The sequence below is a fragment of the Salvelinus namaycush genome, chromosome 1, assembly GCF_016432855.1.
Source record: "Salvelinus namaycush isolate Seneca chromosome 1, SaNama_1.0, whole genome shotgun sequence".
NCBI classification, from domain to species: Eukaryota; Metazoa; Chordata; class Actinopteri; order Salmoniformes; family Salmonidae; genus Salvelinus; species Salvelinus namaycush.
Window position 1 is genome coordinate 45,064,158 of NC_052307.1, and position 141,266 is coordinate 45,205,423.

The window sequence follows — 141,266 nt, forward strand, 5'->3', positions numbered from 1 at the left end:
CTCTAAAGTTTCCAAAACTGTTAAAATAGTGTCTGTGAGTATAACAGAACTAATTTGGCAGGCGAAAACCTGAGAAAAATCCATTCAGGAAGTAGTTTTATTTTTGGTTTTGTAGTTTTCTATTCAATGCCAATACAGTATCCATTCCCTTATGACTCAAATTGCAGTTTATATGCCTTCCACTAGATGTCAACAGTCTTCAGAAATTGTTTCAGGCTTGTATTCTGAAAAATGAAGAAGTAAGAGCAGTCTGAATGAGTGGACCCTGCCGTGTCACAGAGCTTTTTCCTGCGCAAGACCCGAGAGAGTGCGTTTCTTGTTTACCTTTTAAATTGACAACGTTATTGTCAGGTTGAAATATTATCGATTATTTAGGCTAAAAACAACCTGAGGTTTGAATATAAACATCGTTTGACATGTTTCTATGAACTTTACGGATACAATTTTGATTTTTTTTGTCTTCCTGTTTTGACTGCGTTTGAGCCTGTGGATTACTGAAGAAAACACGCGAACAAAACAGAGGTTTTTGGGTATAAAGAGACTTTATCGAACAAAATAAACATTTATTGAGTAAATTAATGTCTGCTGAGTGCAACCATATGAAGATCATCAAAGGTAAGGGATTCATTTTATCTCTATTTCTAAATTGTGTAACTGTTTTACCTGGCTGGCTACTGTTTGTAATGATTTGTCTAGTGGGCTATGTTCTCAAATAATCGTAAGGTATGCTTTCGCATTAAAAGCATTTTTAAAATCTGACACCGTGGTTGGATTCACAAGAAGTTAATCTTTAAACTTATGTAAAATATGTTTTGTTTTTTGAATTTTTATAATGAGTATTTCTGTATTTGAATTTGGCGCCCAGCAGTTTCACTGGCTGTTGAAGAGGTGGAACGCTAGCGTCTCACGTACCCAAGAGAGGTTAAGGCCATTTTTCTGGGATTAAAGGTCAAAAACGAAAATAGAGCGCTAATTTAACTACTTCACGTCAAAGTAAATTAACCTACTGTGTCAGGAAAAAAAGAACCTGCCATTTATATATCGTAATTTAACCTCTCTTGGGTAGGGGGCAGTATTTTCACGTCCAGATGAAAAGCATGCCCAGAGTAAACTGCCTGCTACTCAGGCCCAGATGCTAGGATATGCATTTTATTAGTGGATTTGGATAGAAAACACTCTGAAGTTTCTAAAACTGTTTGAATGATGTCTGTGAGTATAACACAACTCATATGGCAGGCAAAAAACAGAGAAAAAATCCAACCAGGAAGTAGGAAATCTGAGGTTTGTAGTTTTTCAACTCTTTGCTTATCCAAAATACAGTGGAAATGGGGTCATATTGCATGTCCTATGGCTTCCAATAGATGTTAACAGTCTTTAGAACCTTGTTTGAGGCTTCTACTGTGAAGTGGGGGCGAATGAGAGGGAATTGAGTAAGGTCTCTCCCAGAGTGCCACGAGCTGACCATGCGCGTTCATGTGAGAGAGTTAGCTTGCGTTCCATTGCATTTCTGAAGACAAAGGAATTCTCCGGTTGGAACATTATTGAAGATTTATGTTAAAAACATCCTAAAAATTGATTCTATACATCGTTTGACATGTTTCTACAGACTGTAACGGAACTTTTTGACTTTACGTCTGCACCTAGCGTCATGAATTTTGATTACTGGGCTAAACGCGCTAACAAAAAGGAGGTATTTGGAAATAAATGATGGACTTCATAGAACAAAACAAACATTTATTGTGGAACTGGGATTCCTGGGAGTGCATTCTGATGAAGATCATCAAAGGTAAGTGAATATTTATAATGCTATTCTGACATCTGTTGACTCCACAACATGGCGGATATCTGTTTGGGTTGTGTTGGTCTCTGAGCGCTGTACTCAGATTATTGCATGGTGTGCTTTTTCCATTAAGTTTTTTTTAAATCTGACACAACGGTTGCATTAAGGAGAAGTTTATCTAAAGTTCCATGCATAACACATGTATTTTGATCAACATTTATAATGAGTATTTCTATAAATTGATGTGGCTCTCTGCAAAATCACTGGATGTTTTGGAACTACTGAACATAACGCGCCAATGTAAAATCAGATTTTAGGATATAAATATGAACTTTACCGAACAAAACATACATGTATTGTGTAACATGAAGTCCTATGAGTGTCATCTGATGACAATCATCAAAGGTTAGTGATACATTTTATCTCTTTCTGCTTTTTGTGACTCCTCTCTTTGGCTGGAAAAATGGCTGTGTTTTTCTGTGACTTGGCTCTGACCTAACATAATCGTTTGGTGTGCTTTCGTCGTAAAGCCTTTTTGAAATCGGACACTGTGGCTGGATTAACAACAAGTGTATCTTTAAAATGGTGTAAAATACTTGTATGTTTGAGGAATTTTAATTATGGGATTTCTGTTGTTTCACTGGCTGTTGACGAGGTGAGACATTACGGTCCCACATACCCTAGAGAGGTTAAGAGAAATCGTACAATGTACAATTGGTGATGCTCAATTTATTTAAATTTTTCCCAAAAAAGTTACAGATCCAGTTGCGGCGTGTTCAGACGAATCCGTTAACCTGTTTGGGCTGCAGCCCGACACCGGTACACTTATGACAACATCCAGCTCAAGTGCAGGGCGCGAAATTCAAAATATTTTTTTTTTAAATATTTAACTTTCACACATTAACAAGTCCAATACAGCATATGAAAGGTACACATCTTGTGAATCCAGCCAACATGTCCGATTTTAAAATGTTTTACAGGGAAGACACAATATGTAAATCTATTAGCTAACCACGTTAGCAAAAGACACCACTTTTTTACTCCATCAGTTTTTTACTCCATCAGTAGCTATCACAAATTCGACCAAATAAAGATATAAATAGCCACTAACCAAGAAACAACTTCATCAGATGACAGTCTGATAACATATTTATTGTATAGCATATGTTTTGTTCGAAAAATTTGCATATTTCAGGTATAAATCATAGTTTACATTTCAGCTACAATCAGAAATTGCACCGAAAGCAGCCATAATATTTACAGACACCAACGTCAAATACCTAATTACTCATCATAAAACATTTCTGAAAAATACATAGTGTACAGCAATTGAAAGACAGGCATCTTGTGATTCCAGACAATATTTCCGATTTATTAAATGTTTTACAGCGAAAACAAAATGTAGCGTTATATTAGCGTAGCCACAATAGCCAGAAACACTTGGGCGCCGACGACCAGTTCACATGCACGACAGATATTAGAAATAGCATCATAAAATGTTTCTTACTTTTGGTGATCTTCCGTCAGAATGTTGGACAAGGTGTCCTTTGTCCAGAACAGTCGTTGTTTGGATCTGGAACGGCAAATTTCCCTCATCATTTAGCATGGGCACTTGCCAAGTGGCACGGATCTCTCCAACGTCAACAAAGTCAGAGAACGGAACACGGCAAAACTCCCGAAAAAATTTCAATAATCTGATTAAACTATATTGAAAAAACATACTTTACGATGATATGGTCACATGTATCAAATAAAATCTAAACCGGAGATGTTAGTCGTCCATAACGACAGCTAAACAGAAGGCAAATCCATGTCCCCTTTCGCGCGCTCCAGAAACAGGAAATGGACGGTCACGTCATACAAAGAGCTTTAATTCCACCTCAGACCAAGATAAACACGAAATTTCTTCTCTCACCGCCTCTTGACAACCAGGGGAAGGTGTATGAAGTGTACGTAGACTCTTACGTATCATGCCCATGTATAGGCAGGAAGTTGAACAGAGCATCGATTTCTGACATTCCACTTCCTGGTCAGGAAATGTGCTGCAGAATGAGTTCTGTTTCACTCAGAGAAATAATTCAAACGGTTTTAGAAACTAGAGAGTGTTTTCTATCCAATAGTAATAATAATATGCATATTGTACGAGGAAGAATTGAGTACGAGGCCGTTTGAAATGGGCACCATTTAACTGGCTACTCAATACTGCCCCTTGCAGCCATAACAGGTTAACACAGTGTCCAAAGAAGGGCCAGAAGTATACAGAATGGTGTCGTCTGCGTAGAGGTGGATCAGAGACTCACCAGCAGCAAGAGCGACATCATTGATGTATACAGAGAAGAGAGTCGGTCCAAGAATTGAACCCTGTGGCACCCCCATAGAGACTGCCAGAGGCCCGGACAACAGGCCCTCCGATTTGACACACTGAACTCTATCAGAGAAGTAGTTGGTGAACCAGGCGAGGCAATCATTTGAGAAATCAAGGCTATCGAGTCTGCCGATGAGGATGTGGTGATTGACAGAGTCGAAAGCCTTGGCCAGGTCAATGAATACGGCTGCACAGTATTGTTTCTTATCGATGGCGGTTAAGATATCATTTAGGACCTTGAGCGTGGCTGAGGTGCACCCATGACCAGCTCTGAAACCAGATTGCATAGCGGAGAAGGTATGGTGGGATTCGAAATGGTCGGTAATCTGTTTGTTGACTTGGCTTTCGAAGACCTTAGTAAGGCACGGTAGGATAGATATAGGTCTGTAGCAGGTTGGGTCAAGAGTGTCCCCCCCTTTGAAGAGGGGGATGACCGCAGCTGCTTTCCAATGTTTGGGAATCTCAGACGACACAAAAGAGAGGTTGAACAGGCTAGTAATAGGGGTTGCAACAATTTCAGCAGATCATTTTAGAAAGAACGGGTCCAGATTGTCTAGCCCGGCTGATTTGTAGGGGTCCAGATTTTGGAGAAGGAGAAATGGGGAAGGCTTGGGCGAGTTGCTGTGGGGGGTGCAGTGCTGTTGACCAGGGTAGGGGTAGCCAGGTGGAAAGCATGGCCAGCCGTAGAAAAATGCTTATTGAAATTCTCAAATATAGTGGATTTATCGATGGTGACAGTGTTTCCTATCCTCAGTGCAGTGGGCAGCTGGGAGGAGGTGTTCTTATTCTCCATGGACTTTACAGTGTCCCAGAACCTTTTTGAGTTTGCGTTGCAGGAAGCAAATTTCTGCTTGAAAAAGCTAGCCTTGGCTTTTCTAACTGCCTGTGTATATTGGTTTCTAGCTTCCCTGAAAAGTTGCATATCACGGGGGCTGTTCGATGCTAATGCAGAGCGCCATAGGATGTTTTTGTTTTGGTTAACCTCTTGAGCCTATGGGGGGTGCTATTTCGACTTTGGAAAAATGTGTTCCCAAATTAAACTGCCTCGTACTCAATTCTTGCTCGTACAATATGCATATTATTATTACTATTGGATAGAAAACACTCTCTAGTTTCTAAAACCGTTTGAATTATTTCTCTGAGTGAAACAGAACTCATTCTGCAGCACTTTTCCTGTCAGGGAGTGAGATTTCAGAAATCGAGGTCCCTGTTCTGAGGTCAGTTTATAAGTCCCCATGTAAGCCATCGGGCTACATGCACTGCATACGTCTTCCTCTAGATGTCAGTAAGCGGGGAGAATTTGAATGGAGTGGATTGCGCAATCTGGGACCTTATATAAGACCCTGGAGCGGAAGTACCGTCCTTTTCAACGGTGCGCCTGGCGCAGTAGGGACATCAGAGTGGGCTCCTGCCAAGCTTTCGTTTTGCCAGTTCTATATCTCCGGTCATGTTTTTATTCGTTATAGTTGTTAAAGACATCATAAGGTAGTTAATTTAAACCGATTTATAGCAATTTATATCAGTTTATTGCGATTTTCTGGCATTTCTTTGTGACGCGCTTTCAAGAGTTGGACACCTTTCCGGCACATGCCGAACGTTAGCGGCTATTTCGACAGGACAAGAGGACAGCTTTCAACCAAAAGACAATTGTTCTGGACAAAGGACACCTTTCCCAAGATTCTGATGGGAGGTCATCAAAAAGTAAGAACTATTTATGCTGATAAATCGTTGTTCTGTTGAAAAATGTTTAATGCATAAGCCGCCATTAATTTCAGTGTAGCCTTGCTTTAGCGCACGCTGTATTGCGCAATAACGTTAATTTTTAAAATGTAACAAAGCGATTGCATTAAGAACTAATTTGTCTTTCATTTGCTGTCCACCCTGTATTTTTTAGTCAAGTTTATGATTATTTATTGATTAGAATAGGTGTCTCTCCAAGATGGCGCCCGACATTTTCTGGGCAGCTTGGCAACTTTTCTCATTGTATAACCACGATTTGTGCCGCTAAATATGCACATTTTCGAACAAACTCTATATGCATTGTGTAATATGATGTTACAGGACTGTCATCTGAAGAATTCTGAGAAGGTTAGTGAAAATTAATATATTTTGGTGGTGAATACGTTATCGCTATGTTTGGCTGGAATCAATGCTGTTGTGTGGTTTGCTATTGTGCTAAGCTAATATAACGCTATATTGTGTTTTCGCTGTAAAACACTTAGAAAATCTGAAATATTGTCTGGATTCACAAGATCTGTGTCTTTCAATTGCTGTACGCTGTGTATTTTTAAGAAATGTTTTATGATGAGTAATTAGGTAATACACGTTGCTCTCTGTAGTTATTCTAGTCGCTTTGGGGAGAGTTGTGATGGTGGCTGCAATGGTAAACTATGATTTTATACCTGAAATATGCACATTTTTCTAACAAAACATATGCTATACAATAAATATGTTATCAGACTGTCATCTGATAAAGTTGTTTCTTGGTTAGTGGCTATTTATATCTTTATTTGGTCGAATTTGTGATAGCTACTGATGCAGTAAAAAAATGGTGGAGTAAGAAAAGTGGTGTCTTTTGCTAACGTGGTTAGCTAATAGATTTACATATTGTGTCTTCCCTGTAAAACATTTTAAAAATCAGAAATGATGGCTGGATTCACAAGAAGTGTATCTTTCATCTGGTGTCTTGGACTTGTGATTTAATGATATTTAGATGCTAGTATTTACTTGTGACGCTATGCTAGGCTATGCTAGTCAGCTTTTTTACTGGTGGGGGTGCTCCCGGATCCGGGTTTGGGAGGAACTAGAAGTTAAGGGCAGTCAGGTCTGGAGAGAACCAAACGCTATATCTGTTCCTGGTTCTAAATTTCTTGAATGGGGCATGCTTATTTAAGATGGTGAGGAAGGCATTTAAAAAGAATAACCAGGCATCTTCTACTGACGGGATGAGATCAATATCCTTCCAGGATACACCGGCCAGGTCGATTAGAAAGGCCTGCTCGCTGAAGTGTTTCAGGGAGCATTTGACAGTGATGAGTGGAGGTCGTTTGACCGCTGACCCATTACGGTTGCAGGCAATGAGGCAGTGATCGCTGAGATCTTGGTTGAAAACAGCAGAGATGTATTTAGAGGGCAAGTTGGTTAAGATGATATCTATGAGGGTGCCCGTGTTTACGGCTTTGGGGTGGTACCTGGTAGGTTCATTGATAATTTGTGTGAGATTGAGGGCATGAAGCTTAGATTGTAGGATGGCTGGGGTGTTAACTTCTTTGGGGTACCCCCCCTTCTTCTCAATTTCCGCCTAAAGACATACCCTAATCTAACTGCCTGTAGCTCAGGCCCAGAAGCAAGGATATGCATATTATTGTTATCATTTGAAAGGAAACACTCTGAATTTTGTGGAAATGTGAATTGAATGTAGGAGAATATAACACAATAGATCTGGTAGAAGAAAATACAAGGAAATAAACATACGTTTTCTGTTTTTTATTGTTGCTGCATCATCTTTCAAATGACCAAGAACAGCCAAACATATAGATAGGATGCTGTGGATGATTTGAATGACGAACATAAGATGGCAACAATAGCTGAGCAAAGTTTTAGTCAGATAACTTCAAAAATGAGCGAGCTATATGACATTGAGCATGAAGTCACCCAGGTGTCTCACACAAATGTACCCAAGTGGCCGAATTGGTACAGTGATACATTTTGAAGGAAAGAACTATATACAAAATACATAAATGCTATTCTAACACACCCCCAAAAAATAAATATATATATATAAAAAAAATAATACAAAAAATAAATAATAATAAACAAACAAATAACAAGGGTAACTATTTACACATTTTCTATTTACAATATTGTGCAGACCCTCAGTCCTCTACACAATATTGTGCTGCTGGTGCCATGGCCCATAGCAGTCTCTTTCTGCTGTAAAGCAGAGGCTTGCTGAACAGGTGGTGCAAGTGATGGGGCATTTCCTGTGACAAAGGGCACAACGACGTCTCCCTACTGTGCCCTTTTTGCCCTGAGGCACATTCATGCCTGCAGAGATGAATCTGGGCAGATGAACACCACTGGTTGGAGCAGAAGGTGCTGCAGTGGACTTGCTGTAGCTAGCAAGCTCCTGGATGAGCAGCTCCCTGAAGGCTAGCTGTGAGATGGGGGGCTGTCTCTATCAATTTCCTCTATAATTTGGGTTAAATCTGTATATCTAGACTTTGTTTTAGCTTTTCCTGATTTATTCGCCATAATTTAAATATATAAACGTGTTAAATGCTATTGAATATGTACTGCTATGCGTAACACTTGTGGCTCCGTCAAGTAGGATTTGCAATGGCGAATGAACCTAATTTTACGCCAGAGTTTACGACAAAGGCTGGTCTTCAAACGTATAACCATTACATATTGCCGTTTACCTCAGCTCATTGGCTATCTTCCAAGCTAGATTTCAAGATGATCAGTGGTCATTGGGCCAAAATACAGTCAATCAACGATAGACCGGTCCTACCATTGGTGCGCAATGAGGACATTGATTGGTGTCTTCAAATCGGTTTGTTTCGGTCAATACGTCCCGGGAAAAGAGCCATCATGTATGGTTGTGTTAGTAACAACCAGAGGATTGCAATGAAACCAACCATGACTGGATAAACGTTTGTTTAGTGTGTGTAATTACCACGAACGCTTCGTCCAAAGTGTGTAGGCTATTGTAGTAAGCTAATATAATGCTATATTGTGTTTTCGCTGTAAAACACTTAAAAAATCTGAAATATTGGCTGGATTCACAAGATGCTTGTCTTTCATTTGCTGTACACGATGCATTTTTCAGAAATGTTTTATGATGAGTATTTAGGTATTCCACGTTGGTCTCTATAATTACTCTGGCTGCTTCGGTGCTATTTTTGACGGTAGCTGTGATGGTAGCTGCAATGTAAAACTGATTTATACCTCAAATATGCACATTTTTCGAACAAAACATAGATTTATTGTGTAACATGTTATAAGACTGTCATCTGATGAAGTTGTTTCTTGGTTAGTTTGGTTGGCTTTGTGCATGCTACCTGTGCTGTGAAAAATGTCTGTCCTTCTTTGTATTTGGTGGTGAGCTAACATAAATATACGTGGTGTTTTCGCTGTAAAACATTTAAAAAATTGGACATGTTGACTGGATTCACAAGATGTGTATTTTTCATTTGCTGTATTGGACTTGTTAATGTGTGAAAGTTAAATATTTCTAAAAAAAAAAAATTGAATTTCGCGCTCTGCCTTTTCAGTGGAATGTGGGAGGAGTTCCGCTAGCGGAACGCCTGGGCGAGACAGGTTAAGGAGAGGCATGCTTAGTTGAGTGATCATAAGGGTCCAGTGAGTAGTGAGGTTGGTGGGGTAACGGCGATTCAGACAGCTAGCCGGGCCATCGGTAGCAAACTAGCAGAGGATGGAGGGTCTGTTTTTAACCACCTCGGCAAATGGACATAACACCCTGATTTGGCACTATCAATACTTTCATATTGCATTTGGACATTTCTTATGGCATTTGGCAATGGTTCACTGACTTTGAATTCGACTTTTGACTTCCTATGAAATCATATTGCAAATGGACAAAACATCCCATTTGGACATGGTTCACTGACTTTTGGGTTTGGAAACCGACTTCCTATGATCATACATGGCAAATGGACATAACACCCTGATTTGGCACTATCAATACTTTCATATTGCATTTGGACATTTCTTATGGCATTTGGCAATGGTTCACTGACTTTTGACTTCGACTTTTGACTTCCTATGAAATCATATTGCAAATGGACAAAACATATGCCTTATGAACAAGTAAAGAAAATATGACAATAAAATATGACAAAAGTATGTTCATACAGTTCTTATACATGCATAATTGATAACAAAAAAAATCGAAAGTATTTCGAAAAACGGTCCAGAAAGCACTTTTTTAAGGGGGTGATAAGTTTTAGATTTTTTTTTCAAATTTTCCAAATTTGACCCTTGGGTCTTGACTTGATGTGCATTTGCAATATGAAAATTTACTGTGGAGTGCACTCGCCATCTATTGGATTTTTGCTGTGTGACACTTGGCATTTGCCATATGGCATTTGCAATAAGTTTTGAATGAAACGACGTCCATTTGAGTGGTGTTGTACATCGTGTATATGTTTCGTACGGTGCCAATAAGTTCCCATTCATTTTTGTCTATGTCAGGGGGGTATTCCCTTACTTAGAATATCTGAACAGCATGGGATATTAGGTGAGAAGGACATCTCCAATAAGAATCCCTATTGTAAACTCGCTAGGGAGATGACAAACTAGGGTATTGAATTCAGATAAAATGATTATAGATTTTGTAATTATTATAAAGATATACTTTCCCCATGCATTAAATTAAACTGAAATAATAAATGACTCCACCAATGCAACAGACATAAGGTTCAAGATCTGTACCACATCAAAATAAATACAAATAATAAACCCATGAGTCGTGCACAACACAATTACTTGCAAGCTTGCTTAACCTCTAACGAGCCTCTACCCCGGGTCCGGGAGCACCCCCCATCCCCCCACACACTGATTAGCATAGCTAGCATAGCTTCACAAGTAGATAGTAGCATCTAAATATCATTAAATCACAAGTCCAAGACACCAGATGAAAGATACAGATCTTGTGAATAAAGCCACCATTTCAGATTTTTAAAATGTTTTACAGGGAAGACAAAATATGTAAATCTATTAGCTAAACACGTTAGCAAAATACACCACTATTCTAACTCCATCAGTTTCTTACTCCTTCAGGTGCTATCACCAATTCGGCTCAACTAAGATATTGATAGCCACTAACCAAGAAAAAACCTCTTCAGATGACAGTCTGATAACATATTCATGGTATAGGATAGTTTTTGTTAGAAAAAAGTGCATATTTCAGGTAGAAATCACAGTTTACAATTGCACCGACCATCACAAATCGACTAGAATTACTAGATAGAGCAACGTGTACGACCAATTTACTCATCATAAAACATTTCATAAGAATAGACAAAGCATAGCAATGGAAAGACCCAGATCTTGTGATTCCAGACAATATTTCAGATTTTCTAAGCGTTTTTCAGCGAAAACACAATAAATCGATAAGTTAGCATACCACATGTGCAAACGTTACCAGAGCATCGATTCCAGCCAAAGAGCGCTATAACGTAATCACCGCCAAAATATATTAATTTTTTCACTAACCTTCTCAGAATTCTTCCGATGACACTCCTGTAACATCATTTTACAACATACATATACAGTTTGTTCGAAAAGGTGCATATTTAGCCATACAAAACCGTGGTTATACAATGGAAATAGTCACAGCTCAAACCTCAAAATGAGGAACGTCAGCTTTCAGAGTGATCTAGTTTAATCGAAAGCTAATCATATACTTGACTAAAAAATACAGGGTTGACAGGTATCGAAAGACAAATTAGTTCTTAATGCAACCGCTGATTTACATTTTTAAAATTATCCTTACTTTTCAATACAGGGTTCGCCAAGTGAAGCTATACCAAACAAAATGGCGAAATATGCGTTTAAAATATTTCGACAGAACAATGATTTATCATATTAAATATTGCTTACTTTGAGCTGTTCTTCCATCAGATTCTTGGGCAATGTATCCTTTCTATGTTATAAACGTCTTTTGGTCGATAGATGTCCTCTGTCCTTCGAAATGTCCACCACCAACGACCGACACCCCGAAACGTTTCCAAAGGTAAAAAGTGCACGTCAAATAAATTCCTCAGAATCGCACTAAACGGATATAAATTGCTATAAAACGGTTCAAATTAACTACATTATGATGTTTTTAACAACTATAACGACTGAAAACATGACCGGAGAAATATAACTAGATAAACAACGATTTGGAATGAGGCAGGTCCGATGTCCATCTTGATTGTGGCGCGCGGAGAAGAGAGAGAGGTCCTCCCACGTTTTGTGGTTTTATGTGGGCTGGGATTGTGCAATAGACTTCATTCAAAACGTGATGACGTACAGACACCCAGAGGAAGACGTAGGCAGTGTCGGTTTCTTCATAGCATTCACTGTCGCCTTAAAAACAGACTCCAGATCAGGGGTAAAAATTTCTGAAATCTGATCCCTGTCATGAAAAGTGCTGTAGATATTGTTCTGTACCACTCAGAGACAAAATTCCAACTTCTATAGAAACTAGAAGGTGTTTTCTATCCAATAATAACAATAATATGCATATTGTACGATCAAGAATTTAGCACGAGGCAGTTTAATTTGGAGACACAAATATGCTAATGCGGAACAGCACCCCCTATAGTCCCAAGAAGTTAAACCATTGGTGCGCGTTGGAGCTCAAAAAAATTACGGAAAATACAGAAAGTCTCAAAGTTGTTTAACTAGCTAACGTTGGCTGGCTGGCTCATTAGCTAACGTTGCGTGACGTGTGTACAACACCCATTGAATATGGCCAGTGTCAGTAAACGTCTGCAAAAAAGCGATGAAATTGTTGCCAGCAGAGCTGGTTAGGCTGTTTTCGTGTTATCTAGAGGTAAACAAATCATCGGCCAGAGTGTCAAGTGTGCGCTTCAAGAGCGAAATGAGATGGGTGGGGCTAAAGATTAAGAGGGTGTGAACGATGCTGAATGGGTGTAGACAAAGAAGAGTTCTTCACTAGATACCAAAACATTCAAAGGCGATTTTCTCAAAAGTGAGTTTACAAGTTGATCAAATTTCAAAGCAGAATTACTTTCCCATTGTTCCTCAAACGCAGTGCATGATGTACCATTATTATGTAGCTCTGAGTCTCTACTTTTATCTAATGTAAAAAAACATAATTTCAAATTTTGCTGCATAAGACCGAATCCAGGTGGTGAGTCACATACTGTATGTCTCCAGGAGACATGGCTAAAACCTACGCTAGATTTTGTATTACAAGGTTATGTTGCGGTCCGTAGAGATAGGGGGAGGGTGTGCTACCTTTATAAAGCGTGGGATCCCATATAGGTGTGTGGGAAAGGGAGTTGAAGTGGTAGAGGTGTGGTTGGGAAGGGGGAATATGGTAATAGTGAACTTTTACAACCCGTATAAGAGACTGGAGTTGCTGGCCCCTGGGAATGTAGAAGGTCAAGATAGGAGACGGGTAATGTGGTGTGGGGATTTTAATGCTCATAGTACGCTCTGGGGAGGGTTATGGACTGATGTAAACTGACAAGTGTTGGAGGAACTACTGGATGAGATAGGGCCTGTGATGGCCGGGGAACCAGGATTGACCCAGTAACTGGAAATAAATCTGCTCTGGATCTTACTTTGATCTCAAGTTCAATGGCAGGTAGATGCAGTTGGGAGGTTTTGGAGGAATCTACAGTGTCACTATCCTATAATGTGTACTGTAGGATTGAGGGAGGAAGAATCAGTAGGAAATGGATTGAGGAGATGGCTATTTGGGAAAGCAGAGTGGGGTCAGTTTCAGGAGTTGAGTGAACAGGAGTTGTTCCAGGTAGATCTTAATTCAGATACAGAAACAGTCAATTATGGAATTAGAGGTGCAATAGTAAGGGCTGCAAGGCAGGTGATTCCTATGGGTACAGGGCGAAGAAAGAGAAACGCAGTCCCCTGGTGGAGTGAAGAGTGTAGAGAAGTAGTGAAGAGTCGGAACAGTGCTTTCAGAATGTTGAAACGGTCCCATAATTACCAGCACCCGATTCAGTATAAACACCCCAGGGAAGTGTCATTAGTCCTTTGTTGTTCTCCATTATGATTGACGATGTATTCTCTCAGGTGAGACCTGATGTTGGGAGGTCATTGTTTGCGGATGATGGAATGCTGTGGAAGAGTGGGAGAAATATTACCCATTTAGCCAGAAGGGTTAAAGAAGCGATTAGTGAAGTAAAGCAGTGGTCCCTCAGGTGGGGCTTCAAGTTTTCAGTTGAGAAAACACAGACTGTGTTTTTTTCTATAAGGAAGGTTGGGGAGGAAATATACTTGAAGTTGTATGGAAGGAATCTGGAGAGGGTGGGAGTGTTTAGATTCCCGGGGGTCTGTTTTGACACTCGAATGACATGGGCAGAGCGTGTTAACAGAGTAGTTGTCAAAGGAAAGAAAATATTGAATGTGATGCGTTGCTTGTCAGGAATGGAGTGGGGGGGCAGATAGAATGGCGTTGAAAATTATATATATAGCGCTGTTAAGGTCATCAATGGATTATGGAAGTATAGCATATGGATCAGCAGCTCAAACATCTTTAAAAAAGCTAGATGTTATCCAGGCCCAAGCCCTAAGAATATGTTGTGGAGCACTTAGGACCTCTTCGGTGGCAGCGATGCAGGTAGAGTTGGGAGAGATGCCGTTAAAGTTAAGAAGACAACAGCTAGCCATGACATATTGGGTAAATCTACAAGGACATAAGGTTACACATCCTACAAAAAAGGTGCTATTAGAGTGCTGGGAACATGAATCAAATCTGAATACAAGCTTTGGGTGGATAGGCAACTGCATTGCGAAAGAGATGGGGTTGTTTGGGAGGGAGTATAGCCCCTCTCTGGTTCTTCTTGCTATCCCATCTTGGTTTCTTCCTCAACCAGTGATAGATATAGGGTTGCTTAAAAGAGGGTAAGAGATGTTGAGGAAGGAGTAGATTCAGCTGTAAGGGAACATTTAACAACACAGTACTATGCTTTCTTGAATATATTCACAGATGGATCTAAAGAACCCTAAAACAAGGAGTACAGAAGCAGCTTTTAGTGTTCTTGAGTTTTAAGGTGGCAGTGACAAAAAGAGCAACAAATTATTTATCTGTTTACACAGTGGAGTTGTTGGCCATACTTTTGGCTACAGAGTGCAGGTGAGGCCAGACAGAGTAGTAATTTGCTCCTGTGCAGCACTGATGAGCTTAAATTAATGTGTGTCTCCGAGCAGACAGGATGTACTGTATGAGGTTTTGCAGTGTTTGTATAGGTTGAGACAGATGGGGGTATTTGTGATCAAATCAAATCAAATCAAGTTTATTTTATATAGCCCTTCGTACATCAGCTAATATCTTGAAGTGCTGTACAGAAACCCAGCCTAAAACCCCAAACAGCAATCAATGCGGGTGTAGAAGCACGGTGGCTAGGAAAAACTCCCTAGAAAGGCCAAAACCTAGGAAGAAACCTAGAGAGGAACCAGGCTATGAGGGGTGGCCAGTCCTCTTCTGGCTGTACCGGGTGGAGATTATAACAGAACATGGCCAAGATGTTCAAAATGTTCATAAGTGACAAGCATGGTCAAATAATAATCAGGAATAAATGTCAGTTGGCTTTTCATAGCCGATCATTAAGAGTTGAAAGCAGCAGGTCTGGGACAGGTAGGGGTTCCATAACCGCAGGCAGAACAGTTGAAACTGGAACAGCAGCAAGGCCAGGTGGACTGGGGACAGCAAGGAGTCATCATGCCCGGTAGTCCTGACGTATGGTCCTAGGGCTCAGGTTCTCAGAGAGAGAGAAAGAAAGAGAGAAGGAGAGAATTAGAGAGAGCATACTTAAATTCACACAGGACACTGGATAAGACAGGAGAAGTACTCCAGATATAACCAACTGACCCTAGCCCCCCGACACATAAACTACTGCAGCATAAATACTGGAGGCTGAGACAGGAGGGGTCAGGAGACACTGTGGCCCCATCCGATGATACCCCCGGACAGGGCCAAACAGGAAGGATATAACCCCACCCACTTTGCCAAAGCACAGCCCCCGCACCACTAGAGGGATATCTTCAACCACCAACTTACAATCCTGAGACAAGGCCGAGTATAGCCCACAAAGATCTCCACCACAGCACAAACCAAGGGGGGGCGCCAACCCAGACAGGACGATCACGTCAGTAACTCAACCCACTCAAGTGACGCACCCCTCCTAGGGACGGCATGAACGAGCACCAGTAAGCCAGTGACTCAGCCCCTGTAATAGGGTTAGAGGCAGAGAATCCCAGTGGAGAGAGGGGAACCGGCCAGGCAGAGACAGCAAGGGCGGTTCGTTGCTCCAGAGCCTTTCCGTTCACCTTCACACTCCTGGGCCAGACTACACTCAATCATATGACCTACTGAAGAGAAGTCTTCAGTAAAGACTTAAAGGTTGAGACCGAGTCTGCGTCTCTCACATGGGTAGGCAGACCGTTCCATAAAAATGGAGATCTATAGGAGAAAGCCCTGCCTCCAGCTGTTTGCTTAGAAATTCTAGGGACAATTAGGAGGCCTGCGTCTTGTGACCGTAGCGTACGTGTAGGTATGTACGGCAGGACCAACTCGGAAAGATAGGTAGGAGCAAGCCCATGTAACGCTTTATAGGTTAACAGTAAAACCTTGAAATCAGCCCTTGCCTTAACAGGAAGCCAGTGTAGGGAAGCTAGCACTGGAGTAATATGATCAAATTTCTTGGTTCTAGTCAGGATTCTAGCAGCCGTATTTAGCACTAACTGAAGTTTATTTAGTGCTTTATCCGGGTAGCCGGAAAGTAGAGCATTGCAGTAGTCTAACCTAGAAGTAACAAATGCATGGATTAATTTTTCTGCATCATTTTTGGACAGAACATTTCTGATTTTTGCAATGTTACGTAGATGGAAAAAAGCTGTCCTTGAAACAGTCTTGATATGTTCGTCAAAAGAGAGATCAGGGTCAAGAGTAACGCCGAAGTCCTTCACAGTTTTATTTGAGACGACTTTACGACCATCAAGATTAATTGTCAGATTTAACAGAAGATCTCTTTGTTTCTTGGGACCTAGAACAAGCATCTCTGTTTTGTCCGAGTTTAAAAGTAGAAAGTTTTCAGCCATCCACTTCCTTATGTCTGAAACACAGGCTTCTAGCGAGGGCAATTTTGGGGCTTCACCATGTTTCATTGAAATGTACAGCTGTGTGTCATCCGCATAGCAGTGAAAGTTAACATTATGTTTTTGAATAACATCCCCAAGAGGTAAAATATATAGTGAAAACAATAGTGGTCCTAAAACGGAACCTTGAGGAACACCGAAATGTACAGTTGATTTGTCAGAGGACAAACCATTCACAGAGACAAACTGATATCTTTCCGACAGATAAGATCTAAACCAGGCCAGAACTTGACCGTGTAGACCAATTTGGGTTTCCAGTCTCTCCAAAAGAATGTGGTGATCGATGGTGTCAAAGGCAGCACTAAGGTCTAGTAGCACGAGGACAGATGCAGAGCCTCGGTCTGACGCCATTAAAAGGTCATTTACCACCTTCACAAGTGCAGTCTCAGTGCTATGATGGGGTCTAAAACCAGACTGAAGCATTTCGTATACATTGTTTGTCTTCAGGAAGGCAGTGAGTTGCTGCGCAACAGCTTTTCCTAAAATTTTTGAGAGGAATGGAAGATTCGATATAGGCCGATAGTTTTTTATATTTTCCGGGTCAAGGTTTGGCTTTTTCAAGAGAGGCTTTATTACTGCCACTTTTAGTGAGTTTGGTACACATCCGGTGGATAGAGAGCCATTTATTATGTTCAACATAGGAGAGCCAAGCACATGAAGCAGCTCTTTCAGTAGTTTAGTTGGAATAGGATCCAGTATGCAGCTTGAAGGTTTAGAGGCCATGATTATTTTCATCATTGTGTCAAGAGATATAGTACTAAAACACTTAAGTGTCTCTCCCGATCCCAGGCCCTGGCAGAGCTGTGCAGATCCAGGACAGCTAAGCCCTGGAGGAATACGCAGATTTAAAGAGGAGTCCGTAATTTGCTTTCTAATGATCATGATCTTTTCCTCAAAGAAGTTCATGAATTTATTACTGCTGAAGTGAAAGCCATCCTCTCTTGGGGAATGCTGCTTTTTAGTTAGCTTTGCAACAGTATCAAAAATTAATTTTGGATTGTTCTTATTTTCCTCAATTAAGTTGGAAAAGTAGGATGATCGAGCAGCAGTGAGGGCTCTTCGATACTGCACGGTACTGTCTTTCCAAGCTAGTCGGAAGACTTCCAGTTTGGTGTGGCGCCATTTCCGTTCCAATTTTCTGGAAGCTTGCTTCAGAGCTCGGGTATTTTCTGTATACCAGGGAGCTAGTTTCTTATGACAAATGTTTTTCGTTTTTAGGGGTGCAACTGCATCTAGGGTATTGCGCAAGGTTAAATTGAGTTCCTCAGTTAGGTGGTTAACTGATTTTTGTCCTCTGACGTCCTTGGGTAGGCAGAGGGAGTCTGAAAAGGCATCAAGGAATTTTTGTGTTGTCTGAGAATTTATAGCATGACTTTTGATGCTCCTTGGTTGGGGTCTGAGCAGATTATTTGTTGCGATTGCAAACGTAATAAAATGGTGGTCCGATAGTCCAGGATTATGAGGAAAAACATTAAGATCTACAACATTTATTCCATGGGACAAAACTAGGTCCAGAGTATGACTGTGGCAGTGAGTAGGTCCAGAGACATGTTGGACAAAACCCACTGAGTCGATGATGGCTCCGAAAGCCTTTTGGAGTGGGTCTGTGGACTTCTCCATATGAATACTAAAATCACCAAAAATTAGAATATGATCTGCTATGACTACAAGGTCCGATAGGAATTCAGGGAACTCAGAGAGGAATGCTGTATATGGCCCAGGAGGCCTGTAAACAGTAGCTATAAAAAGTGATTGAGTAGGCTGCATAGATTTCATGACTAGAAGCTCAAAAGACGAAAACGTCATTTTTTTTGTTGGTAAATTGAAATTTGCTATCGTAAATGTTAGCAACACCTCTGCCTTTGCGGGATGCACGGGGGATATGGTCACTAGTGTAACCAGGAGGTGAGGCCTCATTTAACACAGTAAATTCATCAGGCTTAAGACATGTTTCAGTCAGGCCAATCACATCAAGATTATGATCAGTGATTAGTTCATTGACTATAACTGCCTTTGAAGTGAGGGATCTAACATTAAGTAACCCTATTTTGAGATGTGAGGTATCACGATCTCTTTCAATAATGGCAGGAATGGAGGAGGTCTTTATCCTAATGAGATTGCTAAGGCGAACACCGCCATGTTTAGTTTTGCCCAACCTAGGTCGAGGCACAGACACAGTCTCAATGGGGATGGCTGAGCTGACTACACTGACTATGCTAGTGGCAGACTCCACTAAGCTGGCAGGTTGGCTAACAGCCTGCTGCCTGGCCTGCACCCTATTTCATTGTGGAGCTAGAGGAGTTAGAGCCCTGTCTATGTTGGTAGATAAGATGAGAGCACCCCTCCAGCTAGGATGGAGTCCGTCACTCCTCAGCAGGTCAGGCTTGGTCCTGTTTGTGGGTGAGTCCCAGAAAGAGGGCCAATTATCTACAAATTCTATCTTTTGGGAGGGGCAAAAAACAGTTTTCAACCAGCGATTGAGTTGTGAGACTCTGCTGTAGAGCTCGTCACTCCCCCTAACTGGGAGGGGGCCAGAGACAATTACTCGATGCCGACACATCTTTCTAGCTGATTTACACGCTGAAGCTATGTTGCGCTTGGTGACCTCTGACTGTTTCATCCTAACATCGTTGGTGCCGACGTGGATAACAATATCTCTATACTCTCTACACTCGCCAGTTTTAGCTTTAGCCAGCACCATCTTCAGATTAGCCTTAACGTCGGTAGCCCTGCCCCCTGGTAAACAGTGTATGATCGCTGGGTGATTCGTTTTAAGTCTAATACTGCGGGTAATGGAGTCGCCAATGACTAGGGTTTTCAATTTGCCAGAGCTAATGGTGGGAGCCTTCGGCGTCTCAGACCCCGTAACGGGAGGAGTAGAGACAAGAGAAGACTCGGCCTCAGACTCCGACTCGCTACTTAATGGGGAAACCCGGTTGAAAGTTTCTGTCGGCTGAATGAGCGACACCAGTTGAGCATTCCTACAGCATTTCCCTCCAGAAGCCATGAGAAAGTTGTCCGGCTGCGGGGACTGTGTGGGTGGATTTATACTAACGTTACTATCTGTACTTACTGGTGGCACAGCTATCCTCGCCATAAGGCGATCGTTCTCCTGTATATTATGAGTACAGCGACTGCAATTAGAAGACATCATGTTAATGTTACTACTTAGCTTCGGCTGTTGAAAGTGCTGACGAACCATGTCCAGATAAAGCGTCCGGAGTGAAAAAGTTGAATGAGGGAAAAAAGTTGTGATGGAAAAACTAAATATATAAACGGTTATTAAAAATAAAAAAAAATAAAAAACGTAAAGTTGTCAGCTAGCAAAGTAAGGTTGGCAACAAAACGCACAGCAACAAAACGCAAAACGCACTGAGGCGTCAGATCGATGCTCGACTGCCGTTTGACAGTTGATAATATTATCTATAATATCCGTAATAATCTTATCATGTAGACTAGCCAACCCGCAGAGACTACCCCTGCTGTATCTGCAAGCTGTTGGCTAGAGCGCAGATGTTCCTCTGGGTACCAGCTCATGTGGGAGTAGAGTGGAATGAGGAAGTGGATATTATTGCCAAGCAGGCTCTTTAACATCCTAATGTTGAGATGGAATTGTCAATCAGTAAAGCAGAAGCTAAGGGATTAATAAGAATAATGGTTACAAATAAGTGGAAAGAGTTGTGGAACAGAGAGAGTAAGGGAAGACACCTGCATAAGGTTCAGGAAAAGGTGGGGGCAGGGAGGTTCTCAGGCCGAGAGAGAAGGGAGGAAAGAGTAGTCACAAGGCTGAGACTGGGATACACAAGGCTAAATAGTACATTGAAAGTGGTGGGAAACATCCGACTGGGAGGTGTGATCGTTGTCAGGAGGAGATTTAGACTGTGGAACACGTTCTATTTCATTGCCAGAAATATGTGAGAGAAAGGGTGCGATTGCCATTAGATTTGAGGAGTAACGGGGTTGAAGATCCAGGATTAAGTGAACTCTTGGGGAAATCTTCAGGGGATGTAGTATTTAATTATGTATTTTGTTTCCCTTAGGGAGACGAGATTATTGGGTAGGATTTAGACCTTCACTGTCTCTGGTCCACACTCCAGACGGTGGAGGGTAATGCACCTTAAAGTTGGTTGCCAACCGCCATATAAAATCCACAGAAGAAGAAGAAGCTGCACGTGTGATGAGTATGCAAATCAAATGTCCCAAATGTGCTGCAACTGGACAGTGAAAAACAAGTAAGTTAAACTTTATTTATTGTAATTTAAATTAGTTTGTAGTAGTTAAGTTATTTCAAATAATGTTGGTGACTTCACAGCAATTTATAGCTAGCCAAAATGTTGCTAGCTAGCAGGCTCAGCTAAACACAAATCCTCCCTGATACAGCCATGTCTCACAGTCACATCATGAGATTTGTAAATGAAAGAGGAATATAATAATACAAATTTAATGGAGTTTCCCATCTTCCCTTTTAGAGTTTCTGGTGCAGCACATAAATGCCCTTATCCAGATGGTGTGACAAAGGCATTTCCTAACAGACCTGCTAACTATCTTTGTTGTTAAATCAACCCATTTAAATACCTCTCACACCCTACAGTAACCTGTGAATCATGAGAGAATCTTCATAAATCAGCAAACAGTTAATAACCTATGTATTGACACTTCATGTAGTGTCCTGTAATACTTAGTTTGAAGTGAGACACTTTCAGTCATTCATAACACATCCTTAAAGACCAAGCACCGCACGGTATGGCTTGTTTTTGTTGTGTACATGTTTGTGTACCAAGGAACATGTTACTTGGTTCCAGAACAAAAACAATTTAAATGTATTTAGGTTGAGGGCGTCATAGAGCAAAACGGAGAACACCATTATGAGAGTCTTCCCTTTCCATAGAGTGGTCATAATAGTTCAAACCGTTCTGACAATACATACGTTTACGTGATAAGACCCATTTTTGGGATGTCTCATGGTCTGACAAACACCGCTCTAGCTCTGCCACCTTTCACCGCAGATGCCGAAGTGGGACACTGGCGGATTCAGTATTGAGACCCATCCAATGCAAATAAAAAAAGATACAGTGCATTAGGAAGGTATACAGACACCTTCATTTTTCTCACATTTTGGTACGTTACGTCCTTATTTTAAAATGTATTTAAAAGACGTTTTTCTCTAAACACACAATACCCGATAATGACAAAGTGAAAACTGGTTTTTAGACAATTTTTCTAATGTATAAAAAACTAAATTATCAAAATACCTTATTTACATAATTATTCAGATCCTTTGCTACGAGACTCGAAATTGAGCTCAGGTGCATCCTGTTTCCATTGATTATCCTTGATTTCTAAAACTTGACTGGAGTCCACATGTGGTAAATTCAATTGATTGGACATGATTAGGAAAGGCACACAACTGTCTATATAAGGTCCCACAGTTGACAGTCCCCAGATCTGGTTCCACAGTCCCCAGTTGACAGTCTCCAGATAAGGTCCCACAGTCCCCAGATCTGTGCCTCGACACAATCCTGGGGAAGGGTACCACAACATTTCTGCAGCATTGAAGGTCCCCAAGAGCACAGTGGCCTCCATCGTTCTTAAATGGAAGAAGTTTGGAACCACCAAGACTCTTCCTAGAGCTGGCCAGCTGGTCAAAATGAGCAATCGGGGGCGAAGGGCCTTTGTCGGGGAGGTGACCAAGAACCCGATGGTAACTCTGACAGAGCTCCAAAGTTCCTCTGTGGAGATGGGAGAACCTTCCAGAAGGACAACCATCTCTGCAGCACTCCACCAATCAGTTATTTATGGTAGAGTGGCCAGACAGAAGCCACTCCTCAGTAAAAGGCACATGACAGCGCGCTTTGAGTTTGCCCAAAAGGCACCTAAAGGACTCTCAGACCATGAGAAACAACATTTTCTGTTCTGATGAAACCAAGATTGAACTCTTTGCCTGAATTCCAGCCGTCACTTCTGGAGGAAACCTGGCACCATCCCTACGGTGAAGCAAGGTGGTATTAGCGTCTGGCTGTGGGGATGTTTTTCAGCGGCAGGGACTGGGAGACTAGACAGGATTGAGGGAAAGATGAACGGAGCAAAGTACAGAGAGATCCTTGATGAAAACCTGCTCCAGAGCGCTCAGGACCTCAGACTGGGGCGAAGGTTCACTTTCCAAAATGACAACGATGTTGACAATGCATGGGTGACTTTGGGACAAGTCTATGAATGTCCTTGAGTGGCCCAGCCAGTGACCTGAAAATAGCTGTGCAGCAACTCTACCCATCCAACCTGACAGAGATTGAGAGGATCTGCAGAGAAACTCCCCAAATACAAGTTTGCAAAGCTTGTAGCATCATACCCAAGAAAACTCAAGGCTGTAATCGCTGCCAAAGGTGCTTCAACAAAGTACTGAGAAAAGGGTCTGACTACTTATGTAAATTAGATTTTTTTTTTTTTATGCATTTGCAAACAATTTCTTAATTTTTTACGGTTTTTGCTTTGCAATCAAATATACTAGATCTAAGTAAAAGGACTCTTAGTCCTGACACAATGCCAGTTTTTGCCCAGAGACTGCTGAGGTTTTTGTCAATTATGTCCTTGTTACCATCTCCCTCAGGAGTTGAGATGGATCCACCAGCCTAGCGTCCTCAGTGTAGCGCTTCCTTTTGATAAAGGTTGTGGCATCAGAAGATCCTTTAGCATAGTCATGCTCAGAACCGATGTGGACCAGCAGCCTCTCACATGCCTTTCAGTCATGGAGGATTGGATCTTTCTGTACCTCATGTGCAAGCCATCCGCTTATATAGCTCAGGATCTCATCCTTGAAACAATCACCTTCTGCATCCCCTTCGGTAAGGTTGATCTGTGTATTGGGAAGTAACATTTATGAGTAGGCCAGCATCCCGGAGTCGCCTCTTCACTGTTGATGTTGAGACTGGTGTTTTGCGGGTACTATTTTATGAAGTTGCCAGTTGAGGACTTGTAAGGCGTCTGTTTCTCAAACTAAATACTCTAATGTACTTGTCCTCTTGCACAGTTGTGCACCAGAGCCTCCCACTCCTCTTTCTATTATGGTTAGAGACAGTTTGCGCTTTTCTGTGAAGGGAGTTATCCTTTTCTCAATAGGGGGGCGCCATTTCGACTTTGTAAAAATGTGTTCCCAAATTAAACTGCCTCGTACTCAATTCTTGCTCGTACAATATGCATATTATTATTACTATTGGATAGAAAACACTCTCTCGTTTCTAAAACCGTTTGAATTATATCTGTGAGTAAAACAGAACTCATTTTGCAGCAAACTTCCTGTCAGGAACTGAAAAATCTCAAATCGGGGGCTCTGTTCCAGGGTCAGTTTATAAATTTGCATGTAATCTATGGGTCGACATGCACTGCATACGCCTTCCCCTAGATGTCAGTAAGCAGTGAGAATTGGAATGGGGTGTCTGGGTAGTTCTGAGGCCGTATAAAAGCTCATGGAACCGGGTGTGCAGTCTTTTCAACGTTCGCCATGACGCATGACAGACCTCAGGATTGCATTCTGAAAAGCTCTCGTTATAGGCTTTAGATATATCCGGCTCTGATTTTATTCGATATAGGTGTTAAAAACATCATAATGTAGTTATTTTAAACCGAGTTATATCAGTTTATATCAGTATATTGCGATTTTCGGTATTTCATTTGTGCTGCGTTATAGTGAGTTGGACACGTCTTCGTCACATGGCTAATGTTTGCTGCTAATTCCAAAGTTGAAGACGACAATCTACAACCGAGCAACGATTCTTCTGGACAAAGGACAACTTGCACAAGATTCTGATGGAAGCTCATCAAATAGTAAGAACTATTTATGATGTTAATTCGTTGTTCTGTTGAAAAATGTTAAACTACTATTCCGCCATTAATTTCGGTGCGGTCTCGCTTTAACGCACGCTGTATGTCGTAGTAACGTTAATTTTAAAAATCTAACACAGCGGTTGCATTAAGAACTAATGTATCTTTCATTTGCTGTCCAACCTGTATTTTTTAGTCAAGTTAATGATTAGTTATTGATTAGATTAGGTGCCTCTCCCAAGATTTCTCCCGACATTTTGTTTGCAGCTTGGCTACTATTCTCATTGTATAACCACGATTTGTGCCGCTAAATATGCACATTTTCGAACAAACAATATATGTATTGTGTAATATGATGTTATAGGACTGTCATCTGATGAAGTTTTGAGAAGGTTAGTGAAAAATGTAATATCTTTTGCTGGTTTATTCGCTATCGCTAACGTGCATGAATCAATGCTGCTATGTGGTTGGCTATTGTAGTAAGCTAATATAATGCTAAATTGTGTTTTCGCTGTAAAACACTTAAAAAATCTGAAATATTGGCTGGATTCACAAGATGTTGGTCTTTAATTTGCTGTACGCTGTGTATTTTTCATAAATGTTTTATGATGAGTATTTAGGTAATTCACGTTGCTCTCTGTAGTTATTCTAGTTGCTTTGGTGAGAGTTGTGATGGTGGCTGCAATGTAAAACTATGATTTATACCTGAAATATGCACATTTTTCGAACAAAACATATGCTATACAATAAATATGTTATCAGACTGTCATCTGATGAAGTTGTTTCTTGGTTAGTGGCTATTTATATCTTTATTTGGTCGAAATTGTGATAGCTACCTATGCAGTAAAAAAATGGTGGGAAAAAAAAGTTGTGTCTTTTGCTATCGTGGTTAGCTAATAGAAATACATATTGTGTCTTCCCTGTAAAACATTTTAAAAATGAGAAATGATGGCTGGATTCACAAGATGTGTATCTTTCATCTGGTGTCTTGGACTTGTGATTTCATGATATTTAGATGCTAGTATTTACTTGTGGTGCTATGCTAGGCTATGCTAGTCAGCTTTTTTACTGATGAGGGTGCTCCCGGATCCGGGATTGGGACCAACTAGAAGTTATACTCGGCGTTGTCCGAGATCTTCAGTTTCTTGGCAATTTCTCGCATGGAATAGCCTTCATTTCTCAGAACAAGAATAAGACTGACGAGTTTCAGAAGAAAGTTCTTTGTTTCTGGCCATTTTGAGCCTGTAATTGAACCCACAAATTCTGGTGCTCCAGATACTCAACTAGTCTAAAGAAGGCCAGTTTTATTGCTTCTTTAAGGCACTATTTATTCGCTCTGTTAAATTTACTCTTAGTTCGTTTTTTAATATATTTGTGCCTGGTTTTTGCCTACAGCACGGTATGTGGCTTGTTTGCCTCTAGTTCAACCACTGAAGCACGTTCTATTGCGCTTTCATTCGATCACAACAATTTATTTTAAATACAAATGTTACATTTTGGGAATTGTGAAAAGTGCTTTATGAATGAAATAGTTAAGTAGTGAGTCATTAGTCTGTCCTTAGTAGAGTGACCTTCAAATGTAATATCCAATCAAAATATAAATTAGGATGACACTGAAAATAACCCATGGATGACATAAATGACCCAGCTGCTGTGTCAATCCCCCAACCCAATGTGCTGGGTTTATGTCACAATCCAGAAATATTGTCTAATATTTACCCAGCAGTTGGGTCAAGTGCTCAACCCAAGGCGTTGGGTTAGAAGCACAACCCAAACCCGTTGGGTTGAATTAACCCAAAGCTGTGTCTGATCAATATTGATCCAGCAGTGGGTTGTCGAAATTACCCAAATTGGCTTATTTTTAACCCAGGATTTTTTTAGAGTAACAATAGTTCATGTTGGAAAAATAATATGAATTTCCATATTAGGCATGACTCAATTTCTAGCTTTTTATGATGCCAAAATATATATATATTTTTCAGTAATTGTTTTCAGTATCCTAATTTTGTTTACTGATTTGTTTCAGTGCATGCATTCAACAAACTTTGGACAAAGGACTTTCTACAGGGCCGTGTCATGATGTTGCCCTGTTGGAGAGGTGTATGACCCCCATAGCTCATGGCGTAATTTACTGCTAATTATATAAAAGATTACCAGATCTTTAAGAGTTTATATGGAAGACAACAGCTCTATAAACATTCTTCCGTGGTGCCCGACTTCCTAGTTAATTACATTTACATGATTAGTTTAGTCAGGTAATATTAATTACAGAGAATTGATTTGATAATGGCTACCACAGCATTCTGCAGTAATGCTCCATCCCATCTGGTTTGGGCTTAGTGGGACTATCATCTGTTTTCCATCAGGACAATGCTTCTACACCTGCATTGCTTTGCTGTTTTTTTTTTGCTGGGTTTCTGTACAGCACTTTGAGATATCAGCTGATGTAAGAAGGGCTTTATAAATACATTTGATTTGATTTGATTACCCAACACACCTCCAGGCTGTGTAAGGGCTATTTTGAATGCATGCATGTCATATCACTTAATCCATAGTAAAGACACGACAACCACCACCTCCAAAGTTCACACAAAAAGGAAAAAGTTCTGAACTGGGTTTGATTTAGTTTTTATTATTACATGTGGCTGATTATCTTTTAAACTTCCATTGGTTAATCTATTGCTCAGTTAATACTTGGCTCGTAAATAATTCTGGAGTTGTCACACATCCTAAGGTCAACATCCCGATAGTGTTCCCATTCCTCTCATGTAAATGTTCTATTTACATAAAAAGATGAAATAAACTATTTATTTGGGGAATATCCAGTCTTAGCTATTTTCTTCATTTACCATGCTGATGATTTCAAGTTGTATTGGATTAATTTTTTATCTGTTAAAACTTCTTATGGCTGCAGGGGCAGTATTGAGTAGCTTGGATGAAAGGTGCCCATTTCAAACGGCCTCGTACTCAATTCTTGCTCGTACAATATGCATATTATTATTACTATTGGATAGAAAACACTCTCAAGTTTCTAAAACCGTTTGAATTATATCTGTGAGTAAAACAGAACTCATTTTGCAGCAAACTTCCTGTCAGAAAGTGAAAAATCTGAAATCAAGGCTCTGTTCCAGGGCCTCCCTATTAATTTGCTTGAAATCTATTAGTATACATGCACTTCATACGCCTTCCACTAGATGTCAATAGGCAGTGAGAGAAGAAATTGAGTGTATAGCTTGATCTGAGGTCAAAAGAGAGGTCTTGGAATGACATGACCCCAATTTCCTTTGTTCAGGAAGGCGCGGGTAGGACATCAGCATTGGCTTCTGAAAAGCTTTCGTTATAGATGGCTACTATCTCCGGCTTTGATTTTATTTGATAAATGTGACAATATCATCGTAAAGTATGTTTTTTCAATATAGTTTTATCAGATTATTGAAATTTTTTCGGGAGTTTTGGCGTGTTCCGTTCTCTGCGTTTGGTGACGATGGACATCTTCGCGCCACTTGGCTAGCTTTGGTTGCTAAGAGGACATTCTAAATCCAAACAACGATTGTTCTGGACAAAGGACCCCTTGTACAAGATTCTGATGGAAGCTCACCAAAAGTAGGACCCATTTATGATGTTATTTCGTATTTCTGTCAAATGTTTAGACGTATATTCCGCCCAGATTTTGGGCGCTGTCTCGCTATAACGTAAGCTGTATGTCGTACTAAAGTTATTTTTAGAATTCTAACACGGCGATTGCATTAAGAACTAGTGTATCTATCATTTGCTGTACAACAAGTATTTTTTAGTAAAGTTTATGATAAGTTATTTGGTCAGAATAGGTGAGTGTCAGAAATATATCCGGAGATTCTGGAAAAAAGTAGCTACGTTTTCACAATGTATAACCACGGATTTCAGCTCTAAATATGCACATTTTCGAACAAAACATAAGTGTATTGTATAACCTGATGTTATAGGACTGTCATCTGATGAAGTTTGTCCAGGTTAGTGAAAAATTATATATCTTTTGCTGTTTTTTTGCGATCGCTAACTTTTGCTGCTGATAAATGGGTTGTGTTTTTGTGGTAAGCTAATATAATGCTATATAGTGTTTTCGCTGTAAAACACTTAAAAAATCTGAAATATTGGCTGGATTCACAAGATGTTTGTCTTTCATTTGCTGTACACCATGTATTTTTCAGAAATGTTTTATGATGAGTATTTATGTATTTCACGTTGGTCTCTGTAATTGTTCTAGCTGCTTCGGTGCTATTTCTGATTGTAGCTGCAATGTAAAACTATGATTTATACCTGAAATATGCACATTTTTCGAACAAAACATAGATTTATTGTATAACATGTTATAAGACTGTCATCTGATGAAGTTGTTTCTTGGTTAGTGACTAATTCTATCTCTATTTGGTCGGTTTTGTGCAAGCTACCTGTGCTGTGAAAGAAATGTCTGTGCTTTTTTGTATTTGGTGGTGAGCTAACATAAATATACGTGGTGTTTTCGCTGTAAAACATTTAAAAAATCGGACATGTTGGCTGGATTCACAAGATGTTTATCTTTCATTTGCTGTATTGGACTTATTAATGTGTGAAAGTTAAATATTTCAAAAAAATATATTTTGAATTTTGCGCCCTGCACTTGGACTGGCTGTTGTCATATTGAGCCCGACTTAGGGCTTGCAGCCATAAGAAGTTAAAGACATTGAATATATGTTGTTTAGTTACTACATTTGGTATGTTTAATTTTCTTCTCTATGTGAAGTACACAACCGGTCAAAAGTTTTAGAACACATACTCATTCAAGGATTTGTCTTTATTTTACTATTTTCTACATTGTAGAATAATAGTGAAGACATCAAAACTATGAAATAACACACATGGAATCAGTTAGAAACCAAAAAAGTGTTAAAAAAATCTAAATGTATTTTATATTTGAGATTCTTCAAATAGCCACCCTTTTCCTTGATGACAGATTTGCACACGCTTGGCATTCTCTCAACCAGCTTCAACTGGAATGCTTTTCCAACAGTCTTGAAGGAGTTCCCATATATGCTGAGCACTTGTTGGCTGCTTTTCCTTCACTCTGCGGCCCGACTCGTCCCAAACCATCTCAATTTGGTTGATGTCGGGGGATTGTGGAGGCCAGGTCATCTGATGCAGCACTCCATCACTTCCCTTCTTGGTAAAATAGCCCTTACACAGCCTGAAGGTGTGTTGGGTCATTGTCCTGATGAAAACAAATGATAGTCCCACTAAGCCCAAACCAGATGGGATGGCGAATCGCTGCAGAATGCTCTGGTAGCCATGATGGTTAAGTGTGCCTTGAATTCTAAACCAAAAATCTCCAATTTGGACTCCAGACCAAAGGACAAATTTCCACCGGTCTACTGTCCATTGCTCGCCCAAGCAAGTCTCTTCTTCTTATTGGTGTCCTTTAGTAGTGGTTTCTTTGCAGCAATTCACATAGTCTCCTCTGAACAGTTGATAGAGAGATGTATATGTTACTTGAACTCTTTGAAGCATTTATTTGGGCTGCAATTTCTGAGGCTGGTAACTCTAATGAACTTATCCTCTGCAGCAGAGGTAACTCTGGGACTTCCATTCCTGTGGCGGCCCAGATGAGAGCCAGTTTCTTCATAGCACTTGATGTTTTTTGCGACTGCACTTGAAGAAACTTTAAAAGTTCTTGAAATGTTCCATATTGACTGATCTTCATGTCTTAAAGTAATGATGGACTGTCGTTTCTATTTGCTTATTTGAGCTGTTCTTGCTATAAAATGGACTTGGTCTTTTACCAAATAGGGCTATCTTCTGTATACCACCCCTACCTTGTCACAGCATAACTGATTGGCTCAAATGCATTAAGAAGGAAAGAAATTCCACAAATTAACTTTTAAGAAGGCACACCTGTTAATTTAAATTCATTCCAAGTGACTACCTCATGAAGCTGGTTGAGAGAATTCCAAGAGTGTACAAAGCTGTCATCAAGTCAAAGGGTGGCTATTTGAAGAATCTCAAATATAACATATATTTTGATTTGTTTAACACTTTTTTGGTTACTACATGATTCAATGTGTTATTTCATAGTTTTGATGTCTTCACTATTATTCTACACTGTAGAAAATAGTAAAAAATAAAGAAAAACCCTTGAATGAGGAGGTGTGCTAAAACTTTTGACCGGTAGTGTAAATTAATTTAAAGTTATGTGATTTGGTTTATGTAGATACATTTGATTTGTTTAACACATTGTAACAAAAAACTTTAATTTAATTTGATTTGCATATTCGTACTGTTCGTCACATAATGTTCGCCACAAGTTTCCTAGAATTGTTTGCCAGAAGTTTACAAGTTGCCGCATATTTACTGCAACAGTTTGCCACAAAACGAATTTGCAACATTTTTGGGCAAATTGGCCAAAGGTTTGCCACAACTTTTTGTCAGAAGCCTGTTTTTTCGTTCTTCTTCCTCCAGATGGTGTATTTGGAATCTCTTTCGCCTGGAGAACAACCACCTCAAACAGAGCAACCAGTTACACACTGTCTGGAAGTTTCGGAACCTCCTCTTCACATTTAGGGACACGTCCTCCTTATGGAGAAGTTCATGGACCAGGAGGACCTCACAAAAGACCATCACAAAACAACAATGACACATGAACATTCACCCTCCAATGTCCAAGTTATCCAAGGTACTGTATGTGTAGTAGTATGTTTTGGGTAGTATAAGTATTGACATGTATTTCTACAAACAATACTCAATTAATACCTTATAGCAAAAGTGTAATTAAAATACCATGTGTGCCTTCACTCATAAACAGCCAGCCATTAGGTTTTGAAAATATTCCAATAGCCAGACCAATCTTTGTGTACTTACAAACCCGTCTGGATGTATTGATTGTGGAAGAGTGGGTTTAAAGACTAACATTAATTGTCAACCAAGTAACAGTAATTGTGAACAAAGTCAACCAATATAACAAACCTAACATACAATATATGTACCAATTTCTCCCAGCTAAACCATCCTCTATTGGTAGCTCTGCAGCCTTTCACATGACATCAAAACAAAGAGGATTTTGACCAATGTTTCTGTTTATTGCATCTGTTTGCTGCGCTCAACCTTGTCTTGGAACATGAGTGTGAGAAACTATGTTATTGATGTAGGGATGGAGAGCCTTAAGCATCTAGTTTAAAGTTTTATTAGTTGTATGTACAGGATAAACATGATATACACCGTCTAACGAAATGCTTCCTTGCAGGTTCCTTCTCGACAATGCAACAGCAATAAGAAATTATAAAAGATAAGAATATCGAACATAAAGTAAATGGCTCAGTAGAATAGAATAAATATTTTAGCTTAAATATAATACAGGAAGGCACAATTTATAGTCCAATATTTACACGTGTTTTGGGGAAGGGGGGTTTGGTGGGCAAGTGTTTAAATTGTGCAGTATTTAGCAATAGTAAGAGCCTAGTAGCAGCAGTTGGGATGTGTGTGTGCGTAGCATGAATATGTGTGTGTGTTTGTGTTTGTGTGTGTGTGCGCGCGCGTATACAGTATCTGTGTGGCTGTGTATGTGAGTGAGTGCATGTTTGCTAAGGTGCAGAGAGTCAGTGCAGGTGGTCAGTCCAGTTCAAGTGTTCAGCAGTCTGAAGCCTTGTAGATAGAAACTGTCTCTGAGTCTGTTGGTATAAGACCTCATGCTCCGATACCATCTGCCAGACGATAAGGGAGTGAACAGCTCTTCACTGTGGTGTGTGGTGTCCTTGATGATGCTGCGGGGCTTCTTCAGGCACCGTTTCAAGTAGATGTCCTGGATGGGCAGGAGCACGGTCCCAGTGATGTACTGGGCCGTCTTCACCACGCTGGAGGGTCTTACTGTAGTGGATGGAGGAATTCCCTTACCAGGCAGTGATGCAACCATTCAGGACACTCTCGATGGTGCAGCGGAAGTATTTGGAGAGGAGCTGGGTTGGCATGCGGAATATCGTCAGCCGCCTTAGGAGTTAGAGACGCTGTTGCGCCCTGTTGACAAGAGTAATGGTGCTGTTGGTCCATGTCAAGTCCTCGGTGATGTGGACACCAGGAACTTAAAACTGCTGACTCTTTTGACTGCAATCCCATATATGTGGATCAGGGCATGTGTCCGTCCTCTGCTTCCTTTTTTTTAACACATTTTTTATTTTGTTTGTAATTTTTTCAGAAGGGGGTTACAGGTACCGGTATAACATTCAAAGTCAAATCAATTCAGATATATTCAGTTATCATATTTGCCTTTCATATTTTTTTGTACCTGTGGGATGCCACTCGAAAGAAGAAGAAAAAACTATCAGAGAAATGCATACATACATAAAGAACAGTATCAACAGTTTTGTAAGATAAAGAACAGTACGTGTATCAACAGTTTTGTAACTTTTTACGCGAGGAAAATTAACAAAAAAGGCTCCCCCTCACCAACCCATTCCCCCACCCCCTCAGTCCATATCCACACGCCTGCATCCTCCCTCCCCACCCAGAAACCATTTTTCCCACCCCTTCCCACCCTACCAAGCACACCTCCTCCCGCATCTTCACTGAGCATTCTGTTGAAGGTTTTGACAATGGTTTTGTCTAAAGAAGGAAATATATCTAATCCTAAATATTTAAAATGGGAAACGATTGGGATTCTATAAGTAGAGCTGGGGTACTCTTGTCAGATTCTTGAGGGGGAGTAGGGCAGATTTGGTTAGATTTATTTTATAACTTGAGCTGGAGTGGAATTTGTCTATGATCTTCAAAGCATTTGGGAGGGATTGAACTACATCTTCAGCGTATAATGAGATGATTTGATCCGTAGAATTGAGGCATATTGGTGTAACTTCTTTTGAATGTCGAATTGCCTGGGCCAGGGGCTCAATGGGGGGGTTCTACTAAGCTACTGTATATGGAATTGTTTTAAGAAGGTCATACCAAGGTTCGTTTTGTTATTTCATATTCATTTTAGTTATTATAATTTTAAGACCCCTTGATGTATAAAAATATATATATAAAAAATAAATTGATGACCAATGTAAAAAAAAAAATGCTTTACCCCTTTTCTCCCAAATTTCATGATATCCCATTGATAGTTAGTCTTGTCTCATCGCTGCAACTCCCCTACAAACTCGGGAGAGGCGAAGGTCGAGAGTCATGTGTCCTCCAAAACACGACCCAGTTTGATTAACAATTTTATTTGGCCTTACTATTATTAGCCCATACAAATGCATTGAATAACAGATTCACCCCCCCCCCAAAAAAAAATCTGAACGAAGTTTGTTCTGAAGTGTCTGTCCTATATCTGAGAGATATAAGAAAGGTCAGGAAACATTTTCAATTTTTTTGTACGTATTTAACACCTTATTTTTGTCACAAAACAGTCTCCATGTACAGCGCATTCGGGAAGTATTCAGACCCCTTGACATTTACTGCATTTTGTTACGTTACAGCCTTATTCTAAAATAGATTACATTTAAAAAATCCTCATCAATCTACACACAATACACAATAATAACAAAGCGAAAAAACAGTTTTTTTTAGAAATGCTTGCTAATTTATTACAAATAAAAACAAAAAGACCTTGTTTACATAAGTATTCAGACCCTTTGCTATGAGACTCGAAACTGAGCTCAGGTGCATCTTGTTTCCATTGATCATCCTTGTTTCCATTGATCATCCTTTCAACAACTTGATTGGAGTCCACCTGTGGTGAAATTAATTGATTTGGAAAGACACACACTTGTCTATATAAGGTCCCACAGTGCATGTCAAAGCAAAAACCAAGCCATGAGGTCGAAGGAATTGTTCGTAGAGCGCCGAAAAAGGATTGTGTCGAGGCACAGATCTGGGGAAGAGTACCAAAAAATGCCTGCAGCATTGAAGGTCCCCAAAATCACAGTGGCCTCCATCAATCTCCATCAATCAATTAAATGGAAGAAGTTTGGAACCACCAAGAATCTTCCTAGAGCTGGCTGCCCGGCCAAACTGAGCAATCGATGGAGAAGGGCCTTGGTCAGGGAATGTCCAAGAACCCGATGGTCACTTTGACAGAGATCCAGAATTCCTCCTTGGAGATGAGAGAAACTTCCAGAAGGACAACGATCTCTGCAGCACTCCAGCAATCAGGCCTTTATGGTAGGGTGGCCAGACGGAAGCCACTCCTCTGTAAAAGGCACATAACATCCCGCTTGGAGTTTACCAAAAGGCCCTTAAAGGACTCTCAGACCATGAGAAACAAGATTCTCTGGTCTGATGAAACCAAGATTGAACTCTTTAGCCTGAATGCCAAGCGTCACGTCTGGAGGAAACCTGGCACCATCCCTACGGTGAAGCATGGTGGTGGCAGCATCATGCTGTGGGGATGTTTTTCAGTGGCAGGGAAAGGGAGACTAGTCAGGATGGAAGGAAAGATGAACAGAGCAAAGTACAAAGAAATCCTTGATGAAAACATGCTCCAGAGCTCTCGGGACCTCAAAATAGGGTGAAGGTTCACCCTCCAACAGGACAATGACCCTAATCACACAGCCAAGACAATGCAGCAGTGGCATTGGGACAAGTTTCTGAATGTCCTCGAGTGTCCCAGCCAGAGCCCAGACTTGAACCTGATCGAACATCTCTGGAGAGACCTGAAAATAGCTGTGCAGCGACGGTACCCATCCAACCTGACAGAGCTTGAGAGGATTTGCAGAGAAGAATGGGAGAAACTCCCCAAATACAGGTGTGCCAAGCTTGTAGCATCATACCAAAGAAGACTCGAGGCTGTAATCGCTGCCAAGAGTGCTTCAACAAAGTACTGAGTAAAGGGTCTGAATATTTATGTAAATGTAATATTTCAGTTTTTTTTATCCATTTGCAAAAATGTCTGAAAACCTGTTTTTGCTTTGTCATTATGGGGTATTGTGTGCAGATTGATGAGGGAAAAAACAATTAAATTAATTTCAGAACAAGGCTGTAACGTAACAAAATGTGGAAAAGTCAAGGGGTCTGAATACTTTCCGAATGCACTGTATGTTGGAGAGTATGTTGGTCTCATTAGATTTGTCCTGCATGTCCAAAAAGACATTCATATCTGTGCGAATAACCAGTTGGAATTCAGTCAATTCTAACAATATGCTGGTCAGAGAATAAAAAAAAAGTGGTATCATATGAATTTGGAGCATACACATTGATAAAGGCAATTTTCTTTCCATTACGGATACATTTAAGGAAAGTGATTCTGCCTTCTTGGTCTTCGCCTTCACCAGGGATACTGTGATTTTGAGATTCTTATGCATCATTATGATAACACCCTTAGTTTTGTTTGGGGCTTTTTAAAAAGCAGCCAGTTTGTACAAATGGTTCTCTATTCTATGTGTGTCCTTTTGGAGCAAGTGTGTATCTTGGAGCATTGCTATATCAATATGGTTTCTTGCTTGAATATCAAGACAGCTGGAATGTTTGATAGGATTATTAAAGCCTTTCAGATTCCATAAGACAATAGCTAGTGTTGCCATTGTTTTTCTAAAATGTAATTGTTATCCTTAGTGTTGATAAGATCATGGATGTAAAATAAAAAGCACGACCCACTAGGTCTCTATAAACCGTTCCCACTTCCCTGCCCCTCCTTCCTCAGCCCCCCCCCCCCCTTCCTATGTAGCTCCCAGCCCTCCTTCTCCTGTTCCCCCCGCCCTGCACTATACTTACAGGGTTGCAGCATAACTGCGAGTGGCAGCCTTACACATTACACATGAATCTCTTAAGCAACTTATTATTGTTAAGTAAAACATCAAATAAGCAACGAATTTAGACCTTTACAGTTAAGTTAGCAGACTTGATGAGAAAGGGTGGGGAAGGAAGAAAAAATAAAGAAAATGAAAACAAAAAGATGACAGATATGCAAGTCTAATGCCGAAACAGTCAACAATAGGAGGAGCAATAGATCTTAATCCATTATATGCATAAATTATTATCAATATGCTTTGAATGACTTTAAACATACATTTGCCCTCCTTTAAGTTCTCTGTACTATGTACAAAACAAATAAGAGGGTATGTGCAAAAAAGTGAAGTCTATACTCTAGATGTTACTGTATATAATAATTAATCATTGTCTGTAGGGAAAGTCCTCCCTGGGAGATACATTTAGTGCCTAAATAGAGGGGAAAAGGAATCAACAAGAAGGAAAACAAGCAAAACCAAAAAATCTATTGTGTAGTAGTAGCCAATATTGGACTGGCCATCTCTCCTTGGCAGTAGCAAAACATCTATACAAAATTAAACATAAAATAGTAGGGGAATAGCTACTAACTTAAACTACTTGACCTAAAGTATGTGGACACCTGTTCGTCGAACATCTCATTCCAAAATCATGGGTATTAATATGGATGTTGGATGTTGGAACATTGCTGCGGGGACTTGCTTTCATTCAGCCACAAGATCATTAGTGAGGTCGGGCACTGATGTTATGCGATTAGGCCTGGCTTGCAGTCGGTGTTCAAATTCATCCCAAAGGTGTTCGATGGGGTTGAGGTCAGGGCTCTTTGCAAGCCAGTCAAGTTCTTCCACACCGATCTCAACAAACCATTTCTTAATGGACTTTGCTTTGTGCACAGGGGCATTGTCATGCTGAAACCGGAAAGGGCCTTCCCCAAACTTTTGTCACAAAGTCGGAAGTACAGAACCATCTCGCATGTCATTGTAAGCTATAGCGTTAAAATTTCCTTTCACTGGAACTAAGGGGCCTAACCCAAACCATGAAAAACAGCCCCAGACCATTATTCCTTATCCACTAAACTTTATAGTTGGCACTATGCATTCGGGCTGGTAGTGTTCTCCTGGCTCCCGCCAAACCCAGATTTGTCCGTCGGACTGCCAGATGGTGAAGCGTGATTCATCACTCCAGAGAACGCGTTTCCACTGCTCCAGAGTCCAATGGCAGCGAGTTTTACACCACCCCGGCCGAAGCTTGGCATGCGTATGGTGATCTTACGGTTGTGTGCGGCCTCGTTCTGTAAGCTTGTGTGGCCTACCACTTTGCGGCTGAGCCGTTGACGCTCCTAGAAGTTTCCACTTCACAATAACAGCACTTACAGTTGACCGGAACAGCTCTAGCAGGGCAGAAATTTGACAAACTGACTTGTTGGAAAGGTGGCATCCTATGACAGTGCCACGTTGAAAGTCACTGAGCTCTTCAGTAAGGCCATTCCACTGCCAATGTTTGTCGATGGAGATTTGTCTATGGAGATTTTATACACCTGTCAGCAACGGGTATGGTTGAAATAGCTGAATCCACTAATTTGAAGTGGTGTCCACATACTTTTGTATATATACTGTTATTTGCCATATTCTGCCCAAATGGATTCAATACACTGTAGCCACAAGAAAGCAGTTCCAGTATGTGTAAACCTCCATATATTGTCCATTGTCCATTAATTGGTGTGGTGCCATTACTGTGTAAATGTCCAGGACCATAGGCAATATACTTATAACAAGTTTAATGCTCAGCAATAATATTATTATTGTTCCTTGTACTCAAACATTAGGGGGTGTCATCATTGTCTTATGCTGAGGGCAGCATCATAGCCATAGGCTAGGCCGTGTGATTGTGCATGGATAGCATACCTTAAAAAATGTGCCAGTCATGAGGTTCCTTCTGTTGGCTTGTCCCGTTGTGTGTTGGGTTTGATGTGCTTCTTGAAGAAGTCTTGAGCTTCCTTGGCAGTGGAAAACATGTGTGTGGTGTTCTGGAGGTCAAGATGAGTTTTGTCGAGTGGATGAAGCCGAATATCAGGTTTAGCTTGCGTAGCTGGTATCTCACCTTGTTGTAGGTTTCCCTGTGTTTTAGCATTTTGGCACTCAGGTCTGGGTAGATGCTGATCCTCTTCCCTGCATAGTCAAACCCCCAGATTACACTACAAGGTGAACAATTCGCCGCTTGACTTCAAAGCTGTGGATCCGTACAATCATACAGTGAGAGCAGTTGGAGTTGACCGTTGCAGTGCTCACTGTTAATCGGCGACATAGGACCTCCTGCCCGAACAGTTCATAGAAAAGATTGCTCATGAAGGAAGTTGAGTTGCCCGCTTCCACACCAGTTTCAAGTCCTGTGACCTGCACATTGAATTTACAGGAATTTGATTATCCCTTCCAACTTAGCTTGCGCTGTTTCCAGGTCATGGAGTCACACCTCTGTCGCATTGCTTGTCTTCTCCAGGCTTTCCATTTTAGAATAGGTATCCACTTTAGCAGTGAGCACAGCCAATGATTAAATTATCAGTTTTAATTGTAAGACGAGGGCAGAGGTAATCTCCTCACAAACAATCTCTCGTATAGTAGTGGCCAGCTCTTTTGTTGCCTGGTGTTGAGAGCCGCCATGCTCCCACAGTTGAATTGTGGACGGAAAAATTCTAGCTGCTGTTGTCCTGGCACCACAATGCCGGTTCACTTACAACCTCCCTATAGACTGACTCGTCATTGTTGGTTACCAGGCCTACAATTGTGGTGTCGTGAGCAAACTTGATGGAGTTGGTGTCATGCAAAGCCACGCAGTCATGGGTGAATAGGAGGTACAGCAGATGGCTGAGGAGATACCCCTGAGGGTCCCCTGTGTTAAGAGTTAGTATAGAAGAGGTGTTGTTCCTGTGGTCTGCCCGCCAGGAAATCCAGGACCCAGTTGCAGATGGTGCTGTCCAGACCCAGTGCTCTGAGCTTGGTGTCAAGCTTGGAGGGAACAATAGTGTTGAATGCTGAACTGTAGTCAATGAACAGGATTCTCACATAGGTGTTCTTCTTGTCCAGATGTGTTAGGGCTGTGTGAATAGCGATGGAAATGGGATCTTCCGTGGATCTGTTGGAGCGGTAGGCAAATTGGCGTGGGTCCAGTGTGCCTGGCATGATGGCCTTGATGTGGGCCATGACCAGCCTCTCGAGGCACTTCATGATGACTGGGGTGAGTGAGACTGGTCGGTAGTCATTTGGGAATGTCACCTTGTTTTTCTTGGGCACTGGGACAATGGTAGTCTCCTTGAAGCAGGTGAGGACTACAGCCAGGGACAGGTTGAAGATGTCTGAGAAGACGCTCACCAGCTGGTCAGCACACACTCTGAGAATGCGGCCAGGGATGCCAACTGGTCTGGCGATTTTGTGAGTTTTCACTCTTTTGAGAGTTTTCTTCACGTCAGCCTCAGAGTGAAAGCACTTGGTTGTCCGGAGCAGCGAGTGTCTTCCTGGATTGCTCGGTATTGTTTGCCTCGAAGCGACCATAGAATGTGTTAAGCTCATCTGGGAGGGAGGCTTCGGTGGGCATCACACAGCTAGATTTGCCTTTGTAGTCCGTGATAGTCTGTAGTCCTTGCCACGTGTCGCGAGTCTAAGTTGTCAAACATCAATTAAAGTTTGAGTCTGTAATGTCTTTTTGCGTCACTAATGGATTTGAGGAGCTCGTAACTGCTTGCTTGTACGCATCGCGCCCCACCGAGTCATCAGGGTCCGTTCTGCTGACATTGCATGCTGCAGTATGGGCTCTGAGCATGGTACGGATATCTCTGTTGATCCATGGTTTTTAGTTGGGGCATGTCCGGATTGCTATTGTGGGAACAATATCAACACATTACCTAATGAAGCCTGTGATTGATGGTGTATATTCCTCAATGTTGATGGATGAGTCCTGGGTGGATGAATCTTTCAACATATTCCAATCAGTAATATCAAAACAGTACTGGATATAAGGTAAAGAACAGATCAATCTCACTGGGGCTATACCTTCAATGCATCTCAGTGGACCGACAGTTTGAAGCTGATTAAAATAAAGGAATATAGAAGCAATATTGTGTGGCCTCCCCATGTTGTTATTGGTAATGTTTGTCTTATTCAGTGCCAACAGTTGATTATATAGATTAACATAATGTCACATCAGAGGTAATTAGGTGGAAGCAGAACAATTAGAAAACAGAAATCAATGAAGAAGCGTTGGTAGCACATTATTTTAAGGAACAGAAATGACTTGGTATTTTCTAGGAAATTGTGAGGTATTAATGGGTACTTTCTGCTACTTACTTCAAAGACCTTTAAACTATTGTTAACTACTTGGTACCAAATGGTGCTGAATGGTGCTACTTGCATTGAGCCTGAAATAAACAAATGTAGGTTATAGGTTATTAGAATTTAATTACCATTTTACAATGCAATTTCTATGTAAAATACCAGGTAATTTCTGTACTGTAAAATAAAGTGGTACCGAACTTTTGGTAGAAGTAGTGAGCCGTACATTATGACCAGTGGTGTAGTAGAGGGTAAATGCACATAAAAGCCAACCCTAGACCTCTGGTCTTGTAGGCTTTACAAGAGTACAAACTACAGACGACAACTAAAAACTCAACGGTTTTCCTCATTCACCCCATGTCTGTTCACCCACCTTATCTATCAGCGAGTCCATCAGGTGCCACAGTAGTAGCATTCTTCTCTTCTTCTTCGGGGAATTATTATACTGCATTTCATTTTTCATCAGATTTCTTTTAAGTGCATGTCTGAACTGCAATTTCTGCGATGTTACATGCAGTAGAGTAGCCAAAGCTTAAATACACATACATAGATATATATAGATTGGTTGAGAAGAGGGATGTTAGGAGCTCACTGGTCATCTCCTAGCAACTTGTCCTCCTGCTGTCCTGTGTGTTTGGAGGAGGGGGAGCCCCCGGCCCCAGCCTTACCCTGTGTGCTGAGGGAGGGGACCTCAGCTGCTCTCTCCAAGCACTCAGAGAGGCGTTCAGTTCCTTGGCCTGCCTGGGCTCCTCGTTCTCCTCGCTCAGGCCCATGCTCTGTCTCGGACTCAGCCAGCTCTGCTGCTGCAGCCCCCTCCTCTGACCTGGTGGATCCCACAAACTGCAGGTGAGGTAGGAGAGTCTCTTTGCGGCTCTCGGCGTAGAGCTGCTGTTCTAGGGTCAGGTAGGACGACGTCAGCTGTCTGAAGTCCATTTCAAAGGGCAAGGCCGACGACAGCACACTTGTCTGGGATGACGCACAGGCCCTGGACTGCCCCTTGCAGGAGCTTCTGCTGCTCTCCTTGGTCTCCGGGAGCATGGACTGGATCTTGGGCAGCCAGCGCTTTCGCACACGCCGTGCGTTTGTGCACATGTCGGCTGCAATCACGTTCATCTCACTCTCTTTGAAATTAGGTGCAAAGTTCTGACAGTAGACTGCAAAAGAGAGGAAAGAGACAAGACAACATTGAAAGAAATGCATATTGTCAACTTTACATATAGTGTTGAGCCAAATTAATACAGTATGGAGTTTAACACCTGAGAAAACAGAAGGGCACCTACGTTTGACAGTGTTTAGGACTCGGTTGTCCAACGGTTTTCGACTGGGATCATTGGTGGAGGAGCGAATTCCAGTTCCACAGCTATTGGCCAGTGTGTTTCTATGTACACAATAGCATAATCAGTATCCATAGGGCTTTCCCTTTCTCCTTTCTATCATTTTCTCTACCCCCTCTCTCATTTTCTCTGTCTAAAATTACTAAATATGCTTTATAAAGAGCTAGTAGCCTACTGCCTAGGTCCAGAATCTGGCTACGGCAATATAGTTACAAATGCACTGTAGAATTTAACAGTCTAACCTGTCAAAGAAGGTGGCGAGCAGCCGACGCAGCAGCACTTTGTGCTTAATGCCAGCACACAAATGACAGTTCATCAACTGGCCACGAGTCATATATACACCAGAACCTGGGGAAAAGGACAGAGCAATGCTACTCACGTTCACATCCATGATGAAAACAATAAAATGGTGGGCCTCCCTAATGATCTCTATGTCCATGATAACGTCTCTGTATTGTATGATACAGTTGTAAAGAAGAAAATATACTGTCTGCATGTGAGGGCTTAGGTCTTTAACACTACAACAACCAATGGCCACTGACGTTTGATTTTGTAAATAAAAAATATCTGCCCCCCCCAAAGAATAGCAACGTCCTGCTCCTTCCCTGACTTTTCCTAAATATTTATGTTTTACATTGCTCAGTTGTCAGACTTTTTAAATCACAAACAGAAAGGTATTTAGAGGCTGTTTACCTGTTGTTGTTTTTTCATATTTTTTTCCTAACTTAAGCGGCCAAGAGAAATGTGCCGAAGGGTGTTGGTACAGAGGCTCTAATGCATCTCTCTCCTCACTGAATGAGTGTTGTCAATGGATGAATGGGTGATAGAAACCAGATAGAAACTGATAATTGTGCATGTCACTTCACAACTGAATTTGAATGAACTGAATGATGAAAAGGAAGGTGAAGAGGGTGATTGAATTTTAATGATCTGAATGACGAGGGAGAAGGGGTTTGAATTTAGAACAATAGTGTAATGATGATAAAGAATTGTGGGAGGTCTAATTATTTTATTATGAAAGCCTGGAAATTGTATAATCTCCCCTCAGAGAGTCAAATCAGAAACTGAGAACAACATACAATGTGTGTAGTTCACAATGGCAAGCCGAACCAAACGAATGGACACACTGACAGCATTGCATATGCTGTAGAATTTAGATGAGCTGGAATCGGATGGAGGATCGGATATTGAGCTTGAAATCAACGTTTCTGATGAAGATTATTCCTCTGATTCGAGACTCTGCCTCTGATGCCTGAGCCTCGCCGCAGCAAAACTAGAACAGGGCCAACTGAGACGGTGATCCAACCTGCCACAGTGAGACAGGAGTCTGGCAAAGAAAACTAGCCTGCTCGGAACAGTGAACAAACAGAGACTGGAGCTTCCGCCCTCTGCACAAAACAACATACCAGCGGAGCTTTACTCCACATCAGTGATGGAGAGTGGAAAAGCAACACTCACAGTGTACAGATATAAAATAAATAAGAGTGTTTGCAATCCTCAGCACCATGCATCCCACTGTTGCCATCAGCAGTTACCAGAAGAAGAAATCGGAGACAGTGACAGACTACAATCGCACAAAGGTATGTAGCTCTGCCTTTCCATCTGCCATGCAACAAATATTTTCTCCTTTCATTATATTGTATTACGTTAATATGATTGATATTACTATTAGTTTTATTATACAAAATTCAAACCTTTTCTATTCTATTTGGTTTTATGCAATAGCTTGGTGTGGATGCACTCGTCCAGATGGCAAGACTGTACTCTGTAAAAGGAGGTACTTGCCGCTGGCCTGTTGCAGTGTCCTACAACGTGATCGACGTGGCTGCTATCAATGCGCACGTGTTGTACAAGCAATGCCTTGACAAGATAGTCAGCAGAGACTTCATCATGGATCTGGCATGTGAGCTTCGTGAGAACCACATGAACGCCAAGAAAGCAGCTACAGCCGCCAAGGCAGCAGCGCGTCCTGCTCTCCCTCTTCCCTACGCACCATAGCTCCCACTCGGGAAAAAGAGGACAATGTCAAATTATGTTTTTTTTAATATCTTGTCATTGATATATTTCCACAAATATTTATTTGTAATTCATCCTTTACAATTGTTCATGCACTGGTGGTTCTATTTAGGAATACATCAAATCACTTCACCTGAGCACCTGACTGGTTATATTATTATATATTTTTGTTTTCTACTTTGTCAGAGAAGCTGTAACTGGACTGTAATACTTACTTTAACTATTACTAATCTAATCTACAAATAAAGTTGCTCAAATATATTGCACTAATGTTTTTATTGTAAGGGAAACGAAAATAGGCTGTATGCCTACATTTTTCACTAGGACTTTGTAGAATTATACAAAACATATCCTTGACTCTATCCAAACAAAAAACTGTTGTTTTTATATCTAGTCATATATATACTTCCACAAATATTTCTTCACGCAATTCATCCTTTACAATTATTCATGCACTTTTGTTTAGGAATACCGCAAATAATTTCACCTGCACAGCTGGATTTTTTGTTTCTACTTTGTCAAAAGAAGCTGTAACTGGACTGTAATACTTATTATAACTCTATTACTAATCAAATCTAGAAATAAAATGTATCAAATGTATTACACTAATGTTTTATTATAAAATAAATTAAAATAGGCTATACGTTTTTCAGTAGGACTTTGTAGGATTATACAAAACATATCCTTCACACTATCTAAACAAATAACTATTGTTATATTTTTACATGGATATATTTCTATGAGTATTTCTTTATGCAATTTATCCTTTACAATATATTTTCAAGAGTTGGTGCTTATGTTTGCATACCTATGCACACCTATGTTTGCACACCTTGCAGGTTGATATTCATCTGATGCGGACGCTAAAGGGGATGCCCAGCAATGTTCTCTAGCGGGTACTTAAAGGCTGAAAAGCCCAGCGGTTCTAGTGTTAATTGAGTCAGTGCTTGAGGCGAGCTGAGATGCACCATAGACATACATATTATAGAGTGGCCTATATCAGGTGTCACTGCTTATGTCTTACCTCCCACCAGCTCCACCTTCTCCCCGGGATCCCCTTCTGTGTACAGGGTGGGGTGGCAGCGGTAGCCAATCTGGCTGATGAGACTGGGTGGCAGCGCCATCGTGTCCCTGCCGATCAGCACACAGCGCCTCTCAGTGGCCAGAGGTAGGGACAACACGTCCAACTTATCCTGCACTGGGGGAACAAGTGGAGGCAGAATTTCAATACCAGACAGTGTATTGTAAAGCTGAAGTTGTGTTCAAATGAGAACTACTGGTGCTTCTAAAAAGTAACACAGAGGATGGATCATTTACTGCTGTAGGAGTTGGTTGGGTGCCCATAATTCTGCCCATAAACCCCGTTTGTATTGCTGCTGCCGTAGAACTCCTCTTCAAACTCCTCCTCGTTGGGGTGGGAAGTGGGGCTGTCAGTGGCTGGGAGGCTGGAGGCCCCTGGGCTAGAGCGCTCCCCAGAGGCCATAGGGTACGACTGTACTCCGGGTACAATACCACTCCCTCCTGCCCTCATGTAACATTGAGCACTGCTCCTCGTGGCGTAGCCCTTGAGGCCCTTTGCTGTGTGCTCCTCACTCATTGGGGACTCACATCTTTCCTGCTTAATCCTACAAGTGGCCATTAGTGTGTCGCCTGGCAACAGGGCCGGATGGCTGTAGTTGGGGCTTGACGGTTCGAAGCCCAGATCCTCGGTGGTGGCCGTCTGGGAATCGCAGTGTGGAGAGTTGGCCTTTAGCATGAGATTCATCCTGCGCTCCACAATGTTCTGGATCTGGAGGTAGCCGGCCGTGTACATGAGCACGAGCTGTTCGCTGGCAGCCATGGTCAGCCTGCCCGTGTAGCAGAAGGAAAGGATCTGCTGGAAGCAGGACGGGGTGACCGAGGAGGGTAGTTCAAACATGCCCTGAGAGCTGCCGCTGAACAGGTCTCTGAAGTAGAGGCTGCTGGCGGCCAGCACGGCGCGGTGGGCCTTAAAGGACTGGCCGTTGACCATGACGGCCACATCACAGTACTGGCCCTGCAGGCGCTGCTCGTTCAGACTCTCCAGCACAGAGCTGCCAAAGTTGGGGATCTCCACATGCAGGAGCTGGGACATTATGATGAGAGCAGGTCTTCACTGGAGACAGGACCGGCTGAAAGGGCATCTGCCGACAAAGACAGATAGAAAGAGGAGATGGAGAAAAAAGTTATCCAGATTCAGACAATACAACATGCATATTAATATGCTATTTAAAAAAGAGTAAGAGTTCACAGTATCTTTGCAACTATTTCCAACAAAACATGTCAGTAAGCTAACATTTATTTTCCAGAACTTATATTCATGATTGTTAATACAGAGGAATGAGATACAAGTTTTGAACTGCTCTGCATATGCTTTCAGGTATTCAATAGACTGTACTAACTGTTACCTGCACAGAAAGTCAGCCAACACTCATCCTCCTATTACAAACAGTCTCTAACCTGTACTGCACAGTCCCCTCTAAACAAGTCAAACATACATTCAGATAAAAGATAAGGTTGCCCACCAGAAAGAACAGAAGCACTCCAATTCTCTCCTTCTCCATTCGAGACTGAGGTGGTAGAAGAGGGTGAGGTTCTCTATGCACAATCAATGCAACGTCTAGCGTATGTGTCACAGGGAAAGGGGGGTAGGCTATAGACACAGACAGAGGAAGGGAGGGTGTGAGACGGAGAGGAGGAGTCATTTAAGGACATAGAGAGAGCTAATGCGGATAACTGCCCTGCAGAGGGTGACTGTGTACTATAGAGCTGGGAAATGGAGACATGTATTACATACCTCATCTGTTTCAGAGATTAATAAGACGGAAGATTGATTGTTACTGAGACCGTCTAAAATACAGAAGACAGATAAAGAGCTCCGGCATACGGGTTGTCACGCACACTATGGTATAATACTGTCGACTTATGTTCTTTACAGTAGATGATCTACACTGTGTGATCAGACAGCCTGTGTGCCAAGACTTGGGCAAATGCACAGCGCTGCAATGCAGTGCCTGTCCCAACTTGGCATGCTGAGTACATAGTGTGCATACTGCGTCTATGTGCCAACTAGGAGCCAGACACACAGGGCACTGCACACAAATGACTACTCGTCTGTGATTAAAGAAAGAGCTGGATGTGCCTGTTATTTCTTATAATATGGCAAGGATAACTCATAGGTTATGGAGGATAAGTGGGTATTATCCGATACTGCTAGGATTATTGTCTAAAGATTATATTGAAAAGGATATTTTTGCAATTAAAGAATGAGGAAGGGCATGAAAACTTGATTTTGAATCTCAGCTTCTGATTATCTAGCCAGCATTAATGTAGGATTTGTACTGCAGTGATAATCTAATGATTATCTGCAGATGTGATGTTAGTAGTGGACTGATTAACAATAATATGTATTTTTCTAATGAATTGACACCCCTCCAAACATAGGCTAGAGAGGTAAAAGGATTTTGATATATTAAAAGGCACAATCTGTAATTTCAACAGCCTGCCCCTGCCACTGTAAATTAATAGAGCTAAGGAAATGTAACCGCTTTTAGATTCATTTGGAGTTATGGATACAACACCGACATCATAGTTTTAAACATGGTGGGGCAATTGTAAAGTGCTATTGCGTGTCAGCGCCAGATTTCTAACAGTGGTCACAACCGGAGATCCCCATAGCTTCACAATGAGCTAATAACAATCTTGATTGCACATAAACAAGAAAGGGTAACACTTTACAATAAGGTTCCATTTGTAAAGGGTAAAGGGTTTGTAATTATGTTATTTACTGTTAATTAATCATTTGTAAATGCCTTATCAGCCATTAATAAATGGGTTATAACAAATTGATAAAAACAGCCAGTCAGTGCTTGCCAAATAGTGAGCCACTATTTACCTCCAACTATTAACCATTTATAAATGCACTTACAAATGCATATAATATTGAATGCTTATGTACTGTATCATGCAAACTTTTTTCCAATGGTTGCACAGTTAAACAATAGTTATTTTCTCACTTTGGGTGTGATACATTGTTGCTCTGTTCCAGGAACAGAAATGGTTGGTTTCAGACCAATGGTCAACTCCCATGATGTGTCTTACATCTGAAACCCTGATGATACATTGGTACACTTATTTATTCCAGGAATGAACTCTTTATCTCAAGATCTCAAGTCATATTATTGGTGTGGTTTGCGGGTTTCTGTAAAAATTCCCTGTGAAACACGCTTGAAATAAAGAAGACCTGGAACGTGCCCAGAATGTTGATGACACTGACATCATGTGACAGTGCGTCGTGAAGAATCATGATGGACGAGGTTATGAGAAGTGTGCAAAGACCAGAGAGAAGAGATTGCGCAAAAGAAACGTGCACTAGATACCCATTTTCACACAGGAGAAATTCTCTATGTAATTTGTTTCACTTTTGAATACAGAAGTTCTGCTGTATAATTTAGCATGCTGCTCAGCTAGCTAACGTTTGCTAGCACTAGCTAGGAAATATTAACCACAAATAGATATTTCACTGGAATGCATTTCAATTAACAGGTGTGCCTTCTTAAAAGTTAATTTGTGGAATGTCTGTTCCTTCTTTATGCGTTTGAGCCAATCAGTTGTGTTGTGACAAGGTATGGGGTGGTATACAGAAGATAGCCCTATTTGGTAAAAGACGAAGTCCATATTATGGCAAGAACAGCTCAAATAAGCAAAGAGAAACGACAGTCCATCATTACTTTAAGACATGAAGGTCAGTCAATCTGGAAAATTTCAAGAATTTTAAAAGTTTCTTCAAGTGCAGTCACAAAAACCATCAAGCACTATGATGAAACTGGCTCACATGAGGACCGCCACAGGAATGGAAGACCCAGAGTTAACTCTGCTGCAGAGGATAAGTTCATTAGAGTTACCAGACTCAGAAATTGCAGGTGGAAATGTGTCCTTTGGTCTGGAGTCCAAATTGGAGATTTTTGATTCCAACCGCCATGTCTTTGTGAGACGCGGTGTGGGCGAACGGATGATCTCTGCATGTGTATTTCTGACCATAAAGCATGGAGGAGGTGTTATGGTGTGGGGGTGCTTTGCTGGTGACACTGTCTGTGATTTATTTAGAATTCAAGGCACACTTAACCAGCATGGCTACCACAGCATTCTTCAGCGATACACCATCCCATCTGGTTTGGGCTTAGTGGGACTATCATTTGTTTTTCAACAGGATAATGACCCAACACACCTCCAGGCTGTGTAAGGGCTATTTTACCAAGAAGGAGAGTGATGGAGTGTTGCATCAGATAGGTGGTTTGGGATGAGTCGGACAGCAGAGTGAAGGAAAAGCAGCCAACAAGTGCTCAGCATATGTGGGAACTCATTCAAGACTGTTGGAAAAGCATTCCAGGTGAAGCTGGTTCAGAGAACGCCAAGAGTGCAAAGCTTTCATCAAGGCAAAGGGTAGCTACTTTAAAGAATCTGAAATATAAAATCTATTTTGATTTGTTTAACACTTTTTTGTTTACTACATGATTCCATGTGTTATTTCACAGTTTTGATGTCTTCACTGTTATTCTACAATGTAGAAAATAGTTCAAATAAAGAATAACCCTGGAATGAGTATGTGTTCTAACATTTTTGACCGGTAGTGTATATACATTTTGGTAACTCCTTTATGTTTGTAGGTCTGTCACTTTAAAATAAGGTACACTCAGAGCTTAGACATACAGTACTCATAGGCAGTATTTGGTACTCATCACTACATACATGTGAGAACACTTTATTAAACATGTTCAGTCAATGACTGGTGGGTATGAAGACTAAAACGTTCAACGTTGTGAGAGGATACCTCCATTGTTTCCCCAACCGAAGGTATTACAGTTACCATTTCACACCAGCACATTCACCATACTTGGACTATCACAGAGATGTGATGTTGATTGAGTAATGTCCTTGATGTAAATTTGGCCAGGGCATCAGGGTTTCAAAGGTCGGTCAAGACACATCATGAAAACCAACCTCTTCAGTTCCTGGGTTAGAGCAACAATGCATCACACCTAAAAAGGGAGACATTAACTATTCAGCTACTGAAAATAAGGTTGCATGATGCTACGGAAGGGTTCAACTTATAAGCATTTGTAAGTGCATTTATAAATGGTTAATAACGGGAGGTAAATATTGTTTCTGTATTTGTATTTATTATGGATCCCCATTAGCTTCCAAGGCAGCAGGTACTCTTCCTGGGGTGCAGCAACATAAGACAGTTACATACAGTTTAAGTACTACATGACATTACATTTCATAACACCTTACCCAACACATTCAGTGTGTTCCCTCAGGTCACCACCACAAATTTATAATACAACATCCAATTGCACGTGTGTGTAGAGTTTGTGTCTTATCTTGTGTATGTCTGTGCCTGGGGATTGTGAAGAGACCTTTGGTGGCATTTCTTGTGGGGTATGCATCGGTGTCCATATGCTAGTAGTTTAAACTGACACCTCGGTGCATTCAGCATGTCAACACTTCTTAGAAAAACAAGTAATGATTTAGTATCTCCTCCACTTTGAGCAATGAGAGATTTACATGCATATCATTAATGTTACCTCTCTGTGTACATTTAATGGCCAGCCATGCTGCCCTGTTCTGAGCAAATTGTAATTTTCCGAGGTCCCTCCTTGTGGCACCTGACCACACGACTGAACAGTAGTCCAGGTGCGACAAAACTAGAGCCTGTAGGACCTGCCTTGTTGATAGTGTTGTTAAAAAGGCAGAGTGCGCTTTATTATGGACAGATTTATCCCATTTTAGCTACTGTTGTATCAACATGTTTTGACCATGACAGTTAACAATCCAGGGTTAATCCAAGTAGTTTATTCACCTCAACTTGCTCAATTTCCACATTATTTAGTACAATATTTAGTTGAGGTTTATGGTTTAGTGAATGATTTGTCCCAACAACAATGCTTTAAGTTTTGGAAATATTTAGGACTAACTTATTCCTTGCCACCCATTCTGAAACTAACTGCTGCTGCAGTCATTTCACTCACTGTGGTGACGTGTATAGTGTTGAGTCATCCGCATGCATAGCCACACTGGCTTTACTCAAGGCCAGGGGCATGTCATTAGTAAAGATTTTTTAAAGTATGTGTGCCTAGACAGCTGCCCTGGGGAATTCGTGATTATACATGGATTATGTTGAAGAGGCTCCCATTAAAGAACACCCTCTGTGTTCTATTAGACAGGTAACTCTTTATCCACAATATAGGATGGGGTGTAAAGCCATAACATCTACGTTTTTCCATTGGCAGACTATGATCAATAATATAAAAAGCCGCACCGCAATCTAACAAAACAGCTCCCATAATCTTTTTATCATCAATTTCACTCAGCCAATCTTTAGTCATTTGTGTAAGTGCTGTGCTTGAATGTCCTTCCCTGTAAGCGTGCTGAAAGTCTGGCAATTTGTTTACAGTAAAAAAGCATTGTATTTGGTCACACACAATTTTTTCCACAAGATTACTAAGGGTTCGTAACAGGCTGATTGGTCGGCTATTTGAGCCAAGGGGACTTTACTATTCTTGCTTAGCGGAAAAACTTTTGCTTCCCTCCAGGCCTGCGAGCACACACTTTCAAGTAGGCTTAAATTGAAGATATGGAAAATTGGAGTGGCAATACCGTCTGCTATTATCCTCAGTAACTTTCCATCCAAGTTGTCAGACCCCAGTGGCTTGGCAGACCCCAGTTGTCAGACCCCAGTCAGACCCCAATGCCTAAATTTGCTAATCTTGCCAAAGGAAAAAATCATTAAAGTAGTTGGCAATATCAGTGGGTTTTGTGAAGAATGAGCCATCTGATTTAATGAAAGGAGATGAATTTGCATTTTGCCAAAATGTTAAGGTGCTCCAAATCTTATCATTCTTTATGTAATTTATCTTTGTTTCATAGCGTAGGTTCTTCTTTTAATTCAGTTTAGTCACATGATTTCTCAATTTGCAGTACATTTGCCAATCGGTACTGCAGCCAGACTTATTTGCCATTCCTTTTGTTATTTACAGTTGTTTACAGACAGATTATTTCACTTATAATTAAGTCACTGTATCACAATTCCAGTGGGTCAGAAGTTTACATACACTAAGTTGACTGTGTCTTTAAACAGCTTGGAAAATTCCAGAAAATATGTCATGGCTTTAGAAGCTTCTGATAGGCTAATTGTCCTGTACTCATGCTCCTGGATAGCACAACATTTTTGCTTCAGGATCTGAGACATTTCTCACCATTGAGCTGCCCAATACAACGGCCAGGGAAAGGAATGGAGAAATCCTCCTATTCCTACCCCTTACACAATTTGTTGAACCTTTCACCGGCCCACGAGAAGCAGGATAGCGTAAGCTCGCTGCTCCCGGCGATAGGTCCAGACCTCCCATAGCAGGCAGTGCGCGAGAGTAGCCAAACTCGACAATGAAGCCGCTGCCGTAGTCAGTGTAGTTGGAGTCAGCACTGCCGTCGCAGACGCATGCAATCCCAGCGATGAAGGCACAGATAGATCTGGCACCAGTGCAGCGAAACTATTCCTTAAATCAATCTGCTCCGAATCTCTCGCAGTCAAGCTTGTCCGCTTAGCAGCATGCCGCTGTTCTCCGTCTACTTCATTACAGGATTGAGGAGAGGTAGATAGAAACGACTTCCATGGCAGGCAAGTTCCAGGTAGCAAAGGCCATTTGGATAGGGACAGATGACAAGGCGGGCAAACACTTACCAGTTATTGCACTATTTTGACCAATGCGATATAACCGTTTATTAATGGTTTATAATGCATTTACAAATTATTAACTGTTAATGGAATTATAACACCCTTTACAAATTGAACCTTATTGTAAAGTATTAACAAAGGTAAACAAAAAATAACCAGGAGATGGTGAGGCAATTGTAACCTGTGACAGATTGTAATGTGCCTATCAAGGTTGCTACAATATTAAAGATCCTGAGCATTAAAATATTACGTTTTTTTTTGCCGCCACCTCGTTCTATTTTTCAGCATTTCCTTGTACAGTAACTAATCACGGCCTATCTCACGTTGACGATAGATTGAACTGCACTCACGCTGCATTGACTTCAACGTATTTTAAAAAGACAGACAATCGCATCCGACATTCTGTAGGGTGAATGTGAGGCAATATTACAGTCAGGCAACTGTCATTCTCCAATCTTCTAATATTACTGTATTGTACACAAGTAAAAAGCAATTTACTCAAAATGAAATTTGTTTTTACACAAATGTACGCACTCAAAGAAAATCATAACTATAAATATTTTTTACTCGAATAGGGCATAAGGTAAAGATGAACACAACCGCTATCTACTTGGGGCTGTTCCAGGCTCAATGAGACAGCCAGTGATTTGTACCAAATCATCTTAAATAACTTATTTTCGAGAAATATACTTGAAATTGGCATGGTATAATTGACTCGTCAAACAACAATACATATTCAAGTTTAGCTTAAATCAGAAAATCAAGAGTTAATTTGACTGCATATCAAAGTTAGCTGGCTTTCTGGAACACTCCACCAGCGTTGTGGTTGTTTGCAGGTAGGCCTAAATGCTTGCTGCTTGCTGGACAGCAACCTCTTCTCAAGTCTAAACGGGATCCTGGGACGTCCCCACACTGACGTCACACCATTGCCGTAAAAAATGTCAACAGTTAATGTAAGGGTTAAGGTTAGGTAAGGGTAGTAGTTACGGTAGGGACGTCCCACGGATCCCTGATAGCACTAACCATTCTCAATCTGGGTTGGTCCTGAATATGTGAATATTTACCGTGTTAAATTATACTTAACAGTGGTTGGGGCAGTATCACTAGCGTTTCATTGTTATTATAATGCCAGATTTTTTATTATTCAAACAAAGTACAATTTCAAATGATCCATTAACAAAGTACAATTTCAAATGATCCATTATCAACTCTTGAAAATAAATGAAAAAGAATGCACGGAGACCAAAAATAAATGAAATAGTAAGAAATATAAATTAAATGCAGTAGAGTAAAAATAAAAAATAAAATCAATGATTTCCAGCAGCGAGAACACACACTAGAAGTAACAAACAAATTAACACTTATTTACATAATTGAAATGTTATACTTTCCAGTTAGATCAGATCCTGGCGACAATCTGACCGAGCTAAATTTTATAGCAAATTGTACAATTAATTGAGTTGCAAGTCTTCAAGTAAGCTTTGTCTATGTTTATGTGGCATAATATTATTTATTTCACAGAATTGATCAGGGAAGTCAATCTACACTTAAAATGTTCAAGTATCGGGGGATACCACCAATCTATTGTGAATTCAAAGTTCCAATACAGTTACTTTTGGCAAAAAATGTAATTATCAAGGACCAGCACCTGGAACAAAACATAAAGGTTCTATTCACAATATTGTAGACCGTTCTATTTTCAGAAGCACTAAGTCTAACTTGGTTCAGATCTACAGTAAGTGCTTCCATTCATACCTGCATATCACATGCATTATAGACATTAATTCTCAAATTACAGTAACATTGCAGTTAGCTGAAAAACGTGCCCAATTTCAGATATAGAAACATACAACATTTCATAAAACCAGAATACAGATTAGCAATTTTGTGACTCAATGCTATTTACTCAATCATGTCACCATCGGACAAGTTTCTATCCAATGTTTGTCATTTTACGCATCAAATAAATCAATTTTAAGTAGAGAAATAAGCTTTTCAAAGAAAATGAACAATAATGCATGGGCAGATGAATCATCAGATCAACTTTTATTAACACAAGGACATTTGAGTAATATTGGGTGTCAGTTTTGTTCGTGTAATGCACTATGACCTATACATTCTGAAGATAACTGGCTACAGCCCTATTTGTAGTACATTACATGACCAAAAGTATGCTCGTTGAACATCTCATTCTAAAATCATGGGCATTAATATAGAGTTGGTCCCTCCTTTGCTGCTATAACAGTCTCCACTCTTCTGGGAAGGATTTCCACTAGATGTTGGAACATTGCTGCAGAGACTTGGTTCCATTCAGCCACAAGAGCACTAGTGAGGTCGGGCCCTGATGTTGGGCGATTAGTCCTGGCTCGCATTCAGCATTCCAATTCATTCCAAAGGTGTTCGATGGGTTGAGGTCAGGGCTCTTTGCAAGCCATTTAATTTCTTCCACACCTATCTCGACAAACCATTTATGTATGGACCTCGCTTTGTGCACAGGGGCATTATCATTCTGAAACAGGAAAGGGCCTTCCCCAAACTGTTGCCACAAAGTTGGAAGCACATAAACATCTAGAATGTCATTGAACGCTATAGCATGAAGATTTCCCTTCATTGGAACGAAGGGGCCTAGACCGAACCATGAAGAACAGCCCCAAGCCATTATGCCTCCCCCACCAAACTTTACAGTTGGCACTATGCATTGGGGGAGGTAGCATTCTCCTGGCACCCGCCAAACCCAGATTCAGCCAACAGACGGTGAAGAGTGATTCATCACTCCAGAGAAAGCGTTTCCACTGCACCAGAGTCCAATGGTGGCAAGATTTACACCACTCCAGCCGATGCTTGGCATTGCGCATGGTGATCTTAGGCTGCTTGGCCATGGAAACCCATTTCATGAAGCATCCGACGAACAGTTCTTGTGTTGACGTTGCTTACAGAGGCAGTTTTGAACTCGGTAGTGAGTGTTGCAACCGAGGACAGACAATTTTTACGCACTACATCACTCGGCGGTCCTGTTCTGTGTGCTTGTGTGCCCTACCACTTTGCGGCTGAGCCGTTGTTTCTCCTAGACGTTTCCACTTCAGAATAACAGCACTTACAGTTGACCTTGGCAGCTCTAGCAGGGCAGAAATTTGATGAACTGATTTGTTGGAAAGGTGGCATCCTATGACAGTGCAACGTTGAAAGTCACTGAGCTCTTCAGTAAGGCCATTCCACTGCCAATGGCGATTATATGGCTGTGTGCTCGATTTTATACACCTGTCAGAAACAAGTGTGGATGAAATAGCCGAATGCACACATTTTAAGGGATGTCCACATACTTTTGTATATACACTACTGTTAAAAAGTTTGGGGTCACTTAGAAATATCCTTTTTTAAAGAAAAGCTAATTTTTTGTCCATTAAAATAACATACAATTGATCCGAAATATTGTAAATGAGAATTGTAGCTGGAAACGGCTGCCTAGGTCAGCATCTTCACTGTTGAGACTGGTGTTTTACGGGTACTATTTACTGAAGCTGCCAGTTGAGGACTTGTGAGGCGTCTGTTTCTCAAACTAGACACTAACTTACTTGTCCTCTTGCTCAGTTGTGCACCGTGGCCTCCCACTCTTTCTATTCTAGTTAGAGACAGTTTGCACTGTTCTGTGATGGGAGTAGTACACAGCGTTGTACGAGATCTTTAGTTTCTTGGCAATTTCTCGCATGGAATAACCTTAATTTCTCAGAACAAGAATAGACTGATGAGTTTCAGAAGAAAGTACTTTGTTTCTGGCCATTTTGAGCCTGTAATCGAACCCACAAATGCTGATGCTCCAGATACTCAACTAGTCTAAAGAAGGCCAGTTTTATTACTTCTTTAAAATCAGCACAACAGTTTTCAGCTGTGCTAACATAATCACAAAAGGGTTTTCTAATGATCAATTAGCCCTTTAAAATTATAAACTTGGATTAGCTAATACAACGTGCCATTGGAACACAGGAGTGATGGTTGCTGATAATGGGCCTCTGTATGCCTATGTAGATATTCCATAATAAAAAAAATTAAAAAGCAGTTTCCAGCTACAATAGTCATTTACAATATTAACAATGTCGACACTATTTCCGATCAATTTGATGTTATTTTAAACGGACAAAAAAAAGTGTATTTTCTTTTAAAAACAAGGACATTTTTAAGTGACCCCAAACTTTTTAACGGTAGTGTATAGTGTATTATACCACATACTATCTTGACTAGAATGAATGATGAAATCACGTTAAGGCCACCTAGGGTCTGGGAGAATACAGAGGACTTCAAATGCACACCAAGTATTTAGACAACAAGCACTTAGGTAAAATAAGGCTGTACTTGCTCCTCTCTTTCTCATGGTTATGGGCCAACATTAATAGGTTCTGATAAGTGATCTCCTTGATAGGTCTGGAAAATAATACATTGAGGTTGAAATCATAAATTCACACAGTAAGATTTTAGTAGTAGTCAATACAAATATTCCAGAGGTTCATCTTAGTCCATTAAAACATGACCAATACCGTTGAATTAGATAGAAAGATATAAAAAACACTTGATTAATTGGACTCTGTCATGGTTTTACACTATTTACAATTCCTTACCATCATAGCTAAGAGACATTGTATTGGGAATGAATTGTGTACAGTCAAGTCCTTCCCCCATGACAATGTTATGGGGTTCTGTTATGGGGACTAAAACTTTTTCAACCAGTCACTATTGTAAAATACTTGATCTGGAGACTGTTTCTTCACAGTAAATATTATACAAAACATAAACAAATAAATAAAAAATGCAACCCTCTAATCTACATTTAAAAAGGAAAACTCAATTCCAAAAAAACAAAACTCTTTGCTCAGTCAAATGTGCAGACCTGGACCAGTAGACTGCTATACATATGGACGATTGTAGCGGATCTTCCACCTTTTGGAGCGGACTCGGAAAAAGAAGAACATGACCATGAGAAAGACACAGGAGAAAGCGTAGAGCACAACACACAGACTCATGTCCACACTGGAGAAGCCCAGACCCAGGAAGCTCACCCCCGGCCTGGTCTCCCTGTGGGCCCCTGTGCCCGCCTGCCCTGCTCCCTCCACGTCACTCTGCTTGGCATGGTTGGCGTGGAGTAGGGAGCTCTCAGGGGCCACTGTCTTTTCCTGTGTGGCTTTAATGGGCTTATTGTCAGGAGATCCGAGGGCCTCCTGGTTTGGATCATGCTGACTGCTGTACATGTGTTTGGGGGAGATATTGGCGGCCCCGTAGTGCTGCTTGAGGAACATGAGCACCTTGTCTTCGTTCCACACGTGGATGCCATCCTGCTCCTCGTGGCAGGTGGGGCAGAGGTCCGGGCTGGGCCACTGGGTCTTGGGGAAGTGAGGGTCTTCACTCATTGTTCCTACAGAGAGGACACAGGGTCAATAACACAGGTATAACACCAGGTCAAGTTATTGTTGGCCCATATCTCCTAAGTCGAGACCAGTCATTTTGACCGGCCTACTCAATTCTAACACACGTTGCTTACTAACCTATACCACAGTATATATCTACTATACGGATTATATACTTCTAATGACAGTATATTCTCCAGGTTAGGTTTGAGATCTCAAACGATGCCGATATAGAGGTAGGTTCCCCACCTGCGAGGCGTCCATTGACCTGGTTGTGTTTCCTCCAGAGCCACAGTACCGCCTGGTCAACAGACTTCACCTGGGGCAGAGACGCCACGGCCATCTCCTCAAAGTGCTTCCCACACTCCTGGCAGCCGAAGAAGTTCACAATGTACTTGCGCATTGTCTGCAGCACTGCCTTGGGATTCTCCTCCAGGCCTGGTGGGACAGAAGGGAGGTGGTCAGGGGAACGAGAGAGAAGCACAGTCGATTTCTTGACAAGGCACACATTTCATAATCATCCCACAGTTGAGATATTCATGATGGTACCAATCGTGATGTTGTCATCTATTTTTGAAGGTGTGCAGTATTGCTATGACATGGATGTTTCTTAATTACACCAGTATTTTGCTGCATGTATATGCATGCGTACGTACCGGTGTTGGCCAATGCGTCGGGCCGGCTGGCCGCCTGGACGGTCAGCACATGGAACAGGGTCCACAGTGAACAGGGGTAGCCCCTCAGTCCGACTCTGCTTCCCTGGCAACCCACCCATTGCAGCTGGTCACTCAGGAACATCCCTGAAATCTAAAGGTGGTCAGGGAGAGAGTCAGAAAAACTCACTACTAAGCCAGAGTAGATCAGGGGTGTTATGGTTCACTGGACTGAACCAAACTGGTCTGTCACAAGCTGCCAGTTTTGGTAATGCAGTTCGCGAAATGTGGACCAAGGTTTTTCCATCTACCACATACTGTATTATTAAGGCTGTAATGACATGTGTATTTGAACAGGACCGTCTACTATGGGCCATCGGTTCACTGGATGTGCTATGCATGAGGTGAACTAAATTACTTTTGAACAATGTGCCAATTAGGAACATGGAAAAAAAAAAAATTCTGCCAAGGCGCATGTACTACAGCTGTCCACAATACATTTTTCTCAGCCAGCAAGATGAGTGATGTTACAGAACAGCAAAATCAGACATCCCCAGAGAGGTAGGCTAAACTATTCCACTGGTAATCCTCCAGAGGCGCTTTCAAGTTGCTAGTCCCACATGGAGAAACTTGCATTCTGATAAACCCAGTCATTGCAAAACATTTCTAAATGCAATCATGGTAAAAAACAGTTGAAGAAAAAGAGAGCGCCCGTCAATTTATGAGCCCGACATGACGCCAATGCACTTAAACTATTCCAGTAGAAATTGAAATTAGGCCAGCAGATCTTGGGTCAGGGCAGTGAGGAAAAAAGTTAACATTGAACTAGTTGGGTGATATACAGTGCATTCGGGAAAGTATTCAGACCCCTTGACTTCTTCCACATTTTGTTACGTTACAGCCTTATTCTAAAATCGATTAAATACTTGCCCCCCCTTATCAATCTACACACAATACCCAATAATGACAAAGCTAAGACATGTTTTTAGAATTTTTTGCTGAAATATGACATTTACATAACTATTCAGACTCTTTACACAGTACTTTGCTGAAGCACCTTTGGCAGTGAATACAGTCTTGAGTCTTCTTGGGTATGACGCTACAAGCTTAGCACACCTGTATTTGGGGAGTTTTTTCCCATTCTTCTCTGCAGATCCTCTCAAGCTCTGTCAGGTTGGATGGGGAGTGTCGCTGCACAGCTATTTTCAGGTCTCTCCAGAGATGTTCGATCGGGTTCAAGTCTGGCCTCTGGCTGGGAAACTCAAGGACATTCAGAGACGTGTCCTGAAGCCACTCCTGCTTTGTCTTGGCTTTGTGTTTAGGGACATTGTCCTGTTAGAAGGTGACCCTTGACCCAGTCTGGGGTCCTGAGCACTCTGGAGCAGGTTTTCATCAAGGATCTTTCTGTACTTTGCTCTGTTCATCTTTCCCTCGATCCTGACTATTCTCCCAGTCCCTGCCAATGAAAAACATCTCCACAGCATGATCCTGCCACCACCATGCTTCACCGTAGGATGGTGCTAGGATTCCTCCAGATGTGACACTTGGCATTCAGGCCAAAGAGTTCAATCTTGGTTTCATCAGACCAGAGAATCTTGTTTCTCATGGTCTGATAGTCCTTTAGGCAAACTCCAAGCGGGCTGTCATGTGCCTTTTCCTGAGGAGTGGCTTCCATCTGGCCACTCTACCATAAAGGCCTGATTGGTGAAGTGCTGCAGAGATGGTTGTCCTTCTGGAAGGTTTTCCCATCTCCACAGAGGAACTGGAGCTCTGTCAGAGTGACCATCGGGTTCTTGGTCACCTCCCTGACAAAGGCCCTTCTCCCCCATTTGCTCAGTTTTGCCAGGTGGCCAGCTCTAGGAAGAGTCTTGGTGGTTCCAAACTGCTTCCATTTAAGAATGGAGGCCACTGTGTTCTTGGGGACATTCAATGCTGCAGACATGTTTTGGTACCCTTCCCCAGATCTGTGCATCCTCAAAATCCTATCTCAGAGCTCTACAGACAATTCCTTCGACCACGTGGCTTGTTTTTTGCTCTGACATGCACTGCCAACTGTGGAACCTTATTTAGACAGGTGTGTGCCTTTCCAATCAATTGAATTTACCACAGGTGGACTCCAATCAAGTTGTAGAAACATCAAGGATGATAAATGGAAACAGGATGCACCTGAGCTCAATTTTGAGTCTCATAGCAAAGGGTCTAGATATCTGTGAATAAGGTATGTTTTTTTTTTATTTTTTTTATATTTGCAAAAAATTCAAATATTTTCAGTGTCATTATGGGGTATTGTGTGTAGATTGATGAGATTATAATTGATTTAATCCATTTTTAGAATAAGGCTGCAACGTAACAAAATGTGGAAAAAGTGAAGGGGTCTGAATACTTTCCAAATGCACTGAATCTCGACGATTTGGTTCTGCCGTACCTACCTACACGTAAGACTCTGTCTTTACCTTCAAGTCTTTATTGAAGATTGAGTAGGTTCTATGATTAAGTGTAGTCTGGCCCCACGGTGCGAAGGCGAACGGCAAGGCACTGGAGTGACGAACCACCCTTGCTGTCTCTGCCTGGCCAGCTACCCTATCTTCACTGGGCTCTGCTGCCTCTGACCCTATTACCGGGGCTGAGTCACTGGCTTGATGGTGCTCCTCTTCCATCCAGCCTTCCTTTCCTTGGGCTTGTGAAGTGGGGAAATCTTTGTGGGCTATACTCAGCCATGTCTCAGGGTTGAAAGTTAGTGGCCTGTTGATTTCCCTTTAGTGGTGTGGGGGCTATGCTCTACCAAAGTGGGTGGGGTTATATCCTGCCTGGTTGTCCCTGTCTGGGGGTAACTTTGGTCTGGGCTACGGTCCCCCCCTCCCCCATCTCCTTCTCCTGTATCTACACTGCAATAGTCTATGTTCCCGGGGGGCTAGGGTCAGTCTGTCATTTCTGGTGTAATTCTCCGGTCTTATTTGGTGTCCTGTGTGATCCCAGATATGCTTCCTCTAATTCTTCCAACTCTCTCTCCCCTACCAGAGGACTTGAACCCTCGGATCATGCCTCTGGACTACCTGGCAGTCCCCGTCCGTAGTCCGTGGTTGTGCTGCTGATCCAGTTTCTGCTGTTCTGCCTGCGTCTATGGAACCCTGACCTGTTCACCAGACCCCCCCAACCCCCTCCCCCACACATGCTGTCTCAACGTCTGAATGCTAGGCTATGAAAAGCCAACTGACAATAATTCACAAAGTGCTGGCCTCTTGGAAACTCCACAACCTCTGTGATTATTATTTGAACATTCTATTTGACTCTTCTATGAACGTTTGAACATTTTGAAAAACAATCTGGCCTTAATGGCCATATACTCAATCTCCACATGGCACAGCCAGAAGAGGACTGGCCACTCTTTAGAGCCTAGTTTAGCTTAGTTTCCTAGCCACCGTGCATTCTATATCTGCATTGCTTGCTGTCTGGAGTTTTAGGCTTGGTTTCTGGATAAACACTTTGTGACAACTTCTGTTGTAAAAAGGGCTCTATAAATGATTGACTGATTAAATGATTGAAACGGGGAGCCAGATACTTTCATAGCAGGAATCAACAATATGTAGGCTATTACTGTTGACCAAATTATGGTTTTAGAATAAATCTACAGGAAACGAGCAAAACCACAGACAATTAGTGACATAAGCAAAATGCTTCAGTACGATCGAGGCAATGTAATGTCCGTTAGCAATTTTCTGTTGATCGTCCCAGCTCTACTTTAAGGCCTGATACAGTAGCCTATAGGCTTGGGCTGTATACCGTACAGTGCATTCGGCAAGTATTCAGACCCATTCCCGGTTTCCACATTTTGTTACATTACAGCCTTATTATAAAATTGATTAAATGAAAGGTTTTCATAATCTACAACCAATACCCAATTATGACAAAGCGAAAACAGGTCTCAGAAATTGTTGCAAATGTATAAAAAAATGAAGAAAACAAATACCTTATTTACGTAAGTATTCAGACCCTTTGCTACAAGACTCGGAATTGAGCTCAGGTGCATCCTCTTTCCATTGATCATCCTTGAGATGTGGAGTCCACTTGTGGTAAATTCAATTGATTGGACATGATGTGGAAAGGCACACACCTGTCTATATAAGGTCCCACAGTTGACAGTGCATGTCAGAGCAAAAATCAAGCCATGAGGTGGAAGGAATTGTCCGGAAAGCTCCGAGACAGGATTGCGTCGAGGCACAGATCTGGGGAAGGGTACCAAACATTGAAGGTCCCCAAGAACACAGTGGCCTCCATCATTGTTAAATGGAAGAAGTTGGTAACCACCAAGACTCTTCCTAGAGCTGGCCGCACGGCCAAACAGAGCAATCGGGGGGGAAAAGGGCCTTGGTCAGGGAGATGGCCAAGAACCCGATGGTCACTCTGACAGAGCCCCAGAGTTCCTCTGTGGAGATAGGAGAACCTTCCAGAAGGACAACCATCTCTGCAGCACTTCACCAATCAGTCCTTTATGGTAGAGTTTATAGACGGAAGTCACATGACAGCCCGCTTGGAGTTTGCCAAAAGGCACCTGAAGGACTCTCAGAACACGAGAAACAAGATTCTCTGGTCTGATGAAAGCGTCACGTCTGGAGGAAACCTGTCACGATCCCTACAGTGAAGTATGGTGGTGGCAGCATCATGCTGTGGGGATGTTTTTCAGAGGCAGGCACTAGGAGACTAGTCAGGATCGAGGGAAAGATGAATGGCGCAAAGTACAGAAAGATCATTGATGAAAACCTTCTCCAGAATGCTCAGGACCTCTGACTGGGGCGATGGTTCACCTTCCAACAGGACAATGACCCAAAGCACACATCCAAGACAATGCAGGAGTGGCTTCGGGACACGTCTCTGAATGTCCTTGAGTGGCCCTGCCAGAGCCCGGACCTGAACCCAATAGAACATCTCTGGAGAGACCTGAAAATAGCTGTGCAGTGACGCTCCCCATCCAACCAGACAGAGCTTGAGAGGATCTACAGAGAAGAATGGGAGAAACTCCCCAAATACAGGAATGCCAATCTTGTAGCGTCATATCCAAGAAGACTCGAAGCTGTAATCGCTGTCAAATGTGCTTCAACAAAGTACTGTGTAAAGGTTCTGAATACTAATGTAAATGTTTATTTTTTTTATAAATTTGCAAAAACATAGTGTGTAGATTAGAATAAGGCTGTAACGTAACAAAATGTGGGAAAAGTCAAGGGGTCTGAATACTTTCCGAATGTACTGTTTCAATAACGTTGAAACTATTTGAAATATTTTCATAAATTTGAATATTTGTAAATACCTGCAGTCAACTTGTACAATACGTTAGGAGATAAAGAACATTGTTTTCTTCATTTCACCTGTCACATTATTATGAAGCTTACGGTAGTCCCCAGTTACGTTGTGTCTGTTTACAAGCACACAACAACAAGAGACAGGAGCCTTGTGAGTCACTCACTGTTGTGCAGCATGCACCAGGTGATCTAATTACAGTATGGAATTCACAACTAAATGTTTGACAGCTAGATATCTTCTAACTATTAAACTTACTGTCTAAGATGTGCCAAATGCTCTGCAGTTGTGCATTTGGTTTGCTAGTTTAGTAGCTAGTTAGCTATCTAGCTTAGTGGTTAGCTCCTTACGTAATCAAGCCTTGCTTGATAACAGCAGAGAATCCCCTCCTGGATCAAGAACCTTGCTGGTTAATATTTGTTTAGTGTGTGCAACAAACTGCAAGTAGCATTTGAGTTACTTGTATAGTTTACGTGAAACTGTACAATATGTTCGCAATGCGCTCGTTAGCATTTAGTTATCATTCTCTATGGGATTTGACATGTACATGTTCCCATTGCTAATTTGAAAAATTGTCCCTCCTTTTGGACTGAAACCCCCCACAGAACAGTGGCCTAAGAACAGAGGTACATACCAAACCATTGATTTAGTGAACGGTTACACCCCTACTAATTTTGTGGCAGCCTACAAGAACCTGTCGGATGTCGCGGCCATTTGTTGGCAAAAACCAACATTTAAAGAAAATGTGTTTTTGAGAAAATAAAGTTTTGGATACTTTAACTTCTTATGGCTGCAGGGGCAGTATTGAGTAGCTTGGATGAAAGGTGCACAGAGGTGCACAGAGGTGCCCAGAGTAAACGGCCTGCTCCTCAGTCATAGTTGCTAATATTTGCATATTATTATTAGTATTGGATAGAAGACACTCTGAAGTTTCTAAAACGGTTTGAATTATGTCTGTGAGTATAACAGAATTCATATGGCAGGAAAAAACCTGAGAAGTTCCACTTCCTGTTTGGATTTTTTCTTAGGGTGGCAGATTTTCAACCAAGCTCTCATTGAAATTACAGCGAGATGAGTTTTCACTTCCTACGGCTTCCACTAGATGTCAACAGTCAATAGAACTTTGTCTGATGACTAATGTGAAGGGGGGCCGAAGGAGACAGGAATTAGTCACCACTGCCACGAGCTGAGCATGCTTTGACCACGGGCGTTCACGTGATAGGCAGCTCCGTTCCATCGCTCAACTGAAGTCAATGTAATTCTCCGGTTGGAACGTTATTCAAGATGTATGTTAACAACATTCTAAAGATTGATTCAATACATTGTTTGACATGTTTCTACTGACTGTTACGGAACCTTTGGACATTTCGTCACGTTATAGTGGAGGCGCTTTCTGACTTTGGAATTGTTTATCGAAGGCGCGAACCAAAGTAGCTAATTGGACATAAATAACAGACATTATCGAACAAATCAAGCATTTATTGTGGACCTGGGATTCCTAGGACTGCATTCTGATGAAGTTCAAAGGTAAGGAAACATTTATCATGTATTTTCTGGTTTCTGTTGACTCCAACATGGCGGCTAATTTGGCTATTGTTCTGAGCTCCGTCTCAGATTATTGCATGATTTGCTTTTTCCGTAAAGTTTTTTTGAAATCTGACACAGTGGTTGCATTAAGGAGAGATATATCTATATTTACATGTGTATAACTTGTATTATCATCTACATATATGATGAGTATTTCTGTTGAAACGATGTGGCTATGCACTATCACTGGATGTTTTTGGAACTAGTGAATGTAACGCGCCAATGTAAACTCCGATTTTTGGATATAAATATGAACTTTATCAAACAAAACATACATGTATTGTGTAACATGAAGTCCTATGAGTGTCATCTGATGAAGATCATCAAAGGTTAGTGATTAATTTTATCTCTATTTCTGCTTTTTCTGACTGCTATCTTTCGCTGGAAAAATGGCTGTGTTTTTCTGTGATTTGGCGGTGACCTAACATAATCGTTTGTGGTGCTTTCGCTGTAAAGCCTTTTTGAAATCGGACACTGTGGTGGGATTAACAAGTTTATCTTTAAAATGGTATAAAATACTTGTATGTTTGAGGAATTTTAATTATGAGATTTGTTTGAATTTGGCGCCCTGCACTTCCACTGGCTGTAGTCATATCGATCCTGTTAACGGGATCGCAGCCATAAGAAGTTAAAGAGCTGCAGTTAGTTTCGGAATGGGTAGCAAGGAATAAGTTAGTCCTAAATATTTCCAAAACTAAAAGTAATGTATTATGGACAAATCATTCACTAAACCCTAAACCTCAACTACGTCTCCTAATGAATGTGGAAATTGACCCTGGATTGTAAACTGTCATGGTCAAAACATATTGATACAACTTTAGCTAAGAAGTCTGTCCATAAGAGAAGTCTGTCCATACTAAAGCGCTGCTCTGCCTTAACCACCAATAATTACTTTTTTTTTGCAGTTGGCTCAGAATAGGGCAGCATGGCTGGCCCTTAAAAGTACACAGAGACCTAACATTAATGACATGCATGTCAATCTCTCCTGGCTCAAAGTGGAGGAGAGATTGACTTCATCACTAATTGTTTTTGTAAGGGGTGTTGACAAGCTGAATTGTACCGAGCTGTCTGTTTAAAATACTTGCACATACGGACACCCATGCATACCCCACGAGACATGCCACCAGAGGTCTCTCCACAGTCTCCAAGAGCAGAAAAGACTATGTAAGTCGCACAGTACTACATAGAGCCAGGTAACTAATGCAAGCAGTAGAATCAGATAAAAAATAAATAAAAAAGGTAATAATACACCTTATGGAACAACAGGGACTGTCAAGAGACACAAAGGTACAGACACATGCATACATTGTGATATTGTTGCATTGTGGTATTAAACATTTTATATTGTAGATATGTAGTGGTGTTTCTGTATAGCAGTGGTAAATGACGAGTCAACAGCATGATTTGGGTATGAGTTGACAGAATAAGTATTTCGAAATGCCTTTATTTTTGGCTAGTAAGAATTTAATCTCGGCCACCAATTTCAATGGCACGAGTGGCCAGTGCAAATTTTTCTTAATGTCTACCACTGCTATACAGAAACACTTTGTTTACAAACGATGGAGTAAAACGTTAACTCATTTTTGTGGTCGTTTTGGGCTCCCGAGTGGCGCAGCGGTCTAAGGCACTGCATCTCAGTTCTAGAGGCGGCACTACAGACCCTGGTTCGATTCCAAGCTGTATCACAACCGGCCGTGATTGTGAGTCCCATACGGCGGCACACAATTGGCCCAGCGTCGTCCGGGTTAGGGTTTGGCCGGGGTAGGCCGTCATTGTAAATAAGAATTTGTTCTTAACTGACTTGCCTAGTTAAATAAAATAAAAACTTGTTTCCTTTCTAAACTAAAACCGAACAAGAACCAAAAATCAAAGGACAAACTGAAAGTGTTGTGAACCGTTTGTTACATCGGTTGTTTAAAAGGATAGTTTAACTAATTTGACTTCCTTAGGCTGTGGTTGTTTCCGCTAAACTGTTTCTAAATTTGATTACTGGTTACTTAGCAATGTTAAGAATAATCTGGCTAGCATTTTTGGTAAAGTACCAATGCTAGTGGAAATGGATTGTTTCCATTAGAAATGCATTCAAGTACACCCCTTCTGCAAAAAGGGAGAGCCTCCCCCACTTTACCAATTATTCCTGAATGTCCCTTTAAACTATGCCAAACAGCTATTTTATTTGATCTATTTGAGCACTTGATAATGAAATAACACACAAATGCCTCCCTTACCCGCATCTTGTTGTTGACCAAGTCGAGGATGGCATCAAAGGGGATTTTCTCCAGGGGAAGACTGACCAGCCATTCCAGAAGAGTCTCTAAGAGTTTTACCACAGACTGGCGACCGGGGAAGAGCTGGGATTCAAGAATCAAAGAAAAGATAAATGTTACTTCTCTAATAGAAACAAGAGGGTAAATATTGTTTACTTGTTTGTGCGGACCCACTTCAGCCTTAGAGCACTTATACCTTAGCAACCACTGTCACAAAGTCTTTGAAGGTCTTTAGCTCTTCTCCCTCCAGGGTTTGGTGGGTAGCCAGCTCTACTCTCAGCAGGTAGTGCAACCCTGACTCAAGGTCCGCCATGTACACCTTGGACCTGGAGAAAATCAGGGAGACAGGTAGCTTAGCGGTTAAGAGCATGGCCCAGTAACCGAAAAGTCGCTGGTTTGAATCCCCGAGCAGACTAGGTGAAAAATCTGTTGATTTGCCCTTGAGCAAGGCACTTAACCTTACTTGCACCTGTAAGTTGCTCTGGATATGAGCACCTGTAAGTTGCTCTGGAGAAGAGCATCTGCTAAAATGACAAAACTTTTAAAATCAATGATGGGGCCTCGGATCAGACATGGTTACACACAAAGAACGCACGTGAGCACCCACACATACCCACTGGTATCATCTTCATTCATAAGATACTGTGTTAGCATCAGACTCACTTCTCAAAGTCCTTCAAGGCCTCAGCTGTCCCGGGACCTCGTGGCCCCTCCAGTAGGGGCTCCTGGGGTGCTCCAGAGGTGCTCAGCTTTCTGTGGACCCCTAGGAGAAGCTTGAGGAACGAGGAGAAGAAGAAGCGCAGTCTTTTCTGCCTGGTGATACAGAAATATCAGAGCAACATTTAAAATGTCTGAATTTATAAAACAGACTACATAAAGAAGTCAAACATTTCACTGATAATTGGGATGAAATATTATTTTTAAATAATAATTACATGTTTGTAAAAAAATATATATATATATATAAAAAATAAAATAATAACAACAATGCTATATTCTGTTCACATACAACCCATTAAAAGGGGATGCCATGCCAACTACCAAAACACATTTGTTGAGTCTCCAACATCTGAACCAGAACTCCTGGAGAAGTAAATATAGTAGAGGTTGCCAACTTACACATGCAGAATGGCATGTGTTCCATTAGGGTGGAGAAGGTATGCTGAGGGGAAAGAGTTGATGCCAAGCTTCTCTGTGAGGCTCTTTTCTGAACTCAATGCCCTCTTCACTGTTAGCCCCTGATACATCATCAGGTCCAAGATAACCTATAGAACAGTTGATATTACTTTATATATATTTAAACCCCCACATATTAACCCTATAACGCAGCATTTAAGTTAAATTACTTCGTTGTTTTGAAGTCTGATAGTATAAGAATGCCATGAAAGGTACAGTTCAGTTTAATTTCAAATCCTCATACCTCTCTGCCAACATAGGAGTCCTCGTTCTCAACAATGACAGCTGTGTATTGGTTGGATTTCTGACCAATCAAAGGCAATATATCTGCAGAGCTGAAAAGAAGAAATGCGACAGTCGATTTAATATGATAATCACCTGTATTGTGTGCCACTCACTTCTCATTGAGCGATTCAAAAATCAACCTGACAGTGACCCGTATTAGCAGACATATGGCAGTGTAAAAGGACAGAGGTTATTTATCAAACCATGGCATAGGCTAATTGTTCTGGTCCCAAGACTGTGTCTTGAAGCCCATGGTGTGCCACTGGACAAACCTGTAAGGCTCAAGTGGAGGGCAGCTGACAGGCCTGTCCTGTCTTGTGTGGTTCTGGAGGAAGTTGACAATCAGCTGTCGCACTGTCTGTAGCTCCCTATCTGCACCTGGGGAGAGAGATGAGAATAGAGCTTGGCGATATTGATAAAAACCCATATCTCGATAAACTGACCAATAAATTGACCTGATAAATTGACCCATAAATATATTTATCCACAATCTGCTCTGGATAAGTCCAGTCCTCCTGGAGTGTCTTAAAATTAAACCAAAATATTTAGACTGACCTCATCCAGTGTCCAGAAAAATGTATTTGCACTATATAAAATAGGCGCATAATTATTGATATATAGCCTCCCATTTCTGACAATTTTATACAAAAAAAACTATTAGATTTATGTCTACCTTCAACTGATAAAGGTTGATTGTGATATAATTAAGGGAAAACAATTACCCTGAGGGTGTGGTGCCTGGTCTTAAGATATGAGAAATAAATGACATATTCACAGAAATTTGTGACTTAAACAGCCATAGTTGCTTTGAAAACAATTTTTCCACAATTGCATTTTGAGCAACGGCCATATGCTTGTGCTTCTCAGAATGCATCGCTCCCTACTTTGTGCGCACAGTGGGGAGAGGGAGTGATAGTGGCATGCTCAAACAGCAGCTGCTAGTGAAACGGGGACAGCCAGTCCCCCGTTCACACTTTCATAGCAGGAATCAACATAACAGACATTACTGTTGAGATGCATTGTTTTACAACAATCTACAGAAACTTTGTGTAGCAAAATAACGAAAATTCGCAACGCAGGCAAAATGCTTCAGTAAGGAGGAAGACAACATCAGTAATTTTCGGTTTAACTTCTTATGGCTGGGGGCGCTATTTTCACGTTCGGATGAATTTGGCGCCCTGCACTTTCACTGGCTGTTGTCAAATCGATCCCGTTAATGGGATTTCAGCCGCAAGAATGAATGTCCCAGCTCTAGATGAGAGGTTGACATCTGCACACACTCTGGTCCTTTATACAGGAGAGAACACAGTAGGTAGGGCTGTGAAGGTCATGGAATTTTGTGGATGACGGTAATTGGCCAGCCATATGACCGCTGTCACCGTAATAACTGTTCAAATGTATATATACACTCTACATGGCCATAAGTATGTGGACAACCTATCAAATTTGTAGATTTGGCTATTTCAGCCACACCCGTTGCTGACAGGTGTATACAATCGAGCACAAAGCCATGCAATCTCCATAGGAAAAACATTGGCAGTAGAATGCTCTTACTGAAGAGCTCAGTGACTTTCAACATGGCACCATCATAGGATGCCACCTTTCCAATAAGTCAGTTCGTAAAATTTCTGTCCAGCTAGAGCTGTCCCAGACAACTGTTTGAGCTGTTATTATGAAGTGGAAACGTCTAGGAACAACAACGGCTCAGCCGCAAAGTGGTAGCGCATGAACGGTTCGCCAGGAGGTTCATGAAATGGGTTTCCATGGACGAGCAGCCGCACACAAGCCTAAGATCACCATGCGCAATGCCAAGCGCCGGCTGGAGTGGTGTAAAGCTCACTGCCATTGGACTCTGGAGCAGTGGAAACGCACTCTCTAGAGTGATGAATCATGTTTTCCCATCTTGCAGTCGAACCTGTCGAATCTGGGTTGGCGGATGCCAAGAGAACGCTACCTGCCCGAATACATAGTGCCAACTGTAAAGTTTGGTGGAGGAGGAATAATGGTCTGGGGCTGTTTTTCATGGTCGGGATAGGCCCGTTAGTTCCAGTGAAGGGAAATCTTAACGTTACAGCATACAATGACATTCTAGATGATTCTGTGCTTCCAACTTTGTGGCAACAGTTTGGGAAAGGCACTTTACGATTTCAAATTGCTTGAAAAAGGTATGAGCTCTGCTTTGTCTTCTGCGCAGCTGTACACACTTGTCATTACCAATTTGACAAGCACTTGATAATGGCTTGAATTTCCCCGCAGCATCCCATTTGTGCTGCCATAATGCACCCTAAAAAAATCCATGCCTTTCGCGACCAGTGGCCGTTGTGCCCTCCCTGAGTGCTGCGCGCTCTGAAGCACCTCTCACTCACATGGCTCTCCCTCACGTGATCGGGTATTTCTCAAAGGCTACAAGTGAAGACAGACACATCGGGGACGCAACTGCACGCTTCCTTATCCAATTCCGATTGCATATTGAAGATACTGGAAGAACTGTCCACATTTACTTTTCGTCAGCCAACAAGATGAGTTGGCCTAACGAACAGCAAAAGCTCCAGCCTATCTCAATATATTATCCACCATAGTACAAAAGTTGACCTATTCTATTCTGGGCTAGAAATAAATACACCAAACAGTCTTGGGACCGTTTTGGGATGCGATAGATCTTAAATTAATACAACCACAAGCAACAGATCAAAACATTTAGCTTAAAATGTTGATAAACTATTAGGCTATTTCTTCACATTATAAGCGCAGCAATGAGCACACGGCAGTAGGCTATACGCGTGAATGTTCCACAAGCCATAAGACTCCTGAACAGGTAATCAAATGGCTACCCAGACTATTTGCACTTATATAGCCTCGCTACTGTATTAAGCCTGTCTTTTTACTGTTGTTTTATTTCTTTACCTACCTATTGTTCACCAAATACCTTTTTTTGCACTATTGGTTAGAGCCTGTAAGTAAGCATTTCACTGTAAGGTCTTCACCTGTTGTATTCGGCACACGTGACAAATGAACTTTGATTTGAAATACCATTATCAAAAGTGAACGCAAATGCGATTATGCATTTAATGTTTTTATTATATGCCAGTTATGCTCTACACCCATCGTAAAGCGGATTAATGTGCTTAATTTTAAGAAGTTATTTGGCCACTTTAGTTGTGATACAAACCTCATCAAAACATATACGCCTATAGACCTACAGGAGGTGTGCAACTATGATTCGAAAAAAGTCATTGTTTCTTGCCTTAAGCTGGGCATCATTCACAAGTGACAAAACATAATTCACAAGTGATAAGCTAATATTGTCACCCATCAGACTACTCTTGATTTAATCTGGTCTTTACATAAATTAATACCATATGTGGGAAATTTGTTTTGATTTAGAATGGACCATTATCATGCACCTGTCTCAAAACAGGGGCAGGGGAAAAAATACATGTCATCTATGCACTTAAAACCTCTTATGGCTGCAAGCCCGAGGTCGGTACACCTATGACAACATCCCCCACCCCCCCCACACTGATTAGCATCGCTAGCATAGCGTCACAATTAAATAGTAGCATCTAAATATCATTAAATCACAAGTCCAAGACACCAAATGAAAGATACAGATCTTGTGAATAAAGCCACCATTTCAGATTTTTAAAATGTTTTACAGGGAAGACAAAATATGTAAATCTATTAGCTAACCATGTTAGCAAAAGACACCATTTTTCTTTGTCCACCATTTTTTCTCAACACCAGTAGCTATCACCAATTCGGCTAAACTAAGATATTGATAGCCACTAACCAAGAAAAAACCTCATCAGATGACAGTCTGATAACATATTTATTGTATAGGATAGGTTTTGTTAGAAAAATGTGCATATTTCAGGTATAAATCATAGTTTACAATTGCACCCACCATCACAAATCGACTAGAATAAATACACAGAGCAACGTGTATTACCAATTTACTCATCATAAAACATTTCTTAAAAATACACAGCACATAGCAATGGAAAGACACAGATCTTGTGAATTCAGACAATATTTCAGATGTTCTAAGTGTTTTACAGCGAAAACACAATAAATTGTTATATTAGCATACCACATATGCAAACGTTACCAGAGCATTGATTCAAGCCAAAGAGAGCGATAACGTAATCATCGCCAAAATATATTAATTTTTTCACTAACCTTCTCAGAATTCTTCCGATGACACTCCTGTAACATCATATTACAACATACATATAGAGTTTGTTCGAAAATGTGCATATTTAGCCACCAAAATCATGGTTAGACAATGACAAAAGTAGCCCAGCTGGTCAGAAAATGTCGTGCGCCATATTAGACAGTGATCTAGTCTTATACATAAATACTCATAAACGTGACTAAAAAAATATAGGGTGGACAGCGATTGATAGACAATTTAATTCTTAATACAATCGCTGAATTACATTTTTTAAATTATCCTTACTTTTCAATACAGGTTGCGCCAAGCGAAGCTACATCTAACAAAATGGCGGCATAAGCGATTAACATTTTTCGACAGAAACACGATTTATCATAATAAATTGTTCTTACTTTGAGCTGTTCTTCCATCAGAATCTTGGGCAATGAATCCTTTCTTGGGTCTAATCGTCTTTTGGTCGAAAGCTGTCCTCTTGCCATGTGGAAATGCCCACTGCGTTCGGCATGAACTGGAAACGTGCCCAGAGGTTCAAAGTGTCTCAGAAAGCAATGCCTCAAAATCGCATTAAACGGATATAAATTGCTATAAAACGGTTTAAATTAACTACCTTGATGTTTTTAACACCTATAACGAGCAAAAACATGACCGGAGAAATATTACTGGCTAAACTAAAGCTTGGAAAAAGAGCAGGTCCGTGTCCACCTTGCATCAGGCGCAGCTGGAAAAGGGACACTACCTACACGTTGTGCTGTTTTATAGAGGCTCTGATTGCGCAATCGACTCCATTCAAAGCGTCACCACGTAATGACATCCAGGGGAAGACGTAAGCAGTGTTTGTATCCTCATAGCATTCACAGGGACCTTTAAACTGACTCCAGATCAGGGGCCAAGATGTCTGAAATCTGACTCCATGTCAGGGAAAGTGCTGTAGAATGAGTTCTGTTCCACTCAGAGACAAAATTTCAACGGCTATAGAAACTAGAGAGTGTTTTCTATCCAATAATAACAATAATATGCATATTGTACGAGCAAGAATTGAGTACGAGGCCGTTTGAAATGGGCACCTATTATCTGGCTACTCAATACTGCCCCTGCAGCCATAAAAAGTTAAAGAGAAGGGAGAACACTTTTTCTGTGGTAATTTTCATGCCAGCCAGGTGGGCTATACTCCTGTTGTAAAGACAAGCAATGTGCTTAACATTAGGAAAGTCGTGAAATTAATAGTAGGCCTAGCCAATAGAAAGCTGATTGGATCCTGTCGCAGAAATTCAGTACTGATAAAGACTTCATTTCTTCAAACAATCATAATTATTTAATATTAATAAATTATTGTAATAATGAAACCATCAGCCCAAAAGTCTTGACTGTTAGGCAGAGAGCCTAACTAATAATGAAAAAACATACATCTTATATAGGATGACTAAAATGCTTTGTCATGCAGATCAAAGGGCATCATAAGCCACACTGGACTCATCCTGTCTTTATCTGCACCTGGCGTCATCTTAACCCATGACCCTGGCCTAATTTACCAGATGCCAGGATGTCTAAGAACCATTGAGGCCTTGGTTCTACTCCTCTCTATCCCAGTTACAACCACCCCACATCCTGTCTATGGAATGCCAGCTGTAGGTTTCATCACCAAGTCAATCAATTATCAGCTCAAACCCCACAGGCCCAACTCGAACAACAGACGAGACCCTTCTTTGATTTATAAACATAAACTTGTAATTTTCTGACACAATACTCCTCTTTTTAAGAGGCCATCACTGTTTTCTTGCGCAATTGAATAGCCTAAAGAAATGTTGTGCAACATGAGCTCATGGGCTCTCATGAAGTGTTTGATTCAATTTTTCATTATTTTTGCATTGATGTCAGAGTGATTAAAGGGACAATGGAATGCTGAGTACCAGTCAGTTAGCAAGTTTGGTAGGCAGTTAGCATCAGATGGCACAGCGGTCTAAGGCACTGCATCTCAGTGCTAGAGGCGTCACCACAGACCCTGGTTCAATTCCCAACCGTCCATGATTGAGAGTCCCATAGGGTGGCGCAGAATTTGCCCAGCGTCGTCTCAGTTAGGGTTTGGCCGGGGTAGGCCGTCATTGTAAATAATAATTTGTTCTTAACTGACTTGCCTAGTTAAATAAAGGTGGCCTCCCGGGTGGCGCAGTGGTCTAGGGCACTGCATCGCAGTGCTAGCTGCGCCACCAGAGTCTCTGGGTTCGCGCCCAGGCTCTGTCGCAGCCGGCCGCGACCGGGAGGTTCGTGGGGCGACGCACAATTGGCATAGCGTCGTCCGGGTTAGGGAGGGTTTGGCCGGTAGGGATATCCTTGTCTCATCGCGCTCCAGCGACTCCAGTGGCGGGCCGGGCGCAGTGCGCGCTAACCAGGTACACGGTGTTTCCTCCGACACATTGGTGCGGCTGGCTTCCGGGTTGGAGGCGCGCTGTGTTAAGAAGCAGTGCGGCTTGGTTGGGTTGTGCTTCGGAGGACGCATGGCTTTCGACCTTCGTCTCTCCCGAGCCCGTACGGGAGTTGTAGCGATGAGACAAGATAGTAATTACTAGCTATTGGATACCACGAAAATTGGGGAGAAAATGGGATAAAAATTTAAAAAATAAAATAAAGGTAAAAAGGTAAAATATTAAATAAATAACAATAATTACAGTGACTAAACTGTGACACGTGACCGGTGAGGCGGTATCAGATTCTTGGGTAATCAATGCCCTTCTCACCTGATTGGTTCCAAACTTCTTCCATTTAAGAATGATGGAGGCCAGTGTTCTTGGGGACCTTCAATGCTGCAGAAATGTTTTGGTACCCTTCCCCAGATCTGTGCCTCGACACAATCCTGTCACAGATCTCTACGGACAAATCCTTCGACCTCATGGCTAGTTTTTTGCTCTGACATGCACGGTCAACTGTGGTACCTTAATTACAGGTGTGTACTTTCCCAAATCATGTCAAATCAATCGAATTTACCACAGGTGAACTCCAAGTTGTAGAACATCTCAAGGGTGATCAATGTAAACAGGATGCACCTGAGCTCAATTTCGAGTCTCTGAATACCTATGTAAATACATTTTCCGCTTTGTCACTATGAGCTATGTCACTATTATTGTGTGTAGATTGGTGAGGGGGGTAAAAAACACTTAAATCGATTTTTGAATAAGGCTGTAATGTAACAAAATGTGGAAAACGTGAAGGTGTCTGAATACTTTCTGGATGCACTTAACTTGTCTGATGTTTTAAGCACATTGTTGGATTAAATAAAGACATAGAAATGACTCAAGCAGGAGCGATAGATCAAGATAACCTAACCAGAAGAAGAAAAAAAACTCCCGAACCACCTCCCACTGCTGCTTGCTTTTGCAGAATCTGCCATTATGCTCCTGAAGTTGCCGGTGGTAGGCTACACCAGCGGTCGGCAACCTTTCCCATTTGGAGTGCCAATTTATCTTACAATTTCTACCAATAATTCCACATTCACTTCCAGCATTTTAAGTAAAAAAAATATTTCCTGCACTTGTGTTATCATTTACATACTGTGTCACATTTAGTTTGTCTTAATATGCCTCTATTTAAAAACGTAATAATCCTTAATTATTCACAATAATTATTCTCCTCTGACTGTGCATTTGTTTTTTGTTTTCACCACTAGAGGGCGACAAGACGATTTCTGGGGGTCTGTACTCCCGAAGTTGACAACTGTTTTTGTGCTTGCCAGTTAGCTAGCAGTACTCAGCTGTCAACAGCTAATGGCTAGCAGTTTCTTACTGGGCATAAAAACAGATGATTGCTGTAATTTCTTCGAGATTATGGAATTATTTAATGTAACAAATCAAACAAATCTTGTAACAATTCATGGTAACCTCGTAAACATTTAATTTAGACGCAACACTTACTTGAAACGGGTGTATATTTGCTGAAATGTGTGCCATTGCCCGGCTATTAAGAGAGACAGGCGGCTATTTGAGACTGAGCGTTTAATTCTAGTTTCACGATATATATATATTGAGTGTACAAAACATTACGAACACCTACCTGCTCATTCCATAACATTGACTGTTCTGTTCAGATGAATCCAACATGTAAAGTGTTGGTCCTATGTTTAATGAAATTAAATAAAAGATTCCAGGAATGTTCCATATGCACACAAAAAATTCCGCTGAGGACTATTTCTGTCTGTAATAAAGCCTTTTTGTGGGGAAAACTTTTTTGTTCATTAAATATCTATACAGTGGGGAGAACAAGTATTTGATACACTGCCGATTTTGCAGGTTTTCCTACTTACAAAGCATGTAGAGGTCTGTAATTTTTTATCATAGGTACACTTCAACTGAGACACGGAATCTAAAACAAAAATCCAGAAAATCACATTGTATGATTTTTAAGTAATTATTTTGCATTTTATTGCATGACATAAGTATTTGATCACCTACCAACCAGTAAGAATTCCAGCTCTCACAGACCTGTTAGTTTTTCTTTAAGAAGCCCTCCTGTTCTCCACTCATTACCTGTATTAACTGCACCTGTTTGAACTCGTTACCCGTATAAAAGACACCTGTCCACACACTCAATCAAACAGACTCCAACCTCTCCACAATGGCCAAGACCAGAGAGCTGTGTAAGGACATCAGGGCTAAAATTGTAGACCTGCACAAGGCTGGGATGGGCTACAGGACAATAGGCAAGCAGCTTGGTGAGAAGGCAACAACTGTTGGAGCAATTATTAGAAAATGGAAGAAGTTCAAGATGACGGTCAATCACCCTCGGTCTGGGGCTCCATGCAATATCTCACCTCGTGGGGCATCAATGATCATGAGGAAGGTGAGGGATCAGCCCAGAACTACACGTCAGGACCTGGTCAATGACCTGAAGAGAGCTGGGACCACAGTCTCAAAGAAAACCATTAGTAACACACTATGCCGTCATGGATTAAAATCCTGCAGCGCACGCAAGGTCCCGCTGCTCGAGCCAGCGCATGTCCAGGCCCGTCTGAAGTTTGCCGATGACCCAGAGGAGGAATGGGAGAAGGTCATGTGGTCTGATGAGACAAAAATAGAGCTTTTTGGTCTAAACTCCACTCGCCGTGTTTGGAGGAAGAAGAAGGATGAGTACAACCTCAAGAACACCATCCCAACCGTGAAGCATGGAGGTGGAAACATCATTCTTTAGGGATGCTTTTCTGCAAAGGGGACAGGACGACTGTACCGTATTGAAGGGAGGATGGATGGGGCCATGTATCGCGAGATCTTGGCCAACAACCTCCTTCCCTCAGTAAGAGCATTGAAGATGGGTCGTGGCTGGGTCTTCCAGCATGACAACGACCTGAAACACACAGCCAGAGCAACTAAGGAGTGGCTCCGTAAGAAGCATCTCAAGGTCCTGGAGTGGCCTAGCCAGTCTCTAGACCTGAACCCAATAGAAAATATTTGGAGGGAGCTGAAAGTCCGTATTGCCCAGCGACAGCCCCGAAACCTGAAGGATCTGGAGAAGGTCTGTATGGAGCAGTGGGCCAAAATCCCTGCTGCAGTGTGTGCAAACCTGGTCAAGAACGGCAGGAAACGTATAATCTCTGTAATTGCAAACAAAGGTTTCTGTACCAAATATTAAGTTCTGCTTTTCTGATGTATCAAATACTTATGTCATGCAATAAAATGCAAATTAATTACTTAAAAATCATACGTGATTTTCTGGATTTTTTGTTTTAGATTCCGTCTCTCACAGTTGAAGTGTACCTATGATAAAAATTACAGACCTCTACATGCTTTGTAAGTAGGAAAACCTGCAAAATCGGCAGTGTATCAAATTCTTGTTCTCCCCACTGTATATACACACAAAAAAAATGAAGCTGCACATTTTCTTATCTCCTCTGCCCGCATATGCTGCAATTGAAACAATGATGGCATAATGGGAACCGACATTACAAAAAAACACATTGTATTGCATGAGCCACATCAGTTAACAAAATTTGAATGAAAATGCTATATTACCATGAAAATGATCGCATCACAATACCAGGCAGGCATTGCAAGTGTACCCATGAGTTTAGGGTTGTGACTAGAGAGAAAACAGCTATGACCGAAAGTTACTTTTCGTAGCAGGTTAGAGAGCATTTTAGCTAACCTTAACCCTTTTCTTAATCCAAGTCTCCTAACTTGCTGTGTAAATTCTGCTATGTCACTTCTGGTTGTAGCTGCAGTCCCTTTAGTCAGAACCTGAGTTTTCAGGTCAAATTGCCAGGGTTAGAGGTTCCAAGCCTATTCTATTTATTCTACTTCCATGTGTGCTGCTGCTGCATTGTGGTGGGCATTGCCTAGGCGACAGAAACACAAATTTGCTTGTTTCAGCAAGGAGTACAAAAGCTTCATGTTAAGAGTCCATGTTACGGCCGAAACGGACTCAACCGCACGAATGCCCAGCCTTCCTGTCCTCAGTCAGCTATTAATTTCACCCAAAAATAAAATTATTATTATTATTATTAGTAAAATGGTACATGTACTCGTATCGAACCGTTCGGTACGGGGACATCGAGTCGGTCCACACTGTGAACACGAATGAATAAATAAAAAATAAAAATAAAACCACGAGGCCTATAGGCTTCTTGAGTAAATATCAGCTTAAAAAAAAACATGTCATGCTATTCTGTTAAAACTAGAGCCTACGCGCATGTTGTAATAAAAATGTATACCTTAATTGGCACATTTTCCCGAGGTGCAGCAAGGAACTATTTCTGTACGATGGCGAGTGCTGAGGTCAATAAACCAGGAGGATTCTCCATCGTCTAAATCTCCAGTTTGGGAACATTTTGGCTTCCCAGTGGATTACAACAGTGACAAACAGAGAGAGAATAGCCTATGCAGCTGCCAACATCTAAAACATGTTGACACATTTATACCAAGATCACCCCAGTATTCCTACCAAACAACTTTGTCTCCCCTCTGCATTCAAGCAGCCCTTTGCAGCAGACTTTGACCGGGCCAAATAATTTAGAGGAGCAATAAGTATGGATCTTCAAGATCCAAGATGGCGTAGCAGTCAGACGTCTTTGCCTTTGTCCTGTCCCTTGTATACATCTTTTTTATATATTTTTCTTCGCATATCTTTAAAAAATATTTTCCTAAACACTCTCCTGCAACCCGCCTCAGCCAATGTGGATCTATTTTTTTTCTAAAGTATTTCTATTTACTTCAGATCTGGAATCCCTCAACTGAAGCTAGCCAGCTAACTACCTACCAGCTATCAGTCAGGAAACCATTGCTAGCGGTCATCAGCTAACCATCAGCTAACTAGCTCGGAAAGCTCTCACCAGTTTCATACAACGTGACTCAAACCAGAGCATAACGGACCTATTTTTTTCTCTCTCCATATCCCCGGAATCCTAGTGCAAACTCTGAACATTTTCATCTGGATTTTTGCAACTAGCTAACCGCAATCCCGGGTGACTACTCCTGGCTAGCGTCTCCATCCCAGAGCAAGCACCAATTAGCCTGAAGCTAGCCTGGCTAGGGCTCCTGGGCTACCACCAAAGCCCTCTCCTGGGCTACAATATCCGGACCCCTTCTACTGCCGGTACGGGGCACGGAACCCCCCCGATCCTCTACGACTGGAATACCGACATAATCTGCCCGAGGATTCCAACAGGCCCCTCAGGCGCGGCGTCCGCTGAAGGCCCATTCTGCTAGCCTAGAGCTAGCCTAGAGCTACTTGGAACCCTACTAATCCACGACTGGTCTATCGACGTCACCGCACGAAGAGGCAAAAACAGACTTACCTCCATCGCGACTTCCCCCAAAGGCCCTTCTGCTAACTTGCTAGCCCTGGTCTGCTAACTGCTAGCTTGCTAGCCCCTGGTCTGCTAACTGCTAGCCCCCATCTGCTAACTGCCAGCATGTTAGCCCTGGCCTACAAACTGCTAGCTTGTTAGCACCGGCCTGCTAACTGTCTGAATCGCCGTGTCCCCAGGCAACCCAACTGGCTCACTTGGCTACGCATGCCTCTCTCTAATATCAATATGCCTCGTCCATTACTGTCCTGGTTAGTGATTACTGTCTTATTTTACTGTAGAGCCTCTAGCCCTGCTCAATATGCCTTAACCAACCATGTTGTTCCACCTCCTACATATGCGATGACATCACCTGGTTTAAACGTCTCTAGAGACTATATCTCTCTCATCATTACTCAATGCATAGGTTTACCTCCAATGTACTCACATCCTACCTTACCTTTGTCTGTACACTATGCCTTGAATCTATGCTATCGTTCCCAGAAACCTGCTTCTTTTACTCTCTGTTCCGAACCTGCTAAGCGGCCAGTTCGTATAGCCTTTAAACGTACCCTTATCCTACTTCTCCTCTGGAGATGTAGAGGTTAATCCAGGACCTGCAGTGCCTAGCTCCACTCCCACTCCCCAGGTGCTCTCATTTGTTGACTTCTGTAACCGTAAAAGCCTTGGTTTCATGCATGTCAACATTAGAAGCCTACTCCCTAAGTTTGTTTTACTCACTGCTTTAGCACACTCTGCCAACCCGGATGTTTTAGCCGTGTCTGAATCCAGGAAAACCACCAAAAACTCTGAAATCTCCATCCCTAACTAAAACATTTTCCGCCAAGATAGAACTGCCAAAGGGGGCGGTGTTGCAATCTACTGCAAAGATAGCCTGCAGAGTTCTGTATTACTATCCAAGTCTGTACCCAAACAATTCGAGCTTCTACTTCTAAAAATTCACCTTTCCAGAAACAAGTCTCTCACTGTTGCCGCTTGCTATAGACCTCCCTCTGCCCCCAGCTGTGCTCTCGACACCATATGTGAACTGATTGCCTCCCATCTATCTTCTGAGCTCGTGCTACTAGGTGACCTAAACTGGGACATGCTTAACACCCCGGCCATCCTACAATCTATGCTTGATGCCCTCAATCTCACACAACTTATCAATGAACCTACCAGGTACCACCCCAAAGCCGTAAACACGGGCACCCTCATAGATATCATCCTAACCAACTTGCCCTCTAAATACACCTCTGCTGTTTTCAACCAGGATCTCAGCGATCACTGCCTCATTGCCTGTTTCCGTTATGGGTCCACAGTCAAACAACCACCCCTCATTACTTTCAAACGCTCCCTGAAACACTTCTGCGAGCAGGCCTTTCTAATCGACCTGGCCGGGGTATCCTGGATTGACATTGACCTCATCCCATCAGTAGAAGATGCCTGGTTATTCTTTAAAAGTGCCTTCCTCACCATCTTAAATAAGCATGCCCCGTTCAAAATGTAGAACTAGGAATAGATATAGTCCTTGGTTAACCTTTTCTCAATAGGGGGTGCTGTTTGCACTTGGTAAAAATTTCGTTCCCAAATTAAACTGCCTCGTACTCAATTCTTGGTCGTACAATATGCATATTATTATTACTATTGGATAGAAAACACTCTAGTTTCTAAAACCGTTTGAATTATATCTGTGAGTAAAACAGAACTCGAGTTGGAGCAATTTTCCTATGAGGAAGTGAGAAATCTGAAATCTGCAGGCTGTTCTGAGGTCAGTTTATTAATTTGCATGTCTTCTATTGGTTGAGATGCACTGCATACGCCTTCCCCTGGATGTCAGCAAATAGTGAGAATTGGAATGGAGTTGCTAGGCAGATCTGAGGCCATATAAATGGGCTGGCAACGTGGGGTCCTCTCTTTCCTTTGTTCGCCATGACGCAAGACAGACCTCAGGATGGCGTTCTAGAAAGCTCCCGTTATAGCCCTTAGATATATCCGGCTCTGATTTTATTCGATATAGGTGTTAAAGACATCATAATGTTGTTATTTTAAACCGAGTTATATCAGTTTATATCAGTATATTGCTATTTTCGGGTATTTATTTGTGCTGCGTTCTGGTGAGTTGGGCACGTCTGTGCCACATGGCTAATGTTTACTGCTAATTCCAAAGTTGAAGGCTACAATCTACAACCGAGCAACGATTCTTTTGGACAAAGGACAACTTGCCCAAGATTCTGATGGGAGCTCATCAAAAAGTATTAAGTATTTATGATGTTAATTCGTTGTTCTGTTGAAAAATGTAAAACTCATATTCCGCCATTAATTTCGGTGCGGTCTCGCTTTAACGCACGCTGTATGTCGTGGTAACGTTAATTTTAAAAATCTAACACAGCGATTGCATTAAGAATTAATGTATCTTTCATTTGCTGTCCAACCTGTATTTTTTAGTCAAGTTTATGATTAGTTACTGATAAGATTAGGTGCCTCTCCCAAGATTTCTCCCGACATATTGTTGGCAGCTTGGCTACTATTCTCATTGTATAACCACGATTTGTGCCGCTAAATATGCACATTTTCGAACAAACTCTATATGTATTGTGTAATATGATGTTATAGGACTGTCATCTGAAGAAGTTTGAGAAGGTTAGTGAAAAAATTAATCTTTTGCTGGTTTATTCGTTATCGCTATTGTTGGCTTGAATCAATGCTGTTGTGTGGTTGGCTATTGTAGTAAGCTAATATAATGCTATATTGTGTTTTCGCTGTAAAACACTTAAAATCTGAAATATTGTCTGGATTCACAAGATCTTTGTCTTTCATTTGCTGTACGCTGTGTATTTTTCATAAATGTTTTATGATGAGTATTTAGGTAATTCACGTTGGTCTCTGTAGTTATTCTAGTTGCTTTGGTGAGAGTTGTGATGGTGGCTGCAATGGTAAACTATGATTTATACCTGAAATATGCACATTTTTCTAACAAAACATATGCTATACAATAAATATGTTATCAGACTGTCATCTGATGAAGTTGTTTCTTGGTTAGTGACTATTTATATCTTTATTTGGTCGAAATTGTGATAGCTACCTATGCAGGAAAAAAATGGTGGAGAAAAAAAAGTTGTGTCTTTTGCTATCGTGGTTAGCTAACAGATTTACATATTGTGTCTTCCCTGTAAAACATTTTAAAAATCAGAAATGATGGCTGGATTCACAAGATGTGTATCTTTCATCTGGTGTCTTGGACTTGTGATTTAATGATATTTAGATGCTAGTATTTACTTGTGACGCTCTGCTAGGCTATGCTAGTCAGCTTTTTTACTGATGGGGGTGCTCCCGGATCCGGGATTGTGTGCAAGTAGAAGTTAACTCCAGACCTGTCTGCCCTTGACCAGCACAAAAACATCCTGTGGCGTTCTGCATTAGCATCGAATAGCCCCCGTGATATGCAACTTTTCAGGGAAGTTAGGAACAAATATACACAGGCAGTTAGGAAAGCTAAGGCCAGCTTTTTTTTGCATCCTGTAGCTCTAACTCAAAAAAGTTCTGGGACACTGTAAAGTCCATGGAGAATAAGAGCACCTCCTCCCAGCTGCCCACTGCTCTGAGGCTAGGAAACACTGTTACCACCGATAAATCCGCGATAATTGAGAATTTCAATAAGCATTTCTCTACGGCTGGCTATGCTTTCCACCTGGCTACCCCTACCCCGGGTCAACTGCCCGGCACCCTCCACAGCAACCCGCCAGAGCCCCCACCATTTCTCCTTCACCCAAATAGCTGATGTTCTGAAAGAGCTGCAAAACCTGGACCCCTACAAATCAGCCGGGCTAGACAATCTGGACCCTCTCTTTCTAAAATTATCTGCCCGAAATTGTTGCAACCCCTATTACTAGCCTGTTCAACCTCTCTTTCGTATCGTCTGAGATTCCCAAAGATTGGAAAGCTGCTGCGGTTATCCCCATCTTCAAAGGGGGTGACACTAGACCCAAACTGCTACATGCCTAAATCTATCTTACCCTGTCTTTAAGGTCTTCAAAAGCCAAGTTAACAAACAGATTACCGACGGCTCGGACTTAGAATGCGTGGACAACTACAAATACCTAGGCATCTGGTTAGACTGTAAACTCTCCTTCCATACTCACATTAAGTATCTCCAATCCAAAATTAAATCTAGAATCGGCTTCCTATATCGCAACAAAGCATCCTTCACTCATGCTGCCAAACATACCCTCGTAAAACTGACCATCCTAACGATCCTTGACTTCGGCGATGTCATCTATAAAATAACCACCAACACTCTACTCAGCAAACTGGATGTAGTCTATCACAGTGCCATCCGTTTTGTCAACAAAGCCCAATACACTACCCACCACTGCGACCTGTATGCTCTCGTTGGTTGGCCCTCGCTTCATACTCGTCGCCAAACCCACTGGCTACAAGTTATCTACAAGTCTCTGCTAGGTAAAGCCCAGCCTTATCTCAGCTCACTGGTCACCATAGCAGCACCCACTCATAGCACGCGCTCCATTCCGCCTTTGCTCGCCTTTGCTTCCAGTTCTCCACTGCAAAAATCACTGAAGCTGGAGACTCACATCTCCCTCACTAGCTTTGAGCAGCTTACTGCACCTGTACATAGCCTATCTGTAAACAGCCCATCCATCTACCTCATCCCCATACTGTATTTATTTATTTGTTTTGCTCCTTTGCACCCCAGTATCTCTACTTGCACATTCATCTTCTGCACATCTACCATTCCAGTGTTTAATTGCTATATTGTAAATACTTCGCCACCATGGCCTATTAATTGCCTTAACTCCCTTATTTTACCTCATTTGCACTCACTGTATATAGACTTTCGTTTTCTTTTTTTCTACTGTATTATTGACTGTATGTCTTGTTTATTCCATGTGTAACTCTGTGTTGTTGTATGTGTCGAATTGCTATGCTTTATCTTGGCCAGGTCGCAGTTGCAAATGAGAACTTGTTCTCAACTAGCCTACCTGGCTAAATAAAGGTGAAATAAAAATAAAAGTTTATGCGGCAATTCTCGGTGGAGAAAAAAAAGGGGATTTCAGCACCTCGCGAAAGTGCTCGAGCCACGTTACAAACGTCGCCCTCTTGCACCCATTTCAGCAAACAGGTTGTTTATATAAGCAAGCTAAAGCTGAAGTTGACAATTAAATTGGCCAATGCACCCTGTGTTGCGCTTACTACAGATGGATGGACCTCCAGGGATACAGAGAGTTACTTTAACAGTGAAAGCCCATCACATTATCCCAGAGTGGGAAATGAGAAGTACTGTGCGAAAGACACGCTGCCTTTATGAGAGTCACACAAGTGAGAATATTTTTCTTTATGTACAGTAGCAGTCAAAGGTTTGGACACACCTACGCATTCAAGGGTTTTTCTTTATTTTTACTATTTTCTACAATGTAGAGTAACAGTGAAGACATCAACCCCTTGAAATAAAACATAAGGAATCAAGTAGGAAAAGGCTTTAACCTCTAACACCTTCCAAACCCGGATCCGGGATCCCCCCCCATCAAAAAAGCTGACTAGCATAGCCTAGCCTAAAGCCACAGGGATATCATATAATAAAATGTTCATGAAATCACAAGTCCAAGACACCAAATGAAAGATACATATCTTGTGAATCCAGCCATCATTTCTGATTTTTAAAATGTTTTACAGGGAAGACACAATATGTAAATCTATTAGCTAACCACGTTAGCAAAAGACACCACTTTTTTACTCCACCATTTTTTTACTCCATCAGTAGCTATCACAAATTCGACCAAATAAAGATATAAATAGCCACTAACCAAGAAAACATTTCAGATTTCAGATTTTCAGATGACAGTCTGATAACATATTTATTGTATAGCATGTTTTGTTAGAAAAATGTGCATATTTCAGGTATAAATCATAGTTTACCATTGCAGCCACCATCACAACTCTCACCAAAGCGACTAGAATAACTACAGAGACCATCGTGTATTACCTAATTACTCATCATAAAACATTTCTTAAAAATACACAGCGTACAGCAGATGAGACACAGATCTTGTGAATCCAGCCAATATTTCAGATTTTCTAAGTGTTTTACAGAGAAAACACAATATAGCGTTATATTAGCTTACCACAATAGCAAACATCACAACAGCATTGATTCAAGGCAAAAATAGCGATAACGTATAACCCACCAAAATATATTAATTTTTTCACTAACCTTCTCAGAATTCTTCAGATGACAGTCCTATAACATCATATTACACAATGCATATAGAGTTTGTTCGAAAATGTGCATATTTAGCGGCACAAATCGTGGTTATACAATGTGATTAGTGGCCAAAACGTCAAGCAATCTGTCCGGCGCCATCTTGGAGGCACCTATTCTAATCGAAAACTATTCATAAACTTGACTAAAAAAATACAGGTTGGACAGCAATTGAAAGACAAATTAGTTCTTAATGCAATCGCTGGGTTACATTTTTAAAATTAACGTTACTTCAAGCATACAGCGTGCGCTAAAGCGAGACGCACCGAAATTCATGGCGGAATTATTATTTGACATTTGTCAACATAAGTACGAATTAACAGCATAAAGACTGCTTACTATTAGCTTCCATCAGAATCTGGGGCAAGGTGTCCTTTCTCCAGAACAATCGTCTTTGGGTTGAAAGATGTCCTCTTCTCCTGTCGAAATAGCAGCTAACGATAGCCACCCACTGGAGAGGTGTCCAACTCGTGAAAGCGCATGACAAAGAAATCCAGAAAATCGCAATAAACTGCTATAAACTGCTATAAGTCGGTTTAAATTAACTACCTTATGATGTCTTTAACACCTATAACGAATAAAAACATGACCGGAGATATAGAACTACTAAAACGAAAGCGTTTGCAGGACGCCATTGTGATGTCTTCTTGCGCCAGGCGCACCGTTGAAAAGGACGGTACTTCCGTTCCAGGGTCTTATATAAGGTCCCAGATTGCGCAATCCACTCCATTCAAATTCTCCCCGCTTACTGACATCTAGAGGAAGACGTATGCAGTGCATGTAGCCCGATGGCTTACATGGGGACTTATAAACTGACCTCAGAACAGGGACCTCGATTTCTGAAATCTCACTCCCTGACAGGAAATGTGCTGCAGAATGAGTTCTGTTTCACTCAGAGAAATAATTCAAACGGTTTTAGAAACTAGAGAGTGTTTTCTATCCAATAGTAATAATAATATGCATATTGTACGAGCAAGAATTGAGTACGAGGCAGTTTAATTTGGGAACTCATTTTTACAAAGTCGAAATGGCGCCCCCATAGGCTCAAGAAGTTAACAATTCAAAATATTTTTTATATTTGAGATTCTTCAAAGTAGCCACCCTTTGCCTTGATGACAGCTTTGCACACTCTTGGCATTCTCTCAACCAGTTTCATGAGGTAGTCACCTGGAATGCAATTCAATTAACAGGTGTGCCTTCTTAAAAAGCTAATTTGTGGATGTCTTTCCTTCATAATGCTTTTGAGTCAATCAGTTGTGGTGTAACAAGGTAGGGGTGGTATACAGAAGATAGCCCTATTTGGTAAAATACCAAGTCTATATTATGGCAAAAACAGCTCAAATAAGCAAAGAGAAATGACAGCCCATCATTACTTTAAGACATGAAGATCAGTCAATCCGGGAAATTTCAAGAACTTTGAAAGTTTCTTCAAGTGCAGTTGCAAAAACCATCAAGCGCTATGATGAAACTGGCTCACATGAGGACCGCCACAGGAAAAGGAAGACCCAGAGTTAACTTCTTTTGGCTGGGGGCAGTATTGAGTAGCTTGGATGAATAAGGTGCCCAGAGGAAACTGCCTGCTACTCAGGCCCAGAAGCTAAGATATGCATATTATTAGTAGATTTGGATAGAAAACGCTGACGTTTCTAAAACTGTTTGAATGATGTCTGTGAGTATAACAGAACTCATATGGCAGGCAAAAACCTGAGAAAAAATCCAACCAGGAATTGGGAAATCTGAGGTGTCATTTTTTAACTCATTCCCTGTCAAATATACAGTGGGATATTTGTCATATTGCACTTCCTAAGGCTTCCACTAGATGTCAGTCTTTAGAACCATGTTTGATGCTTCTGTGAAGGAGGGGGGAATGAGGGCTCTTTGAGTCAGTGGTCTGGCCGAGTGCCATGAGCTGACCACACGTGTTCACGTGAGAGAGTTAGACCTGCGTTCCAACTTTGGATTGGAGATGTTTGATGTGAGTCTGGAAGGAGAGTTTACAGTCTAACCAGACACCTAGATATTTGTAGTTGTCCACATATTCTAAGTCAGAGCCGTCCAGAGTAGTGATGTTGGACAGGCGGGCAGGTGCAGGCAGCGATCGGTTGAAGAGCATGCATTTAGTTTTACTTGTATTTAAGAGCAATTGGAGGCCACGGAAGGAGAGTTGTATGGCATTGAAGCTCGCCTGGAGGGTTGTTAACACAGTGTCAAAAGAAGGGCCAGAAGTATACAGAATAGTGTCGTCTGCGTAGAGGTGGATCAGAGAATCACCAGCAGCAAGAGCGACATCATTGATGTATACAGAGAAGAGAGTCGGTCCAAGAATTGAACCCTGTGGCACCCCCATAGAGACTGCCAGAGGCCCGGACAACAGACCCTCCGATTTGACACACTGAACTCTATCAGAGAAGTAGTTGGTGAACCAGGGGAGGCAATCATTAGAGAAACCAAGGCTGTCGAGTCTGCCGATGAGGATGTGGTGATTGACAGAGTCAAACGCCTTGGCCAGGTCAATGAATACGGCTGCACAGTATTGTTTCTTATCGATGGCGGTTAAGATATCGTTTATGACCTTGAGCGTGGCTGAGGTGCACCCATGACCAGCTCTGAAACCAGATTGCATGGTGGGATTCGAAATGGTCGGTAATCTGTTTGTTGACTTGGCTTTCGAAGACCTTAGAAAGGCAGGGTAGGATAGATATACGTCTGTAGCTGTTTAGGTATGGTGGGATTCGAAATGGTCGGTAATCTGTTTGTTGACTTGGCTTTCGAAGACCTTAGAAAGGCAGGGTAGGATAGATATAGGTCTGTAGCTGTTTAGGTCAAGAGTGTCCCCCCCTTTGAAGAGGGGGATGACCGCAGCTGCTTTCCTATCTTTGGGAATCTCAGACGACACGAAAGAGAGGTTGAAAAGGCTAGTAATAGGGGTGGCAACAATTTCAGCAGATAGTTTAAGAAAGAAAGGGTCCAGATTATCTAGCCCGGCTGATTTGTAAGGGTCCAGATCCTAAAGACTGATTCTATACTGCGTTTGACATGTTTCTACGAACTGTAATGGAATTTTGTCTGAACTTTCGCATGGACTTGCCCGCGCGTCGTGAGTTTGGATTGTGTACTGAACGCGCGAACAAAAAGGCGGTATTTGGACATAAATGGACTTTATGGAACAAATCAAACATTTGTGGAACTGGGATTCCTGGGAGTGCATTCTGATGAAGATCATCAAAGGTAAGTGAATATTTATAATGCTATTCTAACATCTGTTGACTCCACAACATGGCGGATATCTTTATGGCTTGTTTGGTCTCCGAGTGCTGTACTCAGATTATTGCATGGTGTACTTTTTCCGTAAAGTTTTTTTGAAATCGGACACAGCGGTTGCATTAAGGAGAGGTTTATCTAAAGTTCCATGTATAATACTTGTATCTTTTATCAATGTTAATTATGAGTATTTCTGTAAATTGATGTGGCTCTCTGCAAAATCACAGGATGTTTTGGAGGCAAAACATTACTGAACATAACATGTCAATGTAAACTAAGATTTTTGGATATAAATATGAACTTTATCGAACAAAACATACATGTATTGTGTAACATGAAGTCCTATGAGTGTCATCTGATGAAGAATATCAAAGGTTAGTGATTAATTTTCTCTATTTCTGCTTTTGTGACTCCTCTCTTTGGCTGGAAAAATTGCTGTGTTTTTCTGTGAATAGGTGCTGACCTAACATAATGATATGTTGTGTTTGTCGTGAAGCCTTTTGAAATCGGACACTGTGGTGGGATTAACAACAAGTTTATCTTTAAAATGGTGTAAAATACTTGTATGTCCGAGGAATTTTAATTATGAGATTTCTGTTGTTTTGAATTTGGCGCCCTGCAGTTTCACTGGCTGTTGTCATTATCGATCCCGTTAACGGGATCCCAGCCATAAGAAGTTAACTCTGCTGTAGAGGATACGTTTATTAAAGTTACCAGCCTCAGAAATTGCAGGCGACATAAATGCTTCACAGAGTTCAAGTAACAGACACAACATCAATTGTTCAGAGGAGACTACGTGAAGCAGGCCTTCATGGTCGAATTGCTGCAAAGAAACCACTACTAAAGCACACCAATAAGAATAAGAGACTTGCTTGGGCCAAGAAACACGAGCAATGGACATTAGACCGGTGGAAATCTGTAATTTGGTCTAATGAGCCCAAATTTTAGATTCCAACCGCCATGTCTTTATGAGATGCAGAGTAGGTGAACGGATGACCTCTGCATGTGTGGTTCCCACCGTGAAGCATGGTAGACGTGTGATGGTGCTTTGCTGGTGACACTGTCTGTGATTTATTTTGAATTCAAGGTACACTTAACCAGCATGACTACCACAGCATTCTGCAGCGATACACCATCCCATCTGGTTTGCGCTGATGGGTTCAGACTTATTAACTTTAAAATATGAAATATTCTCATTCATGTCACTGAGGGAGAGAGGGGAATGTAGAACATTTACATTCTGTCAGAATATGTTATTGTTAGACATCAGGGATCTTATGGGGAGGAGTAAGGAATTTGGGCAGAGGTCAGGTCAGATGAAGTGAGGAAGAACAGATATCACTCAGGTTCTGTCTAGCAACAGATGTATTGGCTTTTCAGATGTGTAGGAGGAGACTCAGCATAGGAGAAAGGGTTAAATACCAGGACTTATGTGAATATGTTCTTTGTCTTGTGCACCCAGTGGGTGAATAAACTTGGTTTGAGCTTTATTAAGCGTCTGTGAGTTTTTTTACTGTTTATTTAGAACTAAACAGTTGGCGCTGCAAGCAGGGTTCAAAGCAATTTACAGTCAAACTAGAGATTGCGAATCAGTGAAACAAGAGCCGGTACCAAAAACAAGGTTGGCACAGATCCTACACCTGTTACCACTCATTCATAAATCTTGGGAAGATTTATAGTATACGGACCTAGAAAGCCTGAACTTATTCAGTAGTCCCGTTGTATTCCGACCGGTCACAGCTTTATTGTAAATCCCGGAAGGTAAGCCTGAGCAGCCTGGTACCTGCAGAGGGTAACTCCTAGGGCATAAATCCCAGCCCGAAGAGTAGGTCTTTATGGAAACAACTTGAGGAGAATGTCGAATACGAAAACAACTGTCTTGAGATGGACATATTATTCTAGAATGCAGCGGTGGTACGGGTCTGTCTACATTTGGCAGTATGGAACAAAATTTACAAACTGCAAAGCCTTGTCAGACAAACAATATTGTGAACATTTAAGTGCATCCAAATCAAAACTACTTATTTTGTTCCAAAAACAATCCCCAAATGCATCTACAAGTACCAAAATCTTACCTCTGTATGTTTTTCCAACATCAAATGTGGGGCCACGTGCTTTAAAGTACTGAGGGAGAAAAGAACAAGCGGCAGAACTGTAAAACAAGTGGCTTATTAGTAGCCTACATGATTCAAATATTGGCTGGCACATACTCTGAAGGTGGGGTAGAAGTGAATGCCAAACTCCTTGCAGATGTCAAAGTTATTCTCATGAGCACAGTCCAGGACCCCAATCCGTATGGCATGCTCCCAGTCTGTAAAAAGAGAGAGAAAATTGATGTCAGTTGTTGTTACAGGGACAAAGGCAAAGTAAAGGCATCAGCAAGCTTCAGTTCGGCTGTGGCTTAGCCTAACGAGTGTGCACGCATACTCCCTTAAAAGACCTCACTTGAAAAACGAGAAGAAAGCGACAATAGTACTGTTTGTCCATTTTGAGATGCCATGTCCAGTATACACTTCGTCAAAAATAGTCAGAATTAATCTAAAGTAACTCAATAAATATCTTCTTTTTTTTTTTTTTACGTTTTTGCAGAGACGTGCAATTTTAAATCTAAGATGTAAAATCTGTTTGGTGCAGTATTTGTCAATGAAAAAAATGTACATGAAAATGATTCGTCTCTCATTGGAATACAACAAAGACTTTATTGAAGAATCCCTACAGTTGACCTATCACCGGCGAAGGGGCGTAGACTTCGGATCCGAAATTCGGTTTGCCTCTAGGGGAAAAAAACATGTTTGCCCGAACAGCCGGGAAAACTCAAAGTAAAGAATTAACAAAAACGTCACAAAATATCCAAATATATGCACAAACTCATCCGAACTGTTGTCTGGGAAGCATGCGGATGCCTTAAGGCAGTGGTACAAATCCTAATTAAACCTTTAATGAATTTAGAGAAACTAAAAGGCAAAAAGTACAGTTGTGGCCAAAAGTTTTGAGAATGACAAATGTTAATTTCCAAAGTTAGCTGCTTCAGTGTCTTTAGATATTTTTGTCAGATGTTACTATGGAATACTGAAGTATAATTACAACCATTTCATAAGTGTCAAAGGCTTTTATTGACAATTACATGAAGTTGATGCAAAGAGTCAATATTTGCAGTGTTGACCCTTCTTTTTCAAGACCTCTGCAATCTGCCTTGGCATGCTGTCAATTAACTTCTGGGCCAAATCCTGACTGATGGCAGCCCATTCTTGCATAATCAATGCTTGGAGTTTGTCAGAATTTGTGTTTTTTTGTTTGTCCACCTGCCTCTTGAGGATTGACCACAAGTTCTCAATGGGATTAAGGTCTGGGGAGTTTCCTGGCCATGGACCCAAAATATCGATGTTTTGTTCCCCGAGTCATTTAGTTATCACTTTTGCCTTATGGCAAGGTGCTCCATCATGCTGAAAAAGGCATTGTTCGTCACCAAACTGTTCCTGGATGGTTGGGAGAAGTTGCTCTCGGAGGATGTGTTGGTACCATTCTTTATTCATGGCTGTGTTCTTAGGCGAAATTGTGAGTGAGCCCACTCCCTTGGCTGAGAAGCAACCCCACACACAAATGGTCTCAGGATGCTTTACTGTTGGCATGACAGGACTGATGGTCCCCTCTTCTTCTCCGGACAAGCTTTTTTCCGGATGCCCCAAACAATCGGAAAGGGGATTCAGAGAAAATTACTTTACCTCAGTCCTCAGCAATCCAATCCCTGTACCTTTTACAGAATATCAGTCTGTCCCTGATGTTTTTCCTGGAGAGAAGTGGCTTCTTTGCTGCGCTTCTTGACACCAGGTCATCCTCCAAAAGTCTTCGCCTCACTGTGCGTGCAGATGCACTCACACCTGCCTGCTGCCATTTCTGAGCAAGCTCTGTACTGGTGATGCCCCGATCCCGCAGCTGAATCAACTTTAGGAGACGGTCTTGGCGCTTGCTGGACTTTCTTGAGCGCACTGAAGCCGTCTTCACAACAATTGAACTGCTCTCCTTGAAGTTCTTGATGATCCAATAAATGGTTGATTTAGGTGCAATCTTACTGGCAGCAATATCCTTGCCTGTGAAGCCCTTTTTGTGCAAAGCAATGATGACGGCGTTTCCTTGCAGGTAACCATGATTGACAGAGGAAGAACAATGATTCCAAGCACCACCCTCCTTTTGAAGCTTCCAGTCTGTTATTCAAACTTAATCAGCATGACAGAGTGATCTCCAGCCTTGTCCTCGTCAACACTCACACCTGTGTTAACTTGTTATGGATAGGGGGCAGCATTTTCACGTTTGGATGAAAAGCGTGCCCAGAGTAAACTGCCTGCTACTCAGTCCCAGTTGCGAATATATGCATATTATTAGTAGAGTTGGATAGAAAACACTTTGAAGTTTTTAAAACTGTTTGAATGATGTCTGAGTATAACATAACCCATATGGCAAGAGAAAACCTGAGAGAAATCCAACCAGGAAGTGGGAAATCTGTGGTTTGTAGGTTTTCAACTCTTGGCCTATCGAATACACAGTGTATATGTGGTCATGTTGCACTTCCTAATGCTTCCACTAGATGTCAACAGTCTTTAGAACCTTGTTTGATGCTTCTACTGTGAAGTGGGGCCGAATGAGAGGGGAATGAATCAGAGGTCTGGCAGAATGCCTTGAGCTCATGACACTCGTTCACGTGAGAGCAAGCTCTGTTCCATTGCTTTTCTGAAGACAAAGGAATTCTCCGGTTGGAACATTATTGAAGATTTATGTTAAAAACATCCTAAATATTGATTCTATACTTCGTTTGGCATGTTTCTACGGACTGTAATATGATTTTTCATCTGAACTTTTGCCTGGACCTGCCCGCGCGTCGTGAGTTTAGATTGTGCAAACCCAAAATGAGTCATTTGGACATAAATGATGGACTTTATCGAACAAATCAAACATTTGTGGAACTGGGATTCATGGGAGTGCATTCTGATGAAGATCAAAGGTAAGTGAATATTTATAATGCTATTTCTGACTTATGTTGACTCCAACATGGCGGATATCTCTTTGGGTTGATTTGTCGTCTGAGCGCCGTACTCAGATTATTGCATGTTTTGCTTTTCCCGCAATGTTTTTTTGAAATCTGACACAGCAGTTGCATTAAGGAGAAGTATATCTTTAAATCTGTGAATAACATTTGTATCTTTTATCAATGTTTATTATGAGTATTTCTGTGATTTGATGTGGATCTGTGCAAATTCACGGGATGTTTGAGGCAAAGCCAAATGTAAATGTTATTTATATCCAAATGTTTTTGGATATAAATATGAACTGATCGAACAAAACATACATGTATTGTGTAACATGTTGTCCCAGGAGTGTCATCTGATGAAGATTATCAAAGGTTAGTGATTCATTTTATCAATATTTCTGCTTTTTGTGACTCCTCTCTTTGGTTGGAAAATCGCTGTATGCTTTCTGTGACTAGTCGCTGACCTAACATAATGATTTGTTCTGCTTTCGCCCGAAAAACTTTTGAAATCGGACACTGTGGTTGGATTAACGAGAATTTTATCTTTAAAATGGTGTCTAATACTTGTATGTTTGAGAAAATTTTATTATGAGATTTCTGTTGATTGAATTTGGCGCCCTGCAATTTCATTGGCTGTTGGCGAGGTCCTAGACAGGTTAACGAGAGAATTACTGACATGTCAGCTGGTCCTTTTGTGGCAGGGCTGAAATGCAGTGGAAATGTTTTTTGGGGGGATTTATTTCATTTGCATGGCAAAGAGGGACTTTGCAATTAATTGCAATTCATCTGATCACTCTTCATAACATTCTGGAGTATATGCAAATTGCCATCATACAAACTGAGGCAGCAGACTTTGTGAAAATTAATATCTATGTCATTCTCAAAACTTTTGGCCACTACTGTACATTCTGATACAGAAAACAAACGTTCACAGGTCAGTCTTACCTCCAATAAATAAGGACTTTGGGGCTGTATAGAAAAAGAAAAGCAGCCAGCCAGGCACCCCACTATTTCCGACAACCAATAAGCAACTCCAATCTACAAACAATACCCCATAATGACAAAGCAAAAACAGGTTTGTAGATTTGTTTTGCATATGTATTTACAAAAACAAAAACCTTATTTACATAAGTATTCAGAACCTTTGCTATGAGACTCAAAATTGAGCTAAGGGGCATCCTGTTTCCATTCCCTATCCTTGAGATGTTTCTACAACAAGGGGGGCAAAGTACGGCCCGTGAGCCGGATCAAGCCCGCCGGGCACTTCAATCTGGCCCGCGAGACAAAAAAAATGTAAACCCTTTTTTCTCCCCAATTTCGTGGTATCCAAATTGGTAGTTACAGTCTTGTCCCGTCGCTGCAACTCCCGTATGGACTTGGGAGAGACGAAGGTCGAGAGTCGTGCGTCCCCCGAAAACACGACCCGCACTACTTCTTGACACAATGCTTGCTTAATGCGGAAGCCAGCTGCACCAATGTGTCGGAGGAAACACAGTACACCTGGCAACCGTGTCAGCGTGCATGCGCCCGGCCCACCACAGGAGTCGCTGGAGCACGATGGGACAAGGAAATCTCGGCCTGCCAAAACATTTCCTAACCCGGACGTCGCTGGGCCAATTGTGCGCCACCTCATGCGTCTCCCAGTCACAGCCAGCTGTGACTCAGGCTGGGATCGAACCCGAGTCTGTAGTGACGCCTCAAGCACTGCAATGTAATACCTTAGACCGTTGCGCGACCCGGGAGGCCCCAGCAAATTGATTTTAAAAATGCGTCCCTCCCCTGAATGTCAGTTTGCCCACCCCTGTTTTACAACTTGGGAGTCCACCTGTGGTAAATTCAATCGATTGGACATGATTTGGAACCGCACACACCTGTCTATATAGGGTACCACAAATGACAGTGCATGTCAGAGCAAAAGCCAAGCCATGAGGTCGAAGGAACTGTCTGTAGAGCTCCGAGACAGGATTGTGTTGAGGCACCGATCTGGGGAAGGGTACCAAAAAATGTCTGCAGCATTGAAGGTTCCCAAGAACACAGTGGCCTCCATCATTCTTAAATGTAATGAGTTTGGCACAACCAAGACTCTTCCTAGAGCTGGCCGCTCGGCCAAACTGAGCAATCAGGGGGAGAAGGGCTTTGGTTAGGGAGGTGACCAAGAACCCGATGGTCACTCTGACAGAGCTCCAGAATTCCTCTGTGGAGATGGGATAAACTTCCAGAAGGACAAACATCTCTGCAGCACTCCACCAATCAGTCCTTTATGGTAGAGTGGCCAGATGGAAGCCACTGCTCAGTAAAAAAGGCACATAACAGCCTGCTTGGAGTTTGCCAAAAGACTCCCAGATCAGGAGAAACAAGATTCTCTGGTCTGATGAAACGAAGATTGAACTCTTTGGCCTGAATGCCAAGTGTCACATCTGGAGGAAACCAGATGAAGTAGCATCTTGCTGTGGGGATGAATTTCAGCAGCAGGTGGGGATGTTTTTCAGCAGCAGGGACTAGTCAGGATGAAGGGAAAGATTAACAGAGCAAAGTACAGAGAGATCCTTGATGAAAACCTTCCCCAGAACGCCAGACTGGGGCGAAGGTTCACCTTACAACAGGACAATGACCCAGAGCACACAGCCAAGACAACACAGGAGTGGCTTCGGGACAAGTCCAGCCAGAGCCCGGACTTGAACCAGATCGAACATCTCTGGATAGACCTGAAAATAGCTGTACAGCGACGTTCCCCATCCAACCTGACAGAGCTTGAGAGGATCTGCAGAGAAGAATGGGGGATAAACTCCCCAAATTCAGGTGGGCCAAGCTTGTAGCGTCCTAACCAAGAAGACTTGATGCTGTAATCAACAAAGTGCTGAGTAAAGGGTCTGAATACTTACGTACATGTGATACATTCGCAAATTATTTCTAAAAACCTGTTTTTACTTTGTCATTATGGGGCATTGGGTGTAGATTGGTGAGGGGAAAAAACCTATTTAATCAATTTTAGAATAAGGCTGTAACGTAACAAAATGTGGAAAACGTGAAGGGATGTGAATACTTCCCGGATGCACTGTATGTATTGAACTTGTCTGATGTTTTAAGCACATTGTTGGATTAAATAAAGACATACAAATGACTCAAGTAGGAGCGATAGATCAAGATAGCCTAACCATAAGAAAAAAATATGTATTACTGTTCCCGACCCTCCTCCTGCTGCTGGCCTTCGCAGAATCTGCCATTCTCCCGAAGTTAAAGGAAATAGGCTACACCAGCAGTCGGCAACCTTATCCATTTGGAGCGCCAATTTATCTTACCATTTCTACTGATCTGCGTGCCAGTTGTGATTTTCACACGCAAATTTTCATGGAACAGATTTATTTTATTTATTTATAATAGTCTTTGTATCTCTAAACACAGACAATGATTTTCTCTCAATTAAAATTATATAAATCGAAAGTAACTTTTATTGCCAACTATGTAAAAACAGCCTACATAAAGCCAACAAATAACATTGCAGCCTGCAGGTAGAAAATATAAATCACATTGCATCACATATGCATGGTCTGTCTGCAACAAAGTTGAAACATTGTATCAACTGTGTCAGCCCGAAACTCACTAGCAAACTTGCAACATTGTATAAAATATTCTGGGCCCTCAAGAGTTATCCACACCAGTAAGCTTTAAACAGACACAGCTGTAGGCTATTTGTGCAAGGGATAAGAGGTAACACGGTATTTTATGTATTTTTTTATCCAGTTTCCACTGGATAAGAACATTACATTTCTCCCTTCATTTCCTGCCAAGTGGTTATCCACTTTTCAAATGCTTTTGATTCTAAAAAGACTTTATTTACTTGGTGTTTGAGGTGAATAAAATATGACTTTGAAAAGCTCCACATCTCCTTAGCGGTGGTGAGTTAAGACAATCAGAAATACTAAAATCAGACATCCCCAAATGGGCACATTTATAAGCCTACATTTGTACGCAGGCCAGGTAGACTAGTCCTACTTCTATATTTGTAATCAGGTGTGTGTCCTTACTCAACATTGACAGGAGCATTTCAAACTAAAGTTGATGAATAAATTGACAAAACTCATAAATGGAATGAATTAAAAAAAAAAAACTTGTTTCTCACAAGTGTAGCATAGGTTGTGATTTCTTCAATATGTCCACGCCGAAAATGATTGTAAACGACTGTAATAATAATATTTTGAATGCGTTAACAGAACTTACAGTAACCAAATAAACATTGCAGATTAGAAATTAAGGGAATTAACAGTAAAATGTAGGCTACTGCTGGTGACATAAGTAAATGGGGAATTGATACACAGCAAACCATGCACACACAAAGAAGTTATGAAACAATGAATATTAGCGGGAGAGCGCACAATCTGGAGAGAGTCGTGCCTTGTCCTGCTGAGCCACACTTTTCTTAGACCGTGGCATCCCCGCGGTCTTAATGGATTATTCCACTGAGACAGGCGCAAAGACAGGTGCCTCGTGTGCCATGGGGAAAAAAATCTATTTGCCACTGGTCGACAAAAAAGAATCTCGGTTGACCAAACAATCGACCAGTCGACTAAATGGGGTCAGCCCTAATGCATGGTTTATGTTCCTGTTGAAAACAACAGAGTAATGAAATCTTATATTTTGGGTTATGATAGGGTAAGACAGTTACGCTATGCTCTAGACATTTGTTAGTTACCGTATTTAAAAGGTGTTTTTTTGCATATCCCACATTGCAGAGTGGGGTCACAGCCAAGGGTCTGCCACTACTTTAATACATAGTTTTATTTTTGTTGGAGTTGTTAGAGTAGGTGTTAGTGATTTTTTTAAAATGTTTAGGCAGTAGATCAGCTTTAATATTGCATATAGAGTGTAGCTTCCATCAATGTAATTGTCTGCATCATTTCCAATTCCCCATATATATTTGTTTGTAAATACAGTACCAGTCAAACATTTGGACACACCTACTCAATCCAGGGTGTTTCTTTATATTTACTATATTGTAAAAATAATAGGGAAGACATCAAAACTATGAAACATATGGAATTATGTAATAACCAAAGTGTTAAACAAATCAAAATATATTTTATATTTGAGATTCTTCAAAGTAGCCACCCTTTGCCTTGATGATTGCCAAGAGTGTGCAAAGCTTTCTCTCAACTAGCTTCATGAGGAATGCTTTTCCAACAGTCTTGAAGGAGTTCCCACATATGCTGAGCACCTGTTGGCTGCTTTTCCTTCATTCTGCGGTCCAACTCATCCCAAACCATCTCAATTGGGTTGAGGTTGGGTGATTGTGGAGGTCAGGTCATCTGATGCAGCACTCCATTACTCTCCTTGGTCAAATAGCCCTTACACAGCCTGGAGGTGTGTTTTGGGTCACTGTCATTGTCCTGAAAAACAAATGATAGTGGGACTAAGCGCAAAAAAAAGATGGGATTGCGTATCGCTGCAGAATGCTGTGGTAGCCATGCTGGTTAAGTGTGCCTTGAATTCTAAATAAATCATTGTCACCAGCAAAGCACGCCCACACCATAACACCACCTCCTCCATGCTTCACGGTGGGAACCACACATGCAGATGTCATCCTTTCACCTACTCCACGTCTCACAAAGACACAGAGGATGGAACCAAAAATCTCAATTTGGACAGATTTCCACCAGTCTAATATCCATTGCTTATGTTTCCTGGCACAAGCAAGTCTCTTCCTCATATTGGTGTACTCTTGCAGAAATTCGACCTTGAAGGCCTGGTCTGAACAGTTGATGTTGAGATGCGTCTGTTACTTGAACTCTGAAATATTTATTTGGGCTGCAATCTGAGATGAATATAACGCGAAAGAACTTATCCTCTGCAGCAGAGGTAACTCAAGGTCTTCCATTCCTGTGGCGGTCCTCATGAGAGACAGTTGTCATAGTGCTTGATGGTTTTTGCGACTGCACTTGAAGAAACTTTCAAAGTTCTTGACATTTTCATGGATTGACTGAACTTGTCTTAAAGTAATTATGGACTTTGTCACAACACAACTGATTGGCTCAAACGCATTAAGAAGGAAAGAATTTCCACAAATAACTTTAAGGCACACCCGTTAATTAAAATGCATTCCAGGTGACTACCTCATGAAGCTGGTTGAGAGAATGCTAAGAGTATGCAAAGCTATCATCAAGGCAAAGGGTGGCTATTTGAAGAATCTATATTATATTTTGATTTGTTTAACACTTTTTGGTTACTAAATAATTCCATGAATTATTTCATAGTTAGGATGTCTTCACTATTATTCTACAATGTAGAAAATAGTAAAAATAGGTGTAGGATCGTTTAGGGCCAAGTAGTGGGATGGGGTGGTGGGTTAGATGGTGGTGCAATTCAATACGTTTTTCCCCATTCCCTATTATGTTTTTTTGGGGTGACCAAAATGTGCAATTCGCACTTCGACCTGCGACAGATAGCAATATGACACACGAAGAAGAAGGCCCACGGCTTAGAAGTTAGATGCTTAACGATTTTAATGCATGACTCGGAGCTCCGGTATCAAACGTAACATCACTACTAACTAGCTATTATGTTAAGTTAAGAATTATCTAAGGTAAAAAGTGTTTGCTTTGTTTGTTGAAACAGTCTCTGGGCAGTGACTGTTGTTAACGTTAGCTTGCTAGCTAGCTAACGTTAGTTAGTTAAAAAAGACCAAAGGGTTAGCCAATAGACCTTGCTTGGTTGCCTTTTTATGCAGATCATTCTATGCATTGTTCTGTTTGTGTCTAGCTAGCTATGTTAAATGTTGAACATAGCAGTCAGTACTAGCTAGCCACCTAGCTCGCTAACATTCGCAATGATGCTAGGTTAGGTAACGTTTGAACATTTTCGTGCCAAGGCAGCAGCTACTCTTCCTGGGGTCCAGCAAAATTAAGGCAGATTACACCATTTAAAAACATCACAATACATTCACTGATTTCACAACACGCTGTGTGCCCTCAGCCCCCTACTCCACCACATATCTACAATACAAAAAGCATGTGTACGTGTGTATAGTGCGTATGTTATCATGTGTGTTTAAGTGCCTGTTTGTGTTGCTTCACAGTCCCCGCTTTTCCATAAGGTGTATTTGTATCGTTTTTTAAATCAAATTTTACTGCTTGCATCAGTTACTTGATGTGGAATAGAGTTCCATGTAGTCATGATCTATGTAGTACTGTGCGCCTCCCATAGTCTGTTCTGGACTTAGTGACTGTGAAGAGACCTCTTGTGGCATTTCTTGTGGGGTATGCATCGATGTCTGAGCTGTGCGCCAGTAGTTCAAACAGACAGCTCGGTGTATTCAACATGTCAATGCCTCTCAGAAATACAACTATTGATGAAGTCAATCTCTCCTCCACTTTGAGGCAGTAGTTCAAACAGATAGCTTTGAGCCAGGAGAGATTGACATGCATATTATAAATATTAGAGTTACGCAATTGCAGAGCCTCGAGACATGGAGGCAAAATTGAGCTCTGTACTGCAGGGTTCTGTATAGCTCCGCATTGACATGATTGGTTGACGGTAGGTGGAGGCGGTACATCCTGTATGAACGCAATCTCACTTCCTGACAACAGCTCTGCACTGCTCCGAGAAATGCAAATGTTTTATTTTTTAACCTTTATTTAACTAGGCAAATGAATTGCCCTGACTTCTGCTGAGGCCATATTACCGTAAATGCTGCATGGCCAATACAGACGTCAGAATGACCATGCATCCAGATGCACAATGCACTTCTCTCCCGCCAATTTGTGCACATTCATTGTTTCATAACGTCATTGTGTTTGTTTGAGTTTGATTGTTAGTGTATATCAATTCCCCAGTATATCAATAGTGTATATCAATTTGCGCCTGTCCCAGCACATTAACCCTTAATTCCTAATCTATAATGTTTGTTACTTGTTACCACCTCTACGCAGACGACACCATTCTGTATACTTCTGGCCCTTCTTTGGACACTGTTAACTAACCTCCAGACGGGCTTCAATGCCATACAACTCGCCTTCCGTAATCGATCACTGCCCGCACCTGCCCGCCCGACCAGCATGACTACTCTGGACAGTTCTGATTTAGAATATGTGGACAACTACAAATACCTAGGTGTCTGGTTAGACTGTAAACTCCTTCCAGACTAACATTAAGCATCTCCAATCCAAAAATAAATCTAGAATTGGCTTCCTATTTCGCAACAAAGCATCCTTCACTCATGCTCTCGTGAAACTGACTATCCCGCCGATCCTCGACTTCGGCGATGTCATTTACAAAATAGCCTCCAACACTCTACTCAGCAAATTGGATGCAGTCTATCACAGTGCCATCCATTTTGTCACCAAAGCCCCATATACTACCCACCACTGCGACCTGTACTCTCTCGTTGGCTGGCCCTCGCTTCATATTCGTCGCCAAACCCACTGGCTCCAGGTCATCTATAAGTCTTTCCTAGGTAAAGCCCCGCCTTACCTCAGCTCACTGGTCACCATAGCAGCACCCACTCGTAGCACACGCTTCAGCAGGTATATTTCACTGGTCACCCCTAAAAAGAAATTCCGCCTTTGGTCACCTTTCCTTCCAGTTCTCTGCTGCCAATGACTGGAACGAATTGCAAAAATCACTGAAGATGGAGACTCATATATCCCTCACTAACTTTAAGCACCAGCATCAATATTATTCCAGCCTTCCCGCTCTCATTGTCGGAGTGGACACACTTTTAGCAAAGTGCACAACCTATGCTACACTTGTGAGAAACAAGTTTTGGTTAATTTCATTCCATTTACAAGTTGTCAATTTAGTCATTGTCTTTTGTTTAGAGCGCAGAAGAACATTTGAAGTGCTGGTACTCAGCTCTGGTGAGCTCCTGCCCAAGTCAAGCACTGCCGCTTCTTATCCCTTGCGCAAATAGCCGATAGTTGTGTCTGTCCCGAGCTCACTGGTGCAGGAAACTGCAGAGCCCAGAATGTTTCATACAATGTTGCAAGTTCTCCAGCACAAGCTTTGGGCTGGATCCAATGTTTTTATTTGTTGGCTTTATGTAGGTTATTTTTATATAGTTGGTTATGGCAACATGAGTAGCTTTTTAGGTTTGTATCATTTTTATTTAATTAATATAATTTTGATTAACCACATGATTGCGATATGAAGACATAAATTAAATGAAACTGTTTACATTAGCATCACTAACGGCTATACAAAGTGGTAGACGTGCACCACACACAGACAGGGGCATAGTTGTTGCCTCTTCAGAAAGTTGCAGGAAATACGAATCAATAATATATTCTGTTCATCTTATGATAAACTTGGGCAAATTAATAAATTTTCAATACAGTTAGTTGATTCCCTACTAAGATCAATAAAACATTTTATATTGTTGAATTCCGTTTTAATGCCTGGATTCCGTAAGGGCCCTAATTCTGATATTTGGACCAGAATGAGGCTCTCCACTACCTATGATGATTCACCATCTTCAGAAAATGTTTTTAGAATTTATCTGCAGCAAATCGACAAAAAGCCTAAGCCTACCAGTAGCCTATGCAAATTAGTGAGGCAAATTAAAGGCTCTCACCTCAGTGATGTGCGGTCAGGGAGATAGAAGCCTGTCTCTAATAAGCACCTGTTGTGTTCAGTGATTTAAGCAAATAAAAAACGCCCGGTAAGCTGATCAGGATGGCTAACATGTTCCATCTGAAATGGTAGGCTACACTGACTGACACACAATTTAGCGTCACTGTCTGCCAAGCCCTGACATCCTAGGAAAGGAAACCATTGGTACCAATGCAATACCATGGACATATATCCACGTTGCATAATTTTAGAATGGCAAAAGGATGTAGAAGATCGACTTTATTCCATCAGTTCAACACCTTTTATAAACTAGCCAACACTTGCTGTTCAGTTGTCAATCAAGGCCCAGTAAATAGCCTATGCGCCACGACTCTACGTGGTTGGCTATGTGAAACACGCGAAAGAAAATAAATACATCTTCCAGAAAACAATAATTAGGCTAAGTGGATTTTGACTCATTGTTACCACTTACATTACATGGGACGTGCAAATTCAAAAGCATCATGCACTCTCCCTCTGTGTAACGAAATTTGACCGCAACCAACCACTGCGCACACCGGAAAGCGGGACTGACAGCAGACTGAATTTCCCTGTCATCAATTGCTTTGTGAGTGACAGGCACCTATACTATCAATAGATCACTGTAATATGCACATTGTTCATTCGAGTGGGAAAGGGCTCGACGGACTAGCAAATTGAAAAGTAGCCTAGTTAAGATGAAGTGGAAAAAGTAGCCTGGCTGAAAAAGTCTGTAACCGGCTGATTAGCCGACAGGCCGGCGCTAATGGAAAAAGTTAAAGGACAGGCAAAATAGATTGTTGGTGGAGAAAGCAACAGATCGATTATTTAAATTGTGCCTGAAGGCAATACAAAACAACTGTTGGTTACACCCCCCCCCCCACTGTATGGAAATAAAAGGCTGTGCCTGGAGCCAGTGGTGTCCATGGGCTGTTCCTATTCGCCATCTTCCTACAATCCTTAATGTGCCTCGGCTCATGTGGAGAAATGCAAGCCCATGGGTCAATAGAAAACAATGAGCCTGAATGACCCCCATTGAGAGAGTAACAGCTGGTAGGCGGCCATTCACGGGCTAGCCAGCCGACAGCATGTGCCAACAAAGAGAGGTATAATGTATTAAACAGCTCTCTCTGATGTGATCCTTCCTCATCTTCTCAAGAACTCAGTCTGCCTCCCTAAAAAACATGCAATTCGGCAGAATGCTTCTTAGTGAGAATTTAGGCCAACATTATCAATCTTGTCTATTGTATACATCTTAGTGCTGAGCGAATAACAGGAAAAAATGAAAAATATGCACATCCAATTTATCAGGTGCAGGATAGATGAACATTTAAATAAAAAAGTAATATGTCTGCAACTCTGGTATGGTGATTTAATCAGACGCACAAAGAAGACATCTCGTCCTGACGAAAATACAACTCGGACCGAAACCTGACGAGGATCCAACTTGGATCGAAACATTGTCTTTTTTGTGCGTCTGATTAAAATAAGTAATATGTGCAAAACCGGTTCATACTTCCTGATGTGATGAGCATAATACTATAGCTAAACTGCTACTTGTTGGAGAGAATAAAAGGAAACTACTGGAAAATGAAAGAACTGGCTAGGTGGTCACAGAGGACAAACGAGATTTAGAAAAAAAGGTAGGCCCAACCCTGCATCTACTACTAGGATAAAGCATTTCCAAGAAAATGTAAGCATTGAAACCAATGACTGTATATATGAATGGAAAAAGCCATCGATCTGGTGATACCATGAATTCCTATGTAAAGACTCATCAGCGCATTGAAGCCAAATTAAGGATTTCCACTAGTTACCACAACTTCATAATTGTGTATATCATAAAAATGTGCTTTTTGGTCTTAACTTAAGTTTAGGCGGGTTAAGCATAATGTTAATAACCGTGTGGTTAAGGTTAGGGTTAAGTTTAAAATCAGACTTTAAAAGGCAAAATTGTACAAACAGGCAGGGTTTACAATATTTGAGGCTGTGGTAAATAATGTTTGTGACGAACCTTGTTTGGCCAGGCGGCCAGCTCTAGGAAGAGTCTTGGTGGTTTCAAACGTCTTCCATTTAAGAATGATGGAGGCAACTGTTCTTGGGGACCTTCAATGATGCAGACATTTTTTGGTACCCTTCCCCATATCTGGGCCTCAAAATAATCCTGTCTCTGAGCTCCACTGACAATTTCTTCGACCTCATGGCTTGGCTTTTGCTCTGACATGCACTGTCAATTGTGGAACTTTATTTAGACAGGTGTGCGCCTTTCCAAATCATGTCCAATCAATTGAATTTACCCCAGTTGGACTCCAATCAAGTTGTAAAAACATCAAGGATGATCAATGGAAACAGGATGCACCTGAGCTCAATTTTGAGACTCATAGCAAAAGGGTCTGAATACTTATGGAAATAAGGTACAGTGGCAAGAAAAAGTATGTGAACCTTTTTGAATTACCTGGAAATCTGCATAAATAGGTCATAAAATGTAATCTGATCTTCATCTAAGTCACAACAATAGACAAACATAGTGTGCTTAAACTAATAACACACAAATTATTGTATTTGTCTTGTCTATATTAAATACATAATTTAAAAATTCACAGTGTAGGTTGGAAAAAGTATGTGAACCCATAGGCTAATGACTTCTCCAAAAACTAATTGGAGTCAGGAGTCAGCTAACCTGGAGTACAATCATTGAGACGAGATTGGAGATTCGAGATTGCCCTATAAATAACACACAAGTTTGAGTTTGCTATTTACACAAAGCATTGCCTGATGTGAACCATGCCTCGAACTAAAGAGATCTCAGAAGACCTAAGATTAAGAATTGTTGACTTGCATAATGCTGGAAAGGGTTACAAAAGTCTCTCTAAAAGCCTTGATGTTCATCAGTCCACGGCAAGACAAATTGTCTATAAATGGAGAAAGTTCAGCACTGTTGCTACTCTCCCTAGGAGTGGCCGTCCTGCAAAGATGACTGCAAGAGCACAGCGCAGAATGCTCAATGATGTTAAGAAAAATTCTCGTCAGCTCAAGATTTACAGAAATCTCTGGAACATGCTAACATCTCTGACGAGTCTACGATACGTAAAACACTAAACAAGAATGGTATTCATGGGAGGACACCACAGAAGAAGCTACTGCTGTCCAAAAAAACATTGCTACACATCTGAAGTTCGCAAACGTGCACCTGGATGTTATACAGCGTTACTAGCTAAATATTCTGTGGACAGATGAAACTACAGTTGAGTTGTTTGGAAGGAACACACTACACTATGTGTGGAGAAAAAAAGACACAGCACACCAACATCAAAACGTCTTCCCAACTGTAAAGTATGGTGGAGGGAGCATCATGGTTTGGGCTTGCTTTGCTGCCTCAGCAAACTGTCCAGTCCCTATCATTGATGAAAAAATGAATTCAAGTTTATCAAGACATTTTGCAAGAGAATGTTGGGCTATCTGTCCGCCAATTGAAGTTCAACGGAAGTTGGGTGATGCAACAGGACAACGACCCAAAACACAGAAGTAAATCAATAACAGAATGGCTTCAACTGAAGAAAATATGACTTCTGGAGTGGCCCAGTAAGTGTCCTGACCTCAACCCGATTGAGATGCTGTGTCATGATCTCAAGAGAGCGGTTCACACCAGACATCCCAAGAATATTGCTGAACTGAAACAGTTTTGTAAAGGGGAATGGTCCAAAATTCCACCTGACCGTTGTGCAGATCTGATCCGCAACTACAGAAAACGTTATTGCTGCCAAAGGAGGGTCAACCAGTTATTAAACCCAAGGGTTCACATACTTTTCCCACCCTGCACTGTGACTGTTTACACAGTGTGTTCAATAAAGACATGAAAACGTATAATTGTTTGTGTGTTATTAGTTTAAGCAGACTATTGTTCTGACCTAGATGATCAGATCAAATTATGACCAATTTATGCAGAAATCCAGGTATTTTTAAAGGGTTCACATACAGTGGCAAGAAAGTATGTTTATTTTTTTATAAATGTGCAAAAATGTCTAAAAACCTGTTTTTGCTTTGACATTATGGTGTATTGTGTGTAGATTTTTATTTAATCAAATTTAAAATAAGTCTGTATCATAACAAAATGTGGGAAAAAGTCAAGGTTGTCCGAATACACTGTATGTATTGCGCTCCTTCACCAAGTTGTAAAAGAAAGCAGATCAGAAACTGTCTACTCTTTAGTTGACTGATGTTTAACTTAACAGAAGAAAACGAGTGTTTATTCGCAGTGCTGAGCTCGTATTGTAACTGAAATGTACAGTAATGTTAGCCAATGTCTAATCACCTCGACTGAGATGAATGAATAACCTACACTAGCAGTTACCACAGCCAGGTCAGCTCTAGCCTCTAGTTATATGCATATGTTGGTCACAGATACCTTTAAAAAAAAAAAAAAGTAGGGGCGTGGATCAGAAATCCAGTCAGTCAGTCAGTATCTGTGTGACCATCATTTGCCTCATGCAGCGCAACATTTCCTTCACATAGAGTTGATCAGGCTGTTGATTGTGGCCTGTGGAATGTTGTCCCATTCCTCTTCAATGGCTGTGCGAAGATGCAGGATATTGGCGGGAACTGGAACACGCTGTTCCAGAGCATCCCAAACGTGCTCAATGTGTGACATGTCTGGTGAATATGCAAAACCGGGACATTTTGAGCTTCCAGGAATTGTGTACAGTTCCTTGTGACATGGGGCCGTGGATTATCATGCTGAAACATGAGGCGATGGCGACGGATGAATGGTACGATAATGGACCTCAAGATCTTGTCACGGTATCTCTGTGCATTCAAATTGCAATTGATAAAATGCAATTGCGTTCATTGTCAGTAGCTCATGCCTGCCTATACCATAACCCCACCTGTCTGCAGTTCTGAGGCCGGTTGGACTTACTGCCAAACACCTTACATGTTTTACCAAGACTTTACATGTTGCATTTATATTTTTGTTAAGTGTAGATAAGTTTTTTTTAAATTACAGCCTTGTTCTAAAAATACCTCTATTTATTCAATTGAGTAATGTAAAAACAAAATTTAATTAAAAAAATAAAAAGATCATGCAAGTTTGTGAAAAGTTTAAAAAACTAAGTCAAATGCCCATCCCTACTAGAGCACATGGCCAAGGAACTATTGCATTTAAGGAATTTAATAAATATAGAGTACTAGCCAAAAGTTGACACACTCATTCCAGGGTTTTTCTTTATTTTTACTATTTTCTACAACTGTAAAATAACAGTGAAGACATCAAAAGTATGAAATAACACATATGGAATCATGTCGTAACCAAAAAAAAGTGTTAAACAAATCAAAATGATTTGTTATATTTGAGATTTTTCAAAGTAGCCACCTTTTGCTTTGATGACAGCTTTGCACACTCTTAGCATTTCCTCAACCAGCTTCCATGAGGTAGTCACCTGGAATGCTTTTCCAACAGTCTTGAAGTTCCCACATATGGAAGGTGTGACGCAATTGCAGAGCCATGCATCCGTACCGCATCGCCATGCACCTCCCAAATTTTGTAACAATGCTGAGGGCTCTGTATAGCTTCTCCGCATTGACATAATTGGTTGACGGTAGGTGGGGGTGGTACATCTTGTATAAACAAACTAACTTCCTTGACAACAGCCCTGCACTGCTCAGCGAAGCGCAAGAAGTATGAATGCCCTGCCTTCTGCTGGGGCCGTACACCGTAAATGTCGCATGGCCAATGTAGATGTCACCAGTTGTACATTTACCATTAATTCCTAATCTACAATGTTTGTTTCAGTCATTTCTGTTAATGCATAAAATATTACTTTTCCAGTCTTACCATTCTCATTGTCGGAATGGACACATTGTTTGCAGAGCGCACCAACTATGCTACACTTGTGAGAAACAAGATTTGGTTTATTTCATATGAGTTTTGTCAATTTAGTCATTGTCTTTTGTTTAGAGTGCTCATGTGAATGTTGAGTAGGGATGCGCACGCACATAAGTAGGCCTATAGGCTACCTGGCCAGCGCCCAAATGTAGGTATATTAAATGTGCCCATTTGGGGATCTGATAGTATTTCTGATCGACTTAATGCACCACCACTAACAAGCTGTGGAGCTTCTCAACGTAATGTTTTCTTCACCTCAAAACAGCAAACAAAAAAAAGTGTGTTTTTACAACCATTGAGAATGACAATAGTTGAACATATTTGAAAAATCTTTACCTTACGATAACGAATCAGCGTGAAATGCAAAAATGGCATGCTCTGATCCAGTGGAAATGTCAAGAAATAGGCCTACCTGATTACTTCTTATCGGTGCTTGACTGAAATTGGTTCCGGTAATCAATTTGGGTGCTGGTACTGTTTATATTTAGGTGCAGGAGCTCCATAATACTTTTGAGCTAATATTCTATAGGACGACCAGGAGCTCAAGCAGTAGAACATTTGAGATGCCGGTACTCAGCTCCGGTGAGCTCCTGCCCAAGTCAAGCACTGCTTCTTATGCCTTGCGCAAATAGCCTACAACGGTGTCTGTCCCGAACTCACTGGCGTGGGAAACTGAGGGCCTGTCATGCCAAATAGTGTCCCCATCTATGTCACAATGGGATTTGATGAGTTCAAGCTTCTGTTGCTAGGGCTGTTGCTACAACTTGCAACATTCTGACCGGATTGATGAACCAAAGCGTCTGTTGCTATGCTGGTTGCTTGGCTCTATTTTACCCCGTAACAGTCGCGAAGGAAGGAGGACGCAGGCAGTTCTAGTTCACCGCATATACGCACGCTCAGTCCGCACAAAATTATTACCTCAGCTCAGCAAGGTCGGTGTTTTTTACGGTGACAACCTGCCTACTACCTACTGCTTCAGAGGACCGAAAATACTGGAAAGAGAAAACTTTCTTTACCATGTATTTGTCGTTATACAAGTACATATTGTTAAATAGGAATAAATAATTTAAGCTGTTTTAAGATTGATGTTGCTAGCTAATGTACGTATAATGTTATACCTCAGCCTGCCTAGCCAGACAGTTTAATTTAGCTAACGTTAGCTAGCTAGCAAGTAAGCTACTGTAACTGTTATTGCAGCATTGTTTGTATGTAGCTTACACTTCAAAGGCATCCCTCGAGATTTTCTTTTGTCTTTCCAACCAGGCGAAGTATTATGAGGACTGATCGACTGATCGCAACATTGAGAAATTCACAATTCAAGGTAATGTTAAGCAGTTAACTTCAATTAGATAACTGGACTGTTTTAGCTATGTACAACCCTTTTCAACAACCATTTTCCATCTAACGTTAGCTAGTTGCGAGCTATACATATAGTTCAGTGGAGGCTGCTGAAGGGAGGATGGCTCATAATGTCAGAAATTGAGTAAATGGAATGGTATCAAATACGTGGTTCCCATGTGGTTGATACATTCAATTGACTCCATTCCAGCCATTATTATGAGCCGTCCTCCCCTCAGCAGCCTCCACTGATATAGTTTATATCTGTCATATTGAGGTGTCTAGCTATAAGTTAAACCTGATCAATCAAATGGGTAGTTGTAAGCAATTATGGTAATTCCAAATACCCTTAACCAGGGGGAAGGATGACCAGCCACACAGGAGGGTGACTTTTACTAAAGAGGAGAAGGAGGCCGTGCTGACAGATGCATGCTGGCCATTTCGGAGTGAGACACTTGATTGCCAAAATCAACCTACACTTATTCTGACAGGGAATTGTCAAGGAGGTGGACAGCTGGGCAAGTGAAATAACCTGTGGTTTATTAAGTACATTCTATTATATCTGAAATTAGTATTATTTCAATTCATGTTTTATCAGAGACCACATAATGTTTCAATTTGTCACTGTTTGCTTAAAAGGTCAGTACCCTGTCTAGCATGCCAGAAGTTTGAGAGGTTGAAGACTGTGGCGCTGTAGTTGAAGCCCATCAGTTGTTTCACCATGGCACATGATCGGTAAGTGTCCCAATTAAAATGTTGTAATGGTTTCTATATTTGACCACAGCAGAGTGCAATATCAAAGAATGTGTGTGTGTCCTTACAAATATGAAAATCTGCATAATGTATGACAATACATGTAAGAATAAAGTAATCTCTCTAACGCTGGAACAAGGTACGGATGTTATAGGTTATATTCTGTCACCAAAAGGTTTATTTTATTTATTTTTTACCATTTGTTTTTCCATTGTACATAAATCAGACATATTTCAATATCTTACATTGTCAATAGATAACGCTTTCCTACCCCCTCCAGGTTTGGTGAAAGGACCAACCCAGACCCTCTTGCCATGGGCAAGTTCCTTGATTGGTAGGTACCAGGAAGGGTGGGAGAACAACCTGAAGGTAATTCGTTTTGCACACAACAGCAGCATCTAGGCCGAGTACGGGCGGGAGCCGCAGCTGTTGAATGAGGCAAACAACGCAATTGTATATACAATTATTGCATATACTGTAGTCTTAACAATTTGTGATCGACTTAGTGTTGTTTGACTACTGCTATTTTGTACGTACTTTTAGATCACTGAAACTCCACCTGATGTGGAAGTTGTCGAACCAGATCAGAACACCTTCGAGGACTACCTTCAGGCACGGACTGAGAAGGATGTGGAGATTTTTGACCAGGTAAAAATGATAGTCAGCTGTTAATTTATTTTCTTGCCCTCCAAGAGATATGTAAGAAATGTATTTGTAATATGAAATATAAATTGCATGTATTCCTGTCATCAATCAAGGTGAGACTGAACATGGACAAGGCGCAGGAGAAACAGAAGGAGAGCTACCGGAGCAGAATCAGGAAGGGGACCAAGTGCTACGACATCCAGGAGAATTACTTTGTTTGGAAGAAGGACAAAGGGAAGGGGAGACCTGGGAAACCTCGCTGCTCTTTTGCTACTAGCTGGGGTCACCATCAGTTAAAGTGAATATAAAAAAATCTCAATAACTACTTGCATTTGCACACAAAATAACCTGAAGCTAGTTTAAGTTTCCCTAACACTGATATTTTTCTCTTCCTAGGGTTACCTCGGTGGAAGCCAACGATCTTCTACAGTTGGAGAAGTTGGACGGTCGACCACTGGAAGCACTGATGCACTACACTTCAGTGAAGCCCAAAAGACAAAGTATTTAAACCTGTCTAGGACTGGGGTTCAGAACCGCTCGCCAACAGCCAATTAAATTGCAGGGCGCCAAATACAAATTAACAGAAATCTCATAAATCAAATTTCTCAAACATACAAGTATTAGGCACCATTTTAAAGATAACATTCTCGTTAATCCAGCCAGCCACGGTGTCTGATTTCAAAAATGCTTTACAGCGAAAGCTCCACAAACGATTATGTTAGGTCACCACCAAGTCACAGAAAAACCCTGCCATTTTTCCCGCCAAAGAGAGGAGTCACAAAAAGCACAGATATCAAATTAATCACTAACCTTTGATGATCTTCATCAGATGACACCCATAGGACTTAATGTTACACAATACATGTATGTTTTGTTCGATAAAGTGCATATTTATATCCAAAAATCTCATTTTACATTGGTGTGTTATGTTCAGTAGTTCAAAAACATGCTATGATTTTGCAGAGAGCCACATGAATTCACAGAAATACTCATTATAAATGTTGATAAATTAAAGTGTTATGTATGGAACTTTAGATACACTTCTCCTTAATGCAACCGCTGTGTCAGATTTCAAAAAAAACTTTACGGAAAAAGATTAATCTGAGAACGGTGCTCTAGAGCCCAAACCAGCCAAGAAATATCCGCCATGTTGCGCAGTCAACATTAGTCATAAATAGCATTATAAATATTCACTTACCTTTGATGATCTTCATCAGAATGCACTCCCAGGAATCGCAGTTCCACAATATATGTTTGTTTTGTTCGATAATGTCCATAATTTAAGTCCATTTATGTCAAAATAGCTTCTTTTGTTAGGGCGTTTGGTAAACAAATCCAAAAGCGCGTTCAGGTCCAATCAGACGAAAAGTTCAAAAGATTATTTTACAGGTCGAAGAAACTTGTCAAACTAAGTATAGAATCAATCTTTAGGATGTTTTTATCATAAACGTTCAATAATGTTCCAACCGGAGAATTCCATTGTCTGTAGAAAAGCAATGGAACGAGAGATACCTCTCATGTGAAATGCACGTGACTGAGAACGAGGCTGCTGCCAGACCCCTTAGTCAAACAGCTCCCATCCAGCCCCCCTTCACATGAGAAGCCTGAAACAACGTTCTTAAGACGGTTGACATCTAGTGGAAGCCTTAGGAAGTGCAACATAACCCATATCCCACTGTGAATTCGATAGAGGCCGAGTTCATAAACTACAAACCTCAGAATTCCCACTTCCTGTTTGGATTTGCCATATGAGTTCTGTTATACTCACAGACATCATTCAAACAGTTTTAGAAACTTCAGAGTGTTTTCTATCCAATACTAATAATAATATGCATATATTAGCTTCTGGGACTGAGTAGGAGGCAGTTCACTCTGGGCACGCTATTCATCCAAAAGTGAAAATGCTGCCCCCTATCCCAAAGAAGTTAAGTACATATCTCCCATTTATAACACTGCACTAATCCATCAATTTTTTTCACAGTAAAGTGTAACCTGTGTGTTTGCTTGTTTAAGTGTCTGTCTCCTACCCTGTTCCCTTTAACTCTGCTCCTGTTCTCCAGGAGCTAGGGGTTCTGGCCAACACCCAGACACGTATTCACCTGATGTCCTCCATTACCAACCACCCTCCAACTTTTCATTACATCATCTACAGCCACTGTTGTTGTCATGATCTGCTAAGAAAGTTATCTTGCTCTATCATACTGAGCACATAATATGTGAGATACAAAGATTAACGAAAAACACTAGCACTGCATACACTCAGAACAAAGAGAGCAGCATTGCCTGGACTTTGCAGTCTCCCTCTTCAAGTCCCCCTTCTGAGCCTGTTGAGAACAAGTGACACCCACACAGAAACCACCTCTATATTCCACAGAGCAGAATTCAGTATTTCAGTCCATGATTGCCATGCGAATGCACAACAAATGTCAAAAATTAAATGACACAACTGTGCCCAAAACAATGTTTACGTGTTAAAATCTTAAATATAACAAGGATGGTTTTCAGAGCGGTTTCACAAGGTGTTCATTGTTGTAAGTTGTATGGTATCCTTTGATGGTATATATTTGATCCACATTATTCATTGTTGTATCCCAGTTACCTACAACTTATACATATATATATTCAACCACAAGGGTGTACTAATGAGCTATGCGAAATTGATTTTTTTTTTTCTTAGAGGGCTACTGAAATTAAATTATTTCAATGTAGATAAGAGAAGGGCACTTTTTACTTTTTATTTAATTATATTTTATTCAAACTAAAACATTAAGGTCAGTCAATACGGAACATTTCAAGAACGTTGAAAGTTAACTGCAGTCGCAAAAACCATCAAGCGCTATGATGAAACTGGCTCTTATGAGGACCGCCACAGGAAAGGAAGACCCAGAGTTACCTCTGCTGCAGAGGATGCGTTCATTAGAGAGTGAGCAGCCTCGAAAATGTATCCCAAATAAATGCTTCACAGAGTTCAAGTAACAGACACATCAACATCTACTGTTCAGAGGAGACTATGTGAATCAGGTTTCCATGGTCGAATTGCTGCAAAGAAACCACTACTAAAGGACACCAATAATAAGAAGAGACTTGCTTGGGCCAAGAAACACGAGCAATGGACCTTAGACCGGTGGAAATCTGTCCTTTGGTCTTATGAGTCCAAATTTTAGATTTTTTGTTCTAACCGCCGTGTCTTTGTGAGACGCAGAGTAGGTGAACGGATGATCTCCGCATGTGTGGTTCCTGCTGTGAAACATGGAGGTGGTGTGATGGTGTTGGGGTGCTTTGCTGATGACACTGTTAGTGATTTATTTAGAATTCAAGGCACACTTAACCAGCATGGCTACCACAGCATTCTGCGGTGATAAGCCATGCCATCTGGTTTGCGCTTAGTGGGACTATCATTTGTTTTTCAACAGGACAATGACCCAAAACACACCTCCAGGCTGTGTAAGGGTTTTTTGACCAAGGAGAGTTGATGGACAGTGCTGCATCAGATGATCTGGCCTCCACAATCACCCAACCTCAACCCAATTGAGATGGTTTGGGATGAGTTGGACAACAAAGTGAAGGAAAAGCAGCCAACAAGTGCTCTGCATATGTGGGAACTCCTTCAAGACTGTTTAGATTTTTTAAAACACTTTTTGGGTTACTGCATGATTCCATATGTGTTATTTCATAGTGTTGATGTCTTCACTATTATTCTACAATGTAGAAATTAGTACAAATAAAGAAAAACCCTTGAATGAGTAGGTATGTCCAAATGTTTGACTGGTACTGTACATGGATGAGTATCTGAAAATGGCCTGAAGGGATGTAATTGTAAATTATGTAAATAATGCTGCTGTTGTCTTCAAGGCTAGATGGTGTGACTTATCTTTAGCCACCCAGCACATAGCAACAAAGACGAGAACAGACAGCTTTACACTTAATGTTGGAACTGTGTGTGCGCCCGAGAGTTTAGACACCTTGTTCTTGTGTATAAAAAAAAAAAAAGGAAAAAAAAAAGTGGATAAACAAAATTTACTGGTGTAAAAAAAACATTGAGATGTTCAAAACATTGCTCTGCATTACTGATAGAGCTCTGTGTGTGCCTACAAGATACTGTTTTATCGTGTTTATTTTAAAAACATTGGCTCTATTTTAAACAATGTTTGACCATTTTGAAGAGTGTGCAACTGAAGGGATTTGAAGTGTCAACGGCACTATTTACTGGGTGGGGTCTACAATGCAGTCTCCCCAAACAAATTCCAGAATAGAACTGATTGTCACAGGGAATGCCATAAGATGACTGACTTAAATTGGTCATACAAGTTAAGGTGATTGAAAATGACTGTCATAAAAAAAACGTGTACCAACAAGAAATAACATATTTACTAAAACTAATTTACAAAATATTTTTACACAACAGTCAGTCACTGTTTTCATCTTGAGGATTCGGGCAGAGCTGAACAGGAACAGTGTAGGACAGTAGAAGGTGGGTTTGAAGGGCTAATATTGGATCATACTAGTCTATGTCCTTCGACATCAAGTGACCCTTGATATTTGGTCATCAAGCAGCCGTTGGTTACAGTCCGTGCAAAGGTGAGTGGAACTGTTGTTTCCCCAGATGTGGTAGTCCTTGACTCTTCTGATGGCTCTCTCCACCAGAATCCTCAGACGAGCTATGGCCTGCATACTTTCAGTGTCCTCATTGCTGTTCTCTTCAACGGGGGAATGATTAGGTTTGCCCCAACATCAGCCAGCATCCTCTCGATGGTGAATCCCTTGTCAGCCATGATACCATCTCCAGGCTCCAGTAACTCCACAATTCCTGAAAGCCTTTTGATGTCTCGGTCAGAGAGTAGTTACCTTTGTCCTCTGATACACCGGTTCGGTGTAGAGCTCAGAGACAAAGGTAACTGCTCCACATGGGGCAATCCCGATTAGCCCCTTGAAGGTGTTAGTGCTCTTATAAAAGGAGAATATCTCAGATTGAAGAGTAAGGATGTTGAATTCTCACATCTTATTTCTGTGCAGTCAATGATAACTCTGACGTCTGGACTGTGCTGTTGGAACTTGTCAGGCATCGTCACAATCGCATCCTCTCTGTTCATCCAGATGGGCAATGAACCCAGGACTAGGAAAAGATAGTTGGCCCATGTGATGACTACACGGCTGACAGTAGGGACACTTATTCTAGAGATGTCAGACAAGACCTTCACCTTCAATCCTAAAGCTAAATGGCAGCAATACAGGAAGAACTTGTCAATGACTTGCAACTTGCGGTTAGGACTGGGGGTTGTTTCCAGTCAGCAGTCCGATTCTCTGTCCATTGGACCAGCTTAGATCCAGTGACAATCTCCAACTGGAAATGGGTATAGAATCGAAAATCTTCATCAGAAGCACAGAATCTGTTGACTTGTAACTGAGGGGAGTGGCTTATTCTCAGTTTCTGGACTTGATGTTCGAGCTCTCTGATCCTTTCTGCTGCAGCATCCAGTGCACCTGTTGTTAAAAGTGACTTGACTAGATTACCCTGATTTAGATCATATTTTATTTATGTTTGGACATTGTTCATAATGTCTACATCAGGGACAGTGGTAATAAATAAATTGAGGATGCAGTATGCTTATTGGTCATAGTATGGTACGCCAAAAGTTCCCAGATGTTGTACTAAATACACCAAAATATGAAGTATACGAGCAGTGGACACTATTTCTGTGCTTTTAGAGCCCATAATGCAATTCTAAAGAAAATGGGAATGGCTTCAAAACGTTATCAGATTTGAAGTAAATGGCAGAACATATTTAGCCGAAGTCCGACAAATTCATCGCTTTAAATAATTATGACACATGTTAAGAAAATGATGAGCAATGTAATGAAGTAATTACTTTTCAAATAAGTTACACGTTATGTTGGCAGACAATTTGTTAGTTACGCTATCCTTACGAACCGCATATCATTACAGCAGTATGTGCATGTATGTTAGCTAGTTACCTAATGTTAGTTGCCTACTAATACATCAAACTTGCCAGTATATTAATTATATGATATTCAACTAACTACCCAACGTTTATTGACTTGATTATTCACGTCATTCTTTGCTTAGCTAAGTGGTACAGTCATTGTGCGTTCTCAATTGACATTGTTAATGAAGGGTACGTTCGTAAATTCGCTCTGGATATCTACACCAATTTCAGAGCACTCTCGTCTGAGTGTGCCAGAACGCAGAATAACTGATGATTTTATGAAAGCTCAACACCCGTTGAATATGGCCGGTGTCAGTAAACATCTGCAAAAAAGCTTAATTAAATTGGTGCCAGCAGCACAGTTACAGACACCAACGCTATGGACAACATGAAAACAGCTTAATCAGCTCTGCTAGGGAGAGTAAAAGGGTCAGAGTGAGTTCTCTCATTTGTGTCTGGAAGTAGCCAACAAGCTAGCCAACATTAGCCAGTTAGCTTGGGTGCTTGACTGCCGTTGTGAGGTCAGAACGCTCAGACCAACCCTACTCCTCGACCAGTGTCCAGTGTGCACTCTGAACGCTCTGTGCAATGTTCTACAGCTTTTTTCCTACATAAAAGAGTCTCATCTGGTGTATGTGACGTTAGCTCAAATCGTTCGACCTATTGAAGATTGAAGGTCCGAATATTCGGCAAATATCTAATTTCAAACCAACTTTAACCACGGTGTTAAACCGTACCATATGTTGACTAGAAGAGCAGATGAGGGGAAAAAACATCGAGATCCAAATAGCTAGCTAAGAAAACATGCACGCAATAGCTAACATTATGACTATGCTTACCGTTATTGTTATTTGTAATGTTAGCCAACTAGTGTATCACATTTTAATCCAAACTCAATTAAGGTAGCTACTAAACTAGCTAGTTATCAGGCAGCTAATAATATTAGCCAGCTAACGTTGTTAGCTATCTGCTAAGAAGATAGCAGAAACACAACAGGGAAAGATAATTTAGAAAAGGCTAGCAAACATTTTCTTTGACCGTGCTAGCTAGCTAAATATTCATAAGACTCACCTTTTACATCGCCAGCTAGTGCCTTCCAGGTAGGAGAGTACTGGATGCAGTGACCACACCACGATGAGTAGAACTGGACCAGCCAAGCGGTGGAAGAGTTGAGCAAAGTCTGCTTGACAGTCGCGCTTGTCAGTATAACCACGGGGTCCTCCTCAGAATACAGCCGAGTGGTTAGAGACGGATTAAATAGAAACACAAAAATAATGCTCGTTTTGAACAATAAAAAAACTGTTTTTCGGAGCGAAGGGCAGCGGTCAACACACATAGTCGCCATATCGTAAAGACAATGTGGAGATGGAAAGCGAGAGGCTATGGACGGACACGCCTGGTGCCAAAATTGATGACGTATGTCGAGTGGAGACGAACGGATTCGGTTCAGTCAAAGATTTGTTCAACTAAACCAAGATAGACCACAGCCTGTCATTTCCAATGGGTACGAATGAGTCATAGTGGGCAGAACAAGCAAGGTGGGCACGAGCTAGCGAGATCCTATTGGCGCGTTCTATCAGATATCTGCATATTTCCGTTAGGGAACGCCTCTGTGAAGTGCGCGTGTGCAATAACCCAATTCGCATTTGCACTCATTCGAAACAACGCGATTTTTTTTTATCAGATTGTAGGGAATAGAAAACGGGTGGGTATAATTTTTGGAACGTTCCAACAGGAATCTGTTCCAAAAACATTGTAAATAACCAGTTTGCAAACAAACAACGCATGCATACAAAGTTGTATAGTGGCAGAATAAGATACCGGGTAGGGAGTGGGCCATTTCATTAAGTTTTTCATTCACCACGTTTAGGCCAAAAAATGTCTGTCCTCACTCTGGTACCCTATGGACAAACATTAAGAATAAGCTACGTGGTGAGTTGATGCCTATTCGGCAGCTAGTTAGCTAGGTGAATTGATCATGCTACTTTGTATGCGTTTTTTGTTGGCCACTTTATACTTTACGAAGTTTTTGGAACAGATTCCTGTTGGGACGTTCCACAAATTATACCCATCCTCAGAAAACTGTATTGAGATCAAATGTTTCATCGATGTAAAAATGTGCAGAATGTCAGCCAAAATCCATCTCGTTCCTGCTTCTCCCACTACCGGCCAGTGGGCTTCCTCTCGCAAAGCGGATGATTTATAAATGTGATAAAATATTGCGATTGTGGCTAGAATCTTCAGCGAGACTGAAATTTGTCTGCCGAAACTGGGATTTGGGAGTGTTCAGAGTGATTCAGTTTTTATCCGACTGAATTGTTCGTTGTTGTTTTGGGAGAAAAAAAATGGAAAAAAAATGTAAAAGTCAATGCCGTAGTTGTAGATTTTCGGTGCAATAAATGTGCTTCAGCGGTCACTCTGGTCTGATATTGGATACACTATCTCGCTACCTTCCACTAACGCTTCGATCACACCAACAATGAAACGCAGCATCGTCCTGATATGTGTGCAACAAAAGTTCATAAATCACCTTCTGCTACCATTTCTGTCAAGCGGCCTGCGCATACAGTTTGAAGAATATATTCGATAAATCCAACATGCGCCACACAGAACGCACGTCAACTGCCTCTGCAACGCAAGTGCAGCGTTCCATTGGAAATTAATGTACTTCTGTTGTACCAAAATGCAAAAGTGCAAAAACATTGTCGGTGTAATCGAGGCATAACATGCTGACCACATCGCCTGCGATTTGCGCACAAGCGTTGTAAAATAAATGTACACATACCTGTTATTCAATCACACCTGGTACACATACCTGCTCACGTGCATCTTTTTTTGGGGGGGGGGGGAGGGGTAGATCAGCTTTAATATTGCAGGTAGATCAATGTAATTGACTGCATCGCTTCCAATCCCCCATATATTTTTTTGCAAATATATACATATACATACATACACAGACCTGTATTTCCATCTTATACATACTATATACATTTTATGGACACAGTCTATTTTACAATAGCTTTATTTTGTTTGTTTTTAACTCTTGTCCTTCCTCTACCCTCAAACTCTCCCATATATGTGTAACGGATGTGAAATGGCTAGCTAGTTAGCGGTGGTGCGAGCTAGCAGCCTTTCAGTCGGTTACGTCACTTGCTCTGAAACCTAGAAGTAGTGGTTCCCCTTGCTCTGCAAGGGCCGCGGCCTTTGTGGAGCGATGGGTAACGATGCTTCGTGGGCGACCGTTGTTGATGTGTGCAGAGTGTCCCTGGTTCGCGCCCGAGGTCGGGGCGAGGGGACGTACTAAAGTTATACTGTTACATATGTAAGATATCCATCCGGTTTGATTTCTATTTGCCATATATTTCAAACTGTACTCTTTCAAAAAGTTCTTAACCTATATACGTTTTACGGGCACATTATGTATGTTTTACATTCGTTATCTTGTTGTTATTAGTTCCAACTTCAGCTCCATTCAATCCCTCCCATCTATCTCTTAACACCATCCATATTGGATTTCTATTTGCTATACATTTTTCAACTGTGCTGTGATGCTTCACAAAAGTTTTGAACCTTTCTATTCTCATTGTTCCTACAGATTGTAAATTGAAAATAAATATTTTTGCTAAAAGTATTATTATATTATTGAGCGACTGAATATGACTTTCAGATCGCCCAGTAGTGCTGTCCGCAGGGTTAGCTCCAGGTAAATATTGCAATTCTTCAGCCGTTCCTGGACCTGTGACCAAAAACAAGCTACATATGGACAGTACCAAAACAAATGATCTAATGATTCTGCCTCTTCACAGTAAACTCTGCAGTGCTGGGAAGGTTGTATCCCCCATATAAATAACATTCTGTTGGTTGCAAGAATTCTGTATAATAATTTAAATTGAAAAATTCAACGTTTCGAATCCGCTGTCGTTTTGCGTATCAGTTCATAAACTATGTGCCATGGAATCAGTTCATAAACCATGTGCCATGGAATCGGTACGTCAAAAATCTCTTCCCAACTATTTTGCAATCTATATGGCACGGCTGTACATTTTTTGGTCCTTAAATTAAATGAAACTAGTATACTTTTTTATTTATCTTTAACCAATTGTGGTCTTTAATGCAGGGCCGACAGACAAATTCCTTACTTTTTCCCCCTTCCACTTTCCTCTTACATTTTTGCGGTAATGCTGCAATTAGTTGGTTGTAATTTTGGGTAGAAATTGGTTCTATTTGTGATGCATGATGTGCTTCAAGTCCCGCTTCTCCCATCTCCTCATTGGTTTTTAAGAGCATATACCCACGTGGGTGATTGAAAGCTGAACTGAGGTCCACAGTCCAGTCGGTTGTAGTAATGCACCTTAATATTGGTTGCTAACCGCCATATGAAGTCCACAGAAGAAGAAGAGATTACTAGAAACTAACTAAGTTTACACTTTTATCTGTGGATTAATTATCGGAGTAGAGAACACACCATTTTGTGTGACTCAGAAAGGGTAAAAATTCTGCAAAAATCCAGGAAAATATGCACCTTATGCATTTAATGTAAAATAACAACCCAGTGTTTATATCCCAGGGCAACAGCAAGCAAGCTAACTAAATGTCCATAAATGTTTCACGTGTTTCGACCTGTCCCCAAATTAATATAGTTCGTTCAGAGTTCGTTTTGATATTTCAACCTCCGTGTCCTGATTGTGTCTGGTGTGGATGGACAAAATCAACGTGCGCATGCGCGTGCTCGGTGTAGTCAGGATGTTACACGCTGACCATACCGCCCCTTGTTGCATACATGAGTATTGCAAAATAAATTTACATATGCATGTTATTTAATAATTTCATCCAAACTGCTCACGAGCATTTGCATAGCCAGGCGCTAAAATATAACTTGGTTCTATTTGTGGTAATGCACCTTAAAGTTGGTTGCCAATCGCCATATAAAGTCCACAAAAGAAGAAGAAGACTGAAGGAGGAGAGATAACTATCTAGTTTTCCCCTTTTATCTGTGGATTAATTGTCAGAGTAGAGAACACACTATTTTGTGTGACTCAAAATTGGTTAAAATTCTACAAAGATTGAGAAAAAGGACCTTGCGCATTTCAGGTAAAATAACAACCCAATGTTTATATCCCAGGACAAATTAGCTAGCAACAGCAAGCTAGCTAGCTAAATGTCCATGAATGTTTCATGTGTTTTGACCTGTCCTCAAATTAATTTAGCGTATAGATGCCCCCTATCAGACTCTATTTCCGTTTTTTTTAAATGGAAAATAAACCATATATATGTGTTTCTGTTAAAGCGAAATGACATGATGGATTCACATGTCCATGAGGGTTATAACAAAGTATGTATAATCTGTGTATGATCTACTTTACCCAATTTTTTGGGGGGGGGTCAAAAGTCTGAACAAGGGCGTCGTCTGGTGAAAACAAATTCTCGGATGCGGTTTCCGCTTAAAGGTCACATGATCAACGCCTTGGCGAACACTCTGGTTGCAGTCCAAACACTTAAAAGATACACCCAATCCCCTCAGCCCTCAAATTAGGTGGACACTTCTGATGACGTAAAATTATGTCTGATGAGTTTACACTTGCAGAGCAAGGGGCAAGGGAGGAAGGAATTAGTTTTAAATGGACCACCCGTGGCCAGAAATTCATCACTCGCTCATCCCTCGATGATTGTGTTTTCAGCCACCTGTAGCTTATGGGTGCTTTATATGCGCTACAGTTAATTATGAGTGCATGTCTACTTATTAAATATATATTTATTAATATACGCCTACTGTATGATAGATAGCAAATGAATTAGCTAACTAACATTAGCCTGCCTAGCTGGAACTTCTGAAGAAGGAAAATGTTTTATTTCTAAAAGATAACCAAACAAAAACATATTTACTTTTTACGGGATGTGCAGTTGTCGGAAGTTTACATACACCTTAGCCAAATACATTTAAACTCAGTTTTTCACAAGTCCTGACATTTAATCCTAGTAAAAATTCCATGTTTTAGGATCACCACTTTATTTTAAGAATGTGAAATGGCAGAATAATAGTAGAGAGAATGGTTTATTTCAGCTTTTATTTCTTTCATCACATTCCCAGTGGGTCAGAAGTTTACATACACTCAGTTAGTACTTGGTAGCATTGCCTTTAAATTGTTTAACTCAATTAGTATTTGGAGCATTGCCTGGCGCAAGCATTCCTCTAGCGACCCATCTCGACAACATCCGGGGAAATTGCAAAGCGCCAAATTCAAAATACAGAAATAGTCATAAAAAACATTCATAAAAAATACAAGTGTTATACATCGGCTTAAAGATGAACTTCTTGTTAATCCAGCCACTTTGTCAGATTTGAAAAAGGCTTTACGGTGAAAGCATACCATGCGATTATCTGAGGACAGCGCCCCGCTTACAAAAGCATACAAATTTTACGACCAAGTAACGGAATTACACATTTCAGAAATAGCGCTAAAATTAATCACTTACCTTTGAAAATCTTCATATGGTTGAAGTCACAAGAGTCCCAGCTACACAATAAATGTTCGTTTTGTTCAATAAAGTCCCTCTTTATATCTCAAAAACTCAGTTTTGTTGACGCGTTTTGTTCAGTAATCCACTGGCTCAAAGGCGGTCAAAACATGCAGACGAATACATCCTAATAGTACCGATAAAGTTCATCGAAACATGTCAAACATGTTTATAATTAATCCTCAGGTTGTCAATTGTCTAAATAATCGATAATATTTAAACCGGACAATAGCGTATTCAATAGAAAGGAAAAACAACGAAGGGTGCGCACTCGGTCACGTGCGCAATCCAGCACTGCATGATTCTACAGTCCACTGACAGAAAGGTCTCATTCTTCTGAAAACACAAGCCTGAAACAATGTCTAACGACTGTGAAGCCATAGGAACTGAAATCTGCGTCCTAACCCATTAGATACTCTATAGGCATTCAATTGAAAACTACCCATATCAAAAAAATCCCACTTCCTGGATGGATTTTCCTCAGGTTTTCGCCTGCCATATTAGTTATGTTATAATCACGGACATTATTATTATTTCAAACTTTAGAGTGTTTTCTATCTAAATCTACCAATTATATGCATATCCTAGCTTCTGGGCCTGAGTAACAGGCAGTTTACTTTGGGCACTCTTCTCATCCAGAAGTCGAAATACTGCCCCCAAGCCATAAGAAGTTAAAGGCACAGTCAAATTAGTGTATGTAAACTTCTGACCCACTGGAATTGTGATACAGTGAATTATAAGTGAAATAATCTGTCTGTAAACAATTGTTGGAAAATTTACTTGTGTAATGCACAAAGTAGATGTCCTAACTGACTTGTCAAAACTATAGTTTGTTAACAAGAAATGTGTGGAGTGGTTAAGAAACGAGTTTTAATGACTCCAACCTAACAAGGAACCCAAACCGGCTGCGCGTGTGCACCATCGTGTGCCATCGTGCATAAATTAATTTTGTCCCCCTACACCAAACGCGATCACGACACGCAGGTTAAAATATCAAAACAAACTCTGAACCAATGACATTAATTTGGGGATAGGTCGAAAAGCATTAAACATGTATGGCAATTTAGCTAGTTAGCTTGCACTTGCTAGCTAATTTGTCCTATTTAGCTAGCTTGCTGTTGCTAGCTAATTTGTCCTGGGATATAAACATTGAGTTGTTATTTTACCTGAAATGCACAAGGACCTCTACTCCGACAATTAATCCACACATAAAACGGCCAACCGAATCGTTTCTAGTCATCTCTCCTCCTTCCAGGCTTTTCATCTTTGAACTTATATGGTGATCGCATCTAAACTTTCATAGTAGTACCACAACTTTCAATCACCTACGTGGGTATAACCAAAGAGGAGATGGCACGTGGGTACCTGCTTCTATAAACCAATGAGGAGATGGGAGAGGCAGGACTTGCAGCGCGATCTGCGTCATAAATAGGAATGACTTCTATTTTAGCCCTTGGCATCGCAGATGCTCGTTGGCGCGTGCAATAATTGAATAACATGGATTTCTACATTTATTTTGCGACGCTCGCGCACGCGACGTGTCCGGTCTGGTCAGCATGTAAGTGTGTGTAAACTTCCGACTTCAACTGTATTTGTGCCGTCATGTGCATTAGTAGCACAATTTCTAACTTATTTGCATTCGTTTTTACTTACAGCTGTATGTTGACTTCTCCATTGATGTTGTTTTTAAGTTTTCGCACACTTTTCTTAGTGGATGTACAATCGTTCCAAATTGAATCATGGGGAGTTTCAGGCCCCGTAGTGAACATACTGTAATTGTACACTCGCAAAACCGACTAAAAACGAGGGCTGAGGGGCTTACGTTGCAAACCTTCCTTGGTTGGCTAATCATTTGGACCACCCTCCATGATGGTGACAGGGATTCCCCCAAGGGCATAAGGTGAGGGCAAGTTGATGATGGTGTGTCTTTTAAGTGTTTGGACCACAGCCTATGACTTTACTTCGTCTAATTCTATTGATCAACAATGTAAGTATCGAAGCCTGCCACTTCATGGCACTCAACCCTCATTATTTAAAGAATGTTGCCACCCTGTGGATATTTATTTGTGCACTATTCTCAAGAACAAGACAACAAAAGCATAACAAGCAAATCTCTTGGTATTTGCTCCCTAAAAGCCTTGATTTATAGTTAAACCATATTTGATTGGTATTAATTCATTGTAATAGTATCAATAATCAAAATGATAGTAATTAGGAAAATAATCATTCTAACCTGTCTTTTGTTTTTATTTCAGTTTGCATTTGCGTAAAACAAACATTCAATTCAACAAGGGGCATTTTATTGTTGCTTGTTCCATGGGACTTATTATAATTTTCCTAGAGAATGTCGCCACCCTGTGGAAATTTATTTGAACACTATTCTCAGGAACAGGACAAGAATAGCATATAAACAAGCAAATCTCGTAGAATTTGCTTCCTAAAATCCTTGATTATATTTAAACCATCTTTGAATATTAGTAATTCATTGCAATAGTAATAGTATAAACATAAAAAATGATAGTAATTATGAAAATAATAATTCTAACCTTTTGCTGTTTTTTCAGTTTGCATTAGCATTAAACAAACATTCTACAAGGGGCATTTTACTGTTGAGCATTTTCACTTGAACATACAGTGTTTTTTGTTTTTATGGCTATATAACTTTTATTAGAATAACACATAACTAAACCCTCCACATCCCACCCACCCTAGACTTTACAAAAAAATATTTTAACTGATTTGTTTTTCAAGAGCTACACCAAATTTTGTTACGTTACAGCCTCATTCTAAAATGGATATAAAAAAAATCATCAATCTACACACAATACCCCATAATCATCAAGCAAAAACAATTTTTTAGATATTTTTGCAAATGTATTAAAAATAAAAAATGTATTTACATTTATTCAGACCCTTTACTCAGTACTTTGTTGAAGCACCTTTGCCAGTGATTACAGTCTTGAGTCTTCTTGGGTATGACGCTACAAGCTACACCTGTATTTGGGGAGTTTCTCCCATTCTTCTCTGCAGATCCTCTCAAGCTCTGTCAGGTTGGAAGGGGAGTGTCGCTGCACAGCTATTTTCTCTCCCAAGACGTTCGATTGGGCACAAGTCCAGGCTCTGGCTGGGCCACTCAAGGACATTCAGAGACTTGTCCCGAATCCACTCCAGTGTTGTCATGGCTGTGTGCTTAGGGTCGTTGTCCTGTTGGAAGGTGAACCTTCACCCCAGTCTGATGTCCTGAGTGCTGTGGAGCAGGTTTTCCTCAAGGATCTCTCTGTACTTTGCTCCGTTCATCTTTCCCTCGATCCCGACCAGTCTCCCAGTCCCTGCCGCTGAAAAACATCTCCACAGCATGATGATGCCACCACCAGGCTTCACCATATGGATGGTGCCAGGTTTCCTCCAGACGTAATGCTTGGCATTCATGCCAAAAAGTTTTATCTTGGCTTCATAAGACCAGAGAATCTTGTTTCTCATGGTCTGAGAGTCCTTTAGGTGCCTTTTGGCAAACTCCAAGTGGGCTGTCATGTGAGTTTTACTGAGGAGTGGCTTCCGCTTAGCCACTCTACCATAAAGGCCTGATTGGTGGAGTGCTGCAGAGATGGTTGTCCTTCTGGAAGGTTCTCCCATCTCCACAGAGGAACTCTGGAACTCTGTCAGTTTGACCATCAGGTTATTGGTTTCCTTCCTGACCAATGCCCTTCTCCCCCGATTTCTTAGTTTGGCCGGACCGCCAGCTCTAGGAAGAATCTTGATAGTTTCAAACTTCTTCCAGTTAAGAATGATGGAGGCCTAACTGCGTTCTTGGGGACCTTAAATGCTGCAGAAATGTTTTTGTACCCTTCCACAGCTCTGTGCCTCGACACAATCCTGTCTTAGAGCTCTCCAGACAATTCCTTCGACCTCATGGCTTGGTTTTGCTCTGACATGCACTGTCAACTGTGAGACCTTATATCGACAGGTGTGTTCCTTTCCAAATCATGTCCTATCAATTGAATTTACCACAGGTGGACTACAATCAAGTTTTAGAAACATCTAAAGGATGATCAATGGATGATACACCTGAGCTCAATTTGGAGTCTCATATTAAAGGGTCTGAATAATTTTGTAAATAACTAAGCAGTGGTGGAAAAAGTACCCATTTGTCATACTTGAGTAAAAGTAAAGATACCTTAATAGAAAATGACTCAAGTAAAAGTGAAAGTCGCTCAGTACAAGTCCAAAAGTATTTGGTTTTAAATCTACTTAAGTACCAAAAATAAATGTAATTTCTAAAATATACTTAAGTATCAAAAGTAAAATTCCTTAAATTATGCCTTACAGTTTCATTATTATTTCTTGTTTTTTAAATTATGGATAGCTAGGGGCACGCTCCAACACTCAGACATAATTTACAAATGAGGCAAGTGTTTTGTGAGTCCACCAGATCAGAGGCCCTAGGGATGACCAGGGATGTTCTCTTGATAAGTGTGTGAATTAGAACATTTTCCTGTCCTGCTAAGCATTCAAAGTGTAACGAGTGCTTTTGGGTGTCAGGGATAATGTATGGAGTAAAAGGTACATCATTTTCTTTAGGAATGTAGTGAAGTAAAAGTAAAAGTAGTCAAAAATATAAATATTAAAGTAAAGTACAGATAACCCAAAAAACGACTTAGGTAGTACTTTCAAATATTTTTAGTTAAGTACTTTACACCTCTGTAAATAAGATATTTCAGTTTATTATTTTTAATACATTTTTAAAAAAAAACTGTTTTTACTTTGTCATTATGGGGTATTGTGTGTAGATTGATAAAGAAAATGTTTTTTTTTAATTCATATTAGAATAAGGCTGTAACGTAACAAAATGTGGGAAAAGGGAAGGGGTCTGAACACTTTCTGAATCAATTATTGCAACCCTTGATAAAGATGTTAAAAAAAGACTCTATAAAATAAATAATACAAATACTGAGCTATATTGTATGCTATTTTTGGGGGGGGTATTATATTATTTTATACTAAACAATTGCTCAGAGAAATATATTTTGTTTAACAAGTAATAAAAACAGATCTAAAAAGATAGAGGTAAAAATGATTGGCACACCTGTTTTCGCTGCTCTATCACTGTCCACTTGCGAGGATAACAACACTGAGCCATTCTAAAGTGGTTTATGACATTGGAGAACATGTTGGGAGGGATCATAGACCATTCCTCCATACAGAATCTTTCCAGATCCTTGATATAATTTGTCTGCTCTTATGGACTGCCCTCTTCTACATTCAAACCACAAGTTTTCAATGGGGTTCAAGTCCAGAGACTGAGATGGCCATTGGACAATGTTGATTTTGTGGTCATATTAACCATTTCTTTGTGGTCTTTTGAAAAGAATGGCAATAAACACTCTCTCTCCTTTACTCAATGTGACCTCATCTCTCCGAAAAAAAATTATCTGTCCATCTTTCTCAATTCTCCGAAAGCAAAAACAGTCACTGTAAGTTCCTTGACAGGATCTCCTTTCCCGTCCAATAGGAAGGAGCTCTTTGAAAACTTCCAGAAGAAGTATGAGGAAGAGGGGAATGCACAGGATCAGGATTTGCCATTGGCGTCATGTGCTAAACTCGATGCTGTGGATACAGGCTTCACTATAGAGGTGATGTGCGACCCAGTTATTTTCAACGTACAGAAAGATCAATGATCACAAGGCCTGTTACCTTTAAGCAATAACGACGAGACCAAGCCCCAGTGAACCAGTACAGGGACTGAGGAGCGTTTGTTTTCCCGTGCTCGCAGTACCATAATAGAACATAAGAAAGCTGAACAAACTACAGTATGAAGACCAAGACATTTGTCCACAACACAGGCAACAGTGACACGTAAGTGTCAGTATCGTGTGTGATAAGGGGTCTGAATATGCACTGTACATACACAATCCATGTGTCAATTGTCTCAAGGCTTAAAAATCTTTCTTTAACCTGTCTCCTCCTCGTCATCTACACTGATTGAAGTGGATTTAACAAGTGACATTAATAAGGTATCATAGCTTTCACCTGGATTCACCTGGTCAGTCTATGTCATGGAAAGAGCAGGTCTACATAATGTTTTGTACACTCAGTGTATGTTCTCTACACACACACTGACCAGTCTCCTGAGAACAACTGCAGTGAGAGAGAATAAAAATAAAAAGTTCAAAAGTTTCAACATTTTAGTATTGCATTCACGGTAGCAGCCCATTTTAAAACTGTTGCTGTATCAAAAGAGGCAACTATAGATAATAATTTAGTAAAATAAGTTTTAACATTCTATGTGGTACTTAGCTGAGCTGTACCAATCCACGCCACTCGTCAGTCAGTATGGCTCACTATTGAACAGCCTGCTGTAATTATTTTGCCCAACCCTCATCATGGAGAGCTATCCTCCTCAAGGTTTTCACCTCATTCCTTACCTAACCTACTTGTACACATTCAGTACAGAACGATCCACTGTATACAACCATCTTTTTAACCAATAAAAAAGCAGTTGGTAAAAGTCAATAACGTTATCCTCTCTACGTGACAAATGTCCTAATTACAATGCCTCCATGCAGAGTCAAAGCTGTATTAGAGGAACTCTCAGTACCACTAATGATTAATTTATAGGGGTGATTGATAGAAGTCATGGTTACCTGCAGGAAGTCCCCAGTGTGCTGTGCATAGAGAAGAGCCAGGTACTTGGAACAGAGTGGACTCCTGTAGCTCCTATCTCTGTCAGCTAAGCAGAGAACAACTTCCCCACCACATAAATCAAACTAAATCAAATCAAATGTTATTGGTCACATACACATTTAGCAGATCTTATTGTGCGTGTAACAAAATGCTTGTGCTCCTAGCTCCAACAGTGCAGTAGTTCACAACAATACACACAAATCTCAAAGTAAAATAATTAAGAAATATAAATATTAGGACGAGTAATGTCGGAGTGGCATTGACTAGAATACAGTAGACTACAGTATATACTGTACATATGAAATGAGTAAATCAGTATGTAAACATTATTAAAGTGACCAGTGTTTCATTATTAAAGTGACCAGTGATTCCATGTCTATGTACATAGAGCAGCAGCCTCTAAGGGTTGAGTAACCAGGAGGTAGCTGGCTAGTGACAGTGACTAAGTTCAGGAGAGGGTACTGGGTGGAGGTCGGCTAGTGATGGCTATTTTACAGTCTGATGACCTTGAGATAAAAGCTGTTTTTCAGTCTTTCGGTCCCAGCTTTGATGTACCTGTACTGACCTTGCCTTCTGGATGATAGGCCGTGGCTCGGTGGTTGATGTCCTTGATGATCTTCTTGGCCTTCCTGTGACATCGGGTGTTATAGGTGTCCAGGAAAGTGGGCCTGCATGGAAAGAGGGATGGAGAGAGAGAGAGAGAGAGAGAGAGAGAGAGAGAGATGGTTAGAGGTCATTCTCTTTTATTGTAACTGCACAAAAACTGCCAGAGTAAAAGTAATCAATTCTGTATTTCAAAAAGACTGTCTCTAGTAATTAGTTAGCGGTGTACAATATTCACTATTTAGTTCAGAGTTTGAGCTCTCTTGGCTCCCCCTCACCCCATCTCAATCAAGGGCCTCTTCCCCACTGAGGGCCTTCCCTGTCTGTTCTCAATCTCACCTGCCTCTCCCTTCTCCGCAACTCCCTCCCAGTCATGCGGGTTTTCCAAATCCTCCTCCTCTACTAACCCCTCATTAACTTAGTTAGCTAGCTACAATACTCTTGGCTAAACCAGAGATATTGGTAACGTTTATATGTGGTTAAACATTAGCTAACGTTAGCTAACCAGCTAGTTAGGTTCCAAGCTAGCTGCTAGCTGACGCTAACTTAGCTTGCCTAATCAATAGCTTGCTTTAATAACAGAAGACTAAATAATAACCTACTTCAATTTCAATATTGAAATCATAGTTGATTAGTTGGTGTCGGGAATAATGATTTGCTCAAAGAGTGGAACATGCTGAGCCCAAGGATAAGGCAAATGACTTCTAAATTTAAAGGTTTAATTGACAAACAATTGACAGACATACGCATAATGAAAACCGACACTTTCCTCTGAGAGGTTTGTAGTAATCTGCTCATCCTTATCTCTGTTCGCTGACCAGCTGCCTCCCTGGTTAACACATTAGTCAACTTGCAAGGCCAGTGTGAACCATGGAGTAGACGTCTCTAACACTTTAAAGTGCTTAGCTGAATTACAGCCATTGGCCTTAGCCCCAGGAATGTCACTTAGGGCATTAAATGCTGTTTTATGGTGACCCCACTTGCTGTTTTATGGTGACCACTATCCTCCACCTAATAAAGCATTTATAATGGATTAGTAAATAGTGTAGTCATAATTTATTAATCATTACTCCCACATTTGTAAACGTTAGTAACCTAGTTATTCACAAATGTATAAACAACAAGTATTTAATAATCATTCATAAATTAATTCATGACATTTTTAATATAGGTCCTTATAAACCATTTATGAATCATTAGTTATGTCACGTTCTGACCTTAGTTTCTTTTTTATGTCTTTGTGTTAGGTTGGTCAGGGCGTGAGTTGGGGTGGGCAGTCTATGTTCTTTTTTCTAGGTTGTTTCTTTTCTATGTATTTGGCCTGGTGTGGTTCCCAATCAGAGGCAGCTGTTTATCATTGTCTCTGAATGAGAACCATATTTATATAGCCTGTTTTCCATTGTGTGTTGTGGGTGGTTGTTTCCTGTTTAGTGTTTTGTTTCACCTTTCAGGACTGTTCTTTTGTCGTTTTTGTTGTTTGTCAAGTGTTGTCAAGTGTTTTCGTATTTTATTTAAAAAAATATGGCCACTTACCACGCTGCACCTTGGTCCTCCTCTCCTTCTCCAGACGACAATCGTTACAAGTTAAATATTTTTGCTTGGCCTCATCTAAAGTGTGGGCTATTTATACTTTATAAATACTTTATAAGTGTTTTGAGTGACCAGTGTAATTTCTCACAAAAAGATGGACATGCCATTGGCAGACAACATGACACCTAGAAGACATCATTAAACAATAAGCACATTATACAGAGGATGTTTAAAGGTCCAATGCAGCTGTTTTTATCTCAATATGAAATCATTTCAGGGTAACAGTTAGGTACCTTACTGTGATTGTTTTCAATTAAAATGGTCAAAAGAAACAAAAATGGCTTCTTAGCAAAGGGTAATTTCTCAAATAAGAATTTAGCTAGGACTGTCTGTCAGTGGTCTGAGTGGGGAAGGGAAAACTGAAAATTAGCTGTTATTGGCAGAGGTTTGAAACTCTCTTTCTTATCTGTCCATTTACTAATTTACCGCATGGTGATGTCACTATGGAAGGACAAAACTCCATCCCACCAAAACAGGCAGAAAGTTTTCAAACAGCTCTTACACTGAGGGCATTATCATAATTTTCACAATTTCACAGTATTATTCCAACTTTATAGTGTGGAAATATACAATGAGATCCAAAAGTATTGGGACAATGACACTTTTTTTTGTTTTGCTCGGTACTCCAGCACTTTGTATGATACTATTTGTGTGACTATGAGGTTAAGGTGCAGACTGTCAGCTTTAATTTGAGGATATTTCCATCCATATCGGGTGAACTGTCTGGAAATTACAGCACTTTTTGTACACAGTCCCCTCATTTTAGAGAATCAAAAGTAACTTACAATTTTGTCTATCTATCAGGCTGCTTGAACCAGACCAATATCAGACTGTCTACGAGTTAATAATGGATGGTCAACAGTGTCGAAAGCCTTCAACAGTTCTATGAAAAGGGCAGCACAATGCTGCCTTTTGTCCATGCTATTTACAATGTTATTTATCACCAAAGAAGCAGCAGATCTGCAGTGCCTTCAGAAAGTATTTATAGCTCTTGACATATTCCACATTTTGGTGTGCTACAGCCTGAATTCAAAATGTATTAAATCATTTTTTCCCCCTCACCCATCTACACACAATACCCCATAATGACAATGTATTGAAAATTAAATGCAGAAATATCAAATATACATACAGTACCAGTCAAAAGTTTGGACACACTTACTCATTCCAGGGGTTTTCTTTATTTTGACTATTTTCTACATTGTATAATAATAATAACTATGAAATAAGACATATGGAATCATGTAGTGACCAAAAAAGTGTTAAACAAATCGAAATATATTTTATATTTGAGATTTTTCAAAGCCACCCTTTGCCTTGATGACAGCTTTGCACACTCTTGGCATTCTCTCAACCAGCGTCATGAGGTAGTCACCTGGAATGCATTTCAATTAACAGGTGTACATTGTTAAAATGTCTTTCCTTCTTAATCCTTTTTAGCCAATCAGTTGTGTTGTGACAAGGTAGGGGTGGTATACAGAAGATAGCCCTATTTGGTAAAAGACCAAGTCCGTATAATGGCAAGAACAGCTCAAGAAAAGAGAAACGACAGTCCATCATTACACTAAGACATGGAGGTCACGGAAAATTTGTGCAGTCGCAAAAACCATCAAGCGCTATGATGAAACTGGCTCTCATGAGCACCGCCACAGGATAGAAAGACCCAGAGTTAACTCTGCTGCAGAGGATACATTCACTAGAGTTAACTGCACCTCAGATTGCAGCCCAAATAAATGCTTCATGGAGTTCAAGTAACAGACACATCTCAACATCAACTGTTCAGAGGAGACTGTGTGAATCAGGCCTTCATGGTGGAATTTTCTGCAAAGAAACCACTACTAAAGGACACCAATAATAAGAAAAGACTTGTTTGGACCAAGAAACACGAGCAATGGGCATTTGACTGGTGGAAATCTGTCCTTTGGTCTGATGAGTCCAAATTTGAGATTTTTGGTTCCAACTGCCGTGTCTTTGTGAGACGCAGAGTAGGTCAACGAATAATCTCTGCATGTGTGGTTCTCTCCAAGAAGCATGGAGGAGGAGGTGTGATGGTGTGATGGTGCTTTGCTGGTGACACTGTCAGTGATTTATTTAGAATTCAAGGCACTCTTATCCAGCATGGCTACCACAGCATTTCTCATCCATATATTTATATTTACAGTGGGGCAAAAAAGTATTTAGTCAGCCACCAATTGTGCAAGTTCTCCCACTTAAAAATATGAGAGAGGCCTGTAATTTTCATCATAGGTACACTTCAACTATGACAGACAAAATAACAAGTTCAAACAGGTGCCATTAATACAGGTAACGAGTGGAGGACAGAGGAGCCTCTCAAAGAAGAAGTTACAGGTCTGTAAGAGCCAGAAATCTTGCTTGTTTGTAGGTGACCAAATACTTATTTTCCACCATAATTTGCAAATAAATTCATAAAAAATCCTACAATGTGATTTTCTGGATTTTTTTTCTCTCATTTTGTCTGTCATAGTTGAAGTGTACCTATGATGAAACTTACAGGCCTCTCTCATCTTTTTAAGTGGGAGAACTTGCACAATTGGTGGCTGACTAAATACTTTTTTGCCCCACTGTATATGTACATATTCTTAGTCATTCCTTTACACTTGTGTGTAAAAGGTAGTTGTTGTGAAATGGTTAGATTACTTGTTAGATATTACTGCACGGTCGAAACTAGAAGAACAAGCATTTCGCTACACTTGCATTAACATATGCTAACCATGTGTATGTGACCAATAAAATTGGATTTGATTTGATTCTGCAGCGATACGCTTAGCGGGACGATCATTTGTTTTTAAACAGGACAATGACCCAAAACACACCTCCAGGCAGTGTAAGGTCTATTTGACCAAGGAGAGTAATGGAGTGCTTCATCAGAAAAAAATTCTAACTGTAACCAGTGCCTGCAACCTGGATCAGGTTGTCAGTCAACCTACCAGGGTAATTACAAACAGCACAGGAATTAAATCAACAACATGTATTGATCAACCTCCACAATCTCCCGACCTCAACCCAATTGAGATGGTTTGGGATGAGTTGGACCGCAGAGTGAAGGAAAAGCAGCCAACAAGTGCTCAGCATATGTGGGAACTCCTTCAAGACTGTTGGAAAAGCATTCCTTGTTAAGCTGGTTGAGAGAATGCCAAGAGTATGCAAAGCTGTTATCAAGGCAAAGGGTGACTACTCTGAAGAATCTAAAATGTTAAATATATTTTGATTTGTTTAACAGTTATTTGGTTACTACATGATTCCGTATGTGTTATTTCATAGTTTTGATGTCTTCACTATTATTCTACAATGTAGAGAATAGTAAAAATAAAGAAAAACCCTGGAATGGGTTGTTGTGTCCACACTTTTGACTGGTACTGTAAGTATTCACACCCCTGAGTCAAAACATATTGGAATCGCCTTTGGCAGCAATTACAGCTGTGAGTCTTTATGGGTAAGTCTCTAAGAGATTTGCACACCTGGATTGTACAATATTTTTTAAATTCATCAAGCTCTGTCAAGTTGGTTGTTGATCATTGCTAGAAAACCATTTTCAAGCTTTGTCGTCGATTTTCAAGCCGATTTAAGTCAAAACCATAACTAGGCCACTCAGGAACATTCAATGTCACAAGCAACTCCAGTGTATATTTGGCCTTGTGTTTTAGGTTATTGTCTTGCTGAAAGGAGAATGTGTCTCCAAGTGTCTGTTGGAAAGCAGACTGAACCAGGTTTTCCTCTAGGATTTTGGTTGTGCTTAGCTCTATTCTGTTTAATTTATCCTAAAATAACTCCTTATCCCTTGCCGATGAGAAGCATACCTTTAACACCACCACGCTTGAAAATATAAAGAGTGGTATATATTGTATTCAGGACATAAAGTTAATTTTGTTACCACATTTTTTCAATTTTACATTAGTGCCCTATTGCAAGAATGCATGTTTAGGAATATTTTTATTCTGTACAGGCTTCCTTCTAACAATAGGTGCCCTGTAACGATCGTCGTAATCCTCCTCCTCGGACGAGGAGGAGAGGCGAGAAGGATCAGACCAATATGCGGAGTGATTAGTGTCCATGATTATTTAATGAATCGAAACTGAACACGAAACAAAAGAACACCATGAAACAATCGACAAACAGTCCCGTGTGGCACGAATGCAGACACGCGATACAACCACCCACAAAACACACGTGAAACCCCGGCTGCCTTAGTATGATTCTCAATCAGGAACAAACGATCTACAGCTGCCTCTGACTGAGAATCATACCAGGCCGAACACAAAAACCCCAACATAGAAAAACACACATAGACCAACCCACCCAACTCACGCCCTGACCAACTAAATAAATACAAGAAAAAAGGAAAACAGGTCAGGAACGTGACATGCCCTTCTTTGCGAGGCATTGTTAAACCTCCCTGGTCTTTGTGGTTGAATCTGTGGTTGAAATGTATTGCTCGACTGAGGGACCTTACAGATAACTGTATGTGTGGGGTACAGAGATGGGGTAGTCAGTTAATAAACACTATTATTGCACACAGAGTGAGTCCATGCAACTTATTATGGGATATTTTAAGCAAACTTTACTCCTGAACTTATTTAGGCTTGCCATAACAAAGGGGTTGTATTCTTCTTGACTCAAGAAAAAAAAAAAAAACACAATTCCACTTTGACATTATGGGGTTTTGTGTTTAGGACCGTGACAAAAAAAAATCTAAACGTGATAAATGTTATATTCAGGCTCTAAATCAAGAACATGTGGAAAAAGTCAAGGGGTGTGAATACTTTCTGAAGGCACTGTATATTCAGAAACTGTGCCTGGGATTCAATGAATTTCAATCTGACACGCGCTGTACAGCGCTTGACATGAAAAGGTCATGAATGCAATCTCAGCGAACTTGGGGACCTTGGCTTCAGAAGGCACATTGTCGACAGCGCCCTACAACATGCCTCAGATTGAATCCTGGCCTATGATCTATTGTGACCTCTTCAAAAATATAGCAAATTCTAGACCTTGTTGTGACATGTGGGGTGTCAATCAGTCTGGAGCTCTGGAAAGCAGCTGGTGTGTGATCTGTCCCTCTAGGAAGCCTGTGATTTACTCACAAACCCAACTCTCACACTTACTAATTGATGTCATGTACTGTATTTATACAATGTCAGTTTTGTGTCTTATTTTGTTTTGAATCAGACACTAAATGGGTTTCAACAGGTTGTCTTTACCGGAGATACATTCTGACAGTATTTCTCAGCAATGACCGTATATCACCAAATCTAGCCAACTTTGGAGGCTTGTATCTACTGCTGCTGTTGCTTTTTAAACAGTATTTCTCATAAAATTACTGAACACACCTAGAATGATGGGCATTTATTTAGTAATCAACATTGTTCAGCATACAGACAGAAAGGGATATATGTTCCATTCAGTCCTTTGAGCCAGGCAATTTGTAATGTGACTCAAGAAAGAGCAGCTCATGTAGAGAGGATGTGTTTGACAAATTCAGTGTAATTGATGTGGCCACTTGAGTCCTCTTGTCCGATCATGAGTTGGTCCACTTCGCTCTCCATCAGCTTCTCCCCAAGGGTAGCCAAAACGTGCCTGAGCTCGGCCCCCATCACCGTG

The 141,266-nt window shown here is 41.0% G+C and overlaps 3 protein-coding genes across 3 annotated transcripts in view; all 3 read right to left on the reverse strand.

Annotated features, from left to right (window-relative positions):
• Nucleotides 1–41,449: 41,449 nt before the first annotated feature.
• LOC120051841 (nucleus accumbens-associated protein 2) lies at nucleotides 41,450–46,324 on the reverse strand. The gene is made up of 5 exons (XM_038998730.1): nucleotides 45,529–46,324; nucleotides 45,236–45,409; nucleotides 42,438–42,543; nucleotides 42,142–42,239; nucleotides 41,450–42,015 (listed from the first exon to the last, which is right to left on the reverse strand). The coding sequence occupies exons 1-5, from the start codon at nucleotides 46,322–46,324 to the stop codon at nucleotides 41,450–41,452; spliced, it is 1,740 nt and encodes a 579-aa protein (XP_038854658.1).
• An 11,085-nt stretch (nucleotides 46,325–57,409) lies between these two features.
• qsox2 (quiescin Q6 sulfhydryl oxidase 2) lies at nucleotides 57,410–121,684 on the reverse strand. Its single transcript, XM_038989347.1, has 12 exons — nucleotides 121,329–121,684; nucleotides 93,304–93,404; nucleotides 93,169–93,217; nucleotides 69,889–69,994; nucleotides 69,576–69,666; nucleotides 69,275–69,420; nucleotides 68,819–68,968; nucleotides 68,352–68,481; nucleotides 68,117–68,239; nucleotides 59,013–59,163; nucleotides 58,606–58,794; nucleotides 57,410–58,364 (listed from the first exon to the last, which is right to left on the reverse strand). Exons 1-12 carry the CDS (start codon nucleotides 121,600–121,602, stop codon nucleotides 57,859–57,861), a joined length of 2,016 nt encoding a protein of 671 aa, XP_038845275.1. The 5' UTR covers nucleotides 121,603–121,684; the 3' UTR covers nucleotides 57,410–57,858.
• Nucleotides 121,685–141,001: 19,317 nt separating this feature from the next.
• Nucleotides 141,002–141,266, reverse strand: part of cmlc1 (cardiac myosin light chain-1) — a 765-nt gene continuing 500 nt past the window's right edge. Inside the window, exon 1 of the mRNA XM_039003479.1 lies at nucleotides 141,002–141,266. This exon is cut by the window's right edge and continues 500 nt beyond it. Within this exon, the coding sequence (XP_038859407.1) occupies nucleotides 141,116–141,266 (151 nt within the window). The 3' untranslated portion in view covers nucleotides 141,002–141,115.

Excerpts from the sequence above, each read along its gene's own strand:
- LOC120051841 (XM_038998730.1), bottom strand. The coding sequence starts at position 46,324 with ATGTCCCAGCTCCTGCATGTGGAGATCCCCAACTTTGGCAGCTCTGTG. Across the intron at positions 45,410-45,528 it reads CCCAACCAACTCCTACAGCA|TGCAGGATAAGTTGGACGTG; the intron begins GTAAATGATCCA and ends TTGTTCCCCCAG. Across the intron at positions 42,544-45,235 it reads GAAGGTGGAGCTGGTGGGAG|GTTCTGGTGTATATATGACT; the intron begins GTAAGACATAAG and ends CCTTTTCCCCAG.
- qsox2 (XM_038989347.1), bottom strand. The coding sequence starts at position 121,602 with ATGGCGACTATGTGTGTTGACCGCTGCCCTTCGCTCCGAAAAACAGTT. Across the intron at positions 69,995-93,168 it reads TGTTGGAAAAACATACAGAG|GTGCAGATAGGGAGCTACAG; the intron begins GTAAGATTTTGG and ends CTCTCTCCCCAG. Across the intron at positions 69,421-69,575 it reads ACTCCTATGTTGGCAGAGAG|GTTATCTTGGACCTGATGAT; the intron begins GTATGAGGATTT and ends ACTGTTCTATAG.